The sequence below is a fragment of the Pogona vitticeps genome, chromosome 14 (genome assembly GCF_051106095.1).
Source record: "Pogona vitticeps strain Pit_001003342236 chromosome 14, PviZW2.1, whole genome shotgun sequence".
Taxonomy (NCBI): domain Eukaryota; kingdom Metazoa; phylum Chordata; class Lepidosauria; order Squamata; family Agamidae; genus Pogona; species Pogona vitticeps.
The window spans coordinates 2,012,501-2,135,000 of record NC_135796.1 but is presented as its reverse complement, the minus strand read 5'-3'; the positions used below and the strand labels follow the sequence as shown (position 1 = coordinate 2,135,000).

At 49.3% G+C, this 122,500-nt stretch overlaps 4 protein-coding genes across 5 annotated transcripts; 3 read left to right on the top strand and 1 right to left on the bottom strand.

The window, feature by feature from the left end:
- The first annotated feature begins 8,198 nt into the window (after nt 1-8,198).
- On the top strand, nt 8,199-21,236 carry LOC110082886 (2'-5'-oligoadenylate synthase 1). Its single transcript, XM_072983720.2, has 7 exons — nt 8,199-8,438; nt 9,216-9,498; nt 10,140-10,315; nt 11,632-11,882; nt 12,630-12,753; nt 14,080-14,127; nt 20,125-21,236. The coding sequence occupies exons 1-7, from the start codon at nt 8,259-8,261 to the stop codon at nt 20,629-20,631; spliced, it is 1,569 nt and encodes a 522-aa protein (XP_072839821.2). The 5' UTR covers nt 8,199-8,258; the 3' UTR covers nt 20,632-21,236.
- A 2,176-nt stretch (nt 21,237-23,412) lies between these two features.
- On the top strand, nt 23,413-41,495 carry P2RX2 (purinergic receptor P2X 2). The gene is made up of 12 exons (XM_072983147.2): nt 23,413-23,664; nt 25,576-25,711; nt 26,218-26,289; nt 27,114-27,180; nt 28,072-28,165; nt 28,280-28,360; nt 34,351-34,489; nt 37,580-37,710; nt 38,406-38,496; nt 39,215-39,280; nt 39,518-39,595; nt 40,628-41,495. Exons 1-12 carry the CDS (start codon nt 23,537-23,539, stop codon nt 40,736-40,738), a joined length of 1,194 nt encoding a protein of 397 aa, XP_072839248.2. The 5' UTR covers nt 23,413-23,536; the 3' UTR covers nt 40,739-41,495.
- Nucleotides 41,496-43,726: 2,231 nt separating this feature from the next.
- Nucleotides 43,727-88,541, bottom strand: POLE (DNA polymerase epsilon, catalytic subunit). Of its 2 annotated transcripts, XM_072983728.2 has the most exons (49): nt 88,233-88,541; nt 87,505-87,640; nt 85,524-85,604; nt 84,655-84,699; nt 83,922-84,014; nt 82,835-82,989; nt 80,010-80,151; nt 79,031-79,111; nt 77,989-78,096; nt 76,983-77,093; nt 75,755-75,840; nt 74,945-75,064; nt 73,719-73,851; nt 72,705-72,818; nt 71,613-71,825; nt 71,244-71,351; nt 70,328-70,456; nt 69,845-69,947; nt 69,363-69,509; nt 67,429-67,574; nt 66,851-66,999; nt 65,397-65,489; nt 64,935-65,079; nt 64,150-64,307; nt 63,743-63,938; nt 62,605-62,819; nt 62,282-62,384; nt 62,046-62,126; nt 60,806-60,928; nt 58,594-58,815; nt 57,562-57,771; nt 57,196-57,339; nt 56,768-56,908; nt 55,425-55,578; nt 55,222-55,328; nt 54,571-54,747; nt 53,739-53,962; nt 52,701-52,921; nt 51,453-51,657; nt 51,149-51,322; nt 49,885-50,010; nt 48,520-48,652; nt 48,187-48,376; nt 47,718-47,849; nt 47,037-47,230; nt 46,669-46,869; nt 44,911-45,036; nt 44,131-44,220; nt 43,727-43,990 (listed from the first exon to the last, which is right to left on the bottom strand). In XM_072983728.2, the coding sequence occupies exons 1-49, from the start codon at nt 88,358-88,360 to the stop codon at nt 43,877-43,879; spliced, it is 6,927 nt and encodes a 2,308-aa protein (XP_072839829.2). In that variant the 5' UTR covers nt 88,361-88,541; the 3' UTR covers nt 43,727-43,876. The 2 variants fall into 2 exon arrangements, 1 of the variants encoding a protein (XP_072839829.2); XR_012081992.2 differs by lacking the exons at nt 43,727-43,990; nt 44,131-44,220; nt 44,911-45,036; nt 46,669-46,869 and having other exon boundaries at nt 47,202-47,230; nt 47,718-47,824; nt 88,233-88,402.
- A 336-nt stretch (nt 88,542-88,877) lies between these two features.
- On the top strand, nt 88,878-95,186 carry PXMP2 (peroxisomal membrane protein 2). The gene is made up of 5 exons (XM_020778651.3): nt 88,878-89,058; nt 91,916-92,020; nt 93,559-93,721; nt 93,843-93,962; nt 94,478-95,186. The coding sequence occupies exons 1-5, from the start codon at nt 88,949-88,951 to the stop codon at nt 94,544-94,546; spliced, it is 567 nt and encodes a 188-aa protein (XP_020634310.3). The 5' UTR covers nt 88,878-88,948; the 3' UTR covers nt 94,547-95,186.
- Nucleotides 95,187-122,500: the final 27,314 nt, after the last annotated feature.

Here is a 122,500-nt window from a genome sequence, read left to right as displayed (position 1 = left end):
GAATGGTCAGTGCACAGAACAAAATGTCTTCCCCAGATGTAAGGCTTGGCCTTCTGGATCGCGTAGACTATGGCCAAACACTCCTTCTCCACGGTTGCCAAATGTCTCTCACCTTTTTGAAGTTTCCTACTCAGGTAGGACACTGGATGCTGGTCACCATTCTCATCCTCCTGGCACAGAACTGCTCCTACCCCGCTGTTAGACGCATCGGTGTAGATGATGAACTCCCGGTCGAAGTCTGGAGCACGCAGCACTGGATACTGGACGAGCGCCTCCTTCAACCTCTGGAACGCCGCCTCACAGTCGCTGGTCCACGGGATGCGGTCATCAGCCTTCTTCCTCGTCAGATCGGTCAGCGGAGCCGCAATCTCGCTAAACCTCGGGATGAACTTTCTGTAGTAGCCCACCAACCCAAGAAATGATTTGACTTTTTTCTTGGTGTTGGGTCTGGGCCAATCACGAACAGCTTCTATTTTGGCCTCCAGGGGTTTTATCACTCCTCCCCCTACCATGTGACCCAAGTATTTTATTTCTGGGCTACCCAGCTGCAGTTTGTTCTCTTTGCAGAGCCTAGGCCAAAGCACTTCCTCCCCTGGGTTAAAGTGCCTCTCCCTGCCTTCCTGGTCATCCCAAGCTTTCTTTCTGACCTTTTGAGCTTGCAGGGTCTCTGCTGCTAGCTCTAGGTTTCTCTTTAGGTCCTTCCTTAAAGAGTCTATGTATGTCACAACGTCTTGTGGGTCATCCTGGGTGATCTGCTCCCAATTTTGTTTGATCAAATCAAGGGGCCCTTTCACCCTTCTCCCAAATAAAAGTTCAAATGGACTGAACCCGGTACTGGCTTGTGGCACTGATCGATAAGCAAACAAAAGGGATTGCAGCTTCTGGTCCCAATTGTTTGGATTCTCTGCCAAGTAAGCCCTAATCATGCGCATTAGAGTCCCATTGAACTTCTCAGTTAACCCATTACTTTCAGGATGATAGGCAGTGGTTTCCTTGTGCTTAATTCCACAGATTTGCCATAAGCGTTTCATGAGCTTCGATGTGAACGATGCGCCCAAATCTGTGATTATTTCTGAGGCAAATCCCATCCTGGACATATACCCCACCAAGGCATCTGCCACTGTGTTAGTTTCAATGTTAGTCAAGGGTATGGCTTCAGGGTACCTCGTGGCATGGTCCACAATGGTGAGAATGAACCTGTTCCCCCTCTTTGTGGCCTTGGGCAAAGGTCCCACAATATCCACCCCTATGCATTTGAACGGAGTGTCAATCACAGGCAAAGGGCACAACTTTGCTTTGGTCCTGTCGCGGCTATTCCCCTGCCTTTGACACACATCACATTGTTTACAGAACTCCCTGATCTGCTTCCCTATGTCAGGCCAGTAAAAATTCTGTGTGATTCTCTGCTGTGTTTTGTTCACCCCTAAGTGTGCAGCAAACATGTCAGAGTGCCCCCTTTGTAAGATCATGGGGCGATACTTTTCAGGTACCACCAGCTGACTTCTGATCCCATCTCCCCCTTTTGAGATATTCCTCAGGGTCTCTCTATATAAAATCCCCTTTTTCTCCAGAAATCTCACTGGGGTTTCAGGTGTTAGCTGGGCGTCAGTCACCTGTTCAAAACACTTTTGGAGAGTGGCGTCTGCCTTTTGCTCTTGTCCAAATCTGCTGTCTGTGGTTAAGGTTTCCACCACAGCTTCTGAACTCCCCTCTGCTTCCGTCTCTGGCTCATCATTACCCCCCTGAACTGTCCCCGTGGTGGCTTGTGAACGTGTAATCACTAGCACCCGTTTCACATGTTCAGCCAGGTCATTTCCCACGAGCACGGCTGCTGGCAGAGTCGATGAAATTGCTAGCCGCCAAACTCCCCTCCAGCCTTGAAAGTTCACAGGTACCTCCGCTACTGGCAGGGAGATCACCTGCCCCTCAATCCCTGCCACCTTCATGCTCTCATTTGGGATTACATATTCCCTAGGAATAATATCTGGATGGCACAGGGTCACCTGAGAACAAGTGTCCCGCAGCCCCCGATACTGACGGTCAAGTATTCCTACGTCCACCCCTGCTGTCTCAAACAACTGAGAATCTGTTCTCACCAGCAGGCAGCGCCTGACCTCTACAAGAGGACCATTTTCCTCAGCCTGATCAGCAGATGTAGCTGTTCCAGATTGAGTAGCCATGGCAACAGGCTCCCTCAGTGACAATGAGCCTTGCTCTTTCTGGACACAGAACACAGCTTTTGGCTTGGTCCCACTCGAATCCTGAGGCACAATTCCTTTTAGCTGCTTTAATTTCTCACACTCTGAGATTAGATGGCCCTTTCCCTGACAGAAATAACATTTTCTGGTGTATTTTGAGTCTTTCTCATCTTGTTTTGGTTTTCCCTCCAAAATCTGAGGTCTTGGTTTCATGTCTGAGGGCTTCTCACCAAAATGGCCGCCCATTTCTGGCGGGCTCTGAACTAACCCTTTGGAGTACTTAGGGTCCCATGTTTCCCTCATGTTTTCCTCAGAATAATTCAGGTTTTGAAGTTGTGCCTTAACCTGTGTGCCTTCTTTTGGTTTCAGAATAGTTTGTGGCTTTATCTTTCTTTCACACTCATAAACCATATCCACTGCCACTTTGGATTGTAAATCTTTTCCCTCAGAAAACTCATCTATGCCGTATGCATCCTTAAAAACTTGCCTTAATAGAGTAAACCCAGACCTCTGTTTCTCTTTCAGTTGTTCAATATATCTATTTTCCATTTGCTTAAATATATTTTCAATATTTTTCATCTCTTCCATATACCTATCCCAGTCATCATCCCTCTTGGATTTTTCCTCACTATTTATTTTCATTTGGCAAGTGGTGCAGCTTTGACAAAATTCTTTTATTTCTTTTCCCATTTTTGGCCAGTAGTACTTCTGGGATATTTTCTGCTTAGTCTTTGCCATCCCTAAATGTCCCGATAGGGTGTCTGTGTGACATTTTTCCATTACTTTCTTTCTATATTTAGAAGGAACTACAAGCAATTTTTCCTTCTTGGAGTTTATTAAGATCTCCCTACATAAAAGGCCTTCTTCTTCACAATAATATCTCTCACGGTTCTCAGGGGTTACTGGACAATTGCTAACCATCTTAAAGCACTGCTGCAAGGTTGGATCTAGTTGTTGATCCCATTTGCTAAACTCAATAGAGTCCTCCCCCTTTGAGTTCTCCATTTCTATTTCTAACTGCCTCATTTGAACTTCATGCTGTTGGGCTATGAGCATTTTCCTGAGTTCTGGGTTCTGCTCTCCTGTGCTGTCACCTTGCACTGAGCCAAATTCATCCTCAGAACCTTGGTCAATCTGGGGGTCTTTCACTTCACCCATTTCTGCCATCTGGCTTCGAGTCAAGGGCATAATCCCCCCTCAGAACAGGCTGCTTTAAAAAGTCAAGCCTCAAAATAAAGCGACCACTTTTTTTTTTTCTTTTGCCTCAGAACCAGCTTTCCCTATAGATTGCTGCTGTCCTTCAGCACTACTTGCAACTGTAGCGAGTTAGAGTCTACCCCCCTCTGCTGGGCCTCTCAGCAGACAAGCTAGCTCACTGCTATTTCACAGTTTTGCCTCAGCTTTTTTCCCGCCAAAAACAGGCTGCCTCAGAGCACCCTAATCTAGTCTCCCCAGTTGGCACGTTCTTCTACTAGCGCACCTCCCCGTGAGGTACACCTAGAAGATTACCTACGCGCCTCAGATTGTCCCTGACTAGACCCCCCTTGCTCTGGGCACACTTGCCAAGGCTTTGCTGGACCGCTGGACAACTGGACCAGTCGTATCCCACACGCTGGACACCAATCAATGTGACAAACCCAGACCTACTGGGATCTGCCACACGTTAACTAAGCTGCCACCAACCATTCCCTATAAGAAGTCACACAGACCAGGGATGGATTTTTAAACAAATAAAAGAACAAGGTTTATTTAAATACAACACACAGGGAAAATAAAATGATCAGGTGAATAAGATAAAGTAACGTGGCTTATTCTCACTCATACATACACACAGTTTGGTTCACACAGAACCCTTAACTTGAAGCACAGACCCTGAACCTATCAGTTCTGGCTAACCAACAGACACCTGAACCTATCAGGTTGGTACTCTGACACACAGTAGTACCCTGTCTGACACACAGACTCCCACACCAGCTTGTTCTTCCCAGCTGCTGCTTCGTCACATCCCAGCGTCTCCCTTTCACACACAGGCATCACATATATATACAGTACAGCCCCTCCTCCTGATGTCCCGCCTTCCACTCCCCATAGGATGGAACTTTCCCTCCAAACCCATGACAGACAGGTAACATCAGTGCTGTATGTAACAGGAAGGAAGGAAGGAAGGAAGGAAGGAAGGAAGGAAGGAAGGAAGGAAGGAAGGAAGGAAGGAAGGAAGGAAGGAAGGAAGGAAGGAAGGAAGGAAGGAAGGAAGGAAAAGAGAGTGGAAGGAAGGAAGGAAGGAAGGAAGGAAGGAAGGAAGGAAGGAAGGAAGGAAGGAAGGAAGGAAGGAAGGAAGGAAGGAAGGAAGGAAGGAAGGTTGATGATGGGTAGAAGGAAGGAAGGAAGGAAGGAAGGAAGGAAGGAAGGAAGGAAGGAAGGAAGCAAGCAAGCAAGCAAGCAAGCAAGCAAGCAAGCAAGCAAGCAAGCAAGCAAGCAAGCAAGGAAGGAGGTGATGGATAGAAGGAAGGAAGGAAGGAAGGAAGGAAGGAAGGAAGGAAGGAAGGAAGGAAGGAAGGAAGGAAGGAAGGAAGGAAGGAAGGAAGGAAGGAAGGAAGGTTAATGATGGGTAGAAGAAGGAAGGAAGGAAGGAAGGAAGGAAGGAAGGAAGGAAGGAAGGAAGGAAGCAAGCAAGCAAGCAAGCAAGCAAGCAAGCAAGCAAGCAAGCAAGCAAGCAAGCAAGCAAGCAAGGAGGTGATGGATAGAAGGAAGGAAGGAAGGAAGGAAGGAAGGAAGGAAGGAAGGAAGCAAGCAAGCAAGCAAGCAAGCAAGCAAGCAAGCAAGGAGGTGATGGATAGAACGAAGGGAGGAAGGAAGGAAGGAAGGAAGGAAGGAAGCAAGCAAGCACGCAAGCAAGCAAGCAAGCAAGCAAGCAAGGAGGTGATGGATAGATGGAAGGAAGGAAGGAAGGAAGGAAGGAAGGAAGGAAGGAAGGAAGGAAGGAAGGAAGGAAGGAAGGAAGGAAGGAAGGAAGGAAGGAAGGAAGGACTTCACCTCCAGAGACAGGAGTCAATTGTCATGAATACACCAGGATCCATTGAAAAATAAAGAAAATGACAGGGATATGACCTGGTTGGGGGTCCCCAGGTCTTAGAGGACCTTCTGAAGACTTTGGGAATCACTAAGGCCTCTCCAGGGGCCCAAGAAGGGACACGCCTCCAGGAGAGAAAAAAAATATTGATTTTTTTTTTGGTTGCGTGTGGCTTTGATGCCTGGCCACTCCCCTCCTTCGCACTCGCAGCTGGCACCCAGGCTCACTGGCTGAGCCGGAAGGTGTTTGTCTTCTGTGCCGTGCCCATAATATTTGCTTAGGAGGCAGGGCAGGAAATCCACTCGGTCTCCCTATGCATACAGGCGTTCACACGTCGTTTTGCAGTCCTTACAGAAGGGCCCCCTTGACGTAGTAGCATGAGGTCCTGTTTTCCCCCCTGGCCTTGAAATCTCAGGGAGTGGGAAGTGACGGACCTGGTCAACCCAGCATCTGGCTAGGAGGAAGACTGAAAATATTCTCCTTGGTCATGCAAGGATTCCTAGCTGGTGGTAGGAGGGTCACCAGCAGAGGGACGTCAAACCCTCCGGGTGAAATGCCTCAACAAGGACTCATTATTCACTTCCTGTCAATCACCCTGCAAGTAAGAGCAACATTGGCTTGTTTCATTCATTCATTCATTCATTCATTCATTCATTCATTCATATATAGGCTGCCCAAATTAGTGAAAAGCACTACTTGGGGGGGGGGCAGCGGTGGGTGTTTCCAGTAAAGAAAATAATTGATCAACCCAACATCAAACCAGGATGAAACACCCCCCCCAATAAAACAAACAAATAATTAAAAACACAAATGATGGCAGTGTCAAGGGAGACATAAATATATGCATTCACTTAAGAGAGGTTGTTAATTGCAGCTATCGTCTCTCTTGGATTTAGAGACAGTGGTCAAGCTTTTTAACTGCAAGCCATGTGAATATTTTAACCGTTCCAAAGTATAGGAAAGCACCTCCACTGGCCTTGTTCTTAGCCATGGTTTCCAGCAAATAACGGGACACAAATTGTTAAGGTACGACAAATGTCCTATTACCACTTCAGTTATTTATGTTGCAGAAAAGAACAGCAAAATTCATGTGCAACTGTATTGCTACAGGTTTTTCCCATTAATAGAATGATTCTATTTGTTAGTTTGTGCTTATTAAAAAGGTCTCCCTCGTCTTTCTTTACAGAAAGCTTCTGTTTATTCTTTATATTTTCCTTTGCTGCCCTCTTGCGTTTTCGACATGAATAGTTGGCAACTCAAAGCCTTCTGTACTGTGTACTTGGTCCATCTCCGATTTGGTCTTCTTCTATTTGATTTTATTTTTTATACCACCCCATTAGTGCAATACACTCTTCTGGGTGGTTTAAAGCATGATAAAATAAAACACATACAAACACAATAAGATCATTAATAAACGGTAAAAAAATATTAAAAAACAAAACAAGAGGTGTATTATCCTGGAAGAGGTGGTACATGAGGCATGGGTGGGGTTGCTTTGAAGGCATCTCTAAAAAACAAGATTTTGAGATGCCTCCTAAACTTGGGGAGGGAAGAGGCCACGTGCAGCTCCGCCCGGGAGCTGGCTCCAGAGAGAGGGTGCCACAGCGAAGAAGGCCCAACCTCTCGGAGATGATGTCTGGGCCTCACTCAGGTTGGCCACCCAGAGGAGCCTAGACTGGGAGGATCTGGTGGATCGGGCAGATGACCTCAGGGAAAGATGCTCCAACAGGGAACAGGGTTCCAAACCAGGGAGGGCTTTATAAACTAGGGACCAAAACCTTGAACCTGACGTGGGGCACAACCAGTAACCAGAGGAAGTGAGCTAGGAGTGGAGTGATGTGATCAAATTGGCTCACTCCAGCAACCCTTTTGGCTGCCATGTTCTGGTCCTGCTGTAGTTTCCGGGTCAGCCTCAAGGGAGGCCCCACATAGTGTGCATTGCAGTAGTCAATCTGGGAGAAGATTTGCTCCAAGACCAACTTGTTCGTCTTTCTGGCCGTCCAGGGTATCTGGAAAGCTCTCCTCCAGCACCACATTTCAAACAAATCCAATTTCCCCCCCAGTCAGCTTTCTTTGCTGTCCAGCTTTCACCTCCCTCCACAGTGACTCGAAATGGAGGAGAGGGGAGGATCCTGGTCTTGCTCTCCAGTAACACATCTTTACACTGGGTGATCTTTTCGACGTCTTTCCGACTCTCAGGCTTCTTCTGATTTCTTGTCTGCAGGCTCCACTGGGAATGATGATGGAAACAAGGTATACAAAATCTTGTTAGCTATTTTGATTTCTTCAATTATCCGTGCTAAAGTCGTACAATACCTGACTTGGGGGTGGGGGGGAACAGACCTTCCAGCTGAATAGTTTAGATACATTGACAATGCAATTCACTTTAACAGCATCTTTAGGAAATGTTAGGGTGGGTGGGGGAGCATTACCTTCTCATCCCATTTTTACACACACACACATACACACACACACACATACACACACACACACACGACTCTAACTCAGCCTCGAAAGTTTCCCTGCCAGTTGCCAAATTCACATGTAGGGCTTTAGAGGGTCGTGTGATCTTCCCAAGACATTTTTTTTTTAAAAAAAGCACAAAACAAAACAAACGTATTTTGCATTTACCACGGAATTTGAGTCCAAAGCCCATCGGCGTGGCTGGAAGGAAAAACCAAGGTGGGTGGTAATGAGGGCAGTTCGGCAGAAAAACAGCAAGACAAGAAGGATTAAGAGACACTCATTTTTAAGCCTTTTCCCCTTTTGTGGTGGATCTACGTATGTCACAGATCCCTTAAGCATGTTTGCGAGCATTAGTCAGGGAACAATCCGCCAACGCTCAGGGGAGGGTCACGGGCAGGAAACGAAAGAGTTGAGCCGGGCAGGAAAACGAAACTTATCAGAGTCTGGGATAAAACTGCCAAGTGATCTCACTTCCTTGAAAAGCAGTCAGAGTGTGGCGTTCTCTCCTCTTTTCTCTCTGCGTTATGAGTCTCTACAGCACCCCAGCGAAGGATCTGGATAAGTTCATTTATGACTCTCTTCAGCCCAACATGGACTTTTTGCGTCAGGTTTCCAGGGACGTGGACACCATCTGTTCTTTTCTGAAGGAGAACTGCTTCCGAGATTCTCCCCCTCCCCAGACCAAGGTGTCGAAGGTCGTAAAGGTGAGCGCTGGGGCGACGCAGGTGTGACCAGAAATGGCCAGAGGTCAAGCAGGGGGTGATGGATGGAAAGGGAAGCATCTGTCCCCCTAGAGAACCAAACAGTGGGACAAAGGCCCATGTAGCCAACCCCTCTGTTTTCCTTGTTCTCCATTGATCATTGTCCATTGATCCATTGTTGGGCACAACACAACGGAAGCCACCCAGGATTCCCCCGAGCCAGCTCAGAGAGAGGTGGTGTGAAGGAGCGGTCCAGGAGAGGCCACCTTCAAAGCCTGTCCTTCCCCTTCTCAGTTTGGGGTGGGGATTTGTCTTGTTGGGTCCGCTTTGGGAATAGGACGCTTTGCTTCTTTTCCCAGTCATCAAATGATGTACAGGCCGTTGTGAATCATCCTGTCCCAGATCCCAACAAGAACCCATCCTAGCAGCCTTTATTGTACCTATCCACCTTTTCTTGCTTTTTAAAATCCTTATGGGGCCATGGGATTGTCCGGTTCAAGGAAACTGGATAAACGGGCTATAAGTGATGTATTTGTGGGGAAGGAGATTTGAGTTGCGGGACAAGCTGTCAAGTCAGACTTAAGTCACAATGATGACTCAATCCATTGTCTTGGACTTGATTCTTGAGACTTGGAACCCACCCACTCCTCTTGTTTTCTGGGGGGGAAACATCTTGTTTTAATAGGGACTTGGGACTTGGTGCCAAAGACTCAGACTTGGGACTTGAGACTCAAACCCAAAGGCTTGCCAACATCCCCAAGTATTTGTCCTTCCTCGTAGGGCGGTTCGTCCGGAAAAGGCACAGCTCTGAAAAGGGCTTCTGATGCTGACCTGGTGGTGTTTCTCAGTGTCTTCAAAAGTTACTCAGACCAAAAAGAAGATCGGAAGGAGATCATTGAGGAGATTAGGAAGAAGCTTGAGGAATGTGTCAAACAGAAGGGCATGACGGTGAAGATTAAAACAACATCACGGGATAACGCGCGTGGGCTGAGTTTCACCTTTAACTCTTTGGATGGCAAGGAATCCACTGAATTTGATGTGTTACCAGCGTATGATGCTCTCGGTAAGGCCCTGGGTTACAAGGATGGTGCATTTTCATCCCGCCAAGGGGCTTGTGGGTCTAGTGACATTGTTCTCCTTTTGACTTGCCTCTCTTAAGAAAAGAAGGGGAAAAAAAACAGAAACAAAAAAGAAACCCCTCCCTCCTCTCTTCCACCTTCTGAGGGCAAGCTTTGAATTTTAAAAAAAAGTTATAAAAAGAACAGGACATCCCTAAGCTTTAAACAAAACCCTTTGATTCCCCCCTCTATCCTTCCACAGAGAAGCAGAGAATGTGTTTAATTTCTCAATACTGTTAAGTGGCTAAGCTTAATAGAAACTGAAACCAGATGGGAACTTTGAAGTGGTCGTGCTGTGCTTTGGTTTGTTCCCAATGACTGCATGTGCTGGAAACAAACCAAAAGAGCGACTCAAGCTGAACTAACCAAACAGTATCGCCTGAGAAGGAGCAGAAAAGTATGGGTAGGAAAGCCCTGGGGAGGGGTTGGTTCATATTGGCTCTTGCCTCTTCTGGCCACCTACAAGGGGAGTGAATCAGCCTTGTTCCCCCTAGAGAACCAAACAGTGGGACAAATGCCCATGTAGTCAAGCCCCTCTGTTTTGCCTGTTCTCCATTGATCTGTGGTCCACTGTTGTGCACAACAGGCCAGCACAGAAAAGGCGAGCGACCCGCCCCCCAGGTGTACATCGACTTGATCAACAGCATATCCCGTGGGGGTGAGTTCTCCCCTTGCTTCACCGAGCTGCAGAGAGATTTTGTCGTTGACCGCCCCACCAAGCTGAAGAGTCTCATCCGCCTGGTGAAATACTGGTACAAAGAGGTATGGCATCTTGAAATCTGTTTGGGGTTCAAGTTCCACCGTCAACAAATTCCCCTTCCCTGAGATTTCAGGGCCGTAGGCTCTTCTGAATCTATAGAAACTAAAGAGGAGTGGATTCACTAAATCCCCACTGATTCAATGGGCCTACTCTAGTGTCACTTATTATGCAAAGCAACAGGATTCCAGCCAGTGCGTAACAATGGCAAAGCAAGGCATGTGTGGGAGAGAGGAAACCTGGCCTATGAAGCAGAATTCCTGTTTTATCATCTAACCAAATATTGCGTGGGCCACATATATTTAAACACCTTTGCCTTTAGCCACAAAAGCCAGGGAGGGAGGCAGAGATCGGTAACGTTCCCCTCCCTACAACAACACTTCTGCGATTTGCCCTGTTGGTCAACATAGGATGGCCACCCAATACAGAGATATTTGTATATGCTTTTTGGATATTGTGTATTTTACAAATATGTATTTTGGATATTGGTCACTGACCGTAATAAAGCAATCCAATCTAATACAGAGAGATCCATGATCATCAGTGGACTGTACCCAATAAGCCCCAATCCTTTCATCTTTCTGTTTATTCTAATACGTATTTATTTATTTATTGGATTTCTATCCCGCCCATCTAGACCAAAAGTCTACTCTCTCTGTTTCCTTAAACATCAAAGCAAGTCGTCCTTGCCACTGAAGAAGGAGCCCATTTCCCTTCGTTCCATAGAATCCTAGAATCATGGAGTCTGGAATGGGACTCTTAAGGCCATGGAGCTGAAACCCTTGCTCAGGCCAGAAATCCATGATAGTCCCCCGATCGTCCTGGTTGCCCTCCTCTGAACTGGTTCCAGTATGTCAGTATCCTTCAAGGATTGGTGTCCGGAATCGGACACAAGATAAAACCTAACCAGGAGCCAAATAGAGGACCACGGGAACCTCATGGGATTCGGAGACTAGACTTCTGTTAATGGAGCCTAAAATCGCATTGGCCTTTTTTGCAGCTGCATCATAAGGTTGGCTCATATTCAGCTTGTGATCGACGACAGTTCCAAGATCTTTCTTGCTCGTAGTATTACTGAGCCAAGTATCCCCAACTATCCTCTTTCTTGTAACTGTGCATTTGGTTCTCCCTGCCCCCAAGTATAGAACTTTGCACTTATCCATATTAAATTGTATTCTCTTGTTTTTAGTCTAGTGTTCGCATCTATCCAGATTTTTTTAATGTTGTTTCCAGGGTACTAGCTATTCCATCCAATTTTGTATCATTTCTTAATCCCTTAAATTTTACAGAGATAACCTGTTTCATATGGTGTTGCTCCTAGCATATCTATCCGTATAAGTCGCAGCTCCAACGTGGGAAGTCCTTGCCTCCCAAATATGCTCTGGAGCTACTGGCTGTCTATGCTTGGGAACGAGGGAGCCAAAAGACGGATTTCGACATGGCAGAAGGGTTCCGGACAGTGCTTTGGCTCATTCAACAGTACCGGCAGCTCTGCATATTTTGGACTATCAACTACGACTTTCAGGATGAGACCCTCGGACGATACCTGCGCAACCAGCTCCAGAAACCCCGGTGAGTCTCCTATGCCTTTCCTGGACCCTGTCCCAAAACCACCATGGCTAAAATTGGGATACTTTTTAAACCACCCTAGTTCTCCTGTCACTGATCTAATTTTTCTCCTACCAAAAAGTGGGGAAAGAAACTAGAAGACTAGCTATCCTTGCCTTGATTCTGACCCACAGAGATGAACTTGGTGGAGGAAGGGGCAGGAAGGGGAACTCTGGGCGAGCGGGACCATGTTCTCCTAGGATTCTTCATTTCAAAGGAAACCCCAAGCAGAGTGTAGCCATGCACTTTTCAAAAGCCAGTTTTAATAATTTCATGACCAAGAATGAGTAAGGTCCCGTAGCAGGAGATCCTAACAAGAAAAGGAGTCCAAAAAGAGTGGGAATTAAAAAAATCTAAAAGCACAGCTACAAACAATTCCAAGAAGAAGAAAAAATGTGAGAGGCAGTAAAAAAAAAGGCTGGTATGGCTTCACAGAAAGCTCAGGGAGGACCTCAAAACAAACAAACAAACAGATATGTATAGGAGGTGGATAGAAGGCCAGGTCACCAAGGAAGAGTACGGTGCGCTAAATGTTGGGCTATGACTTATCCGGGACCCCAGTGTACAAAGTTCTTCAAAGTCTTATGAAGTCAGATAAATAGCTTTCCATTCAATCCTTGGGAGAAGGGAGGCTCATTTGGAATACCTTTGCGAGTCTCGAATGAAATCTCACCCACCTTATCACCGCCCGTTTCCATTTTGGGATTTCAGACCTGTCATCCTGGACCCGGCTGATCCAACTGGGAATCTCGGAGAAGGTTGCTGGGATCTGGTCGCTCAAGAAGCCACAATCTGTTCTCAACAGAGATGCTGCAAAACTTATTGGGATGTTCCGGTGAGGATGGACGGCTTCTGCCACCAGATTAGTGGAGAACACTTCCCGGTGTGGGATGGGGTGGGTGGTGAAATTTCCATTTGCAAAAGTGGAGTGTTTGGCTTAGCCTGAACATTCCCGCCATGGGACCCAGCCTGTGCTGTCTTGCCTTTCTGTATCTACTAGACCCTCCCTCCCTTTCACGGACTGAGTTAAAATATGAGTAGATCTGCTGGGAACTCACACTCGGGAATTTGTGACTGTCTGGGTGAATTTGTTTTAGCTGATGAGACAGGAGTTGGCAGAGAGATAAGAGGAAATTGGCAACCAGCCCTTGTTAAAGCAGCTTCCGCTGTAGCTGTCCAGATTTGCAAGAGGCACAGCTACAGCAGAGCTACCTTAACAAGCTGCAAACAAGGGTTGACTGCCAATTTCCTCGTCTCTCTTCCACTGTTTCTTTTTGCTCTCTGAAGTGCTCTATCACAACTTTTTTTTTTGCAGTGGTGGTACCAAGCTTTAAAAACAATAGCATTATTAGCACTATAAGCAAAGATCCAACGTCTCATTGGCTGGATCATCCCAATGCCTTGTAGTTTGATTCCTTTAAAGGGGTGCTCAGTTGACCTCCACAAGTGTCCCTTTGCTGTCTCTCTACTCACCCTGCCGACTAGTAGCAGCCCGGCAGATACTTTCCTGCATCAGCTCAAGCAATCACACCAACTGAACTGATGTGAATGCATTCGCTTTAAAAAAAAGTAGAAGCCCCAGTGGCCAAGGTAAAAGATTTGGATTGTGGGCATAAGCTCTGATTCACATTGACTTGTACATTGTTTAGTCAACAGAAAATAATGCAAATCTGACCATCCTGATCTCAGAGCAAATCCTATATTACTTGCCAACGTAGTCTTCCCTTCAGCCACCCAAACCCTTCCTAAAAATGATATGAACCAAAAAGAAAAGAGCAAAGTGTGTTGCTTATATATCACCGCACAGTGCTGGATGGTTTACAGTTTAATTATGGAGGCTACACCTTGCCCCTGCCCCCACAGCAAGCGGGTTACCCAATTTACTGATCTCAGAAAGATGGAAGGCTTGAGCTGTCTACCTGAGCCAGATCAAACTTAGGATATGAGCAGAATCTTCAGTGCAGTATTGCAGTTTAAGCACAAGGCTCACTGAAGACCCAAAGGGTTTTGTGATGAAATGAAGCTACACACTCTGCTATATAAGCAAAGTCATTTTTTTAAAAATGATTTTTAAATCATAATATTTAAAAATAATAAATAAAAAAATAAAAAAATAAAAAAATATATATTTTAAAAATAATATTTTAAAAAAATATTACAGACTTCAAGTGATGAACAGGAACCTCCGAAGGAAGAAACTTCGTACTGCGCCATTCTCTGAAGAGACCCCGTCCAAGATCATCACATGGAATCAAGGAGAGCCTCTTGTCTTTCAAGTTGTGTTTGTGAAAAGTCAGATTTCTGAATATGGGCTGATTCTCGAGGCTTTCCTAGAACTGTGACCTAGAAAACGGTAGTCCTCTAGATTGAGATGTAGGATACTGCGATATTAGGAAGTTGATTCTCACTTCCCCTCCTCTCCTAATGTTGTTTGATCTGATTGTATTCCTGCTCTAATCACTGGCAAAACCAAGGATTTTCTGAAGTGAAGGCCTTGGCCACTTCTCCTGTTTTTCAAAATGGGGAGGAGGGTGTCAAGATTGCAGACTTTAATGAGGGGGAAAATGAATACAGTATATTGTGCTTTGTAGATCAAGATAAGAGGGCTCATAGAAGACCTTGTCCATACAATGAGAATTTTCTTCTCTGTCTCTTAGCAAGGCCTACCATTCCTTTAAGCTTACCGTAGGACCCCCATATCCATGGGATTGGTATCCATGGTTCTCTGTGGTCTGAAAATAATAAAAATATTCAAAGAAAAAACCCTAAAAATACAGATTTCCGCAATGTATTTACCAGAACTGGTCACTAGAGGGAGCCAGAGGTCATGCTATGCATTTTTGTTGTTGAAGAATGAATAGGGTGGTCTCTGCCTCCCTCTAGCGGCGGGTTCTGGTAACACATGTGAAAATACTTTTTTCTGGATTTTGGAAGAGACAGGTTACAGAAGAACAGCAAAGATGGGGCCTGCCTGGCCTCCAGTGGGAGGGAGTTCCAGAGTCTGGGAGCAGCCACAGAGAAGCCCCCCCCATGCCACCATCAAACACACTGGTGAAGATACAGCTTGAAAGATGGGGTGATTATCCTTCAGAGGAGTGGGGCCCTCCAATGCCCATTCCTGGACCTGCAAATGACCCCCGCCCCGGTCACCACTTAAAACATCCTTCTAATGTTTTAAGATGATGGGATGCACGCAGGACCCAATTTGGCCAGGGGTTTGCTTCTCACTCCAGAGGACCCGGAGGCCTCTCTTCCCAATCCCAGAATGACTTGCTAGGGAGATGATGGGGGGGAGTGGAACCAGGGGTGTGTGTTTTAACCCCTCAAGGCCCACCTGTGGGTTGCATTTTCCACCCCAACTTTCATTACAGGGTGCAGTTAAAGCATGCCTGGGTATCTGGCGAAGTGTATTGTTCCAGGAGCTGTGTGATGCACACACAATTTCAATGTTGCAGAGTTTTGAATGTCTGGTAAAATTGCTTTTGTTATGCAGTACAAGTACAGAGATCCACAGAGGAAAATAGCTTCAAGTTCCCAGATAGTCCACCCCTTTCTCATTTATGTATTTATTTTATTTCTGAAATTTATATACTGCCCCATTAGTGCCATGCAGTATTCTGGGTTGTTTGCAACAAGATAAAAACACAGCAGTCGTATATTAAATAAACAATAACACACAAACTCCATAATGCATAATTTGGAAATAGAACACAGAACATGAGGCATTGATAAACAAACAAAACAAACCATAAACATGTCAGGCAGGGTTATAGTAACTCCCTCTGAGACATTTGATGAAGAAAGAGTAAAAACATTTATTTACTTACAGTTGCTTCACTTTACAGACTTGTGCATGTTGCTTTCTTTACTGCCGTCACGCTTAACAACCAACTGAACAGATCAACAGCAAAGAAACATCAACTGAAGAAAGAGGGTAGGGCAGAAATAACAGTAGAAAGACGGGCCCCTCTTTGAACTCAAAGGCAAGAAGGAATGATTGGTTAGTGGTGGATAGACAGACAGTCACCCCAGCCCAGAAAAAGTCCCTGCCAGTCACACAAACTGCAGACTGCATGCGAGATTGCAAATAAAACTCCCACGAGCACATGGTTTCTACAAACCTCCAATAGTAACAGGCTGTCCGAGGCCATCCGGGTTGCCAAGGGATATGAACAGGAACACATATGGGACAGGGGTGCAATGTGGATAGCGAGTAGCTATTGAATAAGAACAAGTAGTGAAACATAGAACAACATATACAGTAACACAGCACACTTATAGCCATAAGATTCCTCGTGCCAAACTTTAGCTGACCTTGACTCCAGAAACAGAAGGGTTCTTAAGATCTGGTCCCGACCTTTTGCTTTTCAATGACCTACTACTACCTCACAGGGTTGTTTTGAGGATAAAGGCAGCAGGAGGAGAGTCATCAATATTGCCTTGATTGAGCTCCCTGGAAGATAATAGTGCCGTGATTTCCACATGAATGGCTTCATTTCAGCCGAAAGGAAACTACTTTGCACTTCTTGTTTGGGTTTAAGGAGCAGCTTCTAGCAAACAGAAAGGAAACTGAAATCGAACGTGGGGTTGGTTTGTCCCCGAGAAGCTAAATGTTGCAACAAAACCATGTTGATTTCCCCAAACAGCCAAATGTTTTGAAGATTGTCACACAGGATGACTCAGAAGACAAAGACACAAACAGCGGTCAACAAACAGGAAGGGCTTGCTGGTAACGAGTTACTTTTGAGTAACAAATAGCATAAATGGCAAGCACGGCACACAAGACCCGGTTTCAGAACATTCCCGTCCACCTGCGTCACCTGAACTTTAAGAATTATTTTCAAAGTTCTGAGTTTGAATCCCAGCAGAAAACCAGACAGGAGGAGACGGCTGAGATACGACCCCATTTTATTGAGAACGAGAAAATCAGCCGGGGAATTCTCTCAAGGCGAGGAAACGCCCCCCCCAAGACAGTTAACGAGACTCATTTATAAGTTTCTAACAAAGAGCCACCAAAAGAAATATGACTGGTTAAAATTAGTACTAAAGTTGGATCTTTCCCTCTGCTGCTTCCCTGTAATTCACCCCTTTCTCAACGGGTCTCCCCAATACCTCCGGACCTCAGAATTCTCTGCCTTCCTCTTTGCCTCCCCATCTCCACAGCTGTCTTCCCCCCCCCCCTTTGTGTTATCTATGTGTGAAGGTCATCTTATGGTCTTTCTCTGCCGGATGCTGACAGCCTGTCTCTCTTTTATCATGTATGGGTTACAACAGAGTCCAGGCCCTCTGGAAAGCTAGTGGAAATGAGTGACATGTTCCTTCCTTCCAGTGGCTTCTTCCTCTACCTTCCATTTTCCTCCATCCCAATATTTTTAGGAAAGCTCAAAATATCTTACCCTCTGACCTTATCACTCCCCTCCTTTTTAAAATTTCTTCCATTTCAACCTGGGCAATTTCACAGTGGTCTAATAAAAGACCATATTTGTTGTTTAGTCGTTAAGTCGTGTGTCTGACTCGCCGGGCCTTCCTGTCTTCCACCAGACAGATTCATTTCGGTCGCTTCGATGACCCCATCCAGCCATCTCATCCTCTGTCGTCCCCTTCTCCTCTTGCCGTCACACTTTCCCAGCATCAGGGTCTTTTCCAGGGAGTCTTCTCTTCTCATGAGATGGCCAAAGGATTGGAGCCTCAGCTTCAGGATCTGTCATTCCAGGGAGCACTCAGGGTTGATTTCCTTTAGAATGGATACGTTTGATCTCCTTGCAGTCCAGGGGACTCTCAAGAGTCTCCTCCAGCACCACAATTCAAAGGCATCAATTCTTCGGCAGTCAGCTTTCTTTATGGTCCAGCTCTCACTTCCATGCATCACTACAGGATAAACCATACTGTAGCTTTGACTATGCAGACCTTTGTTGGCAAGGTGATGTCTCTGCTTTTTAGGATGCTGTCAAGGTTTGTCATCACTTTCCTCCCAAGAAGCAGGTGTCTTTTAATTTCGGGGCTGCTGTCTCCATCTGCAGTGATCATGGAGCCCAAGAAAGTAAAATCTGTCACTGCCTCCATATCTTCCCCTTCTCTTTGCCAGGAGGTGGTGGGACCAGTGGCCATGATCTTAGTTTTTTTGATGTTGAGCTTGAGACCGTTTTTTGCACTCTCCTCTTTCACCCTCATTAAGAGGGTGAAACATATAGCCCATTCAATTAATACACCCCCCCCCACACACACACATTTGGCTAATCAAGATCATAGCGAGAGCGAGTCAATTCTGTAAAACCACATCTTTTAACGAAATGCTTGTGCCTTGGAGTCTGACTGCCAAGGTCAAAGTGACTTTTTCAAGACCCTCCAAAGACACAGGAGGTGTTCAATGAAAAGGACGCCAGTGTGTGTAGATCTTGACAATTCTTGCCAACTCCCACCGTGGGGAAAACACTGCGGCCCATCTGGGTTCCTGTGAACCCTTCCAAAATAGAAGGGGGTCTGACAAAATATTGTCATGTGGAATATTGAATCGTATCCACCGGGAATGTGTGCATTTCCCCGGCTCGCTCTTTATCTCGTAAGAAAAAGTTATGCAATAAAGAGTGGGGCATCCCCAGGCCTTCATCTTGGCTGAAAAGCCATCCAGAATCATGCCACCGGGCACCTTGGTCAGGGGGCCTGGGCTTGGGACTGCAAAAGAGAAGGGGGGTCCAACAGTTTGGCCCTGTAACGGTTTGGAACGACAGCTCCTAGAAGTCTCCTCGCCCTCCCGAAGTAACGTTCCGAGTCCCGTTCCTTTTTCGGGAAGGTAACGCGCCGAAGCCTGGGTGCCACCGGGCCACGTTCCTTTGGCAGGGAGGACGTTACCCGAACTCCTCCTGGCAGGGCTCCGCAGGCACTCTCTTCCCCGGCCCCGCCGCGTCCCACTCGCTCCGGGGCAGTTTCGTTTTTCGTTCTGGTTTCGTTTTCTCGGCCGCGGAAACGCGCAGCGAAGATGATGATCTGGAAAGGGACGCCTCTGGGCGGGTATATAAAGGAAAGCATCTCCAGCCCCGACGCGCCAGATCGCGTTGGGCGAGCCGGGAAGATTTCGGAGGCTTTTTATTCGGGTCCTTTGCGCCTGGAAAGCAGCGGGAGCGATGGTAAGCGGGGCCCGGAGCGCCCGGCAAGGGGTTGCCAACGGAAAGAGAGACGAGGGCGCCTCTGCTTTGAAGAGGTGTGGGGTTTTACGCACACAGCCGGGCCCTCCACCCCCGGGTCGGAAGGTGGCCCTTTCCACTCCCGGCAGAACAAAAGGGAAAAAAACTTTTGGCACGACTTTTAAGACTCAACACACTAAATTTTTTTTTTTGGGGGGGGCGGCTTTTCTGGATGACAGTCGACAAGTCTGGGTGGGGGCGCTCACCCTGAAATTAAAACTCATTGGCCTTAGAAGTGCCCCGACATTTGCTTCTGAGACTGTGAAAACTTTGGGGGGGGGGCAAGAGGTCTGTCAAAGGCAGAGGAGCCCTGAAGGCTTTTTCATAGGGCACCCCCAGTGAGTCGGTCGTATTTTAATTCGTGTACAGTTTAATGTACAGTTTAACTCGTGTACAGTTTAATGGTTGCTGTTTTTTTTAAAAAAAATCTGATTGTCTTTTTAATTCTGTTCTTTTAATTTTGTGATCTGCCTTGGGTCCCCCACATCTGGAGGGAGCAAACGAATGAAGGGAGCAGAAGTGCACAAGTTGTGTGTGTGTGTGCACACATACACACCCATTGTGGCGTGGTGGATAAAGTGATGGACTGTGGAGGCCTGGGTTAAACTCACCGGGGGGGGGTAGGCGAAAGGGAAAGGTTTCCCCCGTGACCACCAGGCATGTCCGAGACTCTTGGGCGCGGTGCTCATCCCCGTCTCCAAGCCGGTAGAGCCAGCGTTTCTCCGAAGACAGTTTCCGTGGTCACATCTTCTGATTGGGTAGTGGGGGGGCGTTGTGGCCAAATGCTGTGGGGCCCCACCAGAACGAGGTTCGTTTTTCTCCTGGCCAGTCTTTTTCGGGGTCCCAGAGCTTGGGAAAGTCGCTTTGCTGGAATGAGAAATCCCAAAATTCACTAATCAGCGAAAATCATTCTCAAGCACTTGTTGTGCACCTAAGCACGAGAAAATCCTGTAATAGCTCTCCATTGACTATTATTCCCCTCCCCTTTTTCCTTCCTTCCTTCCTCCCTCCCTCCCTCCCTCCAGGCCCTTCGTCTGAACGTCAAGCTCCTGACCGGAGAGCTTCACTCCTTGATCACGTCGCCCACCAGGACCGTCTGGGACTTCAAGGTCCAGGTGGAGGAGAAGACGGGGGTGTCCCCTTACCAGCAGAGGCTGGCCTGCCAGAAGGGCACGTGCGTCGACCTGGCGGACAACACGCCGCTCTCCGCTTACGGGCTGGAATCCGGGAACACCCTCCTGCTCATCGTGAAGAACGAGGAATCCATCCGGGTCTTCCTGAAGAACGACAGAGGGAGAACCAGCACCTACCTCGTCCTCCCTTCTGATCTGGTGTCCCAGTTCCGAGAGCAGGTTCAGCGGCAGGAGAACATCCACACCGACCAGTTCTGGCTCGTCTATGAAGGGAAGCCCTTGGAGAATGGTCACAAGTTGTCCTACTATAAGATTGCACCCAACGGCACCATCTTCTTGAACCTGCGTCTTCGCGGGGGCTGGATGGATCAGCCGAGATGCCCTCCGTGTCTTGGATGAGAGAGACGCACGCCTTCTGAGCTTGTCCTCTTGTACGCTGTGAACTTTCGTAGCATATAAATTATAGGAGCTGACATTTAGTCTGGCTCAAATATGGTTTCCATGTAGCATGTTCTCTTCCTGAACTGTTCCCCTTCAACCTGATCCTCACCAGTGTTTTGTGACTTTTAACAACGGCTGCGCCAAGATGTGTATCTTTTTCCTCCTCCCTCCTCCTCGCCTTTTCCTTTTGGGCTGCCTCTTTTCCTGCGCAGCCATTGTCATGGATTTGCATTTTTGTTTTGTTACATTTTAGTTTAATCTTTGGTTTGTGTGGTGGATTTAGGAGTCAAAATGTCTTCTTCGGTGGTAAGGCCGCCCAGAGTCATACTGAGCGCTCAGTGGAGTGGTCCCTAAATATTTGAAATAAATATATAAATTCATGCAGATGATTGCCGTTCCTGTAAACATGTCCTGAAGCTTGAAGGGTAGAATAGAAAGGTTCCAAACAAATAATGTTATCTGTATTTACAGTTTTGTCTACCGTTGGCTCTGCTTGTACTTTCTGTTTGCAATACCTTTGCTGATATTTAGGTTAAATAAATAAAACAAGGGGGAAAAAGTCATCTTATTGAAGAGTACTGTGAATTTTTACATTTCCCATCTTTGGTTTCACTGAATAATTTGTGTTTTGAGTATCCCACAATGCAGGAGATGTGCCACTTCATCCAGTTCCCTTGGCCAGCTGCAACCTTTCAATCGGACCTTACCTCGCAGGATTGCTGTGAGGACAAAATCATAGGTGGAGAACCTTGCACATCACCTCACATGCATGGGGGTGGGGAAACAAGAGAATAAATGCTACTAATGTCTATGTACATGAACAAAATTGGTTGGGGGCAATTAGTTCCATATGCGAGGGGTAGATCTGTTCTAGCTCCTTTTTGACGGACGTTTAAAATATTGGACTCAGGATGGTTTCCAATCCTCCCTGCCCTAAAGCTAGTCTGTCTTGCAGGGTTGTTGGGAGTATAAAAAGAGAGGAACCTGCCGTTTCTGTCTGGAGCTTTCTGGAGGATGTACCTTAAAAATGCAATAAAAATGTAAGAGCTACAATAACCAAGAAGAATTGCAGGATTTTGTGAGCTGGGGAAACTGGACCACACTTTATGGGCGTTGTGCTCTTTTGATGAGCAGAACGGATCTGGGTTTGTTATCCGTCGATGCCGAGGTGGGTGGGGGATAATGGGAGTTGTGGTCCATAACAGGAACATTTCCCAGGTCTGCAACCATTGATGAAAAGAGTCCAAGGGAGATGTAATATTTCACGGCTTTTAGAGATACGGGTTAAAGAGGATGGGTGCCAAATATGACCTGTGAATAGAGATAAAATTATAGATCCTTTAATTTGGATCACTATTAGGTTTCTGGCTTCAGAGCTAGAGGCTGGGAGTTCAATTCCTGCCTATATCTCCTGGGAGAAAAACCAGCCTGGGTGGCCTTGGGAAAGCTGCACAGATCCAGGGCACACACACACACACACACCCAAAAGGCGAAGGGGGGGAAACACTTCTGAGAGTCTCTACCTGGAAAAACCTGGAAACAGGGTCACCATAATTCAGAATTGACTTAATGGCATATGAACATTATTTAAGAAGCGATGAGCTTTCAATATGGTGCATTTTTGAGTCCTCCTTCAGGTGTAGATGTTTTAAAACATGGGGGCCCTGCTAGGTGCTAACCCCCCCCTCTATTCAGCACAGGTTAGGCCCCATCTGGAGTCCTGTGTCCACTTTGGGACACTTGAAGAAGGATGCTGACCAGCTGGGAAAAATTCAGAGGAAGGCAACAAGGAGGATCGGGGGGCTGGAAACCAAGCCCTCGGAGGAAAGATTGAAAGAACTGGGCAGGTTTAGCTTTGAGAAGACGGAGGGGAGAGAGGATCGCATTTTTCAAAGACTTAAAAGGCCATCCTACAAAGGAGGGGAAAGATGGTTCTCCATCACTCCAGAGTGCAGGACATGCAACAATGGGTTCAAACTAAAGGAAAACAGATTTTCCTATCAGGAAAAACATCTTATCTGTCAGAGCAGTACAGCCATGGAGCCCATGACCCCGGGAGGGGGTGAGCGTCCCAGCGCTGGAGGCGTTTGAGAGAAAACTGGACCACCATCCACCCGATCTGCTTTGACTCAGATTCCTGCCTGGAGCAGGGGGTTGGGCTGGATGGCCTCCGAGGCCCCCTCCCGACTCCATGATTCTATGCAGGAGCAGCAATTCCCCAAAGCCCCCCAAATCTGACGTCATGGCTGGTATTCTGGAAGGCAGACGGCCGGCAGAAGAAGGTGGAGGCACGAACCTGCGCTCTCTCCCGTCTCCAGAGGCCAAGGGGGTGGCTGGCCCCCCCTGTGGATCCATCTGCCGCTTTGCCGAGTGGCACAGGGTCCCTCTTTTCGGCTTGGAGCACCACAGTGGAGGCTGGCGTAGCAGGAGGAGGGGGAACCACCCGGGGGGGTCCCTGGAGCCGAGCCAGCCAGGAAAAGAGAGGGTGGGCCATGGGCCGGAGATGCACTGCCGTTTCGTGGCAAGAGAGGGCATGCCTGCCCTAAGGAAGGGCAGGAGCATCCGTGAGCACACCATGCGCGGCTCCCGAGAGGTGTTCCTTCCATGCAGGGGGAAGGTTGGATCCAGGATGTGGGAGCAGGGATTGCTCTCCTGCTTCCTCGGTTCGAGAAGTGGGGAGCACCAAGGGGATCGGTGACGGCATCCGCATCTGTTCCTGCTCCCCCCACCCCAACACTGGGAGAGACAGGGCAACAGCAAGGCAGGGGCCATGCGCCTCTCGCGCATCTGAGGAGGGGGGGAAAGGAAGAGGGTGTGAGCCATCGCCTCGACAGCCTTACGGTGGGGCAGGAAGGCGCAAACCATGGCCTGCTGGGATTACTTCTTGGAGTTCTGGAGCTACGAGACCCCCAAAGTGATCGTGGTGAGGAACCGACACCTCGGGGTGATCTACCGGCTGGTCCAGCTTCTGATCCTGGTCTATTTCATTTGGTGAGTCGCTCGGTCACGGAGGAGATGGATTCAACCAAGGGTAGACGGGGCTGGTAGGTTTTCTCCCTCCCCCCCCAGCTTTACCCACATGCGTAAGCATGCCCCCCCCCGAGTGTAGTGTGGTGGACAGAGTGGTGGGCTAGAACTCAGGGGGGACCTGGGTTCAAATCCCTGCTTGGTTGTGATACCCAGGGTGGTTTAGCAGATAAAGTGACAGACTAAGACTCGGGAGGACTGGGTTCGAATTGCCACTCAAGCATATATACTCACTGGGGGTGTTGAACTGGTAAAACCATTTTTTAAATACCTCACTTACCACAAACACCCTGTAAATTGGTTCCAAATCCACGGTGCAGAACCCATCAGCCTCGGGCTGTGGAAGCGCATGTCTCACGAGGGTCAGCATTTATCCCTCTTAAATCTATGTATGGCTACTAAACTGGACTCGATGCTCCATACGGTGTCCCTTCCAGCTCTGCCGTTCTAATGATGATGGTGACGGTGATGAGACCAACCCAATGCCTTATCTTTTGTACCTTGCATTCTACCATTCACTTAGACAAAGAACTTGGGCGCCAGCAGGTTAGAAACAAAAGCTCACGTTTACAGGCCTTCTGTTATTATGTTGAGAGCTTCTGGCTTAAGAACAATTTAAAAAAGAGGGTGGGGGATGAATAATATTTTGCAGGAAGTGTCAGGCGGGCGATGCTCACGCTGGGTGAATACCGAGCATCCAAAGTTGTTATCAGCGGGCTGAAAGGATCAGTGGAGGCACCACAGATCGGTGGCACTTGGTGGCTATCCCTCAAAGAGGTCCAGCACCTTGGGCGGGCCTTTAAAGTTTGGGTGAAAACCCGGAGCGTATTTGCTGCCCAGCTGACACCACCGGATTCTGCGGCCACAGATCAGTTGGGATCATAAGAGAGAGAGAGAGTGTGTGTGGGAATCTCGGTTACAGGAGAACATCAGGTTTGAGGGAGAGTATCATCTTAGCCATTATTATGAAAATCTGTCTACCTGAACAACTTCATATCTACTGGTGGGAAGCGTATCGCTGCCTGAGACTCTGCCCCATAGACCCTACAGTCTGATTCATGGGTTATGCCTGAAACAAAGAATGAATGGGACGGTACGTCCATGGCTAAGGCCATAAAAGATGTCTGGTTGCAAAGTCAGAAACCAGTTTTGGCCATCTACTGTGTGCCTGCCTTCTGCTGATCTTAATTTCAGGGGAAACTGGGTTTTTGACTCTGTTCCTGGTCTTTACTGCCAGGTACGAGGTGGGATTCCCCTCCTCCTTCATGCATTCCTGTGAATCTTAAGCTTTAAACTGCCAAAAGCAGAGCTTGGAAAGTTACTTTAATAAGTAATCAGTTGCTGTTACAATTCTGTGCTGCCCCCGATGATTAGACTTGCCTTAGAACTGCAGAGCTAGAAGGGATCCTATAGATCATCAAGTCCATAGGGAGGCCCAGTTGGGGAATCGAACTCCCAACCTCTAACTCTGCAGCCAGATGCCTCTACCACCGTGCTCTCCCACAGTTAGCTACTATTATTTAAATTCCTTTAAGATACAACTCTTTCTCTTTTAGTTTTGCAAAGGTAACTACAGTAGTTACCTTTCAGTTACACAAAAGGCTTCCTCTGAGTAGGATGCTGGGAGCTACTGAGCTGTGTTACAAAAACATTTTGGTGTCGCAAGCTCACTAACTATAAAAATAACAGTTGTGTTCCAAAAGGACTAATCTGGTCTTGTCAAGTGAATCTTCACCAGGAAGTTGATGGAGTTACTGCAAAACTTACAGTAACCTTAGTTACTGCAAAAATGAGCTAATTGCAAGAGGAACTGATTATGTGTAAGGAATTATCTTCATGCTCTAGCCACCGAAATTTGTCTCGTGCTTGTCACAGGTACGTGTTCATCGTCCAGAAAGGTTATCAGGAGAGCGAGTCGGGGCCAGAGAGTTCTGTCATCACCAAGGTGAAGGGCGTCACTCGATCTCAGAACAAGGTGTGGGATGTGGAAGAATACGTGAAGCCACCAGAGGTGAGGGCATGGGGACACCCTCTCCAGGCAGGCAGGCAGGCAGGCAGGCAAGGAACAGGCTCCTGAAAGACCACACCCCAGTGGGAGGAAGACACATTGGGCATGCCTGTCTTCTTTAAGGCATCAGGTGTTACCTGGAAGAATGCCCATTGGCCAGAGTTGGGGGAAAGGTCTGCTCCAAACTCTGCAGAACCAGATCTGGAAGGGGGTGGTGGGTTCCTCTGCCTGAGGGAGATGGCAGATGAATTTATCATCCCTGCTACTTAGCGAGGCCCAAGGTTTGGGCCCTCCAAGCCCTGGTTCCACTACATCACCAGGAGCACAATTATGGGGTGGGCCATCGTGATGGTCTTGATGGTCTTCAACATTTGCCACACCTCCGCTTGGATAGGGTCGTACTAGGTGGAGAGGCTTGATGTTCTGTGCCACCCCCCCAAAAAAAGCTGGGGGCTCACAGAGATGGTGGGTCAGGTGCTCTCTCTGCTCACCTGGTGTCTTCTCCACAGGGAGGGAGCGTCTTCAGCATCATCACCCGCGTCCAGGTGACCCCTTCACAGACTCAGAAGACTTGCCCTGAGGTACAGAAGGTCAAGAGAGACAGATTTGGGGGTGGCCCCTAGATGACGGTCTAGACCAGCCCTCTCAGGAGGTTCCCCCAAGTGTTGGCCAAGCACATTGCAGGAACCGGGCGTGTGGAAACGCCTCAGAAGCGGCACGACAGGGCTGTTTAGAGCCGCTAGGTGGAATAGCCGTGTTGACACCTTGCCTCCAGTGGCATAGGAACAAGAAGCCAAAGGAATCCTAATAGGAAGGTGGATCAGGGCCTTGCCCTTGATCTCATGCCATTTACTTGCCCACACGTACAGAACCAATCAGGGGAGGGAGATGGATCTAACTCCATGCAGGACCTGAAGGGCACTCAAAAACTCAAATTCTCAGTGATTTTCCACATCTTGCTGTTGAGCTACGGCATCTAGACACCCAAGGAGAGGCAGGGAGGGAAGGAGGGAAGAGGGCTAAGCTAAGCTAACAAGCTGCGAACAAGACTGTTTAACCGATTTCCTCCTCTCTCCCTGTGTGGCCAATTAGTGCACATTTATCTGGGGAAAACTGAATTCCCAAGTATGACTTCACCATGAGTCAGTTCTCATTTTTTCTTGCTGTGTAGTTGCACCCTTACTTACTCTGGGAAGAGCCAGTTGAGTTGTGCTTGAAGGATAAAAATCATTTCTAATTTTTCTAATATACAGGTCAATCTGCACATGCAATTTAATGCAAGCCGGGTTGCATTACGTCCTTTTAGATTCCCCTCTCCCTCCCTCTCTTTTGGTGAGGTCTAAGCGGCCACCCGCACATCTTGGCCAACTTCTAACCATGTGGTTACATCTCCCTTCTTCCGCAGAATCTGAGGGCTCCCTGCAGATCAGACCTCGACTGCGCCGAGGGCGAGATGGACATGCTGGGAAATGGTGAGCCGGCCGAGGCAAGAGCAAGCCCCAAGCAATGCCTGCATCAGGGAGCATTGACACCCAGGGCAAGGCCACGCTGCGGCCTGAGGCAAAGCGGGGCAAGAGGGCTGCCTCCTCCCCTTCTGTGCCCCAAAGCCAGTTGGGGCCAAGGGTTCAATTCCTCCCCCCCCCAACAGTGCTACTAGGCATGGCCCTGATCTGTGGCAGGATAATTCAGAGCGAGTGCGGGGCCTGCCAAGTGACCCAAGGCCCTCTTCCCTAATGCCACCCGGTATTCGCTGTCTCAGGGCGCAATTACACCGGCAAGCTGGAGTGATTTGGCTTTGCCGTGTCTTGATCCAGTCTCTTTTACAGTGGTATCAGATTTAGATCAATGGTTCCTTGTGCTGGCCAGGATTTCGGGGAGCTACAGTCCAAGAACACCTGGGAATGCAAGGTTGAGAACCGCCGGTTTTGATGGTCATGTGAAGCCCCCAGATTGTTTCATTACCACACTGACCTTCAATCCAATGTGATTTGATACACGCCCATTGCCTTCTTCCTTTGATGATGCCCACCTGGGTGATTGCTGACACTCCTTTCTTATGTTTTTCTTTGTCTGTGCAGAGGTGGTCTAGTGCTAAACTACTGCACCCAAGGAGTGATAAGGTGATCTAGCGCTAAACTACTGCACCAAAGCAGTGATAAGGTGATCTAGCGCTACAGTACTGCATCCAAGCAGTGATAAGGTGATCTAGCGCTAAACTTGGTAGTTTGTCTTTACAAACAACAACAACTTGAGGGTAGCTAAGGAGAAAGAGCATGGGGTAGGTTGTTCCTGTTATCCCAAAACATAATGCTCCAGTTCCTGTCCCTTTGTGAACAGCCACCTATCCTTTTTTGTGCCTCTAGGAGAGAAGACAGGAAACTGTGTCCCCTTTAACCGCACCAAGAAGACGTGTGAGATTATAGCCTGGTGTCCTGTGGAAGATGGAGCAGCTCTCAGGTACCATTGAGAAGGCAGAGCCTCAACAGGAGTAGAAGCACCTTTAACATGCTTTGTGAACTGTGGTTCTCTCTAGCTTGCGTTATTTCTTAATCTTTTTTCTCTGCTTGCTAGTGAGAATTTGGCAAAGATGGCACCGGAGTTTACCATTCTGATCAAGAACAACATCCATTTCCCACGCTTCCGCTTTTCCAAGTAAGAACTTCAGAAAGTCCGCGCTTGAGGACGGATGGGTTTGCAAGACCCAAAGTCACTATCCCTCATTATACTGTGAGAGAAATTCTAAAATCAGGAAGTCCTAGGGCACCTCCAGTTTAGCATGAGGCTCACCCCCCCAATCTTTATCTCCTGGTCCAAGGACCACAGAGTTTACCAGGGGTGTAGGTAAATCTTTACGTTCAAGTGCCAAGATCGAGAGAGGGGGCAGGCCTGTAGAGACTCAACAACACAACTCAGACAAATGGTTTGCAAGTCAAGTTCCAAGTCCCACCTCAAGGAACCTCTGAGTCAAGTCCAAGTCAAGTCACCAGTGCGACTTGAGTTGGACTTGAGAATGAGTCGCGACTCACATGTCGCCCACCCCTGGAGTTTACCAGAATTTATACCCAAACCTTTAAAACCCACTTTCCTTCTCTTTAAGAATGCCGTTTCAGTTTAAGACTTGTTTGCACCTCTTTTAAATGTTTAAGCATTACATTAAAAAGATGTGGAAGGGGATTACCTCCTGCGGCTTGCACTTTTTGTTTATTTGTTTCTCAAATGCTAACTGAAAACTTCCGACAGCGAGGCTCTTGCTAGGGAAATCAGCTTCCAATGGGAAGGGCTGTTTTCCAAACTCCAAACCCCATAAAGACCAGTAATGAAAAAAAAGCTTTCAGGATGAAAAGGACCCACAATTCACAGGGGGAAAAAGCACTGTACTGAAACACGAGGAGCGTCGTATGGATGGCTGGAAAACTGCTCCAGAATGTGATATTTTTAGGAGAATAAAAAAGACCCTTAGATAAGGATTGATGTCAGCTGACCACCTCTTTCTTCTGTGTCTTGGGACATTTGTGAGAACAGAGAGTTTGCGCTGTGACAAACCCAGACCTACTGGGATCTGCCACACGTTAACTAAGCTGCCACCAACCATTCCCTATAAGAAGTCACACAGACCAGGGATGGATTTTCAACAAATAAAAGAATAAGGTTTATTTAAATCACACACAGGGAAAAATAAAATGATCAGGTGAATAAGATAAAGTAACGTGGCTTATTCTCATTCATACATGCATACAGTTTGGTTCACACAGAACCCTTAACTTGAAGCACAGACCCTGAACCTATCAGTTCTGGCTAACCAACAGACACCTGAACCTATCAGGTTGGTACTCTGACACACAGTAGTACCCTGTCTGACACACAGACTCCCACACCAGCTTCTTCTTCCCAGCTGATGCTTCTTCACATCCCAGTGTCTCCTAAACTTCACCACACAGGCTTCACCTATATATACAGTACAGCCCCTCCTCCTGATGTCCCGCCTTCCACTCCCCATAGGATGGAACTTTCCCTCCAAACCCATGACAGACAGGTAACATCAGTGCTGTATGTAACACCTCCCCTCTTTATAAGTTGTTTTGTAGGGGGAAAGCTAAGGTGCTTTTTCCCAAAAAACAACCTGGATAAAACACACAACAACAGTTATACATACCATATCATACTTACTTATACTTACATTCTAAGTTAACCATAGCAATTAGGCATTTAAACATTTACCATATACATTACATCAATTTACCTTTATTCATACAAACCAAGTTCAAAAAACAGGTACATTTAACTTTTTGTCATCAATATATATACATAGTCCATGTTTCTTTCGCCGTCTTCATTCTTCAGGTCTTCTTGACAAGGCGTCAGCAACACAGTTCACTGACCCTCTGACCACTTTCACTTCAAAGTCATAGTCCTGTAGGTTTAAAGCCCACCTCATAAGTTTGCTATTGTGGGTTTTCATTGTCTTTAACCATTGCAGTGGTGAATGGTCAGTGCACAGAACAAAATGTCTTCCCCAGATGTAAGGCTTGGCCTTCTGGATCGCGTAGACTATGGCCAAACACTCCTTCTCCACGGTTGCCAAATGTCTCTCACCTTTTTGAAGTTTCCTACTCAGGTAGGACACTGGATGCTGGTCACCATTCTCATCCTCCTGGCAAAGAACTGCTCCCACCCCGCTGTTAGACGCATCGGTGTAGATGATGAACTCCCGGTCGAAGTCTGGAGCCCGCAGCACTGGATAGTTGATTAGCGCCTGCTTCAACCTCTGGAACGCCTCCTCACAGTCGCTGGTCCACGGGATGCGGTCATCAGCCTTCTTCCTCGTCAGATCGGTCAGCGGAGCCGCAATCTCGCTAAACCTCGGGATGAACTTTCTGTAGTAGCCCACCAACCCAAGAAATGATTTGATTTTTTTCTTGGTGTTGGGTCTGGGCCAATCACGAACAGCTTCTATTTTGGCCTCCAGGGGTTTTATCACTCCTCCCCCTACCATGTGACCCAAATATTTTGCTTCTGGGATACCCAGCTGCAGTCTGTTCTCTCTGCAGGGCCCAGGCCACAGCACTTCCTCCCCTGGATTTAAGTGCCTCTCCCCGGCTTCCTGGTCATCCCAAACTTTCTTTCTGACCTTTTGAGCTTGCAGGGTCTCTGCTGCTAGCTCTAGGTTTCTCTTTAGGTCATTCATCAAGGTGTCTATGTATGTCACAACGTCTTGTGGGTCATCCTGGGTGATCTGCTCCCAATTTTGTTTGATCAAATCAAGGGGCCCTTTCACCCTTCTCCCAAATAAAAGTTCAAATGGACTGAACCCGGTACTGGCTTGTGGCACTGATCGATAAGCAAACAAAAGGGATTGCAGCTTCTGGTCCCAATTGTTTGGATTCTCTGCCAAGTAAGCCCTAATCATGCACATTAGAGTCCCATTGAACTTCTCAGTTAACCCATTACTTTCAGGATGATAGGCAGTAGTTTCCTTGTGCTTAATTCCACAGATTTGCCATAAGCGTTTCATGAGCTTTGATGTGAACGATGCGCCCAAATCTGTGATTATTTCTGAGGCAAATCCCATCCTGGACATATACCCCACCAAGGCATCTGCCACTGTGTTAGTTTCAATGTTAGTCAAGGGTATGGCTTCAGGGTACCTCGTGGCATGGTCCACAATGGTGAGAATTAACCTGTTCCCCCTCTTTGTGGCCTTGGGCAAAGGTCCCACAATATCCACCCCTATGCATTTGAACGGAGTGTCAATCACAGGCAAAGGGCACAACTTTGCTTTGGTCCTGTCGCGGCTATTCCCCTGCCTTTGACACACATCACATTGTTTACAGAACTCCCTGATCTGCTTCCCTATGTCAGGCCAGTAAAAATTCTGTGTGATTCTTTGCTGTGTTTTGTTCACCCCTAAGTGCGCAGCAAACATGTCAGAGTGCCCCCTTTGTAAGATCATGGGGCAATACTTTTCAGGTACCACTAGCTGACTTCTGATTCCCTCTCCCCCTTTTGAGATATTCCTCAGGGTCTCTCTATATAAAATCCCCTTTTTCTCCAGAAATCTCACTGGGGTTTCAGGTGTTAGCTGGGCGTCAGTCACCTGTTCAAAACACTTTTGGAGAGTGGCGTCTGCCTTTTGCTCCTGTCCAAATCTGCTGTCTGTGGTTAAGGTTTCCACCACAGCTTCTGAACTCCCCTCTGCTTCCGTCTCTGGCTCATCATTACCCCCCTGAACTGTCCCCGTGGTGGCTTGTGAACGTGTAATCACTAGCACCCGTTTCACATGTTCAGCCAGGTCATTTCCCACGAGCACGGCTGCTGGCAGAGTCGATGAAATTGCTAGCCGCCACACTCCCCTCCAGCCGTGAAAGTTGACAGGTACCTCCGCGACTGGCAGTGAGATTACCTGCCCCTCAATCCCTGCCACCTTCATGCTCTCATTTGGGATTACACATTCCCTAGGAATAATATCTGGATGGCACAGGGTCACCTGGGAACAAGTATCCCTTAACCCCCGATACTGATGGTCAAGTATTCCTACGTCCACCCCTGCTGTCTCAAACAACTGAGAATCCGTTCTCACCAGTAGGCAGCGCCTGACCTCTACAAGAGGACCATTTTCCTCAGCCTGATCAGCAGCTGTAGCTGTTCCAGATTGAGTAGCCATGGCAACAGGCTCCCTCAGTGACAATGAGCCTTGCTCCTTCTGGACACAGAACACAGCTTTTGGCTTGGTTCCACTCGAATCCTGAGGCACCATTCCTTTTAGCTGCTTTAATTTCTCACACTCTGAGATTAGATGGCCCTTTCCCTGACAGAAATAACATTTTCTGCTATATTTTGAGTCTTTCTCATCTTGTTTTGGTTTTCCCTCCAAAATCTGAGGTCTTGGTTTCCTGTCTGAGGGCTTCCCTTCACCATGGGCCCCTCCCCCTTGCTGGCTTTTCCCTGGTCCCTGAGAGTACTTAGGGTCCCATGTTTCCCTCATGTTTTCTTCAGAAGACTTCAGATTTTGATGTTGTGCCTTAACCTGTGTGCCTTCTTTTGGTTTCTTGTCTAACTGCAATTTCTTCTCTTTTATTCTCAAATCCAGCTCCTTTTGCTTAGCCTCAAACTCAGCCCTGATCTGTAAAATTTCTTCCTCAGCCCTAGCTTTTATCTCTTTTACTTTTTCTTCAGTCTTATCTCTGATTTCTTTTAATTTAATGTATTTTTGCTGATTATATTTTTCAAGATCTTGCTCACTTTGTCTGGCCTGAGCCTCATACTTTTCTCTTTCCGCAATTTCTTCAACTGATAAATTGTTATTTCTCTTATTGAGGAATGTTAATTCTAATTGTGCCATTCTAATTCTATGTTTCAGTTCCATCTCTTCTATCCTCATGGCCATTTCCCTTTTCCTGGCATCTGCCTCTGCCTGACTGATTTCAGCTCTTTCTCTGGCCTCCCTTTCCATTCTCTCTATTTCAAATTGCCTCATCCTCAGTTCATGCTGTTGGGCTATGAGCATTTTCCTGAGTTCTGGGTTCTGCTCTCCTGTGCTGTCACCCTGCACTGAGCCAAATTCATCCTCAGAACCTTGGTCAACCTGGGGGTCTTTCACTTCACCCATTTCTGCCATCTGGCTTCGAGTCAAGGGCATAATCCCCCCTCAGAACAGGCTGCTTTAAAAAGTCAAGCCTCAAAATAAAACGACCACTTTTTTTTTTTCCTTTTGCCTCAGAACCAGCTTTCCCTAGAGATTGCTGCTGTCCTTCAGCACTTAACTTGCAACAGTTGCGAGCCAGAGCCTACCCCCCTCTGCTAGGCCTCTCAGCAGGCAGGCTAAATCACTGTTACTACACAGTTTTGCCTCAGCTTTTTTCCCGCCAAAACCAGGCCGCCTCAGAGCACCCTAATCTAGTCTCCCCAGTTGGCACGTTCTTCCACTAGTGCACCCCCCCGTGAGGTACACCTAGAAGATTACCTACGCGCCTCAGATTGTCCCTGACTAGACCCCCCTTGCTCTGGGCACACTTGCCAAGGCTTTGCTGGACCGCTGGACAACTGGACCAGTCGTATCCCACACGCTGGACACCAATCAATGTGACAAACCCAGACCTACTGGGATCTGCCACACGTTAACTAAGCTGCCACCAACCATTCCCTATAAGAAGTCACACAGACCAGGGATGGATTTTCAACAAATAAAAGAATAAGGTTTATTTAAATCACACACAGGGAAAAATAAAATGATCAGGTGAATAAGATAAAGTAACGTGGCTTATTCTCATTCATACATGCATACAGTTTGGTTCACACAGAACCCTTAACTTGAAGCACAGACCCTGAACCTATCAGTTCTGGCTAACCAACAGACACCTGAACCTATCAGGTTGGTACTCTGACACACAGTAGTACCCTGTCTGACACACAGACTCCCACACCAGCTTCTTCTTCCCAGCTGATGCTTCTTCACATCCCAGTGTCTCCTAAACTTCACCACACAGGCTTCACCTATATATACAGTACAGCCCCTCCTCCTGATGTCCCGCCTTCCACTCCCCATAGGATGGAACTTTCCCTCCAAACCCATGACAGACAGGTAACATCAGTGCTGTATGTAACAGCGCTTCTTCTGATCCACCTTTGTTCGGCTTCTTCTGCAGAGGAAACATCAAGGACTACGAAGATGGCTACCTGAGGTCCTGCACCTTCAACGAGACCACTGATCTTTACTGTCCCATCTTCAAGCTGGGCTTCATCGTGGAGCAGGCGGGAGAGAACTTCTCTGCGCTGGCAGAAAAGGTGAAGAATGGCGTTTCTCGCCCTTTTTGCAAAGCCGACCTCGTCCTTGTGGATATGGTGGTCATGGAGACCACAGCCCACCCCACAGAAGTCAACTCACTGTGGGATGTCACAGCAGGGCTATCGTGAGACGCCTTGCTTCCTCAGGGGGGACGACAAGATGGCTCCCCTCTCCCATTCCATGTAGACAAACCAGACACCAAATCTTTCTGCTGCCTCAGAGCTGGGAAATATTTGGGTCTTCTGAATCACAGCTCTCAGAATGTCATTTTCAGCCATGGATCAGGCTGGCCTCTCCGACGGGCTAAGCTAAGGAAGGCAGCCTTGTAGTCATTTGTTCTGGAAGTTTCCAAGACCTCAGAACAATCTGAGGTGGGAATTAGTAGGCGGTGGGCTCTCTGACAGCTCCCCAGAAATAACGTTGAATTGCTGCGGAGACAGAGGTTGGGAGTTTGAATCTTCATCCCTTGGCAGGGGCTGTGATGATCTCTAGCATCCCTTCCCGCTCTGCTGTTCCAAGATGAGGATAATGATGCTGGAGAAGAAGGAAAAGTTGCTTTTTAAGCACAGCCTCCACAGCAGGTGTGGTTCGGAGAAGCAACTTTCCCCATTCCTGGTTGGGAAATAATCACAAGAAGTATCTTTACGCCAAGCGGATCCTACGCTTCTAAGAGAAGACTCTGAAGGTCTCGGTAAATGTTCATCAAGGTGTCCATCATTAGGCGACACAGAGAAAGGCAATCCTTGTGGTTCCCCACTCATAGATGGAGATTACCGAGGACCCTCCTGCCGGTGTTTCCAAAGTGGTGCTTCATATTTCGATCGCTCACATGGAAACGTGGTGGGTTGGCCAGCCTGCCCACCCCACTCCCTGCCATCTTGGCTGGATGGCTCCTTCCGTATCCCCCTCCCCAGCCCAGAAAAGTGGGCTTTTCTCCCCCCCCCGGCCTCCCTCCACCCAAGGGGGCAGCTCTTCCCAGTTCCCGGTAGCCGGCTGGCCTTTAATTGCCTTTCTTTGCACATCCATCGGCCCGCATGGCTCCCTCGGGGGGGAGAGAGAGAAGGTTATGGATTGCAGCAGTAATCAAGCTGGATCTATCAGCCCTGCCGGCAGCTGCTAACCCCGTAATTGACAGAAAGAAGCAATCAAGGGGGCCCTGGGAAATGCTCTCCGGGCCGACGAGTACTTACTAGTGGGAGGCTCTCCCCCTGCACGCAATGTTTATCCCTGTACCACCACCACAAGACACAGATTGGGTCTGATTTTCAGAAACTAAGCAGAATCAGGCGCGGCTAATACGGAGATGGGAGATGGGACTCCGATTTGGAACTTCGACCCAACGACTTGCCATGGACCCTGGAGACAACCTGATAAGGGTCAGGAGAGAATCCTGCCTAAGGAAAAAAAAAACCCCATGGAGAACCACGGCTGCCTGTCAGAGTTGATCGGGTGGGAAATTGTCGGTAGAAAGTTTTTGCTGTGAAAATGGCTTGGCTGTGATATTTTCCTCCCTGCTGAAAATCTTCTCGGATGAAAACCCATGTTGTGCAGATCTGTTCTTCTGTTCCTGCCACATTCACAGAGGAGGGTTTGCAAACTCATTAAAAAAACATTTTCCAAGGTGGTGGAGCCCTTTTTGGCTTGCGCCCTTGGAAACGACAAAACTAAAGAGGATTCCAGCCCCTGTTTCATCAAATTAGTTTGTGACGTAAGTCACTAGCCGGTTCGCTATGTGCACACGCGTGTGAAGGTGGTGCAATGAATTCACAAAGCTCTGATCGCACGTGGCCAGCACCGGGGCAGACTGGCGTAGCTCTTTCTTCACGGGGTTCTTCTGGGGTGCTGTGTGGGTAAAGATCAGACTGGGATGCCAGCCATTCTGCGTGAATGCCATCACAGTCCATCCATGTGGGCCGTTTCAAGGCTGTAATTCATGTCCCTTCCTCCAGAATAGCACAGAGCTACGAGGGGCCTTTTTTTCTCGGTCCCACCACCTTCACAAATATGTCTGGTGGGGACATGGGAGGGCCTTCTCTGTGGCTGCTCCCAGAGACTCTGGAACTCCCTGCCACTGGAGGCCAGCCTGGCCCCTTCTTGGCCATCCTTCCATAAGCAGGCCAAGACCTTTCTCTTCAGGCAGGCTTTCCCCCAATGACTGGCTGCCTGAGAGGGCTTGTTTAAATAGATGGTTTTGTTCTTGTTTAGTCATTCAGTCATGTCTGACTCTTCGTGACCCCATGGACTGGCGCACACCAGGCCCTCCTATCTTCCACTGCCTCCCGGAGTTTGATCAAAGAAATAGATGGTTATACATATATATTTAGTGTGGCAATTGTTTGATCTTTTTCATCATTGTATACTCACTGTCTTTAGCACTTGAATATCGTCTTTTAATGATGTAAGCCACATTGCATTGCTTAAGGAGAAAAGCAGGGTAAAAGTATTTTAAATAATGATAATGGTAACATAGCATCTTCCCATGGATGTGTCCTGGGGGAAAATAGAATGCAGCAGATTCCCAAATAGAGGGGCTTGGATCTCTACATATATATGCAGGTACACCCCCCCTGATGTTCAGTCACCAGAATGACCCCCAAATATTGCTCACCCACTTCTGGGAGGGCTTCCATCAGAGCCACAAATTGTGGGCAGGGGAGATACGGAGACCGGTGATCACAGTCAAACCCTGCATCAGAGGAAACAGACGAGTACTGTGGGACCCCCTTATCTGCAGAATGAGTATCCACTGATTCACTTATCCACAGCCTGAAAATATTAAAAATATTAAAAGAAAAATCCCATAAATATCTATTTCCATAGTGTCATTACCAGAACTGAACACTAGTGGGAGCCAGAGACCACGCTATATACTGTAATGCATTCACAATTGTCTTATCCGTTTTTTTCTGCTGGGGGGGGGAGGTTGGCGCTTGGACCGGATCTCCTGCAGATTGAGGGGGTTCCTACTATATCTGGAAAGCCCCGGGGAGATGGATGCTGCTCCGTGCTCTGCCATGGTAACGATGCCCTAGTGTTTGGGAGGAAAAATTCCCCCTTGGTTGACCTCATCCTCTCTCTTTTCCTGTAAGGGTGGAGTGCTCGGCGTGATCATCAACTGGAACTGCAACCTGGACTTGCCAGACTCTGAGTGTAACCCCCGCTATTCCTTCCGCAGGCTTGACCCCAAGTGGGCGCAAGTCTCCTCTGGCTACAATTACAGGTAATAAGAGCACCATCTTGTTCTTGACATGGGGGGGGTCACTTAAACCACCTTGCTTCCTTTGATGGTAGAGAAATAGGTAACCTCTCCTAGTGCCCTCTGCTAGCATAGGCAAGAGGGAATAGCCTCTCTCTTTCCTCCATTATAGAAATTGATGGAGCGCTGAGGCCAAACCAGACACGACACTGATTCTGTATCTAGAAGCAGTGCTTCTTCAAGTAGTGAAAGATGTCTGATTGTAAAAGCACATGAAAAGTAGGTGGTTCATCATTAGATTGTAAACGCTGGCTTTCTTTTGCAACTCTTGTTGCAGTGAAGGAGAGATATTCATTTTAGAGAAATGTTGTAAGATTAGGACATATACAGAAAAATATGTTTTTGATGGAGGTACACTTTAGTGCATGAAAACGAAGAGGATGGAGGTCCAAATGAGAAAATACAGAGAGCGTACATTGTTGGAAGAGTTTTATGTCTTTGTTGTGCATCCACAGAGTTTATGGAGGCTGCAAAGTGCATATCAAAACTCAAACCCTTGGTTGCATGTTTGGATGGGGTACAGACTAATATTTCTTATATCACCCCTTTATCATCTGGTGATGACATCCCTCTCGCCCGGGGGTTCTCAGCCGAGGCTTTGCTGCCAGCTCCTGCCCATGTCCGCCGAGCTCTCTCACGCCTCTTCTTTTGCAACTCAGGTTCGCCAAATACTACCACCGCCGCGGGAAAAGCACCCGGACGTTGATCAAGGCGTACGGCATCCGGATTGACGTCATTGTGCATGGGCAGGTGAGCCTCCTGGGGCTCCTTGTGTTTCATTGCTCCTGAAAGGTGGGTGGCTCTGACAGGGCAGAGATGCTGAATTTGCTCTGGGTTTTAAGCGGAACTTTCCAGGAGCCAAACCTTGACCTCCAAAAAGGTTCAGGACCTTGGACAGCTCCTGAAAAGGTGTTGCTAAAACCAGGAGTGGATTGACCAACCCAGCACCATTAGACCTGCCCGCCTCCAGTACTAAGCATTTGCTCTTATTGGGAAGACTGGGCAATGTTAAGGCCACTGATAGACCAGACCAAAGTTTATCTAGTCCAGCTTCCTACGGTGAGCCAGTGGTCTATGGGGAGCCTGCCACCAGCCCTTCCACCTCATTCTCCAGCCATTGCTTCACAGAGGCATAAAGGAAGTGATACATAACCACCCTGACTCACAGCCATCAGTGGCTCTATCCTCTAGTCATGCATTAAGTCACCTTTTCAAAGTTGCTCACATTGGCAGCTACTGCTTCATCCAGGAGCAGTGAGTTCCGCAGTTCTGTTTCGGAGGCGGAGAAACAAAGCCAAGTTCTGAAAGCCGAAGCCCTCCAGAGGTCGAGGGCCCCGGTGGCCACCCTCCTTCCACTTTAACCTCACCGGCTGGAGTTAATGCAAGCTGGAGGTCTCAAAATCCAGACGGCGCCAGAAATGGTTGCATCTGGTGCTGAAATTGGTTCTTCTATCCCTCTCTCCTTCAGGCAGGGAAGTTCAGCCTCATCCCGACCATCATTAATTTGGCCACGGCGCTGACCTCTGTGGGCGTGGTGAGTACCTTTCCTCTTATAGCAATCACCTTAGAACGGCAGAGCTGGAAGGGGACCCTCAAGATCATCCAGCCCAGCCCGTCAAGGAGGTCCAGTGGGGGGAATCGAACTCCCAGCCTCTGGTTCTGTAGCCAGAGACCTGAACCACTGAGCTATCTAGCCGTTCCTTATGCCTTCACTCTACAAAAGGAACATTTCCTTGCCTAATCAGCCTCTTTTTTTTTGTTCCCTGGCTAGGGCTCCTTCCTCTGCGACTGGATCTTATTGACCTTCATGAACAAGAACGACGTGTACAGCTCTCGGAAGTTTGACCAGGTACAGGCACGTGGCCCCGCGTGGCCCCAGACAGGGCTCACAAGTCTTTGGTGGCCAAGGCAGGAGATTCCAGATGCCAGACTGCCTCGAGCCACTGGGCACCGTCCAATGGGAAGCTGTCACACTTTGGGTTGCGTTGACTTGGATCCGAGCTGTCCAGCAATGTAGCCGGGACCTGTGCTGAGGTTTCCATGTCCCCTTGTTAGGAATCCGGGAATCCTTCAAGGATGTGCCAGAAAAACTTAGGCAGATGATGGTGGAGGGGGGCCAGTCATGCATTCAATGGAGAAATCTTTTGGTGGACCATGAAGGGTCTAAGAAGGGGGGCTTTATGGACACCGTGGACCACCAGGAAGACGAATAAACAGGTTTTGGTTTAAATCAAGTTTGACTAAATACGAAGGGGCAGGACCTGTTCTCCATCATCTCAGAGTGCAGAGTATGTCATAATGGGCTCAAGCGACAGGAAGTCAGATTTAGGAACCCTCTGTCAGATCTGCTTCGATTTGGGTTCCTGCCTTGAGCACAGGGTTGACCCCAATGCCTTGGAGGCCCCTTCCAACCCCAGGATTCTACGATTCTAAGACAAGGCCCATTGGAAAAAGATCAAAATGCTAGGATAATGTGCCAGCAGCAAAAAGAGAGAGGAAGACTGAATAATATTAGAGATGTCACAGCTTTGAGTTTGCTAGACCTGAGCAGGACTGTTAGAGAGAAGTCCTTTCGGAGGTCCTTAGTTCACAGGGTCGCTTGCCAGAAGAGAATCCACCAGCGCAAGGAATACCATCCATTCCTTGCCTGGAATCGTGACAGACCACCGCTGTCGGTTACGAGTGGAGCCCGAAGCACCCCAAAATTTGGGGAGAGCAAGGGTGGGGGGGACAGGAAGGGGTGCTTAAAACCTCCCTGGGCACCCAGTTTGTGCTACAGAAGGGGGCTGTGCCTCTTTGTGGGGCGGACTGGGGTCTATTCCTCTGCCCCCGTCCATGACTCTTCATCGGTTGTCCTTCTTTTCTCCCCTCATTTGTCCAGATATCGAAAGCCTCGGAGGCGTCTCCGACCACCGAATGCACCATCATCTCCGCCTCGTCCTGCACCCGGGCGGCCTCGCCCAAAGACTCCAGCCCCGCCGTCCGCCTCTGAGCTTCACGCCATCCCCCCTGCCGCCTGCCCGTTTGCCAAGGCGGGTTCATTTTCCCTTTCTCTCTCTCTCCCCCCCCCCCCCAATATCCGATGAAGCAGCCACTTCCCAGTAAAAGCTCACACCACAAAATGAAATTAGCCCGGCGTTAATGCGCCAGGGGACTGGCCTCGTTTTTCACCATGACAAGGTCCTGGAATCTTGTTTCCCTCGACAGACGAAATGTCCTCTCATTTCACACAGGAGAGAAGGAGAGACGAGGGGGCATTTCCCCCCCCCACCTACTGAAAGAGAGAAAGAAAAAGCAAGCCAACTTCCCCATCTGTCAATATCTTTCCATCTACTTGTAAGGGGTGCGTGCTGGGGGACCACTTCCACCCCTATGACCCATTTCCTGGCTTATCCCCCAGCACCTTTTATTCCAAAGCAGGAAGGTTGCTTCTGGCCCCCCAGGAAAGGGGCATGCTCCCTGAGACAGGGTTAAAATGGAGAGGGGTTAAAATCCCTGCAGATTTTTAGGCTGCAATTTAAAAAAAGAAAAACGGCGCCAGGGATAAGAGGAGTTACCAGGATTGTGACAGGGTGCACGTGGCCTCCCAAGGGCACAAAGCACACCCCTCCTATGCAATGGAGCGAGCGGGAGCCCCCTTGAATCCACAGCCCCCACCCTGACCCCAGGGCAGCCGGGCTGAGGGGCTGAGATAAAAGCCCCTTAAAGACAGACAAAAGACCTCAAAATAAATGCGTGTTTCCCTCAAAGGTCTCCTTTCATAAACAAGTCACATGGGAGTTGTAGTCCACCAAACTTGAATAAGGCCAGGTTTTATGGAAGCCTGGTTGAAGTCATGGGAGTTGGCAAACCCTCCATCATCTGCCTGAAGAGGGAGAACGGATAGATAGTTTCTGTCGCCTGAAAGACAACCAGTATGATGGGGGTGTGGGATGGCTGTCAGGTTTAACCTGGTGGTGGAGTACGCGTTGTCTTTCTGTAATGCTGAGAAATGTGCCTTTGGAACAACCCACCACATGAACTGGAGAAGTCCTCCCTTGCTTGTGAGCGTCCTCAGAAAGCACGAAGATGTGCGGAACTGAACCTACTGCCCAAGTGGGACAAGAGGCCGCGGCGACCTGCAGGAGAGAGCGGTGCCAGGAGGAATGCCCAACCCAAATATCTCCAGATGGAATGCAAGCTGCTAGTCCACATGGAGTACACATTCCAGCCCAGGGCAAATCAAAGGAGTGTGCCCACAGCTTCTGTCTTGTCTGCTTCCGAAGTGGTGGTGGTGGTGGGGAAAGACAGAGCCGGACTGACCAGGAGATGGGAGCGTAATTGAATCAGGCAGACTCCGCAATCCAATTAGGTTCACGTTGCAAGGTCCACTCTGGGGAGCTTGGGTTCCTCGGCCGGACGATTTAAAAGGGTCAGAAGGCAGGGCGGCCTCCAGACGAAATGTTGAGGGTTTTTGGGCACTTGTCTACCTCCTACTACAAACCACACGACGTGGTGAAAGCGGTTCTCTTTGGAGTATAGCAGGCGTCGCAGGGGGCTGCCTGGAGCTGCTCAGGGGCTAGGAGGAGGTTCTTTTGGCTTTACCCACTTGGGACCCCACTTAAAAAATGGGATCCAGTTGTTATAGCTCCCACACTGCAGCTGAGACCCCAACCGACCCAGGCAAGCTGGGGAAGCATTTATCCCCATGAATCCACGGCTGGCAAGGATGACCAGCTGACGGATGCAAGAGGGTCACCCCTCGTGGGACTCCTTTGCTTTTTCTTTCAATCCCAGCCATGCGAGCAGGGAATGCTGGCGCAATGCTTCAGTGTCGAGGGAGAAGCCCTCACAGGCCCTGAGCAGGGGGGTCAGAGAGCCCAGGGGGGAGAGAAGGAAAGGTTCACAGGGAGGCTCCCTCCATTCTTTACACAGAGGTTTTGCTGCAATTTTTTTTAACGAGAAGCAACCGCAAATTGTTTCCTCGCTCGTCCTCTGAACTACCTGCCTTGCTGCTGACAGTCTCCAGGGGCGTGTGCGTGCACATTTCATCATCCTCAGGAGAAAGCAGGGAGACCCAACCTACACACAACGTGGGTGCCTTGCGGGAGGATCAGAGACAGAGAACAGAAGCCGAGAGGGCAACTAGGGGAAGTGAGTCTCTCCAGCTGGACAAAGAGAAAGCCCTTCTCCCTGGCCTTGCCGCTCCCCCTCTGGCTGAATTTCTTTACTGGATCAATCATCAATCAATCCAGCGGCTGCTTAGAGCTAGGTTATCGTTGGGGTTTTCATCGGTCCCTGCAGTTAAGCTGCAGAAATGCAGCTATCCTCTTCCGAAGCGGATGGAGGCTACGAGAGGCGTCAAAGCCTCCTGATTTTGTAAAACCCCAATAAACTGCCAGGTGCCTCCTGAAGACCCACCTCCTTGCTTCGTTGGACCCCCTGCTAGAGTTTACGGAGCAGCGAAGCTGCCCCTCAGCCAAAGAGCAACTGAAATGCCTGCCATGAAAAGGGGCAGAGGAAGACCATCTCCTCCCTGACACGTCACGTGGTGTTTAAGGACCATCAGGCAGCTCGGGAGCCTCTGGCTGGAGACTCAATGCAGCCGCATTTAAACCCAGTGAGTATCAAACCCAGGGGCCGAGTCGGGCTGAGACACAGAGAGACCGTTCTGCCAGCTGCTAATCGGGAGGGAAAAGGAGTTTATTTACAACACGTAAAAAACAAGCTGGGATTTTTTAAAAAAGAGAGAGATTAAAACAGAAAAACAGCCCCACGATTCAAGGCCTTGCTCCCAGGGCCCATCAGGAAAGGGCACGGAAGCAGCACCGGTGTTGTGTTCCCACGGCTCCATCTGCTCCCAGGAAGGCTTCCGGAGACCGGCCCTCTCTTAGAGGCGCTACACCTCCCAGAAGTCACTCAGTAGAAGGCCCCGGGCCTGCGCTTTCCGCTGACAGACACATGGGGTCTGGAACCACGTTCGTCTCTGGGCGAAGCCCGACCTGAAGCAGGCTGTGAGAGCAGCTCAGGACCCCAGGGCCCTAGACGGAGGGGGGGGGGGCGGGGAGAGGAGGCCGTGCGGCCAAGGGTGCCGTGCGGTCTGGCCTCTCGGCTGCAGAAGGAGCCCCGCCGGATCGTGCAGGGGATCCTCTCACAGGACCAGGCGAGGGTTCATCTGAAGCAGCCAGGTGATGTTCTCCAGCAGGTAGGCCATGTTGTAGTGCCGGGCGATGCTCTGGAAGACCTTCAAGTGCTCCAGGAAGGTCTGGGTTGGAAGGGAAAGAGAGACACATATACAAAACCAGTTCAAGAGGAGTCTTTCTCAAACAGAGAAATGGAGGAAGAGGAGGATCGGCCTGGAGTAAAAGGCGTCAAGAGGAAAGAGCGGGCGGGGTCATCACTCACCTTGGTGGGGAGCAGGAGGTCAAAGTCCCCGGCGCAGCTGCAGTAGAGGGGCATGTGGGTGTCCTTGACGCCTTTGCACTTCTTGCACACCTGGAATACAAGCAGGGGGGCTTGGCATCTGACTGGGCCCTGCCGGGTCCGAGGCCTCCGGCAAGCCCAGATTCTCTCCTCCACCTTTCCCAGCACTGAACCAAGGCATCGAAAGGGGCTAGCAGGCGGCTGTTCACACACAGGGTCAGAGGTCAATGACGTGCCCTTACGAGGACCTCTCGGGTCACCCTGTACCACAGGAATCACAGGAGGCAGGAGGAACAAGGGCAAATAGGGAGGGGGTGCCGTGGGGAGCACCAACGCCCAAAAGGGAACTGAGCAACCAAAGCAGAAGAAATGGATGATGATGGGAGATGGGGGGGGGGAAGGAATCACTGAACCTGCATTTTTCACCTCCTTCCTCTAACTCCACCAGGACTCACGACCTTGCTCAGCGGTTTAAGGTCTCTGGCTGTGGAGCCCAAGGTTTGGGAATTCGATTCTCCCCTATGGGTCCTCCTGGACAGGGTCAACGATCCAGAGGGTCCCTGGTGATGGGGATGGGGATGCGCAGGCAGACACGCCTGTCTTTCTTTGATTGCTCACGAGGCCCCTTTCCTGCTGCGGGTGTGGACGGCAGGACTGAAAACTCCTCTCTCCCAGACAGGCATCCTCCACATGAGTTCCCTCCTCCCCGGGTGACGCCTGGAGGAGACGCCAGGAATGGCAACGGGCGCCATCCCTCCTTACCAGATCCTGAAGGGTGAAGGCCATCAGCTTCTTCTGCAGGGCCTCCACCAGAGCCATCTCGATGGCCTCCGAGTCGTACTGGGCATGGCAGCTGGAGCAGACCCAGTTGGGAAGCACCGAGCCGTCCTGGAGGAGGAAGAAGAGTAGGCGATGTGGCCGAGGTCGCTCTGAGAGAAGCAAAGGCAGAGAGCAGGAGGTTTTGCACACCGCAGGCGCCTCCAGGCAGGTGAGCTCAGGAAGCAAAGTGAGAGGCAGAAGACCCTGGGGAGCAGCTGCCAGTCAGAGCAGGCGGTCCTCGAGGGCAGGGGGGGGGCAGACCATAGTCTGAAGAAGGGGCCTATGAGGGCAGTTCCACTTAAGAGACCAAAAAGGAAAGAAGAGTCCAATTTGAAGGGGAGAAACATTTTAAGCAGGGACAGCCTGGTGAGGAAGGCTCTGGGCAGTCAACAGAAGAAGAGGAGACAGAGGAAGGGCTCACCAGACGGCAGGGGGGGATCTGTTGTCTTATCTGGGTGGGAAAAGTGCTTCTTCCTCAAAGACCATAAATGTCTTCTTGAGGGTCAGTGAGTGGGTCCCAGTCTTGGGTCAACCCAGAGTGTCCTTGGACGGCAACTCCCAGAAATCCTGGCCATCATCAATCAGGGTGAAGGCTTCTCCCGGCGGCCGTCCAAGCCCATCTTTAAGGATTTAAAGGATCTGGCCCTGCCTATAGGGAAAGAGGGTAGGGGCCATGTCCTCCCGTGGAGGACCGAGCAGCAATGGAGTTGGCCTTGAGTCTCTAAAACCTGAAATATGTCTTAAGCAGAACTGACCAAGCCCCAAATGTTTTGAGAACAGGCTAAGAATCGGAGAGCTGTCTCGAGATAAGGAAAAAGATACTGTGACCTTGGCGGAAGTTGCAGGAGGAAGGAATCTGGCTGAAAATTCCTTGCACCTCAACGGAAGCACCCAGAACAGCTCATTAAAAGAACCCGGATGGTACAGCCTGTTAAAAGACGCAGAGCGACTGGTCAAGTTCTCAAGATCAGGGATGATGGGGTAGAAGGTGGAAGGTAACCAGTTAGACTAAACCATCATCTTTGAAAGGATGGCAGAGGCTATTTGCACTATGCTTCATATTATCTCTCATGGAGAACTCTGTACGTGCTTGGAAGCACGGACAGCCTCAGATTAGCCTTTTATTTTCATTTTTTCTGTAGGAAACGCCCTACGACGCCTTTGAGCTCTGTCACAACGGTGCTGCTGGTATATTCTCGCTGAAACATTTGATCTTTTGCCAAGCGGTCATACTTTGCTCCTTTTTTGCCTTTTAATAAACTTACAAAGTTTTAAACAAGCCGTGTTTCATTCGGACACCCGAAAGGGGTCGAGGGAGGGGTACCGAGAGGCTCAGAAAGCATTACTGGGTTCTCTGGAGTGTTACGGAGGGTTGATTGGCAACCAGAAGCAACCACTTGCTTCTCTGTGTTTTTTCCCTGAAGCACTCAGGAGTCAAACTCACAGCACGCAGGGGAAGTGCGGGCGACAGTGGGCATTTCCTGATCGCTCGCGTGCTGACCCTCTTGGGCACCCCCCAACCCAGGTAAAAGAAGCGACCGAATGGTTACAGGACCCCTCGGGGTAACCTGAGGAACCTTCTGCACCTCCTTCCTGGGGACGGGTGACCGAAAGGCAGCTCTGCCAGGAGGGGGCCCCTGGACCCAGGCAGGAGGGTGCTCACGCTAGCCCTGAGGTGGTGGTGTTTGGGGTGCCGCGTACCTGGGAGAAGACCGGGTCCTTGCAGAGATCCAGGTCTCGGCAAAAGTTGCAGTTCTTGCAGATCATCTCCGGGAGGACGTAGGAGCGACAGGGATCCCGAAACTGGGCCTCGTCCGAGAACTCCCCCACGTCGATCAGCCGGAGGAGGTCCCGTTTCAGCTTGCTCACCTGGTTGGTGATGTTGGGGTCCAGAGACAACACCTGGGAGCAGGTGGGTGGGTGAGGAAGAAGAGGGTGAGGCTTCTCACCTGTGCGTAACCCCCCCCCCGCAGAGAAGGGTGCCCATTTCTCTGCCCCTGCGCAGCCAGAACTCTCTTCCCCACCCCACCCCTCTGCCGGATGACACACCCGGGGGGGGGGGGGCTCACCTTGCAGACATACTTCACAAACTCCAGGGCGGGGTTGTTCAGCACCAGGTGTGAGCCAGGCAAGACCGGGAACATCTCCGACGGCTCCGTGGTCCGTCGCGAGCCGCTCACTTTCTTCTGGATCTTCTGGGTGATGGTGAAGAAGCTCTGGGTCAGCTCGTTGGAGACGTAGTCTTGGGAGAAGGTGATCACACCTGGGCAGAGGAAGGAAGCAGGCAGACGTGGATGTCAAGAGACACACACACGGAGGCACTTGACCCCGTCGAGGAAACAACCCAACCCTCTACGGGTGGAATAGAACAATTCCTTAGTTTTGTGGCCCTTACGGGGCAGAAAAAGACATGACGAGTTCCCCCACCCTCCTTCTACTCTTGTGACGCAGGTTACGATGATTCCAGCTTTCCAGAAGGGGAACTGAAACTCGGCTGGTGGGATTTATCAGTGGCCTCTTTCCTTTTTTTCAACATTCAAGTTCCCACCGTGTTTTTTCATCACTGAATGCCAAGCAAGACGAAAGCCTTCGCGGGGCTCCTCTTGAGGCCGAGGGGCTGGAATGGAGACGGAAAAGCAGGCTGCGGGAAACTCCTCCCGCTTCAGCCATGGGGACCTGAAGGGGCAGCTCTTGTCTGGATCAAGGGGGCAGGGGAGCAAGGGGCGTGATTGGGGGGGGTCGGCTCTCACCGGCCGTGGCCCCCGTTTTCTCGACGGCCTCCTGGGACGCCTGGCTGTTGGTCCGCCGCTTGATGGGGGTGCTTCCGACACCGTTGCGCCGCAGCTCCTCCTTCATCCTGTGGTAGACGGCAACGACGTAGGCTGGGAAAGAGACCCATGAACGGTGAGGGTGCCCATGCGCGCAACCCGGCTTGCAGGGGGCTCTCCCTGCCTCGCCTCCCCCCCCCAACAGCTACCGGCCTCCACTGGGAATGGGAGCAGGGAATGTCCCTGATGACTGTGGACGTGCTGGCCAGGACCTCTTGGGCAGGACTAGCCAAATGGCAAAGAGGGGAACGGAGAGAACCACGAGAGCTCTGCGAGCAGAAGAGATGAGGAAGGGGGGCTGGCCACGGTGGGAGAAGCCCCCCCCCTGTCCTTCAGAGACAGGACAGCATCCTCAGTGGGACCTCGACCCAAAAGGGCCTCCCTCGCCTACCTGACACAATCATGAGGAAGTAGTTCTGGCAGGAGGCCGCCTGGGGCAGGTATTGCATGATGTTCCAGCAGTTCTCCAGTTGCTCCTCCACCCCACCTTCTCCTTCCCCTTCTTCCTTGTCTTCGTCTTCTTCCTCCTTCTCCTCTTCCTCACTGTCTTCTGCCTCTGCTCCCTGTTTGCCATTTACCTCCTGGAAGAAATGGGCCGCTGCTTGTATGAGCTGTGCCACAGCCTCGCCCCCTTTTCCTTCTGAAGCTCAGGGACTCTGCTCCCGGCTCACGCGGCCAAGCACGTGGGGGGATCCGAGGGATCCTTTCTCCGCTGGCCTCTTACCTCGCCGCAGTGGATCCGGGAGGGCACTTTGCCCCTGATCCCCCCGTAGTTGGCTGGGTCCATCCAGAGCAAGAACTCCCAGCAACGGGAGAATGAAATGGTCAAGGAGTGGAATATTTCTTTGGAATGGATGCTGGAAGAGAAAAGGAGGGCAGGGGATGGCAGGAGGTCTGCTGAGGAAGGACCAGCCCTTTCCAGGCCCTCGGCTAAAACCACAAGCCACCCGTTAGAAGCTCGCCTGGTTGCTTCCCCAGCAAGAAACACAAGCGGACGCGTGGCATCCTATGGTCTCTGCGGACGTCATGGAAAGGGGAGGGGGAAGCTTCAGTGGTTCCTCCGCGACCTGGGAAGCCCCTCAGGGCAGGGCTTCCCAACCTTTGGGTCACCTTGGACCGTGACTCCCAGAAACCCCGGCCAGTACAACTGGTGCTGAATCCAGCTTCTGGGAGTTGCAGTCCAAGAACACCAGGGGTGACCCAAGGTGGGGAACCCCTGCCTGAGCACATCTGGGAATTCCTTGAGATCCCCCGAGTGGCTGGTTCATCAACGGCCAAGAGAGCTGAACAAATCAGGGCAAACAGAAACAGCAGCAGCAGAAGAAGCAAAGCCAAAGACCGCAAGGTCCAAGGGTTGGATTGTCTGCAACGAGACCCCAGTTGCTCGGAAGACAAACGAGCCCGAGCAAAGGACTCTGCGAGAGGTGCCTAAAGACAGACCCTCCCCCAACGAACCTCTTGGGGAAACCGATTTCCAAAGCCAGCCCTCGGCCGTTCGCAGCGTCCTCTTCCCCACTCCCACTGCCCCAGGTCAGTGAAGAAAGCTTTGCTCTGCGCCAGCAAGCAAGACCGAAGCAGGAGAGGCCCAGAAGGCCAGTGTGTGTGTGTGTGGGGGGTGATACTGGGGGGGGGCATGAATACGAGGAGGAGGGTAGGACGGGCTCCCTTGAAAGACCTAAGGGGGGGGGTCTTCCACCACAGGCCCCTTGGCCAGGAGAACCACACACACCTGCCCTCCGAGGGATGATGGTTGGGAATGTGTCAGCCAGTGGTTGCCCTGCCATGGGTCTCCAGATGCTCTTGGACTACAACTCCCAGAAGCCTCTGCCAGGCAGGATTTCTGGAAGTTGCTGTACAAGAACCTCTGGGTCGGCCAGGCTCTGATCGCACCAAAAATCTGCTGGGACGCCAAGATTTTTTTCTTGTTTTCTCCCATTACTGCTTTGCCCTGGAGATCACAGGAGTGGCAGAACCTAAGCCAGGGGGTAACGGGAAGGCGTCCTCAACCTGCATTTCACAAGGCCAGTTCGCGCCTCCTCCTGAACCAGGGATCCCCTCTCCACAGCCCCATCGCCAGCTGCATCCGCACCTGTTGGTGATGTACTCCACGTAAGCGAGGGCGTCCTCGATGCGCCGTTTCTTGGTGCACAGGATGATGCGGTTGAAGTTGGCGTAAACCACCGAAGAGCCTAGCCGCTTGAACTCTGCCACCAGCCTGGAAGGCGGAAGGAGGGCAAGTGAAGGGGAGCAGCACCCCGAGGTGGGCCATGCCACAGCCACCAACGGGGCTCTCCGCCGTCCTCTTATAAGCGAAGCGCTCATCCTCGGGGACCCAGACAGCGGGGAAGAGAAGCCTTGCAAGGTTCCTGGGGCTTGTGGGAAGGGGATTCAGAGGGAAGCCAAGGGGGGAAAAAGGGGACTACCCTCAAGCGGGAACTTAAGCTGCCTCTCCTGAAGAACCCATTGTCTTCAAGAAGAGGCTAATTTGCTCAAAGACCGTCAGGTACCCCCAGAATGCTCTCGGGCTCCTGAAGATTACTTGGCACTGGTCGTATTTTGCTTTCCTTTTTAAAAACCAGGCTTTGGACTCATAAAGACCTCGGTGCCAACCTGAGCACCCTCAGCAGCCTGCTGCAACTCCAGTGACCCCCTGCCCTCAAGGCTGCTTTGGGAAGGATTCAGAGAACCTTTCGTGTGGCTTCTTCCCTGGCGGAGGCTCACAGGGAGCAGTATGCCGGTGGTATGGGGTCAGTCCAGTCATTCTCAAGGAGGGGGAGCCTATGGCCCTGTAAGGGGGGCCCCCATTTGAAGGGGGTCACAGACTGGAAACCATTCTTCACACAACACCTTACAAAGGTTCGTTATGCGATTTATACAATCCTGGTTTCGCCTCTTATTTCTTTCCTGTTGTGTTTATGGCCGGCAAACCGATAGGATTTGCTCCTTTCACGGCATTCTCTGCAAGCCCGCCATCTAGTGGGCTAAGCCGAAGCCGCGGGGCAGCTGAAGTTCCTATGGAACGTTTCGCCTTGCGAGAGCCGGGCAAGAACCAGAAAACCCCCACAAACGACGCTGGTTCGCCGTTCGGTTCGTGACCCTGTTCAAGGATCCTGTCCTACCGAAGCAAAACAAAGCGCCGAACCATTTCCTACCTCAGAGATTTGTCTTGTTTCGGTAAAACGGGATGCTTCCTCCTGCCTCTGCCGCCTCCCTGTTACTGTATATATTTCATTTCATTTCTGTCCTACCCACGTACCGGCAAGCCACTACTCAAGGCAGTGGACAAAAAATTAAACACCTAAACTGCATCGAATGGGCCACGGTGTCTCTTTGGGGCTCTGAAAGGGACTCACTGGAGGAAGAGCTTCTTCATCATGTTGTGGAGCATCCGGTGCAGGGCCGGATCGTAGAGGAGGGAGGTTGGGGAGCGCAGCCATCGGTAGAAGTGGATCACCTGGTTGTCAGCGTATACGTTGCGGTACTGCGTGATCTCCTTCACCCAGCCGACCACCATGCTCTTCAAGATCCTGCCAGGGAACACGGAGAGGGACGTCCCTTGGCCACAGTCCCAGAGAAAGGGGGCGTCTTCCCTGCTGGTCCTGCCGCTGAGAACATTCTGTCGGGGGGGGGGGAAGAAATCCCAGCCGCAGGACCCACCTGAACGTGTTGGAGCAGAGGGCAGTCTCGTCGTAGCTGGCCGGGAGGCTGGCCGCCTGGTTCCCGGTCACCATGTCCTCCAGCGACGCTTGCTGGATCACGTCGAAGCTGACGCACACGCTAGAGGCGCCCTCCATGTCGTTGACGTGGTGGGACTGCAGGATGGTGTTCACAGCCAGGCTCTGGAGGTCCAGCTCCACGCAGACTGGAAGAAGAGCCAAGATGGTCTGGGCCCGGAGGCAGGAAAGCTGAGCGCCGCTCCAGCCTTTCCGACGGTCAAACCGAGCTGCCCTCAAAGGAGGCAGATCTGGGATCTCAGAGTAACTGAGGAATTCAACTATTCAACTGGGGGTGGGGGAGCTGTCTTCCCCAAGGGTTTACACGACAGATGGGCATGAACTTCAGTTCAGAGGTTTGTATCATTTTGGGAGTGGTAAAATCCTGGCTGGAATTTCACCACTCACCTCTCTTCCTCTCCTTTGGCGGTTCAGCCGATCCTCGGCAGGAGCACCGGCTTCCCTGCCCCGCCTCCCTGGCTGATCGCCCACTCAGACAAGGAGGCGGGGCAGGCAAGCCCATGCTCCTGCCGGGGAACGGCTGAACAGCTGAAGGGGAAGGAGGGGGAGAGGAAGACGCTCCAGCGGGTGAGCGGGGCTTTGGCTGGGGAGGCGGGAGAAGGGGACACGCGGCACCTGCAGTGCCCTCCTCATGAACCCGAACAAACCTCCAAACCGAGGTTTGTGCCCATCTCTAGCTTACACACCTCGAGGCACCCCGGCCACATCCTCTTGCTCAGACTTCCCAGAGAAGAAACAGGACCGAAAGGCAAGGCGCCTCGGAATGGCACACCACCTCTCCCCTCTTGTCTGCAGCATTCCCTTTTCTTCCACAAAGGGAAGCTGACGGGAAACAGCTTCGGATCAGGTTACACCCTTGGTGCACCGAGCTCAGGACACTGAACTGTGGCTCTCTAGATTGCCAGACAGGAAGATCTCCTCTGTCCTGCCTGGAGAGTCCCTTCTGTGGGCCAAGGAGGGGCTTCTCCCTGGGGCCACACGCCCTTCCTCCCAAAAATTAGAGAATGGCAACCAAAGACAATTTAAAGTCAGAATACCTACCCATGAAAAAGCAGACGGAAGACCAAGGTCGCACCCTGCCTCAAACCCTTTTCTATAGGTCCCACCCCAAGCAAAGGAGGGGGCAGGGCTCTAAAGGAAGGGAGGCAGCCCCACCTGCCTCCTGGCTTACCCGTGGAATAGCAGCCCGGGTGGTTGATCTCGACCGAGACCCTCTCGTCGAACTCCATGACCAGGCGGCTGTCGTCGGCCTCCTTGCCCCCCAGGTCCGGCCGGGAGGTGGGAGAAAGCCAGAGGAGGTGGTTGTGCCGGTGGAGGTGGCGGGAGAAAAAGAGGTCTGTGCCGAAGATGGAGATGTCGTCCGGAAGGTTCCCGACGGGGATGTGGTAGTACCTAGCAGGAAGAAGCGAGGACAGGCAGGTAAGGTCGGAGCGACCGAATCTCCCAAGCCGACTCAGCGGTGGTTCTCCTGTGACCCTTCAGCCGGGGTCCCCCAAGCCAGGAACATCATGGCCTGGAGTTCTGGAATCCACCCTCCACGGAGCATCCAGGAACTCTGGGATGTGTGTTAGGGGGCAGAACGGCTACTTCCAGTCGGGACCGCCTGTCTGATTCGCTCCCTCCTTCCCGGCTGGACGCTGGAGGCTGATAACCCCAAGAGAGGCCTGGAAGGAGAGAATGAGGAGCCAGGCCTTCCTGGTGGCTGCTCCCCACCTCTGGAATGAACTGCCACCTGAGATTCAGCACGGGCCCCCTCCTTGGTACCTTTCAAGAGACTCTTTTTAAAAAAACACAGATGTTTTGTCAGGATTTGCAACAGATGCTGATGGAAGAACTTGTTGACTATCAGTCTCTTAACCAACTGCCGCCCATGCTAACTCGTTTAATACTGTTTGATTTATTTAATTCATTTAGTGTTTTTGATGATGTTGCTTTCATGTTTTGTGATTGCTGGTCAGCGGTCCAGCGTGGCTGTTGGTTAGATGGGTGGAATAAAAATGAAAGGAAATGATTCCCACTTGGGGACCAGCCCAGCCTGGTACAAATTCTAAAAACCTGGCTTTCTTCAGCTGTCATGCTTCAGCCCTTGATGGGCTTCTTAGGGATGGGAGATCCACCCTCCAATTCTGACCCAGCCACAGCCGTTCTTGGCCTGTCCCAATTTCTGCCCTGCCTTCGGAGGGCCTTCCGCCCCATTGCCCAACCTTACCTGCTCATGTCAAAGGCCTGGGACAGGCACGTGTCCAAGTTGAGGTACCGGCGGATCATGTGGCGGGCGGCGTGGCGCTGCCAGTCCAGGACCCCGTAGTTGATGTCGTCGGTGACCTGGACGGGGACGAGGGGGAACTCCTCCAGGACGGGCATCCCGCCGGCCAGCCGCTTCACGTCCCAGTTGGACTGCACGGCAATGAGGGTGGGCCCCCGGCGCTCATCCTGAGACGGAGAAGGTCGGATGAACACAAGGGCGGAAAGTGGCCAGGGAAGGAAGAAAGGAAAGGGCCAGCGGCTTCCTTGATCACTGGCGCTTATCTTAGTCCTATGGAAGCCTGGAAGAGCCTCGCCTCGCCCCAACCCTGCCGCCAACCAGGAACCAATGTCAGCAATTACGCTTCAGAACAATAAATGCGACTGGTTCCTCCATCTGCCTTTTTAAAAAATGATAAGGCTCTATGCTCCGTTTGGTTGTGGGAGGAGAGGTTTCCCACAGGCACTTGTAGATTCTTTTCTTCTGCGGGGGTCAAAGAGCAACCAAAGGAGAGGGATTCTGAGCAGCATCGAAAGATGCAGGAAAAGTTGTCTGACTTTCACAGCTGCAATTGAGATCCCTTCCTTTTCATCCCCCAGATCTGAGAAACATGTGACGTGGTCCTCAAACCCAAAGATCTGCCAGGGAGGTTCAGGAGAAGCCACCCACCCACGGGGAGCCGGGGCAGTCGGAGAAGAGCCAGATCCACCAGGCTCAACACGAGAGAAGGGGTCTCTTGAAGACCCTCCCGGGTCCGATGAGGAACAGAGTATGGCCATTTATTCTCAGCCGTTACCTTGTAGGCCAGCAGGAGGCGCTGGATCGCCCGGTAGATGGTCTTGCGGTCTGTCTCCGCCCGCACCTCAAAGGTGTGCTTCTCTGGCGGAAGCAGCTCCGGACCCACCTTCTCCACCATGGCCGTGTGCTCCGCTGAATACATGTTGCTGAGGTTGGGCATCTGGTTGCTACGCACCTGAGTCAAGCACATGGGGTTTCTCGGGAGAGGGAATGACACAAGAAAAAACCTACCTCCCGCCCGAAGAGCGGCAGGGACCACCAGATGCTGCTGGGTGGCTTCTAGGACAGGACAGCCTAAGGCAGGGAATCTAGGAATCTCTCCTCCATCATCTCGGAGGGCAGGACACAATGGGCTCAAGTTACAGGGGGCCAGATTGAGGCTGAAGATCAGGAAAAACTTCCTAACTGTTAGAGCAGTACGACAATGGAACCAATTATTTTGGGAGGTGTTGAGCGCTCCAATGCTGGATTGAACCACCATCTTTCTCAGATCCTGCCTGTTTGCCACTGGCTCGAGAGACTGCCTTGGATGGGGGTTTAGCCTACTGAGCCCACGGGACCGGCGTGCTGCCCTCTGTGAGCCTCAGTCACAGAAGAAGCCACACCGGCAGCCCTTTGGCCAGTTGCCCCCACCCCCCACTCCCCTTACCGTGTCAAGGATGAAGACGGCTGCTTTGCGCTGGGATGGAAGGAAGAGGCCGAAGAGGGCCTTGTGGCCTTGCGAGTGGTGATAAAGGTAGAGGTGGCGGATGCTGCCTGGAGGTGCAAAAGCAGAGCCCCACGTTCAGAGGAGGGAGGCCCTTGCTCGGCCGAGCACCCCTGCCCTCCCTCCGCCTCGGGGTCGCTTCTCACCTGGCTCCAGGTAGCTGAACTGTGCCAGCGAGCGCATCTCGAGGTGCTCCAGGTCAAAGGTCTCGGCCTCTCGGCCTGCAAGGTGCCTCACCAGATGCCTGTTGACCATACAGACGCAGCCCAGACGGATCAAGGCCCGCAGCAGCAACGGCACCTGGAAGGGAGGAACCGACTGCTGGTAAAGGGGGGGGAGAGAAACTGGCCTTCACACCCACCAGCAAGCTACGGATCCTTCCAGACGGAAGAGGCGGGCAGAACCTTTGAGGTGAGCAAAGACGCCAGCTGGGGTCAGAAGCCTTTATAAAAGCAGTCCGGAAGTGTCGGAGGGCACCCGACAGACATCTCCTCCTTCCACTTGTCCTGCTAAGCCGGCTTCGTGCCAGCAAGCTTTGGATCCTCGTTCCAGAAGGACGGAACAGCAGCTGCCCTCTACCGCTTCTGGCACTGCTTGCGGCTTGGCAGGATCCGGGCTCCCGAAGCATCTGGCCTCCTTCCCCAGCTTGCCTTTTGATGCTCTCCCAGCAAAAAGCACCTTTTTTTTCTACCTGAAAACCGCAGGGAGAAGAGCAAGCTGGCTCCTGGGCGTCCTGCAGAGCAAGGGGTCCCCCTTCACAGGGAGCGGACTGCCTTTAGGTTGCGCTTTACTAACACAGCCAAGAAAGCACGCTCTGTGTGGCACTTGTGTGATGCAACCCACCACTGGCCTCAGAGCTTATTGGAGCATCTTTGCCTACGAACATCAGCCTGCGCCACCCGATTCCCACAAGCCGGGCTCGAATGAGTTGCCAGATCAAGAGAAGCCAGAAGGACATCGCCTAGAAGCAGGGCCTGCTCGGTTTTGGCTCCGTCCCTGTGGAACGCCCTCCCGGTGGAGCTGCCCCCCCCTCCCATGCCTTTAAGGGAATGGAGGCTCCAAGCAAGGCTGTTCACAGAAGCCTTCAAAGGCACTCTTTTTTTAAAGCCTTGTTCTCTTTTATGCCGCCTGTCCTACCATAATTTGGTTCTGCTTTGGTTGGATGTTCGATCCACTGATTATACTCTGATTAGTTCAGAGTTTTTCTGATTTATTAATTATTGTTACATTATAGTACATGGCTTGTATCGCTTCTAATTGTAAGCCGCCCAAAGTAGTGCTGAGCATGAACGAACAAATGAACGAATGAAAGAAAGAGTTGCAGAGGAACATAAGTTTTTTTAAAAAACCCTTACACTAGAGTAACTGCTTGCCTTTAAAGGACCATATGAAAAATCATCACAACGTAGTCATGGGATGTGTCTGAACATCCCTTTGCCCTCCATGTACATTAGCACATCATCATCACAATAACAGTAACAAAAGTTACCTGCGTCTCATACACGCCCTCAATGTCGGGGGCCGAGAGACTGGCGTTAATCTCGTTGATGTGCTCCTGATACATCTCTTCCGGCACAGAGTATTCGTAAAGGTTGTAAACCAAGTTGGCGCGAGGGAGGATCCTGTTCACCTGCCAAGAGCGTCACCAGGAATGAAGCATAGCAACTCCGGAGTGCACACGCACAACAGGACCCCGGTGGGCTTGCGCATGCGCTCTGGACCTGAAGCTTCTCCGCCTCTCCTCCAGAGGGAGGATGATTGTAAAATGCCCCCCAAAATGTAGACTCCGATCAGCTCTCACCTCCAAGCGGAACAGATATAATTCCCACTTATGAAATGGGGGAGTTGGGGTAAATTTGGGGTTTGGAAAAAAAAAGAGAGCCCTTCCCCCCCCTAGCCTCCACCTGGGCCACACACCTTCCTATACACCGTGCTGTCTTCGGGTTTCGGGACACGCTGGTTGACGCAAAAGACTCTCGAGATGTTCAGTTTGAGGCAGTGAAGGTCATTCCCGATCACAGCCCACAGCTTGAAGAGGCCCAGCTGGCTGGTCTCTGCAATCTAAGGTAGAAAAAGCAAGCCCTCTGGGGTTATGGGCGACGGAAAGGGGGGAAGCTGTCAAGAAAGACCCCAAAGGGGTGGAGGGAAAGCGTGGCCCTGCTCAGCTGCCCCAGTGGGAACCTGGAAGCGCCCAGAGGGTGACAAGACAGGCCCACGGTCGGCATTTCGAGAGGCCCTGAACTCCTCCCATCCCACCTCCCATCGCTCCCGGCTGGTCCTTACCTGGACAACCTGCCAAGGCAGGTCAAGGATGCTGCGGGCCGTCCTGCGCAGGTAGTTGCCCAGGCCCTTTGAGGGGCCGGCCCGGATCAGGCCCCCGCCTAGGGCCACCTCGCCGTCCGCCAGCCGCCGCCTCTTCCGGCGCTCTTGGCGCTGACGGGCTTGGAGTTCCCACTTCTTCTTGTGGAAGCACAGCCAAGCTAACCGCTCCTCCTGCAGGGATTGAGCGAGCGAGCGGGGTGAGCATCCGATGGAGAGGGCTCCTGGCACAGACTATATGCCGACGCTTTCAGCTCATGGTATCGTCTGCCTCAGGATTTGACCCCGGGTACATTAAATGCAGTGACACCATCAGTAGTGCAAGCTCACAGAGGATGATGATCCGATTTGGGTCAGGCCTGGAGTACAAACGCCTTGCTCCCGAAGCCGTCTCAAGGACGGTGTTGCCCTTTATGAGCCAGGCATCCCATCAGCAACCCCCCCGCCCCCTGCCCCCGGTTACAAGCCGCTCTGTTGGCAAGTTCTGACCGATGAAGCTCTAAACAGCTCAAGTCTCTGCTATATCTCAAAGACTGTGTCTCCCCCATTGGAACTCCCTCCCACTGGAGGCCAGCCTGGCCCCATCAGGGCTGTCCTTCCACAAGCAGGAGAAGACCTCTCTTTTCCAGCAGGCTTTCCCAGGACTGACTTGGCTGTCTGAGTGGGGTTTATTTAAATTTGATGGTTGTCCCTTTACTTCTTTAAACGTGCTTTTGGTGTCGCTTTCGTTTATCTTATTTTAGTACAGCAGAAACTTCTTTTTAATATTTGTATACGTTCTGCTCCTAGCTTTTAAATGTTGTCTTTACGCACATAAGTTGATTTGGATCCTATTTCACGAGAAAGCGGGAGGGACGGACGGGCCCAGAGACATTTTAACTAAATCTATCCTATCTTATTTACAAAAACCAACAGCGCTGACTAGAAAGGAAACCACAGAGATGGATTACAGCTGTGGGACGCCCAGATGTGTTCATTTCCCGGATGCAGCATTACCTTGGTGGTGCCAAGGGGTGGCGGCAGCCCCAGGATCTCCCTCCAGGACTGCGTGAGCTCCTGATTTTGTGACTCCTGCTGGCTGTCCTCGGCAGTGGGGATGCGTTTACGCTTGGTAGACACGGGTACCCCCGGCTGGGGAGGCTTTGTGATCCCCAAATCTTCCATGTCGGTGATCTGCGTGCAGGGGGTGCTGCCCTCTTGGGGTAGAGTAGCGGAGACCTAAGAGAAAGCCCGGCAGAGGGTGAAGCACAACGCGGGGGCCCTTCCAAGCTCTTCATTCCAAAAGGATGAAATCCTTATGCCTCTCTCGTTATCCGGGAGAAGATTACACTCAGCCCGCAAAGGGATTTGTCAAAAGTTCCGAGATAGACCCACGGCACAGATCAACCTTCTTGCTCTAAAACTGTATCCGCTCTTGGACTACAACTCCCAGAAGCCTTCACCACCACATCTCCTGGCCAGGATTTCTGGGAGGTGAAGTCCAAGAACATCTGGAGGCCCAAGGTTGGGGACCACAGCGCTAAGGGACAAGTTTTTTTTAATTTGACTGCTTTTGGGGCGTCCGAAAGGGACTAAAGCAAGCTCTCGCTAGCTGAAAGGGTAAGGCTACTTGCACAATTTCTTAGAAAGGAAGCGCCAATGAAGAAAGCAGGAATTACCTCCCAATCAATGCACATCTAGGATTGGGTCACAGGATTCTAGAACCTTGGAGAAGAAGGGACTAGAATTTAATGTAACAAAGTCTTCCGTGGCACTGGCAGTGTGGGTTTGCGCCTTGGGCAGAGAGGAGCTGTTTTCCTCTCCTCGCGAACAGGCCTGTTTCAGGCGGGAAAAGCTCCTCGAATCCTCACCTTTGACGTGTTTTGAACTCTGGCTTCCTACTTTCGAGGCTCTACACGGTGAGTCGCTAGAGGCTGCTGCTGGCCAGGTGTGTATGTCTGTGGCCCCCCTATGTGTTTTTTTTAAATCCATTCACCAAACCATTCACTGCATGACAAAGTGGCCCCTGAACTTGAAATCAACTGCCAGTTTGGCCACTAAATTCAAGACGTGTGAGCCTTTAGAAGCCTGCTCGGGTGTTAAGCTCATCAAGGGAGACCTTTCTCTCAGTCCCACCACTTTCTCGGGTGCGTCTGGTGGGGACACAAGAGAGGAGAGCCTTCTCTGTGGCTGCTCCTTTAGACTCTGGAACTCCCTCCCACTGGAGGCCAGCCTGGCCCCCTCTTGGCTGTCCTTCCACAAGGAGGCCAAGACCTCTCTCTTCAGGCAGGCTTTCCCTCTGTGACCGCCTGCCTGAGTGGTTTTTTTAAAATGGATGGTTGTGCCATCCTGCTTTGAATGCATTTTCGATGTTGCCTTTGTTAACTATCTTTTAGTGTGGTATTCGTTTGATCCTTTTCTGCATCGCCCGCTGTTTTTAGCTTTAAATACGGTCTTTAAATGCTGTGAGCTGCCCTGGGAACCTTCTTAAATAGAAAGATGGGGTAAAAATATTTTAAACAAATAAATAAAATAAAGGCCAAATCCAAAAAAACTGATCACGTTTTGCGACTAGCGCCATCAAATTTCATGACTGTTGGGCTGAGGGATGATACTGAGCTGGAGAGAAATGACCCAGAACCCTCAGTAAGTTATTACCATTTTAACCAAGTATTAGGTGTCATCAGTTACACGGATATATTAGAATGGTTAAACTTGTAGATTTTTAAAAAATTATTATTATTATCATAAATGGGGGCGGTTGGGAAAACCAATTCAAGGGACGCAAACATCTGTCATAGAAGAAATGGCTGAGATACAAGAAACCAGGTATAAATTGGTCGAGGTATAAGAAACCAGTCGAAGGAACCACGGACACTGCATAGCTCAGAGGTAGAATAAATTTGTAATGTGTATTTTAATACATAAATTTGCAGGGACTCAACATTTTAAGCTGGGGCGAGGGCATATTAAGTCTTGGGATAGGTTTAATGAATGTTACGAGTGAGGCCAGGGAGAATTTGAACACAGAACTTTTAAGAAATGGACGTTAGAGCAGATGGTTGGAGTGAACTGGGAGACGAGCAGGGAGACCAGGAATGGACTGGAAGACTATTTTTGTGATCCATGCGGGCGGTGAGGGAGGGGGAAATCTGGCCTTCCAGGCCTACCAGCCCCCACTCGACCCCTCCCTCCCGCAGGGGGGGCTGCTGGCTCTCTCGCCCCTTACCTTCCGCTTGCCCTCGCTCGTGAACATCTCGCTGATCTTCTTCTGCTTGTACACGTCGTTCTTCTCCAGGAGCTTCTTGTGCAGCCAGTCTGGGTGGGGGACGCGAGGAACCGGGTTCTTCACCTGCAGGAAGAGGAGAATTACTCCAGCCAGAGGTTCTCTAGTCACGCTCTTCTTTCTCCTAACCTTGTGAGATCTCGGCCACTTTTAATTACAAACAGATGAAGGGAAGAACTGGGCATGCTTAGCCTTGAGAAGGCTGAGGGGAGAGAAAGGACTGCCCTTTTCAAGGACTTGAAAGGTCGCCCTGCAGAAGGAGGGCAGGACCTGTTCTCCATCACGCCCAGAGGGCAGGACACATCATCATGGGCTCATGTTACAGGAAGCCAGATTTCAGCCAGAAAATCTTCATGTTAGAGAGTACGACAATGAAACCAATTATTTTGGGAGGTGGTGAGCGCTCCAACACTAGAGAAAATAGGACAGAATTCTGTCAGAGCTGCTTTGATTTTGATTCCTGCCTTGAATACGGGTTTGGACTCCATGACCTTAGAGGCCCCTTTTTCAACTCCATGATTCTAGGGATTCTATGAAAACTCCGGCCTCCTCAATATCTCACTGTTGCAAGGGACACGGGATGTGAAGACCCAGGAGACACTTTTCTTGACTAATTATGGGATGTGCTCCCTTGAAGGCCCACCAGACACCAGCAGTGCTTCTATTTTGCTGCTCAGTTAAAACCTTAAAGCTAAGCATTTAGCAATCAGACAAATTGTTCCTTCATCCTTAATCCTCCTCACTTGTTTTCCTAGAATGGCATTAATTGTTTAGTGCTTTCAAATGCTTCTCTTTATAGTATTGTGCAAGTTCTTAATATGATTTTACTGATCATTTCTTGCTCCCAGATGTGACAAATGGAAGGGGCCACTGAATTAAAGAAAAACTTAATTTTATTGGGGTTTTTTAAAGGGATGGTTGTGCCTTATGCTTTGAATGCACTTTTGGTGTTGCCTCTGTTTACTATCTTTTACTGTAGTATTGGCTTGCTCCTTTTTAAGTATTTGTATACTTACTGTTTTCAGCTTTAAATATTGTCTTTAACGACATAAGCCACCTCAGGTCCTTTTTAAGGTCGAAGGCAGAGTACAAATATTTTAAATAAAGGAGTGCCTCGTCACCCCGGGAATAATTCACAATTCAGGTCTTCACTAATCATCTTTCCACCTGATCCCGTAATTACCTGCTGCAACGCTGCTGGAATGGTGATAATTTTCTGGATGGTGCTTCCCAGTCTCTCGATGTAATAGTCCCAGTCCAGGATCTGGGAGCAGACATGGAGAATTCCCAGTTAAATTCAAGGAGGAGCAGAAACAGAGGCATTTAGGAAAACACTCTGGAGGCGCAAGTCAACAGCCACCCTAGAAAAGATCAGCCCTTGGAGCCATGACTGTTGACGGGCCACCCTAGGCTACTTACTGTGCGGATGTCAAAGTCCTGCAAAGCCGGGCTTTTGAGCCACTTCCGGAGATAGTGCCTGCGGACCGAGAGCTCGGCCTGGAAAATGGCCAGTGGGATCGCTCTGAGCGGGAGAAATCAACGACAACATGATTGCAGGACTAGTCGCTCAAAGCAAGGGGAGGGTGATGTAACAAGACCCCCCCCCCAGCCTCTTCAGTCACTGGGATTCAGGATTCTGCCCAGCAGCAAGCCACCGTGTCAGAAAAGAACAGTGGACCTCATCCGTTCTGGATCCAGCCCCAGGTAACAAAACAGGCTGGCCTGAAACTCTCCTGATTTACCTCTCCGTCACTGGGGAGCCTTCTGGCTTCTTAGAGATGATGAATCGGCAGCTCAGGCCTGCATCCTTCACCATCTGGTCCCCGAGAAACTCAGCCAGGCGCTTGGCAGTGCTGATGGACGTGGATTTCTGCTCTCCGTAATCCTCCAGTTTGCGAGACATGGATCGGTTCTCGGAGATCAGCTCAAAGAGTTCCGAGTCAGGCATGTTGGCGGCCTGGAGGGAGAAAGCCGAGTTGCTGGGAGCAGCCCGCTGGAGGTTCCCTGCGTCTCTCTCTCTCTCTCTCTCTCTCTCAAGAATTCTGCTCAGGAGGCCTCCGAGGCAGCCTCGAAGTCTGATGGAGAAGCTGCCCCATTATCTGGGATGACCGTGACTGTGGCTCCCAGTCCCTACACTCCGCTCCTGGCCCCAAGAACATCTGCAAAGGGTGTGATCAGGCTCCCACCAGAAAATCAGCTTCACAATATGCGGGGCAGCATATAATAATAAATTATTATGGTCAATGACCAGGAAGATAAGAACACATTTAGATAAAATCACGTATCAAAGATATTGGTCAGGACATGTAACTACCAATGCACCGCCTGGCTCTTTTGTGACATTAAAGTTGTAAAAGGGAGCAGCGTACAGATCAGAAGATGAATCCAACAGGACCCCCCATCCACGGGATCAGTATCCACTGATTCACTTATCCGCAGTCTAAAAACATTTTTTTTAATTCTACATATTAAACAATGAAGTTACCAGAACTGGCCACGAAAGGAAGCCGGAGACCATGTTATGTATAGTGTTCACTATTAGAGATGGGCACGTATTAAAAAACAAATCACCAAATTTGTTCCCAAAAAATCACAAATTCACAGGTTCGTATTTGTACGAATCAATGCCACCCCAATGAATATGAATTAACAAGTTTCTAGCCAGAGATCACACTATCTACAACGTTTGCTATTAAAGTAGCCTCCCGTGTTTTTCGGCACGTGTAGAGCGGCCTTGGAACCGATTCCCCACGGATCCAGGGCTCCTCCTTTATGCCCTTCCGGTCTCTTTCTCTGCCAAAAATCCACACCCTTGTGTTCCAAAGAAGGGAAACGGACCACATCCAGAGACCTCCCCAGGGTGGGTTGGGGCGGACTCACCTTGCTGAAAAGTACATCCAGCCAGTAGTCGGCCACCTTGGCCACCGAAGCGTAGACTTCCTCCAAAGTGGTGCCTTTCAGGAAGGCCTCGAAGACCGAGGACTGGAAGATCTTCACCAGCTGCAGCTCCCCGCGCCGCTTGACCTCAAACCCCTTCAGCTCCGCGAGAGAGCCGTCTTCGTTAAACACGGCATACCTGGCACAGAACACGTACCGAGCTGGCATCTCTTGCAAAAGAACGCAAGGGTCTTCCCTGCGGTCCATGCCAGGCTCCAACCTACGGAGACCTAGGGGAGGCCTCGCTCTCCGGACCCCTTGCGTGCTCATAAGGATCAAGCAGCATCATTCAGCTCCTGCTGTTTCCCGGTCTCTGTTTCACCCCTTGCTGCCCTGTTCCAGTCACTCACCTTTTCTTCAGCTTCTTGCCTTCCTCCTTGGAGGCAGGAAGAATCATGGCCAAGTACGGGCCGTCCACTTCGAAAAAGATGCTGTTCTCCGAGCGGCAGACGTATTTGAGCGTGGCTGGGTCCACCAGCTCCTGGTACTGATCGTTTGTAAACCCTTCCTGTAAAAGCAGAGACACAACCACATCCAGGCCTCAAGCTGTACCCTTTTCCTGGGGAACGGAGAGCCAAACCGGCCAGCATGAGCCTCGGAAGGGCAGAGGAAAGCTCAGCGCGGAAGAGACCCTTGGTGGTCCAAAGCAACTGCCTTATCTCTAGTCTTCCAACCGTTACAGACCCTTATAAGTAGGAAAAACTGCGGCATGAAATGAATGAGATGCCAAGGCCTCTTGCAGCACCCCCCACACTGCTCTGGCCCACCACCATGGCTTGTGGCTCCTCGGCCCCCCAAGGGCTGTATCACGGCCAGGGCAGGACCGGGAGGTTCTGCATTTAGCTCAGTGGCTCTGGAGCGGCGCAAGCCTCACGTGAGAAGACCTGTCGATCTGTGGCCTGCAAACACTGAGGTCCCGAACGCAGGACCTTCGGCTTGCAAACACAGCCCTCGGCCACGGAGCCACGGCCCTTCCTGAGGAACCTTTTTACTGCAGCAGCACGTTCCGCTGTTCTCTGACAGGCCACAAAACGAAAGCGCTGTCGGCTCGGAGGCCACGGACAGAACCTAGAAAAGATTGGGAAGGACTTTGCAGGCCACCGGCTGAGAAGAAGAAAAGAGTCGGGCTCCTCACCTTCACCATGATGTTCAACATGGCCCCTGGGTAGGAGATGGTCGCCTTGGGCTTCTTGGCGTTGGTCGACTTGACCACAAAGTTCTCCGGGAAGCTGTTCGGAAGCACACACCAGATGCCATCCGTGTCCAGCTCCAGAGGTCTCCTGAGGAGGGGAAAACAGGGCAGCAGTTCTTGGCAGGAAACCACACAGGACATGCTGGGGACATGGCGAGTGAGCGAGCGAGTGAGCGGATACCATTCTTCCTGCCTGGATCGCAGATCTCCCGAGACTGGCTTCTTTTTCTGGTGTGTGGCAGAAAAGAGCAAGCCAAGGGAAGAACAGAGAACCACAGGAGCTGAGGTTGCTTTGGTGTAAGATGCCCGCACCCAAGCTCAGAACGTCCTTCCTGTTTGCCACCCCCACAGTAACAGAGGCCTGGCCGGATCCTCAGCCTCAACCGGGACCTTTCAAACACTCACCCAATCTGCTCTATCAGCTCCCTGGCCTGGGTGATGATGTTTGCGCCCGTGAAGCAGACGATCCCAGCCATCTCCATGGAGTACCACCGAGCTCTTGAGGGGGGGGGGGGGGAGAAGGACAGAAGGAGGTCAGCAAGACAAGAAAACCCAACAGGCATCTTGGAAAGAGGGTTTTTTTATTTAAAAAAATCATCAATATCGTTAAACTGCCTTGAGGACGGATCGAGTCCAAATCTTCCCAGTGGGCTGGTGCAACCTAGCGGCTATGGGGATAAGCCCGGAAGCCTCTTGATCAAAACTGTAACAGAGCCGTGAAGTTACACGGTGGCCCTGAGCACGTCGGTTTTCTGTTGAGCATTGTGTTCCCACCTGCAGCTTCTGATAACACCCTGTGGCACTTTGGTATTGGCAAAAAACACAACCCAGAAGAGGATAAATGGAAGAAGGCAGGTTTGATACTTCATATCGAGTTCATTAGGAGGTGGTGAGAACTCAGGACCCTAAATGCAATTGCAAGTTTCTGCAAAGGCAGGCCCCAGAATGATGTGGCTCATTCTGGTAGGGACTAGAATCGTGGAGCTGGAAGGGGCCTCGAAGACCATCAAGTCCAACCCCCCCTGCTCAAGGCAGGAATGCAGCACATTCTGTGCAGAGCAGATCGGACAGAGGATTGTCCAGTTTTCTCTTGATGGCCTCCAGCGTTGGAGCGCTCACCACCTCCCGAGGTCACGGGTTCTATTATTGTACTGCTCTAACAGTTAAGAAGACTAGCGATGTTGGTTTGAGTCACGATTTCGAGAGAAGCCCTGAAGAACAACGTAAGCATATGCCTTGTGTAAGCGGCTACCTGCCACTCCTTCTTAATGGGGTGAAGAAAAGAGATACAGAAAACCCATGTGGTCATTAACGAGAACCACCGAATACACACACACACGTAGACTGCAATCATGTGTAATTCAACGTTGTTCATAGCATATCATATCTTCCTGCACAGGTAGGAACTGCTAGAAGCCTTCCTTCTGGTTTCTATTATAACACAAAGCTTCTTCCCAGTAGAAATAATACTGATTTATAGCATATGGTTGCCGATATTAATATACTGCTACATATGATTAGATTTTCAATTAAAAAACCCCAAGGAAGTGGAGCTATAGATCAGAGGTTCCCAACGTTGGGTCATTCGGGTGTTATTGGGCGGCAACTCCCAGAAGCCTTCACCACCTGCTGTGCTGGCCAAAGTTTTCTGGGAGTTGCAGTCCGAGAACATCTGGGTTCCCCAAGGTTGGGAATGGCTGCTATAAAAGAACAGGAAATGTCAGTGATGAGGAAGAAAGAATGGGTTTTCTTTCTTAAAAGTGGCGAACAGGAAACATGTAACACCTCCAAGCCCTCTGCTCAGGAGGGCTTCTGAAGACGCATGGGTGGCCCTCCGTCCATGGTGTTCTCCCACTCACCCTTTGCGCATGACGTAGCCATAGAAGGAATTAAGGATGCACTTGTGTGCCAGCTGCAAGGAGTCGTATAGGATCTCCATGTTCTTGCAGCGCTTCACTTCCGAGGCATCGCCCACTTCCACGGCGGCCGCCAGCTTCTTCTTCCACACCTTTAACAGAGATGGCAAGGATGAGGCCTAACAAGCCACGGGTGGCCTCTGGTCTCAAGGGCTTCGCTGGTTACTGTGGAAGGAAGCCCTTCTGGATGCATACGATAAAAATCCGTCCTCTCTGAGATAGAAAGCCTAAGATTTTAAACCCTTTCGTCCAAATTTTGAAAAATGTAAACAAAGGCCTTTGATTTCCGTGGCTAAACTTAGAGATAACAAAAGAACATAAGAGCTTATATTTCTTCCCATAGCAGGTCTGATTTCTTTATCTCTCCGTAGGGCCCACCCCATGGATCTAAGCATGAGAAGGCTCTCCCCACAATTCAGATCCTCAAACCCTGAATGACTTTACCGGATAGCGCAAAGACTACCAAAATTCATGGTCAACGGCACCATCGGCAGGCCGGACAAAAGGAATAACGAGGGTACCTTATGGAGCCCTTTAAACTCATAGCGTCGGTCCCGAAAGGCACGCACGGTGTCCACGTAGAAGGAGTTTTCCCGCTGGCAGATGGTGGTGATGCGCTCCTCCACTTTCGTCACGTGAACCTTCTTGTAAGCTTTGCGGCAGTAATCTGACACATGGCCAAGAAAGGTTATTCCGGGACACCTGATTCTTCCCAAAACAGCGTCGGAAGGAAATCACTTTCCGTTCACCATCCCCACCACCCCTCAACCCCATGTCCATCGTTTTATGTGAAGGGATGATGGCGGTCTGTGACATGACAGCCCTTTCAAGGCAGAAGATCCTCTCAGAGAGCCTCGGTCAAGGTGGCACGCCTCCCCGAGAAGGACAGGGAGAGGGTGGAGATAAATCAACGATTTAAAAAACAAACAAACAAAACCAAATTGATTTACATGAACTAAAAAAAAAGAGAGAGAGCTGGCATCCATACCACGGACTTCAGCAAAGCAAGGAAGCACTCCTCTTGAGTAGAGGGGAATAACGGCCAGATTTAAGGTGCTGGTTTTAACATATAAAATCCTTAAAAGGTTTGAGATCTCAATACCTGCCGGAGCGGTCCTCCCAGGCCTTGCTGCTCAGGGTGGCCACACCAAGGACAATTAAAAAAAACCCGGCTACGAGGAAGTGGACATTCTCGGTGGTGGCCATGTCCTCGTGGCATGGACTTCTACCAGACGTATGTCAGGTTCCCTCCCTTTAAATCTTTGGGAAATTAGTGAAGGCAGAGCTGTTCACAGAGGCCTAAGGGTGGCACTCTTTCTGGGAATAACTCAGGTCCCTTACCCACTCTGAAGAACGACACCTACCAGTTCTTACATTTTTAAACTTCCAGTTTTTCTCAAGATTATTTTTCTTTTCTTTCTGCATCTTTTAAATTGCCCTTGTTTGTTGTTCTTTCAGTTGACGTTTTAAATGGATTTAAATGTGATTTTTATTGTTACGATTTCATCATATTTTTATGTGTAAACCGCTCACAGTAGCAATTCATTAAGTATACAAATTCCATAAATGAATGAATGAACGTCATTTTTCAAGAGCAGCACTTCAAGTTGAATGCTCAGCCCTCTGAAAGCAGGGGAAGTGAGGTGGGCTGAGTGAAAAACAGCAAGATCCAGCCGTCAGCTCCATGTCTGGCCTCTGTGGAAATGACCTGGACCTCTCTCAGTGATGACCAGAGCTATCTAGAATCCAAAATATGTATCACTTTGCTGTCTCGCATGAGATGGCATCCCCTTTCTCTGCCAACCAAGGATTATTCTCAACAGGCCACATCCAAGAATAGTTTTCACTTGATACTCCTGTGACCTAAACCCAGAGGTGGAAGACGGCAAATTCCAAGAAAACAAAACCACTATAAACCCTCCCCAAAACACAGAGCTGGACAGCTCCGAGAGGCGGCACCGTCACTACAGCACAGTGGGGGCCCAGGAGATAAGGCCGCCTTCTCTGTGGCTGCTCCTTTACACTCTGGAACTCCCTGCCACTGGAGGCCAGCCTGGCCCCCTCTTGGCGGTCCTTCCGCAGGCAGGGAAAGGCCTTTCTCTTGTGGCAGAATTTCCCTGAGTGAATGACTCCCTGAAAGAGGTTTTTAAAAGGATGGTTATAACTTACTGCTTTGAATGTGTTTTGGTGTTGCTTCTGTTTTTTTTTTTTTAGTGTAGGGCTTGTTTCACCCATTTTAATATTTGTTTACTCCCTGCTGTCAGCTTTAACGACTGAAAGACAGTCACCTTGAGTCCTTTTTAAGGAGAGAGACAGGGCAGAAATATTTTTAAACAGATAAGCAAACAAATTGACCAACAAACAATTAGTAGCCTCCTTGGATGACCGAGAGAGAGAAACCAGGCTGTACCAATGTTTGGTCCCTCAAGCACAAGAAGGGGAGGAAGGTGCTTACCGGCCAGCCGCTTCTTTTCGTATTTCGCCTGCTCTTCCCTGGAGAGCTCATGGAAGGCCCGGGGTGGCCCCTCCGGGAAGAGAGGGGGAAACTTCTCCGACTCCAGCTGCTGCTGGATGCGGTGGTATTCACTCCGACTTGCTGGCACTGCCGTTGGAGAAAGGGAAAAGACAGCTGAGGATGTGACTGAGAAATCCGGAATAAAGCAGGGCCCCCGTATCCGTGGGATCAGTATCCGCTGATGCACTTATCCACTGGCTGAAAATACTAAATAAAAAAACCTCATAAAGACATACTGATGCATATTTCCAGGGTTTATCTACCAGTACCGGTCACCGGAGGGGACCAGAGACCACGCAAGGCATAGCATTCAATACTTCCATGCTTTTCGGCACCCCCCTGTGGATACCGCAGTCCCACTGTAGAAGTGAAGGCTTGAGCAGTGGGCAAAGGCAGCTGAGTGGCAGAGAGCAAGTACTCACTGAATTCTCCTCTCCACTGCCACGTCATCCTCCGCTGACAGTTGGCGCCGGGCCTGTTAAAGTCACAGGCCGCACACGTGGCCTCATCCACCACCGCTGAAGGCTGAAGTGGGCAAAGGGAAGATGGAGAGAAGAAATAAGGTAGTTGGGGGAAGAAAAGAGCTTGGAAGACTCCCTGTGGGGGCTAACACACCTGGACCCCACCCTCCAGGGCAGGAGGAGGAACAGGAGCAGAAAATGGACACAAGAGGGTTCTTATTAAGAACAGTGTTTGTACATTTCTCTCTTAATGAGCACAGGGGAGACAGGTAAGGAGGGCCTTCTCTGTGGCTGCAGCTCCCAGACTCTGGAACTCCCTCCCACTGGAGGCCAGCCTGGCCCCGTCTTGGCTCTCAGGGGTAGCAGAAGATGCTTCCTGGATGCCCACACCTCCACAATACAGACGGAGGAGGAACTCTTAGCCTTTGAGAAGCCCCTGCTCACCTGTAGCCGGTTGGTCAGGATGATGTTAGGGTACATGGCGCCCACATCCAAATGGTAGATCAGGGGGCACTCGATCCTGTTGGGGACGTCCTTCAGGGAGCTCAGCTTCACCTTGATCTCTTCACAAACCTGCAGCAAGGCCAAGAGGAAATTGGCTCCAGACAGTGATCCCTGACCAGGCTCCTTAGGCGGCGATAGGGATCACACGAGATCATGGCACACCAGGGCTTAGACGGGAGGTGGTTCCATTGTTAAAATATGGGCCATGTGTGTCATTCCTGGTCACTTCAACAAAAGGGTCACTGGGAAGAGGAGAAGCAGAAAATAATAATATACAAGCAACAGCCATGCTCAGCATTGGTTAGGCCCCCTCTACAATACGATGTCCAGTTCTGGACACCATATCTTATGAAGGATGCGAACAAACTGGAGCAAGTTAAGAAGAAGGCAACGAGGTTATGATCAGGACCCCAAGCCCTGGGAAGAAAGAATGAAAGAGCTGGGCATGCTTAGAGAAAAGAAGACTGAGGGGTGACAGGATAGCACTTTTCAGATATTTGAAAGGCTGTCCTACAGAGGAGGGGCAGGGTCTGTTCTCGATCATCCCAGAGTGCAGGGCACATAATAATGGGCTCAAGTTGCAGGAAGCCAGATTTAGGCTGAATATCAGGAAAAACGTCTTAACTGTAAGAGCAGAACGACAATGGAACCCATGATAACGGGAGGCGGTGATCGCTCCAACACTGGAGGCATTGACAACAATCAGTCAAATCTGCTTTGATTTGTATTCCTGCTTTGAGCAGAGCCCCTTTCAAATCCATTATTCTGATTCTTTGAAAAGACAAACATGTGAAAAACCGAACTGCAACGACCACCAGCTAGCTGGTCAAAACAAGAAGGCGAAAGGCAAGGTTACCTCTTGGAAGTTAGTCACTTGTTCCAAGGGAATTCCCTCCTCTTCCTCGATGGCGTGGCGCATCGTCTTTTCCACCCGTTGCAGGAGGAAGTCGAACGCAGCCGGGTTCTAAATGACACAAAGGCAGGATGGGTGAGGAAGGAAGGAGAAGCACTTGTTCTTTCTGTCCCATGCCCAAGGCCCTGTCACGTATTTTCCACTTCGCTGGCCAGGATCCATGGGACAATTGAGATTTTGTGGCAGCTTCCTTCTCTGGGTTTAGGGATGAGAGGGGTGTTTTATCCGACATTTCCCCCCCCCCCACCCCTTGCCTGGACCGAGCTATCCACGAGCAAAGCTGGGAAGGTTCACCCGGAGGCGCCGTCATACCATCTTAAAGCGACAAGGGATGTCGCTACGGAAGACCCCAGACTCCAGCGCTTCCACGTGGCCCCCGACGTAGGTCTCCGAGTCCAGGACGTGTCCATCCCTGGTCAGCTTGTTGAACTCCTGCTCCTGCTTGTTGGGGAAGACGATGTTGGCATGATAGGCCTGGACCATGAGCAGGGCCTCGCACAGGGTGCCGGATCCCTTGCGCAGCACCTGTCGGACATATGAGAGAGAAAGAGAGAGATGGGTTTGTGGGAGAATTAAAATCCTAACAAATCTTCAGTGCAGGGATTCCCAAACTTAGGGTCAGCCAAGGTGTTCTTGGACGGCAACTCCCAGAAAATCAGATTCACTGAATTCGCCGTACCACTTTGGAGGGCAGGAATACAGAAGCGGTGTGGAGAATTCCGCCTATCAATGCTAGAGCTACAATGGCATCAGGTAAGGGAGGTTTTTCAGACGCCGGGAACAGAGAAACGACAGCTTGGATTATTAGCCATGGAGAAACAGAAAAACAAGGAAAAGGATTGGGCTTCACCCAGGATCTATACCTCTCATGATTATTTGCCATTTTTACTTAGTTGTAGTATGCAAGAATCACTTTAATACTGCCGTATCTAACAGGGAGAAAGGCCTCAGCTCTGAGGTAAGCTCTGAGGTTCAGCTTGCCTAGTTCTGTCCCAGCTTAAAAAACAGGTAGGAAATTGGTAGGTCTCGCAGCCCCATCTTTCTGAATCCCAAATCTTTACTATTTTGTAAAGCAGAGCAAGACTCAAAGCACCTTGTCAGGATTTTCCGTCCATTTGAGTTAACCTGGAAGTCCCTTTTTTAATAATCATACACCCACCCTGTGCAGAATATTATAACTTTCGCTGCTTTTGTTTAGGAAAGGTTCCCGTACTTGGGGCTTCGAGGCACTGGTGGCAGGACCAGGCCTTGCCGCGAGGAAAGGGGCGACTTCACAGACGGCAGGAGGTTTGGATCGGATTGCTGCAGCCAAGGGCCCAGACTTGGTTTGCTGGAGTCCTCCTCCTATTGGGATGCTTGATCTAATCCTGGCAAACACGGGCTGAAGCCCCAAGACACACTCACCTCATCCGGCTCCATGGGAATGATGGTGCACAAGGCAAAGATGAAGGGGTGGACGTACTTCATGTACATGTAATAGGTGGCAACGGCGTCGGACACTGAATAGGTGGCCAGAGTCTGGGAGAAGCGGCAGAATGGAAACAGGTCAAGGCTCTGGGTTAAAAAACCCCTGCTCTCCCACCCACCCCATGTATCTGGATAAGGAGGGATTCTGAACTACTAACCCTCCTCATCACTCTGAAAGGCCCAAGAACTGACGGGTAATCTTGCTTATCAGAAGCACAGACCAGGAAAGGTCTGAGTGGCTCTTCCACACCTGAATGGGGTGGTGGTAGGGTTTGCTGGTCTGAGATTTAACAACCTTCCCCCCACGAATGTGTGCACAAGTCACAAAGATGACACAGTACACAAATCCAGATGCCCTGGGTTCTGGACAGGGTCTCACATCTCGTTCACCAAGCATCGCTATTATTAACTGGCTGAAATCCTGTTGCGTTATATCAGTACAGTTGAAGTTTTTGTATTTTCTGTGCTGGTTAATAAAACCAGTAAACAAAGAAGCCCTGCCGTTATTCTGGGGGGCACCCATGCACACTGGAGCGGGGGGTGTTTGTGTGCTCCTGGAAATCACAGTAGGGGCTCTTTACGACAAGTGAGGAATGGACTGAAACGTGCTCCTTTCCTCATGGTACGCAACAGGATTTGGGCCTGTGAAGCCAAGGGACAGGACCTATGAGTCACAAGAATTCCCCTCCCCTCCGTGAGAAGACGACTTGCGATTTAAGGGGCCCAGCAACCCATCAAATGTCGCCTTCCTCCTTTGGGGCACCCCCAAGGCATGGCGATTCCAGTCTGCAAGCCCAGGACACCTGGGCAAAGATGACAGCCTGGCCAGAAAGCCCACGGGGCTTGTTGGGGGTAAAGGGAGCCTCCCCTTCTGCATGGGAACAGGGCCGTTTGCCGAGGCCTCCCCCCTGCTCCTCAACACTGGCAGACGCCATGGGGCAGAATCATCACCTGAGGCTCCTCTGTAGCCATCCGGCACATCTCTTCAGGGTCCAGCTCCACGGGGTCGTAGCCCAGCTTCGCTTTGGCCGCTGCCTTCAGGTTGTGGCTTCCCACCGGGAGGTAACTGTCTCTCTTGACCCACCTGCCGACGAAAACCACACCATCCAAAGCACTCAGGTAGGGCTTGTTTTTAATGTGCAAATCGCTTAGAGTAGTGTTGGATGCTAAGTCAGCAGCAGAGAAATGGAGTGGGAACCCATTATCTACGAAACTAGTATCCACTCTATACACAGTCTGAAAATATTAATAATATGAACAGAAAAATCCCACAAATATATATTTCTAAAGCTGAAGTTGCCAGATATTGATACTATAGGAAGCCAGAGAACATGTTAATATATATTGTTCACTATGAAAACAAGTGTGTGTGTGTTTAGTCGTTTAGTCGTGTCCGACTCCTCGTGACCCCATGGACCAGAGCACGCCAGGCCCTCCTATCTTCCACTGCCTCAAGAGTTTGCCATTATCCATGTTTTTCAGCATCTGCAGAGGGCTTGGAACAGATCCTCCCCAGATATGGGGATTCTACTGTACATAAAATAATAAATACACGCGAAAGCATAATTATCTATAGAGAAACAGGAAGCAGGCAAGCTAGCTTAATTTGGAATGGAAGTTGGAGGTGTCAGGCGAGGCCAACACAGTTCAGACTTCCTAACTACAGAGAATCTTTGCTGCCTTCCCTCCTCCCACGTAGTCTCACAAAGGGCCCCTGTAGGGCTGAAGAACATGCTTCTATGATACTAAAGCAAAAGCAAAGTGTGCTGCGTATATGCTGCCCTGTAACGCATAAAGCACTCTTTGGGCACATTACCATTCAGTTATACAGGCTACATGTTTGCCCTCCTGCAATGAGCTGGGTACTCAATTCATCAGCCTTGAAAGGATGGAAGGCTAAGTGAACCTCAAGTGGTCCACCTGGGATTGAACCTGAGTTATGAGCAGAGGTTTGGGTGCAGTACTGCAGTTTAACCATTGTGCCACACAAGACTCCTACTAAGTGAGAGGATATCTGAGTCGGCATGATATAAAATGCACCCTGCGACTCCTTCCCATCGTGGGTTACCTGTTGTAGGGAGACGATGGCCAGGGGGTGGACTACTACCTGACTCTTCCCACCCTGCCCTCTCTATCAGGTGGAATTCAGAAAGGATGCAAGGGCAGGCTTCTCCTACCTGAGACAATCCATGTGGATGCACTGGGAGGACTTGTATTCCCCTTGGCTGTCCTTCTGGAATCCAATCTCTTGCTGCATATTCAGTCCATGAACCGCCGCCCGGGCTTCCACGAAGGGCCTGGAGACCGAGGAAGAGCGAGGAAGCCACAAGAAACAGAAGGATGTTTCATTTCTTATGCTTTAGGAATGGCAACCAACATTCCAGAACAAAAAACAAGCTCACAGGACACGCAAGAAAATATCCGTTTCAGGTTCCCAGCTGTCACGCCTACATCTGGGACAGACCATGTGAGATGACGGAGCGTTGCTCACTCCCTCATGAGCGGTCAGCAGGATTTCTATTGTCCTCCTCCTTCCCAAAGATATTTTTTGTGCCTCGGCAAAAGAGAGGGGTGCACCTCAAGGAATCCACTGCATTAGTTAGTGGTTTTCTTGAGCCGCACCCCTCTCTTTTGCAGAGATCTTATATTTGCCCAGATGGGACTCCACATAGGCATGAATGTGCTACAATTCCAGCCATGATGAACTAGCTTTTAGCTTGTATTTCTGAATTTTTCTGCACGATGGCTTAGGGTAGGGACTCCTCTGGATTTAAAAGGTTTATTCTCTCTCTCTGTGAAATATAGGGTGAATTAGGATTGTATAAGATGCGTAACAAACCTTGTAACATGGCATGTGAAGAATTGTTTCTAGTCTGTGGCTCCCTTCAAATGTGCTTTGTGGGGCGGGGGAGGTGGCCATATGGCCCCCATGGGGAATGGCTGGTCTAAGCTGTAATCTCAAGACTGGAGGCCACTCAAATTCTCACCAGTCAAAGAAGTCTCCGTTATAGGTCACCATGATAGTCGGCTTGGTTTCTTGAACATGTTCAAACCATCGCTGGAGAAGATGGGCCTGGTTTTACAAGGAGAGAAGCAATGCATTGAAAACTAGAACACGGTAGGACCACAGGATCCATGGGGGGGGGGAATCAGTTCCAAGCTCCCACCCACCCGCAACAGATGCTGGACAGCACAGACATAAAAAACATGTATATGGTATAATATCTGGTTTCCTCTAGTAGCCAGTTCTGGCTATAGACCTTGGAACCGCAGATTTCTGAGCCTTAATATTTTTAGGCAGCAGATAAGTGGAACCCATAGATATGGTGGTCAAACTGTATTCAGTGAACGACAGACTAATACAATTCCCTCTATGTGACCAGCTACTCTCCTAGCTCAGAGACCATGTGTACACTCTAGAATAGAAACCAATCTCCCCAATTCTGCATTCAGTAAAGGGTTGATGCATTTATCTGTGTGAGCTTTCTCTTTTATTTCTTCTCTGACACAGATAACTGTTATTTTTGAAGAATGCTTTTGCTAGGTCGTCTGAAAATGCCATGTCACTTGAAAATTATGCGGTTGCAACGGTTATCGGGGATACAAGCGGCCTAAATAGAAAGAATTCCCTCCTTGCTCAGGTGGCTGAAAGCCCAGTGCAGACAACTCCAGGTTCCTGATGATTCATTACACACTAACATTAATTTGAGAGCCAGTGTGGTGGAGTGGACAGTGTTGGACTAGGACTCAGGAGACCTGGGTTCAAATCTCCATCCCACCATGAAAACTCACTGGCCAGTGGCAAAGACAAACCACACCTTGAACATCTCATAGAGCTCGAAAGCCATGTTATGGCCTCTGAAGCTACATAACAGACGGCGGGGCTGAAACCACGAATGGACAGGACTCGAGCCCCAAAAAAGCAAAAACACGGGCTACCCTTCCTCTCCCTTTCTCTGTGCCATTCCTCCTCTTTCTTTCCTCTCCATCTGGTCGGCTGCTGGGGAAGAGGCAGACAGCTTCCCCAGAGGCCTGGACTGAACGCTGAGAAAGACATTAGAACAAGGGATATTCTGTGTTACCCCATAGGTAACAAACTACATTCTTTGTTTCCAGAACCACGACTGGTTTTGATGGCTTGCGGCTTAAGGGAAAAGAAGAAAAGGGAACGGCGGTTATCTAGACCCGTTACTTTCCCAAACAAAGTGGGCTTACCTCATCTGGTTCATTAAAGACACAAAAGGGACCTTCGTATTCTGGTTTGGGAGTAAACTCGAAATCTTCAATGTCTTCTGAGACGATCTCCCTGTTTGTAATCAAGTAACCCTGTCCGGTCAGAAGAAAAAAGGGACATTTGACCGAAGAAACGAGCTGCAGACAAGACGTTGCCTTACCCTCTGACGATTCTCTTAAGAGGCTACTAAATGCAGCGCGAGGCATCCCACGTCTCTGCCTTCCCTAGTCTCGTCTCATGGTGGAACTGCCCTGCTCAACCGACTCCAGCTGCCTTGGAATGCTCCTGCCCTCATTCTAGAATGAGGAGGAGGGCAACAACAAAGGAGAAGGCAAGCTAGGCGGAGCTGGGCACGAAATGAACTGGCACAGCATACAAGCAGGCCGTGCACCTGGGCCAGGAGAGAGGAACTCAGAGCAGTCAAGAAACATCCGATTTCAGCCCCCTCTACCTAGGCAAACCACGGCCCTCAAATGCATGATTTCCTTGAGGGGGGGGGGGTGTCATTCTGTATCCTCCCTTCCTATCTCTTCTCTACGACACAGGCAGGAGCATCCTCATTGCCTGACTCATCTCTCTGTAGCAGTGAAAACTGTTGGGAATTGTTAGCCATTCAATGGGTGGATTCAGGCACGATCACTGGAGAGGAGGAACTGCTTGTTTATTAGCATGCCAGGTGACTTGCATGAGCCCCTTCCTCTTCTTGACCAATTCACCAGCTCTCTTTCTTTGGTGGGTGAGCAAGGATGAGCCTTCCTCTATCTTCAGTCGCTTTACTGCCTTTGTTTTAGGCCCCACACATTTGGGGACATGAAGGATGCACTGATGAGTTTGTCCTCGTGTCCCCCCCCCTTCTCTCAGCCATATGTAGCCTGCACAATTAAATTGTAAACTGCTCAGAGAGTGCTTTAAGCGCTATGGGGCATTATATAAGCAGCATGCTTTGCTTTGCTTGGCTTGAGCCATGGAGGCCACCACCCCAACTACCTGGCCGTCGATCATGTAGGAGATCATCATGATCTGGTCCGTTTCCGCATCAGGAAATTTCAAAGGAAGCTTGGTGGTCTCAATGTCAAAGGCCAGAACGACAGGATCCTAGGAAAGGAAAGGATCATCAACATCTGTCTCATCACTATCAGAGGTTAGGCTAAAATCAGAACAATCCTAAATGCCAAAAAAAAAAAAAAAAAGGTGCAATTTAGCACCCACACTTGTTTGGCTATAACACCTGTTATCTTCCAAGCTCACCAGCGCATAAGAGATGCCAATGCTGGGAATTTTGTCTTAAGAGTTTTTACAACCTCGCAGGCTCCCTTTAGTAAGCGTGGCTGGGAGGGACCTTTCTGGGCTGGGGCGATGGTCAATCTATCCAGCACTAAACCGTCCTTCTCTGCCTCTGAATTCAAAGAGAGCCCTGCCTCTCTGATTTCGAGCTTTTTCCCATGCTAGGCTATTGAAGTCTGTTGCTGAAAGCAACCATGTTTGTCAGTTTGCAGTTCGATCTGTTCCAGCTGTAAGTAATAAAATCTTTTATTCTTTCTTTTCACAAATGTCTCCAAGCGAGACCGCAAGTGCCAGTTAATGAGAAAAGGGGTGAGTTACTGTGGGAAACTTGAAGCTATTCCTGCTCAGTGAATCCTTGCACTTCTGCTGTGCAGCTAGAGGAATTTAACCAAAAATTCAAAACTCTGTAACATTTTATATCCCAGCTTCTTAAGATTTTGCAGGGTGACAAAAATGAGCAAATAATTTACAAAAATGGTTGTTGTGGGTTTTTCGGGCTCTTTGGCCGTGTTCTGAAGGTTGTTCTTCCTAACGTTTCGCTGGTCTCTGTGGCCGGCATCTTCAGAGGACAGCTGGCCACAGAGACTGGCGAAACTTTAGGAAGAACAACCTTCAGAACATGGCCAAAGAGCCCGAAAAACCCACAACAACCATTAGATCCCGGCTGTGAAAGCCTTCGCGAATACATTAAATTTACAAAACACCAGAGGTACTGAAACAAGAGCTGTCACACAGATATACTCACTGGCCGTTCTACCAGGTCATCTCGGCGGGTGATTTCAGGGGGAAAACTGCTGCCCCGATAGCGAACGTTGTACCAGTGAGCCTGTCATAGGAAGAAAGGAACCAGCAGAGATATACTTAAGGAGGCCTAAATGCACTGTTATGCTTTCACCCTGATCCCAATTACAGTGCTGCAGATGTGTGCAGAATGGGCCATTATGCAATACGCTTCAGTTAAAAACACACAGGAAAAGAAATATGTTCCCAAAGTAGTTCCTTAAGAAGAAAAGAGAGGGAGGGAAATTGATTTTACAGTGGCATTATTATAAATGAGAGACAGAAAAAGATACAGGTACAAAATGCAGGAGAAGAAGAAGGTTTCTGGTGATAGAAAATACAGGTCAATTCTACCGCTAGCTGTATGACCAGTTTTCAAGAAGCGATGTTAAATTTCTACCTTGAATTCAGAAACTCTAACATGAGAGTTTTCTGTGCCTTTTACGACCAGTTCACAACATACCTGGGTTAAAGAAAGACTACTGTTTTACCCAGGGTTCTGGCTTTAAATGTGGGCTGGCAGAAGCGTGCGCTGTTAATTCTCCGATTCTATTTTTGACTCTAATCTGGTAAATAGGAAAGCCAAATAGCATTGTATACACCTGGGGGGGGGGCAGGAAAATTTTAGGGGTAGGAACAGACTTCCTCCCTTTTTTAATTCACTGACCAATCAGTCAAGATGGAGAGTGCAGGATGTGTTGCATTTGTAACACCTGTGCCATGTCTGTTTTCTTCCCAATGAGGTGTCTGGGTAGAAATGCTCTAAGTGTTAGTTGGTGGTCCTCTTTGAAGACATAAAAGGATTTCATCTGACATTATTTCCTTTTGAAAAGGACATTTGGAAACGCAGCCTTCCAACACAAGCCTGAAGCCTTGGCATCAAGCTGCGAGCTGCCATCCCCGAGGAATCACGGAGGCACATCTGGCAGACCTTCCTCACTCACCACATGGATCTTCAGATCGATAGACAGGCGGATATGGTAGGGCACATCGTATTCCCGCATGTCCACTATGTTGTCCATCTGGTCTGCGGTCTTCTTGGAGGGCTCCTCCTCCTGAGTGGTCAGGCTGCTCCCCGTGAGGGCGCTAGAAGGGAGAAAGGGAGGACTTGGTGAGCAAAGTTTACAGACCGCCAATTAATGCACTACGGCAGCTGTGCGGGAGCTCCCTTCTCTGTGGCACTCATGACGTGATTAGGTTAGGCATCCTTCAGTCTCGAAAGACTATGGTAGCGTGCTCTGTGTGGAGGACTTGGAACAGCGTCTAGTGTGGCTGAGGAGGCCAATTCGAGAGTGACAATCCCTTCCACACTGAAGACAAATCCAATCTGTCCCCTGTCCAGCTCCCTGGTTTTGCTGCTTTTGTGATTTCCTCTTTGCCTCGGCCTGCTGGGCAAGGGTCGCTTCAAATTGGGAGAGGCCACGATGCAGTGCCTGCCTCCAGGCTGAACGCTCAGATGTCAGGGTTTCCCATCTGTTGAGGTCTATTCCTAAGGCCTTCAGATCTCGCTTGCAGACGTCCTTGTATCGCAGCTGTGGTCTCCCTCTGGGGCGATTTCCCTGCACTAATTCTCCATACAGGAGGTCCTTTGGAATCCGACCATCAGCCATTCTCACGACGTGCCCAAGCCAACGTAGACGTCGCTGTTTCAGCAATGTATTCATGCTGAAAATTCCAGCTCGTTCTAGGACTACTCTGTTTGGGACTTTGTCCTGCCAGGTGATGCCAAAAATCCGTCGGAGGCAACGCATATGGAACGTGTTCAGCTTCCTCTCCTGCCGTGCACAAAGGGTCCAGGACTCGCTGCAGTACAGGAGTGTGCTTAGGACACAGGCTCTATAGACTTGGATCTTTGTATGTGTCGTCAGCTTCTTATTGAGCCATACTCTCTTTGTGAGTCTAGAGAACATGGTGGCTGCTTTGCCAATGCGTTTATCCAGCTCGACATCCAGAGAGAGGGTGTCAGAGATGGTTGAGCCAAGGTACACAAAGTCATGAACAACCTCCAATTCTTGTGTAGAGATGGTAATGGAAGGAGGTGAGTCCACGCCCTGGCCCATGACTTGCGTTTTCTTCAGGCTGATTGTTAGTCCAAAGTCTTGGCAGGCCTTGCTGAAACGATTCATGAGTTGTTGGAGGTCTTCAGCAGAGTGGGCAACGATGGCTGCATCATCTGCGAAGAGGAAGTCCCGCATGCATTTCAGTTGGACTTTGGTCTTCGCTCTCAATCTGGAGAGATTAAAGAGCTTTCCGTCTGATCTAGTCCGGAGATAGACACCCTCGGTTGCAGTTCCAAAGGCATGCTTCAGCATGACAGCAAAAAAGATCCCAAAAAGTGTTGGTGCGAGGACACAGCCCTGTTTCACTCCGCTTCGGATGTCAAAGGGGTCTGATGTTGAGCCGTCAAAAACTACAGTGCCTTTCATTCCCTCATGGAAAGATCTGATGATGTTAAGGAGACGAGGTGGACATCCAATCTTGGGAAGTATTTTAAAAAGGCCATCCCTGCTAACCAGATCAAATGCTTTTGTAAGGTCTATGAAGGCCACTAAGAGTGGCTGTTGTTGTTCCCTGCATTTCTCCTGCAGCTGTCGGAGGGAGAATACCATGTCAGTGGTGGATCTATTAGCTCGAAATCCGCACTGTGATTCTGGATAGACTCTGTCTGCAAGCACCTGGAGCCTCTTCAGAACAACACGGGCAAGCAGCTTCCCTACAACGCTAAGAAGAGAGATGCCACGGTAGTTATTGCAGTCACCCCTGTCTCCTTTGTTCTTGTACAATGTGACAATGTTTGCATCCTTCATGTCCTGTGGTACTCCACCTTCCCTCCAGCAGAGACAAAAGATTTCGTACAGTTCAGTGGTGATGATCTCCTTACAGCATTTCAGCACTTCAGCAGGGATGTTATCCTTTCCAGGTGCCTTGCCGGAGGCGAGGGAGTCCAAGGCCGCTTTTATTTCTGCTAGGGTTGGTTCGCTGTCCAGCTCTTCCAAGACAGGTAGGCACTCAATGTTATTTAATGCTTCTTCGGTTACTACATTCTCTCTGGAATATAGCTCAGAGTAGTGCTGTACCCAGCGTTCCATCTGCTGTGCTCGGTCCTGGATGAGCACACCTGTAGCAGACTTCAAGGGAGCAGATTTCTTCTGTATTGGACCTAAGGCCTGCTTGATACCGTCATAACGTGATAGAAGGATGATAAATGGGGCTACGTCACCACTCCCTCCTAGCAGAAATCACTTGCCAGCAATGCTTGGATACAGAAATATGAAAACGGAACCAGAACTCAGTTGCCTCCTGCATAGACAGCTCAGCGGTTTAGGTCTCTGGACTCTATAATCCATAGGGGCCCTTCTAGCTCTGCGGGTCTAAGATTATTTAACTGCTGGAGAGATCGGTGATTTAGGTCTTTGGCTATTGAGCCAGAGGTTGGGAGTTCGATTCCCGACGCTGCCTCCTTGAGAGGGGCTGGGCTCCATGATCCACAGGGTCCCTTCCAGTTCTGCAGTTCTAGGATTATTATTATTATTATTGCATTTATAAAGGTACTAACCAATGGCACTGAGGAAAGGACAAGCTGCAAAGTGAACTGTAGGGGAAGAGCAGGATACTCCTTCCCTCTTTCAACCATGCATACCTTTCCAGGAATTCAACAACAATGGTACTTCAGGGGGTTTCATAACTGGAAGCAGCAAAACACGGTCTGGCCTTTTGAGGCTAAGAGGGAGCCCAAGGGGATCCCAGACCGGGCCTTCGGCTACTCTACCTGGCGAGCATAGAGGTGTAGGCGTCCACCGACTGGTTCCGTTCTCTGTTCTTCTTGACAGCAGGCGTGATCTCCCTGCGCACTTTCACCAGGTCATCCACAGTGTGGAAGGAGAGCTTGATGTAGTTTCGCTTCAGCCCCACCAGGTGATTTGGCTATTATTGAAAAAAGGGAGGCTTCACTAAGAAGGCGAGGCAAGCTTTGAAGAAGTCAACAAGATGCAGTCCATGGAGAGGGAAGAGACAGAACAGCGACAACACATTGCCAACATGATGGGAGAAAGATAACAAGACAAAGAAGCTAGGGAAGGGACCATCTGCTATGCGGGATTTCAGGCACGAGAAAGCACGAAAAGGGAGAGAAAAGGCAGGTTCTATAACAGATGCATCTACAAGGGCCACAAAACAGACACACAAAGCATGTTGCACCAAAACATCACTGAAACAATACAATATTAGCAAGAAGAACCTCCTTCCGTATTCAAAGGTTTTTGATTATTGTACTATCAATACCTGTAGTATACTTATTTTGTAGTCATTTCCAGGAGAGACTCTTGTCTTTTCTCTTTCCTTTTCTCTGAGCTTATATTGATGATTTATTTTTAGTAGGGATGGGGATTCTGGTATTTTTTGAACAACAACACCCAGATGTCTGCTGGAACTGCGCCAACTAGAATTCTGGGTGTGTTTAGTTTGTCTCTCAAAAGCCCTTCAGAGGAACTGGCCAGGGGAAGCTAAGCTCCATGGCCCTGCAAAACATGAGGGGTATTGTACTTTATCGATCCATTATGCGCCACACAGGGTAGCCTTTCAGGAAACCACAATACCCCTCATGCTTTGCAGGGCCACATCATTTAGCCCCACCACCTACCCAGTTCCTCTGCCTCAAAACTCTGATGTAGAGGAATTCCTCCTCCCCCACCACCACCCACCAGGCTGTTTATGCACCAGCTGTAGCCTGATCTACCTCAAAGGTTTCTTCTAAAGATAAAGGAGGGAGGAAGGAGAGCTGCATATGCTGCCTTGAGCTCCCTGGGGGAAAGGTGATCTAGAAATGCGATTCATAAAATTAGGAATGTGGTTCTCACCAGGTCCAGATCCTCTTTCGGGACAGTCTCCAGCTTTGCAATTTTGCCCTGGAATTTCTTAGACAGGAAGGACGAGACTTCTCGGTCGCAACCCTAGAGAGACAACAACAAATCAGAGGAGCCAAGAACAGATATCCCTTCCTCTACAACCCTTCCTTAAACTTCCTTCTACTGAGGAAACGGTTTCTGTGCTGGTGTCTCTTAAAAGCAAACCCTCCTGGGGTATTCAGAGAACGCGGGAACATGGCAGGGTTTCCATTCCGCCCCTGTAAGGGTGTGATCAGACCTCTTAGGTCTCACTGATGTTGTGCTAAAATTCAGACTACATGTGAAACAAACACAAAACTCATTTCAGGTTGGACACTGACCAAGACAGGTAATAACAGGAGAGCTATGTAATAAAACAAAACAGACCTGTCTTTTACATGAAATAGGCTGTCACTGATTATTTCCTTATTTAAGAGTCTGTATTATATAGGGCTGTCTGTGCAGGACAGCCCTATAAACTCTCACATACCAGTCTGAGCACCCATTAAACTGGAGCTTTTAAATTGTTTCTTAGTGTTTTGGCTTACAAATTAAGACTGTAATCCTACACATTTCTATTCAGAAACAGGCTTTGCCGAACTCAAGGGGATGTGTATCAGTATAAGACTGAAGCCTAAAGGGACTTAGGATTGGCCTTAGTCAAGGGACTGCAGTTTTATGCCCGGCTTGGGAAGTTCCCTCTCACCTTTTGGGTTGCAATGTAGAAGTACGGCTTATAGGGCAAGGCCACCTAGAAAAGAGCAAAGACAAGTCAGTTCCACACAACTGTACTGTAGGACCTGCCTATCTGCGGGATCAGCATCTGTTGTTTCACTTACCTGCTGCTTAAAACTAATAAATAGATATGTGTATCTGTTTCCAGGTATATCTATATAGATACTCAGATAGATACAGACAGACATAGGATTTGCTATTATCCACTATTTGTGGCATCTGCGGGGGGGGGGGGGCGGGGGTTGGAACTGATTCACCTCGGAGTCCTCCCTGCAAAGACAGTGCAGCTACAGCAATGTACCCATCTCCCCCTGCCCCAAACGTCCCAACACCAGGTGTTCCATGGGATTTCTCTGATGTTTACTTCTCACATGGAAAAGGGAAACAGGGGCTCTGTGGACAAGGGTTGTTTTAATCCAAAGACCTGTGTAGAAAGAACACCCAACTCCCCACACATCCCACCCTGTTGACCAAGGTTTGTCCAAGAAAGCAGGGGAGGTGACACTGGTTGTTGCAGACATTGGTGTAAGAAAAGGATGTTTATTGCTTTGGCATACTTTCAGAAAAATGTTTTCAAGGAGGGGGGCACAGAGATCACCTGTAGGAAGCCTGACTTTTGTTATCCCCGTGAGTTCTAGAAAACAGTTTGAACATCAACATGCATGTCCTGGGGGGGGGGGGAGAACACACGACTGTTTTTGCCTGCAATAAAATGCCCGCTGAAATGCCGTCGTGCATTATTTTACTGTGCTCACTCCTCAGGTTTCCAACAGGGTTTTTAAGGGGCCCGCAAGGATCAATCTCAAGGAACCTTAGTCTCCTCTTCAGACGCAAACTCACCTTAAACCTGCCTCCATCCTCCTGAATGAAATAGTAATCCACAGCACTAATCAAACGTTTATCGTCATCCAAAATCTCTGTCTAAAACAGAAAAGGCCACAAATGAGAGCGATTGTGATGTGAGCCCCACACACTCCTCTCCATCTAGGACTGTGGTTCCCAACCTTGGCTTCCCAAAAGGGTCTTGGACTGTGACCGCCCAAATCCCCAGCTGGCACAGTCAGTGGCGAAGTCTTCTGGGAATTGCAGTCCAAGGACACCTGGGGTCCCAAGGTTGGGAACCTCTGCTCTAGGAGCATTGGCTCCAGACCGGCCAAATTCTCAGCCTCCAGAACTAAAGAGTTTCCACACCCACCAAAGAGGAGTCAATCAGTCAGTTCAAGTTTATTGTATTAGCACAATTGTTTAAAATACAGTAGTGGTCAGATAAAATCATTATAAAATCAAAGACATATAAAATAATAAGAGACCCTTCATATCTGGGAATCTCCCACACAATTGATTGCAATGGCTTTCAGAAAATTAGCTCGAATATTTCTGGCTGCTTTTGCAATCAAGTTCTCTGCGTGTGATGAAGTCGAGGCTCCTGTTCATGGAGAGCAAACATGCCACCTCTCGACCAAATGAAAACACTGGGGCTCTTCTGCCTCCTGATGTGGATAACTGTGATGTCATTCAAGGCAGGTCATGTGGGTGTTTCCATTTGTGACATCAGTCTGAACAGGTCACCCGACTACATATTATTGTGATGTCATCCTGCGTGTGAGGATGCATGGCCAAGCACCAAAATTCACCTGGCTATTTTACAGCCAGGACAAAACAGGGTGGAAAGGTGCTCCGATGACTATTGGTTTGGCACTGCTATTCAGTTCTGGAGAGGTCCGTCATGACCTGCATCTCCAAACATAGGGTTATGGTGTCAGAATATAGTATGGCATAGTCTGACAAGACCTCAGTGACTTCTCTCTCAGCATCGTAGGATAATTTATTTATTTAACATATTTTAACTAGTCTTTCCCCTAAAAAAAGGACGCAAGACAGCTGACATCATTGAAAGACAGCAGTGAAAGCTAGCAACTGTGAGTATACAAATATTAAAAAGGATCAAACAAATAAAAAAATCCCCTTGGTCAAAAGGAAAGCTTCCCTGAAGAGAAAAGCCTTCACCAGTTTGTGGAAGAGGAGCCAAGACGAGGCCAAGCTGGCCTACAGTGGAAGAGAGTTCCAGAGTCCCTGAGAGCAGCCACAGAGAAGGCCCTCTCCCGTGACCCCACCTACTCACCTGTGAAGGTGGAGGGATCGAGAGAAACATCTCTCCTGAGGATCTCAATGCCCAAGCAGGCTCATAAAGGGAAAAATGGTCTTTGAGATCGCTTGGACTCAAGCTGTTTAGGGCTTCATAGGTTAAAGCAGTGGTTCTTAATCTTTGTTACTCAGGTGTTTTTGAACTGCAACTCCCAGAAACCTCAGCCAGCAGAGCTGATGGTGAAGGCTTCTGGGAGTTGCAGTTCAAAAACACCTGAGTAACAAAGGTTAAGAACCAGTGGGTTAAAGCAAGCACTTTGAATTGTGATCAGAAATGGTTCGGCAGCCTGTGGAGCACTTGAACAGGGTGGACATAGTAACAAGAACAATCATTCTTTTCAAAGAAACCATCCCTACTGCCTAAATCATGGATCCACTGGATTATGGAGCTGAAACAGGCCTACAAGGTCATCACGTCCAACTTCCTGCTCAGTGGAAATTAATAGAAGAAGGGACAGAAAACCGTTTTTGTTTTGATTCTGTCATTCCATCCACATTCCTACTACTACTGTATTTCTAGATATTGGGTCACCAGTTGTCTTTCAGAGCATGAACAAAATACCCCCCACAACGAACGCAGGAAAGACAGTCCTATATGCAGTAGGTACATTCAGTAAAACGGCCCTGGCTGAGCTGCAGTCCGAAGGCACTAACAGAGAGGAGGGGCGGTACCTACAGGGTGCATGTTGATCAGCCAGCCGGTCCTTTCTCCAGGTTCCTTCACCCTCTTGAACCCAAACTGCGCATCGATCTTATCCGTGCGCTGGCTGCGCTCCAAGCGCTTGAGTGCTGAGAGGGAGGCGCTGTCATCCCTGCGACAAGAGAAGGCCAGAAGCGTCAGCGCACCATCCAAGCCATGAATATCTATCTATCTGTCTGTCTGTCCGTCCATCCCTCCTTCCCTCTATCTATTGTTTGCCATGTCTCAGAATATTACTGTACTTTTTAAAGATTTTTGGATACTGATGGATCTTTGCCTTGATATTGCCTTTCAGCGACAAAAGCTGCCTCTTTATACCCGCTGCTTCTCATTTCTAAATGCTGCCTTTCAATGGCCTGAAAACCTCCCCCCCCCCCCGCTTGTTGACTCCTTGCTTTCCACTTGAGATTCGGGCCTGCCAGGGCTGTCGACCGCCTGGGCTGTCAGAGGCGCCTCAAGGAGAAAGGCGGGGGGGCAAAAAAAACACCCCATTATAAATAAATACATAAATCAATATGGATGTGGGCATGCGTGCACAAAAAACCGTAAAAAAGAGAGTGTGTGTGAGTGTGAAAGTGTGTGTGTGTGTGTGGGGGGCTCCCCAAGGCCTCTGAAGTGTCTGCTCCCACTGCCCCCAGGCACTCTGCACATGCCCAGAGGCCCCCGCGAGTCACAGGGCCGGAGGGAGTCCCGTCTCTGCTCACCTCGCCGCTTCTCCCTCGCCGCCACCTCCTCCTCCCGAGGGGGTCTCGGCCTCGGCCTTCCACCGCCGCCAACCGCCGCCCCCGCCGCCCCCTCCTCGGCCTCCGCCTCCGCCTCGCCTCAGCGCCATCCCGCTCCTCCGAGCCCTCTCCGACTTTCGCGCCCTGAGGGGGGAAACATCGCGAGATCCCCCTCCCTCTTCCCGCGAGAACCGCCGCCTGGAGCCGCCAGCCAATCCGCTTCCCTCTCCGGGCCTCGCCTCTTCTCCGCCAGCCAATAGGAGGGCAGCGCTGCCCCGCCCACTTTCTCCTGTCTTGCCGTCCTTTTCTTCCAAGAGGCCAACTCCTCCCTTCCCGTCGCGGCCGGTCTTCCCTCCCTTCACTGATTGGCTAAGAAAGAGCCAAGGCGCGGCTTAGCGCCACCCACCTAGCGCCTCGACGAATGGGGGCAAGGGACTCTCAGCCCCTCCCACCTTGCCCCCTTGGACTCCGCCTCTCCGCCCTGCCGGCTCGAAGTCCTCCGCCTCCGCCTCAAATGCCCCGCCCCCTGATGCCTCGTAATCTCCTCCCTCTTCCTCGGATTGGCTCGCCGGCTGGGAGAACCCCGCGACGGGGGGCGGAGCCGAGGACAGCCGCCGGGGAGGCGCATGCGCCTTGACGCTCTCCTTGCCCGTGGTCGGGAGATCGGCTGCTGCTGCTGCTGCTGCTGCTGCGCTGCCATGGCTCCGGCGCTCTCCAAGCCCGGATCGGGGCCGCTGCCCCGCAGGCTCCTCGCGCGGTACCTCTTGCTGCTCCGCCTCTACCCGGTGCTCACCAAAGCCGCCTCCAGGTGCGTGCCCCCCCTTAGGGGCTGCGATCCCCAGCGCGCTTGGCCCGAGAGTGGGGTTTACTCGCGAGTAAGACGCGCTCAGGAGCATGAGATGCCCTGACCGGGTGGGAATCAGGGAACCCTTGACATCCGTTGAGTGTTTTACACCCGATGAAACCTTCGGAGGGTAGAATTTTTCCCCCTGCCTGGGAGGAAAAAAAAAGCCGTTGGGATTTACTCCCGAGTAAACACCTTGCAGATCACGTGGCAATCCTGAACTCCTTAATACTTGCTAGGTAGGGTTAAGCGAATCGCCGGGTACGGAATGATTGCTGCTAGGTAAGCATGCCGCTCAGGGCCGCTTTACTCCTGAGTAAACTTTGCAAGGGGCGAGTCGGGCTTGTCCCGTGGCAGCGCGGGAGCAAAAGCCGGAGGGATTTACTCCCGAGTAAATCCCGGTTGGGCTGAGATTGTATCTAACACGAGCCACTCCTGCGGAGCAGGGCCGGCATTTACTTCCGAGTAAATGGATCGAGGCAGAATGGGAGAGACCACTTGCCCTTGTCCTGTTGAACTGCAAGGGGGGGGGCTTCCTAGGGGGGCATGCTTCAAGCCCTGTTGAGCTTGGGTGGGAATGACTCACGAGTAATCCTACTGAGGCTGCTGCGGTGCCTGCCTCTAAAGTGATCTTGCATTGGTTTTGTCCCTGCTTGCAGAGGCATAGTTAGGACGAGCCTGCGTGATTCCCTGATCGTTTTTTTTCCCTTTACTCCACTGGATGACGGCCAGTAATTATTTGTGCAAACTAATACGATGTGTGCAAAATAAAGTTTGTGCAAACGCAAGCAGCTTTACCTCTGGAGCAAGCCCCAGTGAATCCCAACGCATCTGGAAGTGCCTGCTTAAGTTTCTTCAAAGGCTGCAACCTTATCTGTCAAGAGGGTATCTTGATCAACCGGTTGAGCAGCGGTTGAGCAGCCGGAGCTGCTTTCAGTGAAGGAGCAGATGATGTATCTTTGAGTTGCAACATAATTTCTGACAGTTTCTTTTCCCCCATCTTCTTTTTCTCGTTCTGCGTGACTCTGTGAAGGAGCAATCTCCAAAATGTTGTATAGATATTTCAAACTCAAAATTGTGGCTTACTATAAGGAGTCAGTCCATCTCATACAGTGGTGCCTCGCTAGACAATGATAATCCGTTCCACTGAAATCGCTGTGTAGCGAAATCATTGTCTAGCGAAAAGCATTTCCCCATTGGAATGCACTGAAACCTGTTTAATGCGTTCCAATGGGGAAGAATCGTCGTCGTCTAGCGAAGATCGGCCATAGGAAAGCCGCTTTGCGAACCACCAATCAGCTGTTTAAATCGCTGTCTTGCAAAGCTTAGGTCCCGAAAACACTCATTTTGCGAGCATGGAGGGAGCTGTCAAAATAGTTGTCTAGTGAAAACTGGTTTGCAAAGCAGGGACCAAACATTGTCCAGCGAAATTCCCCCATAGGAATCGCTGTTTTGTGAATCGCTATAGCGATCACAAAAAGCCAATGTCTAGCGAAAAAAATCATGCGGGGTAACTGTCTAGCGAGGCACCACTGTATTTGGCCTTCCTCTTTTCCTGCTGCTTTCAACTTTTTCCAGCCTGATGGTCTTCTCCAGGGAATCCTGCTTTCTCATGATGTGCCCGGCTTGACCTTTGGAGCCAAACGGACCTGGGTTCGAAGTCTCCTCTTTCCTCAGATTCCCAAACCCAGTGATTAAAACTGCTGTGCCAATCAAAAGGGGAGAAGGTTGCTTCGCTTTGGTGTCTTTGGAGCGAGAGCCGGTGCGGGGGTTTGGCGGGGCTGGTGGATGTCTCCGCGCCTGGCATGGATTGCCAAACCCGACACCCACACCTGACAGGTGGAGCATTTTTGCATGCCTTGGCACAGGATCTGAAGCCTGGGAATCTCAGATCCTGTGGGTTGCTTCGCTCTCTGCTTTCTTGATCGCCAAAGGCGAGCGGGGTCGGTGTCTGTGCGTTGGGCTTGAGTTCGAGGGTGGGGGTTCAGTGGGGGCGCATGGGAATGGGTGGGGAGCCGGGGTTCTCAAACCAGGCACCCATTTCCAAGAATCATCATGCAACCAAGCGTGCCTTGCCTTAGAAATCTTTCACATTGATATGGATTGTGGTGTGTTTCAGAGAAATAAGATTCATCTCCAAGCAGGCTTTGCCTTATCAACTGGTGGTCTAAGAGTTTTTTTTTTTAAATGGGCTTTTGTGTTGTGTTCAAACTGTCATTTCATTTTCCATGTGTTTTAGCATTGATTTTACTTCCCGTTTTTAATACATAATACTTATTTCATTCGTTCTTAGACTTTTAAACATTTGTATAGTCAACGGTTTTGGCTTTTGCACGTTGTCTTTTTAATGAAGTACATTTTTAAGGAGAAAAGGTGGGATGGAAATATTTCAAATAAATAAATAAAAGAATAAAATAAAACAGCCTGTTCATTTGTTCTTATCATGGGTGGGGCAGTTCTTATGGTAGGAAATACACAGTTTTCCACATCTGAAATGAGGATTCCCAGTGAACTGAGTGGTGGATTAGGACTCTGGAGAACAGGGTTCAAATCCCCACTTGGACCCGGAAATTCACTGGGGGGGGGGAGTAGAACTGGCAAAACTTCTCCTTAAGGATCTCACCTGCCCTCTTGAAAGCCTGATGAGGGTCACTAGAGGTGGCTTCCGTCTTGATAGCACAAAAAACACACAAGGGAGGAAAAGTCTCCTTCCTCGGGCAGGATCCTGTCCTCGGAGTATGTGTGTGTGATGTTTCCTAGGACAATCCTGATTCAAGGTTCTAGGAACACGTACCATCTTTTCTCCCTTTTCCTCCTCTAGTGCCGTCCTGTCAGCCCTCGGCAGTTTCCTGTCTCAAATCGTGGACAAGAGCCATCAAAAGAAAGCGCTTGACTTGTGGGGCCCCACGAGGTTCGCCATTTACGGGTAAGTGGGAGCAAGACCGGGAGAAATCAGGGAGGCCTTTCTCTTGACCCCACCGCCTTCATAGGTACGCTTGGTGGGGACTGTGGCTGCTCCTTTAGACTCTGGAACTCCCTGCCACTGGAGGCCAGCCTGGCCCCATCTTGGCTGTCCTTCCCCAAGCAGGCCAAGAAGACCTTTCTCTTCACACCGGCTTTCCCTGGTTACCCAAGTACGGTTTTTTAAATGGATCGGCGGGCCTTCCTGCTTTGAACGTGTTTTGGTTTTGCCTCCTGTTGTTTTGTATGGCCTTTGATCCTTTTTCATATTTGTCTGTTTACTGTTGTGAGCTGTAACGTGGTCTTGGAAGGATGTAAGCCGCCTTGGGTCTTTTTTTTAAGGAGAAAGGTGGGCTAAAAATATTTTACCTAAATAAATAACCCTGTGAAGCAGGAGATATTGGGTGTCAGAAAGAGTTTACGGACTGGGTTGCCACTTCTGGTCTGCGTGTTGCGGTGTCTTTGGGCATCGGGTTGCGACTTCCAGAGTCTTGGGGGGGGGTGTCAATCTGGCCGAAGTTTCGGGGCAGAGTTTACACGAGCCATCCCAGGGGCCGAACCCATTGGCCCAAAGGTTTCAGTACCTTGGAGAGCGCTAGTAATCTTGCTCCCAGTTTCCGTGAGGTGGATTCCCGACTCCCGCAACAGTGGAATGCCTTTTCTCTCCTGTAATCGCTACCACCGACCACTTGGGGGTTGGGTCGTGGATCCTTTCTTAACACCCCCTTCTCTCCAACTCCAAGTATTTCCCTTACCCGTGGCTTTCTGCTAACGCTCCTGAAGGCGTGGGGCAACCGCTGGTCCTCCAGGTATTCTTGGACTACAGTTCCCATGCTCCTTCACCATGAGCTCTCCTGGCACGACCATCAGGGCTTGAGGTTTGCTTGTCAGGACACACCCAAGACAATAGGCTGCGTGCAACAATGGCTAAAATTCCGTTCCTTAGCATGATGTCACAATTTTCCTGCTCCTCTTCTAAGCTTCTCCTAGTCTTTCTTTTCCAGACCTCCCTCTTTTCATCCACTCCAAGCCTCTCCCTCCAGACCGTGATCTCACCTGCCCCAACCTTCTTCTAAACGCCCACCCTGTTGGTCTACTACCCGTCTTGCCTTCTGATTCCTCTGCCCTGAAAAAGCCTGTGTCCACCATGCCTAGGACTCTGCACTCTTTCACACCCATTTAGAATATCATCTGCCCTTTTCTCCCTGGTCCTCCGCCGAACCAACCTTTCACTCCCCTCTCTCAGCTTGGACTGTTTGTCAGCAATCCGTGAATGGCAGATTCCCCTAGAACAGCTCAAAGGTTTCCGAAGAGTTCATGGCATCTCTGCCAGCGGCCGATATTGGGAGGCGGGGAGGGACGGTTTTAGGATTTGGTGGCTTGGTTGTCCGGCTAAGCTCTTTGGGATTGACCTGCGCCACTGGGCAGTTGGGTGGATGAGGCCACCAACACCAGCGTTGCTCAACCTACGTTTCCCCACTCTTGACCGTCTTGCTTTGCCAGATTCTTCTTCACTGGACCTCTCAGCCACTATTTCTACCTGTACCTGGAGCAACTTGTCCCGTCGGATGCGCCTTTTGCCATCATCAAGAAGCTCCTGGTGGACCGGCTGTTGGTGGCCCCAGCCTTCCTCCTGCTCTTCTTTTTCATCATGAACCTCTTGGAGGTAAGGGACCGGGGATGGCGGGGGCTTGTCGAGCAAGGCAAGCCCATACTTCCTTGTTAATTGGGCCAAGGCGGAGGTTTTTAAGCCCTCTGGTTCCTATTTGTTGTCTTGTGCCTTTCAGGGTCATGACTCTGCTGCCTTCGCCAAGAAGCTAAAATCCAGTTACTGGAAGTCCCTCAAGATGAACTGGAAACTGTGGACTCCAGTCCAGTTCATCAACTTGAATTACGTTCCTATGCAGGTGGGTACCTCCCCCCCACTCCCTTTTCCTTTCTTCAGGTGACACAACCCCGGAAGGGTGATGAGGGGAAAGGAGACACACCCAGTCCCTTCCACAACTCCAGCAGGATTCCTTCCTCCCTCCCTCCCTCCCTCCCTCCCTCCCTCCCTCCCTCCCTTCATTCATTCATTCATTCATTCATTCATTCATTCATTCATTCATTCATTCATAAGAGAGCTGGTTCCCAATGGCTGGTACCACCACCAAGAAGGCCCACCATCTAGTAGATGTTTTCTTGGCCTCCTTCAAGGTGGTCCCCTAAGATCATGGCCTGGGAGGATCTGGTGGCATGAGTAGATGATCTCGAGAAAAGATGCTGCGGCAGGTAACGGGGTCTCCAAACCATGAAGGGCTCCATAAGTGAGCACCAAAACCATAAACTAGACCTAGGACGTCCCAGGTCACCAGTGCGGGAATCTTCTCGATAGTCCATCACCAGGCTGTGTTTGTGTATTCCCCCTTTCCTCCTTTACCAGTTCCAGGTGCTGTTTGGAAACCTGGTCGCCCTTTTCTGGTTCGCCTACCTGGCTTCGGTGAAGAAGTGACAGGGCAGACAAGTCAGAAGGTCTTGGCAGACGCCATCTGGGGCGGACGCGCTGCTTTGCACTTGACTTTTCGACAAGGGATTAGAGAAGGAGGACCTGAAATGAGAAAATAAAAATTCTCTTCTCTGCTGTTGTGGTAGAGTTCCCGGGATCGTTTCTACACCCTGTGGTCTGGCCAGCTGCCTTGCACTTTGACCTCACACTTCCTCGTACACGATGGAAGGGCGTCACGCCAACATCCAAGGTCCATCCTGCTAACAACCGTGTCTAACGTGGCATTTGATTAACTCCCTTTATTCTTGTTGCATTCCGATTCTTGCTGAGTCAACAGCAAGCAATAATTCCTTTTTTAAAAAAATCTGAACGGTGCTTAATGCTAAAGGTGTGCTAGGATCGGGGAAACCAGCATAGAGTGTGTGTGTGTGTGTGTCGGGGTTTTTAAAAAAGAAATTAACAGAAGTAGTTTTAAATGGCAAATGCAACTCTTGATTTCCTTTTGTGGCCTTATTTTCTAGTGCGGGGGAGGGCTGCGCGGAGCCTACTCTTGAAATAATAATAGTGTTCTGTAACTAAGAGCCAGAATGCCTCATAAATGTGTCAACTATGCACATAAATTTGCATTAAAAATCCTCTTCTATAATTTCTCCTGTTTTCCATAACTTTGTGTGGTTGTGCTAGGCATGGGAAGGAGCTGACAGGGAATAGACTTAACCCTCTTATTCAGAGGTCGAAGGAGGTCTGTATTACTTCTGGTGGAACTGTAATTACAATTATTTTATCTTGACTCTTCCTCTAAGGCGGTGGTTCCCAACCTTTGGTCTTCCAGATGTTCTTGGACTACGACTCCCAGAAGCCTTCACTGCTTGCTGTGCTGGCCAGGCTTTCTGGGAGTTGTAGTCCAAGAACATTTGGGATCCTCATGTTGGGAAGCCCTGCTCTTAAGGAGCAAAAAAGGTTGAAGTGTTGTGCACGTTTCCTCCTCTGTCCACCCGTTTACTCAAACAATGACCCCATGAGGTAGGCCAGGCTGAGACCATGGGAGTGGCCAACCCAATGAGCTTCATGTCATGAAGAGTTTTGGGCTGGGATCTCCCCAGTTCTGATCCAGTCCTCTCCTCTCTACACCACACGGTCTCCCGAACGTCCCACCTGGAAGAGGATCACGGTAAGGAAGGGGCCGTGGGTCTTATTTTGATCAGTTTTGTTTGCCAGCAGCTGCTCTTGGAGTCACTGAGATAATACAATGGTGCCTCGCTTGACGAGGATAATCCGTTCCAGCAAAATCGCTGTTAAGCGATATCCTTGTCAAGCGAAATAAAAAATCCATTGAAATGCATTGAAAACCTCTTCAATGCGTTCCAGTGGGCTGAATAATTCACTGTCCAGCAAAGATCCTCCATAGGGCGGCCATTTTCAGCTCCCTGTCTTGCGAAAAAGCCTTCCTAAACACAGCGGGGAGCTATTTTGTACACCCGGTGGCCATTTTGAAACCTGACGATCAGCTGTTTTTGATTATCGCAAAGCGAAAAAAGACCCCATTCAAACATCATTTTGCATTCGCAAAAAGTTCATCGTTAAGCGATTTCCTCGTCTAACGAGGTAATCATCAAGCAGGGCACCACTGTAATTTAGATTTGGTCAGCTGGGTCAGTGTTTAAAACCATGAATGCTGTAATGTAGCAGCCTTGTTAAAGGAAATTCATAGGCTGGTGCTCATGGTTTCCAGTAAAATTATGACATTCCCATGTTTATTTAAAATGTTTTTACCCCACCTTTCTCCTTAAAACGATCCAAGGTGGCTCACATCATTAAAAGTCAAAGCTAAAAACGGTAAGTATACCAAATATTTTAAAAGAATTAAACAGGCATTATATTGGAAAGGTAAATGAAATCAATTCTAAAAACACATTTCAAAGCAACAACACACAACAAACCTCTCTCGGGCAGCCACTCGCTCAGGGAAAGCCTGCCTGAAGAGAAAGGTCTTGGCCTGCTTGTGGAAGGAGAGCCGAGAGGGGGCCAGGCTGGCCTCCAGTGGCAGGGAGTTCCAGAGTCTAAAGGAGCAGCCACAGAGAAGAAGGCCCTCTCTCCTGTCTTCCCCCACCAAACGCTTCTGGGAGGGTGATGGGACTGAGAGGCTTATAGAAGTGGTCTGTGAGCTAAGCTTAGACTCAAGCCATTCCAGCTGGGATGTAACAAAGGCATGTACTAACATGGCCCGATCGGACCGCTCTAGAGCAGGCACAGCAATTCTTATTGATGCATTGATTTTATATGTATTTTTTTTAAAAAAAATATCTACCACGGCTGAGCATAATTCAGCTTTGAACTACAAATAAATAACGACCAACTTTGAAAACTATGGGATTGCGGCCATATAGCCCTCGAAGAGGGTTCAGAGGCTGAAATGTGTTGTTGTTGTTGTTTTTAACACAGGAATAAAGAGATCAAATCCAACCTGAACTCTCTTTGGCAGCAAATATTTTGAAACTGTGTCTGTCCTACTATGAGCACCTCCTGAGAAGGGAGGATTCTCTGGAAAAAGACCATCATGGCGGGAGAGTTCAAAAGCAGCAGGAGATGAGGAAGACCCAATACGAGATGGGCTGACTCCCTAAAGGAAGCCACGACTTTTGAGTTTGCAAGAGCTGAGCGGGGCTGTTGAAAGACAGGGGATTTTGGAGGCGGCTCGTTCAGAGAGTCATCAGGCAGCAGAGGTGACTTGGACGGTCACGAGAAGTTAAAAAAAAAGTAACTTCTTTGCATCTCTGAGCTGGAGAGCTGCATCTTGCCCATCATGCCGTCTGTTTTGTCATTCTCTGTCTTACTCCTCCGGCTGCTTGGTTGTGCTAGACCAGGCCTTAGTCCTCCTGGAAGCGACGGTAATATTTTAGGTGACATTTTCTGCTCCCAGGGCCCTCGTCCGTCTGCATGCGTTGTGCGGCCGTGGGAGAGAGGGGTTGTCGTGGCCAGGAGCAAGCAGGGAGCCTGGGAGCGCTGAACACTTAACAGCTCCCGGGCTTCATTCCAGATGAGGATCCCAGGCGGTGCGGGGATCCTCTGCCTCCTCAGCTGATGTAGATTCATTCTCCAGCAGTTCTGAGCCAAAGCCGGTTGCTGGATCTTGATAAAATACCCACTTGCTATTCCGTTGCTGTCGTGCCCTGGATTTTTCCACCACTAGCCTTTTCTTTGTGGAATAGATGTTTCCAGATGCTACGACGGAGATTACTCCCCAGCCTGTTGAGAAGACGCGCACCCCTTTGAGCGTGGAGGCAGGGGTCTCGTCTCCAGAGGGTCGGGTGGTGCTTTGGCTCCCCGGGGCCAAATGATTCCCCCATTGGGAGGTTTCCAAGGCACTGCCTCGTTCGGCTTGCTTGCTTCTTATAGCAGGACGCAAGCCAGCATCGGAAAGGTTAGCTTGCCACTCACGACTCCCATGGAGAGGTGGGTCAAGGAGGGCCCCGTCTGGTAAAAGCCGGCACTGCTCTCCTTACTCACGAGGAGCTTTGGCTCGGGCAGAGCACTGCTAGCAAAAGGGCTCCCCCTTTTTTCTTACTGATAAGGAGCAGGAGGTGTGGATCTCCAAAATCAAGCACCCCCTTATTACTCCCGAGGAGGTATCGCTCGGCAATTTCTGTCCCAACTCCCTATTGGGATTTATTTATTTATTTTTTGCATCTGTATTGAGCTGTGTGCAAACAATGTTTTGTTGGGCAGAAATTTTACAGATGGTGGAAAAAATATACCCAAAAAGACATCTCTCAATTCAGTAGATGAAACGAACAGAGAAGCTGTACTTTTTCAAGAACATGCATTTTTCACTCCTGCCCAAACCTTTTAAAAGTACATACAGAGTTGATATTTTCTTGGCTGAAATGTGCTGCTGGTTTTCAGCCTCTGTTCCGAGCAAATTTGCAGCATTGGGAGGAAAGCGATGACAAACCTAGACAGCATCTTCAAAAGCAGAGACATCACCTTGCCGACAAAGGTCTGCATAGTCAAAGCTGTGGTTTTTCCTGTCGTGATGTATGGAAGTGAGAGCTGGACCATAAAGGAGGCTGACCACCGAAGAATCGATGCTTTTGAATTGTGGTGCTGGAGGAGGCTCTTGAGAGTCCCCTGGACTGCAAGGAGAACAAACCTATCTATTCTGAAGGAAATCAACCCTGAGTGCTCACTGGAAGGACAGATCCTGAAGCTGAGGCTCCAATACTTTGTCCATCTCATGAGAAGAGAAGACTCCCCGGAAAAGACCCCGATGTTGGGAAAGTGTGAAGGCAAGAGGAGAAGGGGACGACAGAGGACGAGATGGCTGGACAGGGTCATTGAAGCTCCCAACATGAATTTGACCCAACTCCGGGAGGCCGTGGAGTAACTAAAGTAGCTAAAAGTTGCTCCACTCAAAGGAGTAACTAAACTAAGTAACTACAAGAATTGCCTTGTCCAAAGAAGTCTTGTTAACCTCTCTTGTTATGTTAGAATCATATTATAACTTAGTTTTGCCTTAGTTGTAGCAAAAAGGAATTAATTGCATCCAGGCCTTTTTAGAACAAGTTACCTCCAAACTCTGCCCACTTCCATGTTCTTGGTGCCCTCTGTTGCTGGATCAGGAGAAGCCCTAAGGGAAAAAAAAATTGCAAACCTTCGAGAAATGTGTTCAGAGGAGCTGCCGTGGGCCAAAGCCGCCACGAGAGGCCACCCTTGCTTCAGCCAGATGTTCCCCGGCTTCTGGAACACAGCCATCTGCCACGAGAAAAAAAAGAAGAGACCGGCCAGATCCTCTTTGTGTGGGTGGATTTAGAGGATTTCCTGGCGATGGAACGCAACCGGGCAGGGAACAGCGAGACGTGTACGAAAAGTGGGGCTCTGCCCAGGTGCAAACGGCAGGAAAGGTTTGCCATGCTTAGCACCGGCTGTCATGCACTGTCCAGTTGTCCCGGACTTATGGCAACCCTATGAACGAAGAATCTCTCAAAAGTCCTGCTCTCAACAGCTCCTGCAAATGCATGCCTGTGGCTTCCTTGAGGGAGTCCGTCCATCTCATATTGGGTCTTCCTCTTTCCCTCCTGCCTTCCACCTTTCCCAGCATGAGGATCTTTTTTAAAAAAACCTGCCTTCTCAGGATGTGCCTTCCGCTTCAACATTTAGCATGGCGAGCACTTTTCTGCCTTCTTTTCGATGCAGAATGGAGAAGCAAACCACCCGTTCTTAAGCTAACTGCCTTGCCTGACGGTTGCCAAACCCGAGGATTACTCGGTGTGGAAAATTGGTTGGAAGTCACCCTTGCTCGAACCGATTATTGAATTAACCCAGGAAAATTAAATTCCACCATGCCCCTGCCTGTTCCCTGCCTGTCGTCCTTGTCAGGGTGTTTCCAAAGGAGTAAAATTTAGACACGGGCGGCAGGCATGGAGGGGGTCACCCGAAGACTGGCGTCGGGTGAACTGTGAGTAGGGAGTGCCCAGAGATGGGTTTATTTTATTTTATTTTTATTTATTTTATTTATATCCCGCCTATCTGGTCAAGTGAGGACCACTCTAGGTGGCTAACAACCTTATAAATAATACAGTAAACAATGTAAATAAACAGTTCTAAATCATAAAAACAGTACATTACAATGCCAAAACACAAAACATAGAACAGTAAAGAAGGAAAGAAAGAGGTCATGAGTTATGTGATGGAAAGGCCTGCCGAAACATCCAAGTTTTTAATTGCTTCTTAAAAGTACCCAGCGAGGGAGCCCCGCGAATCTCAGGAGGTAAGTTGTTCCAGAGGCGAGGAGCCACCGCCGAAAAGGCCCAGTTTCTTAGGCTTTTTTATTTGGATGACAGCAGAAAAGGGCTGAAGTTAAACCCCCCGCCCTTAATGTTACAAACGGTAATGTAATTTAGTTACACTTTAGTGAAAAAGGATTACAAGGAATTAGTTCTTTGTAACTAGAAACATAGAATCATGGAGTTGGAAGGGGCCTCTGTTGAGTGCAACACCCTTTTCAGTGGAGGAATCCAAGGCAAAGCAGATCGGACAGACGGTGGTCCATTTTTCCCTCGAATGCCTCCAGCGTCGGGAGCGCTCACCGCCTCCCAAGATTGTGGATTTCGTTGTCGTACTGCTCTAACAGTTAGGAAGTTTTTCCTGATATTCAACGAAAATCTGGCTTCCTGTCACTTGAGCCCATTCTTATGTGCTCTGCACTGTGGGATGATGGAGAACAGATCCTGCCCCTCCTCAGTAGGACCATCTTTCAAGTCTTTGAAGAGTGCTCTCCTATCCCCCCTCAGTCTTCTTAAAGCTAAACCTGCCCAGTTCCCCATCCGCAGATCCTCCTGGTTGCCTTTCTCTGAACCCGCTCCAGTTTGTGGGCATCCTTCTTCAAGGGTGGTGCCCACAACTGGGCACAGTACTCTAGAGGAGACCTAACCAGTGCTGAACGGAGGGGGACCCGTACCAGCGACTCAGTACAGTATTTCTAAGCTGTAGCCGAGGACAAGAGGTGGAGGCGTAAGAGAGGACCGGGGCTACAATGCCTTGACTTAATTCCGCATTCTTTGTTTCCGGAAACGTGTGCGTAGGCCCCTCGTTTTCCCCAGCCGAAACAGCGCTCCAATCGTTTTATACAATTTAAAAACAAAAGAAATGTCTCATAAAACAAGTTAAATAGCAATAAACGAGACAGTTGCAGCAGGCTAAAACCAACTGCAACGACGAGATTAGGCATTAAAATGCTAACCAGACAGATTAAACACTAGCCTGGATTTCTTTTTTTCTGTTTTTAAACAAATCTCCGGGAGATAATGGAAGGGATGAGAATGGAAGTCTAGGGGAAGAGGGCCTCCCTGGCTTGGGTGTCGTCACACAGAAAGGTCTTGCAGGTTTTCTGAGCCCATTTAGTCTTATTAGCCAAAGTCACAAAGACGCTGGGGGAGACCCTTCCCTTGGGAGAGGTTGAGAGTTCGAATCCCTGTTCTGTCTCCTTGGCAGGGGCTGGAGGCAATGATCCAGAGAGTCCCCTCCAGCTCTGCAATTCTAAGATGATGATGGTGATGATGGTGATGATGATGAGCTTTGGGGAAACTACCTGGGCAGCTCAGCTGGCGGTTTCACTTTTGTAGCTGCTGGCGTGAAAAGAGGATGCTTAGCTGGTCCCCCTGGCAAAATGTCGCTTCCCTCCTTTGCCCCCTTTCTGTTCCCAGTCCATGATAAGCAACACCCTATGTCAAATTCCCTTGCATGGACCCCTCATTTAATTTCTCCCGAGCCAATGACTAAAGAGCATTTTCTTCGGTGTGTGTGTGTGTCTACTTTGCGGCGACTATAACTCAGATGCCCCATATCCAATCTTTGCAAAACTTGTTTGTGGTGGGGAGGAGCGCCAGCAGAAGACACACAGTGATCTTGTAACCTCTTCAGTTACAGGGTGTGTGTGTGTGTGTGTTCTATTGCCCCTGGATGTCCCAAATGACATGAACCGCAAAACAATTCATCTTGCCTAAAATTCGTGAAAGCTTGTGGTTTGTGAATAGCGATGAATCGCAAACCATCACAAATCGCTGATTTCCTGGTTCATGCCCACCTCTAGTCGTAAACTCTCTAAAAGCTGTTGCCACTTTTTCAACATCCAGAAGCAGAATGGCTGCAAACAGAATCCTAAAAAGTTTAGGCTAAACTGATACGGCAGAGGGCATGTTGTCAGGGTGTAGGCAGTGTCACTCCTCCTATAATGCATCCCCGGGGTGGGATGGGTGAGAACCGAGGGAGTTCTCAATTTCCCAATATTGTTCAGTGGCTTAAACTGTCCGCTTCAGCCACTGAACAATGCTGGGAAATTGGAAGGAGCAAGTCATCCACTTGGGTTTGATCCCAGTGACTGTTGGTGCTGAAACCAAACTGAAATGGAGGGACCCTAGTCGAAAAAGAGTAGCCCCTGACAGGGAGCCCCAAAGGGGCAGGTAGAGATGGATCAGGGATGGGCTGGTTCGTGATGGCCTGTATGTCATGGGGTCATTGGGAAAAGGAGCAAAACAGCCCATGTAGCTGCACCCTCGGTTTTTAAAAAGGAATTCTGTCTTTAAAGCTGAATTTGATGGTGAAGTGAGCATTCGGTGCGCCATCTCTGAGTCCATGACAAGCCCTCCCCATCCAGATGTTACTGTCAAGCTCTCCTCGCCAAGGTGCCGTGAAAGGGTTAATCTGCAGAAGACCAGCCCCAAACTTTCCCGCAAGACAGGCGTCAGAGCCCATATGCATGGGATTTAGTCGGTAATCATCTTTGGGTTTAGCAGGAAATCTGGGAAGAGAGACCTTTTTGCGTTTATCGTGCATAAGAAGATCTTGGGGGCGGTTCAGTGTCTACAGGGCTCCCAAACGGGGGGTGGGGGAGCGGGAGGGGGCCAGGCTGGGCCAGAGTAGTCTCTTGATAAGCTTTAAAGATTTGAGTGATAGGAGCAGCATCTGTGCAGCCCAAAATATCTCGCTGAAACGGCCGTGGCCTAAGATGGCAAAACACGTGACCGACGAGGAAAGGAGAATGTTTTCGATACTCACCGTGAGAATCCTGCTAGCTTGGTGCCCCCCCCCCCAAATGCTTCTTAGACTGCTGGTGACTATGTTGATCCACCTCTCTCTCTCTTTCTCTCTCCTTCTTTCTCGCTTCCTCGGTCTTATTCTGTATTGTAGATGCCTCTAGAACTTGTTGAGGGCATGGAATGGGCAAAACCAGTCCTTAAATATCTCACTTGTCTTAGGAAACCTGTTTTTTAATGCCCCCCCCCCCCCCGGTTTGCTGCTAAGTCGGTCCTGATTTGCAGTAGCCCATTTCTGGGTTTTCCATGGAGAGACTACTCTACCTGGTTTCCCCTTCCCTTCTTCTGAGGGCACATCCGGAGACTGTGCAGCTTGCCCAAGGCTACACAGGCTGGCTCTGGTCACAGGGGGTGCCGGGGAGACTCGGAACTCTGGAGACCTAACCCACTGAGCTATCCAGCCAGCTTAATTGTGTGCCGTCAAGTCAATTCTGACTTATGGTGACCCTATTCAGGGTTTTCCGGGTAGAGAAGACTCAGAGGTTGTTTCCCATTCTCTTCTTCTGGAGGGGATTCCTGGGACTGTGCAGCTTGCCCAAGGCCACATAGGCTGGCTCTTCTCCTAGGAAGCCCAGTGGGGAATCGAACCCTCAGCCTCCGGCTCTGCTGAAACCATTAAGCTCTCCAGCCAGCTGAAAGCCCTGTTAGAGTAGCTGTAAGTCTGTTCCGCATAGTCAAAGCTATGGTTTGCCCAGTAGCCATGTATGGAAGTGAGAGCTGGACCATAAAGAAGGCTGACTGCCAAAGAATTGATGCTTTTGAATTGTGGTGCTGGAGGAGGCTCTTGAGATTCCCCTGGACTGCAAGGAGATGAAACCTATCCATTTTAAAGGAAATCAACCCCGAGTGCTCACTGGAAGGACAGATCCTGAAGCTGTGGCTCCAGTACTTTGGCCATCTCATGAGAAGACTCCCCGGAAAAGCCCCTGATGTTGGGAAAGGGTGAAGGCAAGAGGAGAAGGGGATGACAGAGGATGAGAGGGTTGGACAGTGTCATCGAACCAACTCCAGGAGGCAGTGGAAGACAGGAGGGCCTGGCGTGCTCTGGTCCATGGGGTCACGAAGATTCGGACACGACTTAACGACTAAATAACAACAAAGTCTGTTCCAACTTGGAGGCACATAACTGCATTCAGAGCATACCGACTGCCTTTCCACAGAGAGACTTTATTTAGCTGTCATGGCTGATTGCTCGTGTTTCATGTTCATGTTAGAGACAAGAGGCAGAAAATCAATGACCTGCTTCGAAGGAAAGTGGTCTAATATGCCATTTACATACAGAGGAATTATCCTGGCTAAAACATGTGGTTTCATTATTTCTTACAAATAGCTTTTCCTGTATCGAGTGATTGATCTATAAGTTTTCCTTCTGTTCTTTTTGTTGGTGTGCAGGAGATGTCTGCCTGTTCCACATGTTTGAGATCTGTAGATGTGCCATGTGATGGTCACACATTGTCCTTATGAAAAATAAATAACAAAGCAACTCTACCATATGCATCTCCTGCAGAAAGCTTATGAACAACTAAAACTAAGTCACTCTCCACGTCCCACAGTCCTGTTGGTTATTTTTACTACCACCGATGAATGTGGTACAGATGTCTTTCTTTGCACGTAGGTGTAGTTCAAGCCAATATAAGAGCTGTCAAAACCCCAATGAGTCCGGGAAAAACTGCTAGGACTGCCTACGAAATGGCCCCTGTTCCCATATATCTTCATGAGGGTGAAGTCTACATTGGCTTGGGCATGTTGTGAGAATGGCTGATGGTCGGATTCCAAAGTATCTCCTGGATGGAGAATTAGTGCAGGGACATCGCCCCAGAGGGAGACCACAGCTGCGATACAAGGACATCTGCAAGCGGGATCTGAAGGCCTTAGGAATGGACTTCAACAGATGGGAAACCCTGACATCTGAGCATTCAGCATCGTGGCCTCTCCCAATTTGAAGAGACCCTTGTCCAGCAGGCCGAGGCAAAGAGGCAGTTCCGAAACCATCAAAATCAGGGAGCTGGACAGGGGACAGATTGGATTTGTTTTCAGTGTGGAAGGGATTGTCGCTCTCGAATTGGCCTTCTCAGCCACACGAGACGCTGTTCCAAGACCTTTATTCGGAGCACGTTATCATCGTCTTTCGAGACTGAAGGATGCTTGTATCATCAGGGCCTCTGTTCAGCATCTTGTATCTTGAGGTCCTCCCAGGCAGTGTTCCTCCCGGTGGCCACTCTGATGGAGGCAAAGAAATCATCTGCCAGAACCAGGGCCTTCTTTGTGGTGGCACTAACATTCAGGAATCAACAGCCGGTTGAGTTGCATCTGGTTCCTTTCCCTCCCAACATTTAAAAGGCTCCTGAAAACACTTATTTTCAGAGAGGTCTTTCTCGGCTTCCTGCCCTGGTTTTTCAATAGGCCCGACGTTCTGCTTTGAAGCCGTAATTTGTGCCTCTTTGGGTTTATGCCATTCTCTGTGTGTTTTGTTTGAACCAAATGACTTCTTTGTTTTTATCTTGCTGTGAACTGTCCAGAATAGTGCATTGCACTAATGAGGTGGTATAAAGATTTAAGAAAGAAAGACAATAAAGTCAGGTGTGGTGGTTCAAAACATAAGACGTGGTGGGTCCCAAGTATGATAATTCTTTTGTTTTCAGAGATTGTGGGTGTACCCACACCATGCATTTACAGCAGTCTGGTTCCTCTTTAATGGTCTCTCATGAGGAATTCCTCTCATGAGGAATTTTTGAGATCTGTTCTTAGAATTAGATCCCATAGATCCAGGCGGGGTGCTAAAACTCTCTGATAGCGAAGTCTCAGCACTTCCAAAAATTCAGATGCTGGAACTCCCTAGCATGGAGCCAAGCAAGTTAAACCATCACAACACGGCTATATCTGTGAACTGAAGCTATACACTCATGGTTGACTCTGTCACCCCTTCCTTTGGCTGCCTGATGATGATAGTGACATTCTTTAGAGGTGCATTGAGCAATAATTAAAATGTTCCCCCCTTCTCTGATGTGTTTTCTTGATTGTTGCTCTGCTATTTTTCTCTGGCCCTTTTAATTTGCCGCATTGATCTGTTATTTTAGTGTGATGGATACCCACACCGCCTGTCCCATAGGGGAACAAGACAGGCAGGGTAGAACTATTTCAGTCAGTCAGTCAGTCAGTCAGTCAATCAATCAATAAATCAATCAATCACAATCAATCAATCAATCAATCATTGTTTAGGTTGGGCTGTACAACCCTAGCCTTTCCCCCCCATCTCCTGCAAATACAATAATTTATTTTTGTTGCAGATTCTCATCCTTCTCCAAAGTTATTGATTCAGGGAAGAAGGGATCTTTTCTCTCGATTGCCTCTGGATGGCAGTCCGATCCTCTCTCACAAATGCAGGCACGGTAACTGCAGAGCATTGCCCAAGCTTCTCTCCCCCCCCCCGATGTCTGATTATTCTAGGAATCAGAAATGCATGTTTTATTCTTTATCTGGGACGTTTTGCGACCTGTGCCATTGGGTTGCCACTAGAGATGGGCACGAACTGGAAAAAAAAGGATGAATCAGGTTGGTTCGTAGTTTGGTTCGTGCCCATCTCTAGTTGCCACTTCTAGCTCAGCACCTATGCTTTCAAATTCTCAGGGTAATAATAATAATAAAAAAAATAAAGGTCTGAAGCCCCCCTCTGCTACATATGGCCACCATCACCTCCATCTTGTCCCGTCCTCCTCGGGAGTCGCTCTCTTCGGTTTTAAGTCGAAAAAGGGAGCCTTTTTCAGTCCATTTTGCAAATGGCTGCCAATTTATGTTCTCCCACCAAAGAACTTCAAGCCACTGAGAACCAACCTGGGCCACATCTACCTGAAACAACCTAATACATTTTAGGCGGTGTTAACAGAAGCCTAGTCCTTACAATAACTGGGCACAAGGTGGGTTTCCCCTGGAGGAGGGCATTGTTGCAAACTACCCTGTTGTGATGCAAACATTTGAGGATGACTAGGTCTTCAGTAGGCAATTCGGAGCCATTAACCTTACAAAACATCTGTTCTTCCAATGCTGATACGTCCCAATACAAGCAATTCAGATCCGTTCACCTTACAAAGCCTCTGCTCTTCCAAGGTTGATCTCTCCCAAAGCAGCTGCCTGTATTTTGGACTCTCCTTGTGCATCCAGGGGGCAACAGGGACTGTCCACTTCCAAATGGACTTCTGTGCCACTGGATGTCAATCCTAAAGCATCCAAAAGAGGGATCAAGGCTCTTTTCCCTTGTGGTCACTGCTGACATACCATACAGTTGGCCAGAGGCACTCCCAGCGCCCTCGTTCACAACTTCTTCCCCGATGCCTTGGACTACACACAACTCTCCCCCCAGGATCGATGAGGATTCATGGTCAAGTTGGACTTAAGTCTCGCATCCATGACTCAACTCAAACTTGTTATTTGGAACCCACCCATTTGGGAGGAAAAGCTTTTTTTAAATAGGGACTCAGAGCAGGGTCTTGGGGCTTGGGACTCTGTACCAAAAGCTCGGGACTCAGTACCCAAGACTTTCCAGCCTTCCCTGGCCACTCCTAGCTGCAGGAGCCACAAATCCTTCCATGGTCAGTGATGGATGCAGAAGAACATCTTCCCCCTGCCACCCAGATCCTGCCGGATCTTGGCCTATTGATCCATGGAAAACCTATTGAAAAAGCCCTGAATTGAACCAGCAAGAAGGGTGAGCTTCAAAAAAAATAAAAATGTTGCATTATATAGGGAAGGGAGAGGAGTGGTTTCGGAGAAGGGGAGGGCGCCTAAACCCAGATGAGAATTCACGACTCTATTACTCACCGACATTGCCAGCTGATTAGAGCCCTCGGTGACTCACAAAAGGGGGAAAAAGCTCAGGAAGGCATTGTGAGGTCAGCGCACCGATTCCGTTCTGCTTAGATCTTGCAGACTTTTTCATGTCATGGGGCACAGTTCCCACAATGCTTCAGGGCAGCATCATTAAAGTATCGGTGTGTGTGAGGTGGTCCTGAATCAATAGGGTTTACTTAATAAGAAAACGCCCTTGTCTGTCTTTCCCACTTTCTGCACCGGGGAGAAGAAAAAAAGAACAAAAATGGTTTATTTGTTTAAAATATTTTTAAAAATGCCTTTAAAAAGGACCCAGGGCAGATTACATCCGTCTTTGTGCTGCTCAGGGATTCTGGGAGTAGATGAAATCCAAGAACATTTGGGGAATCTAAAATTTGGAACCACTGACTTAGGAGAATACAGATGAAAAACCGCATTCACCTGCCCCTAAAAATCTACAGGAGGGGGCTTGAGCCCTACAATTCGTTGCTTTGGGCAAAAATGACAACTTATTGAGCGAGCCAGGCGTTATTTGTGCGTGAAGCCTTGGTTGCTATCAGCCGATTATTGAAAGTGGAAAAGACAAGAATGAGAGATATCCCAGATGGTGGACGTAAAGAAGGATGGAAGTTTGCACGGGTCCAGAGCAATTAAGGCTTATTGGCCAAATGCGCTTTGAGATATTCCTTTCCCAAGGCCCTAAAATTAAATAAAATGCTTTCTGCATTGGTCAGAAAGCATCCAGCTTTTAGCAGGTAAGGAATATCAGCCCCGCAGTTCTGTAATTTGTTAGATATTTTTGTTTCCCTCAGTGCTGTTTTTGCATTTCTTGATTCTGTCTAAAAAATCGTTCTCATAAGAAAAGAAAAAGTGTGTGTGCGTGTGTGTGGAGGCCCTCTTCAGGACTGGCAAGCCTAGAATCTATCAGGTAGCCTGACTACAGGACCTGCTGGTTGAGGGGTTCTGGAAACAGAGAAAAGGAACTCTCCTGGGTGAAAGGGGTGCACTGCATTAAAAGGGATTGGTTTCACTAGGTAAGATGCTGATTCTGTATCTAGAAGCGGTGCTCTATCAAGTGATAAAAAATGTATGACTGTAAAAGCTTATTCCATATAAATACATGATTGCTATTGTAACAAGCATGAACTTCCTTTTCATGTCTAATTTTCAAGACACACAGTACAAAGTAGGGAATGTTTCCAGGAAGAAAATGCCGCATGAGCAGGAAAGACAGTTTTACTTGAACTTGTACTTTAGTCCTCTGTACGTCTCACTCACCTGTCAGTTCAAAGAGGCGTCGGGATCTATGCTGAGTCATTCCGGATACATTTCACAAGCTCTGACAGATTGATTTCCTGACCTTTCATGGTTCCCCTCCTCTAACCTTTTTGATGGAACTCAAGCAGCAAAGTTGCGGCAGCAAAGTTAACTCTGCGAATCTTGAATGCAAAATGGTTCGTAAGTGCTGCTTCTGCAACGGCCATAATATTTGGCTGGCACTCTTCGCTCGGCAATAAAAGCCATCAATCCCCATCTTCCTGAGAACTCTGCGTGTTTTTTCTCTCTCTCTCCTGAACTCCAGTCTCTCTGTAGACCAGGTAGAGTTTGCCATTGTCCTCTACTCTGGGAGTAGAGTCATCCCCCATTCCTGGTGTGATGAGTAGAGAGGGTTGTTTCCCTCTGTTTTGGAGCAGAATTTACGTGGGGGAATGTTGAATTGAGGGAGTTGCTCCATCAAAACTAGGGAATGGTGAGAACATCCCTTCAGGTTTTTTGGGGATCAGAATTTGCCATTCAACATCCCACCAGCGCTGGGTGCAGGGGTGAGATCCAGACTAGCAAGAATCAGAACCACCCTTGCTCGGACAATAGCAAAGGAGCAAGTACTCTCAGGAGGAAAGAGGGGAGGTCCACTTTTGCCACATTTCAAGGCCAGGAGCGTGAAGGGTTTGCCTGAGGGCAGGGCCCAGCTTTGTTGCTTCTGTGTAAGGCTCCGTTTCCTCTGTGCTCCCAAAGACTCCTGCATCCTACATTTTGGACCATAAAATCATAGAATAATTGGATTGGAAGGGGCCTGTAAGGCCATCGAGTCCAACCCCCTGCTCCAAATCGAAGCAGATGTGACAGAGGGTGGTCCATTTTCCTCTCGAAGGCCTCCAGCGTTGGAGCCCTCAACACGTCCTGAGGTCATGGGTTCCGTTGTCGTACTGCTCTAACAGTTAAGATGTTTTTTCCCCTGATACTCAGCCTAAATCTGGCTTCCTGCAACTTAATTTATTGATTTATGACTGAAAGAACTATTGTGTGTCCTGCCCTCTGAGATGATGGAGAACAGATCTTGTCCCTCCTCTGTTTGGCAGCCTTTCAATGATCTGAAGAGTACTACTGTATCATATTATCTCCCCTCAGTCTTCCTTTCTGAAGGCTAAACATGCCCAGTTTTTTTCAGTCTTTCCTTATAGGGCTTGGTTTCCAGGCCCCTGATCATCTTTTTTTTGCCCTCCTCTGAACTGGGTTCAGTTTGTTGACCTCCTTCTTAAACTGCGAACTCCAGAACTGGACACAGGACTCTAAAGGAGGCCTAGCCAGTGCTTAACAGAGGGGGATTGTTATCTTGTGGGGTTTGGAGAAGATACTGCTGTTCATGCATCCTAAAATTGCATTTGCCTTTTTTGCAGCCACATCACCCTGTTCCCTCTTATTCAGCTCGAGATCTACAACAATCCCAAGGATCCTTCTCACTCATAGTATGACTGAGCCAAGTATCCCCCATCTTGTAACTGGGGATCTTGTGGAGAATTTTCTGTGGGATGTTCTTTCACTGATCCCTGTTGCTCCTTCCGATGACAGCCCTAAAACTCAGGGAAAGCTGGCAGCTTCCATGTCAATGGATCAGTGAATCCCTTCTGGATTTTAGCCCAGATTTTGCAAGTATCTGACTTTGCTGACTTGCGATACGCTTCAGGACCTTGGAGAGGTCCGCTAACGTCCAAATTAAAACCAACATCACTATATAGAAACCAGGGCTAGAAAAGGGAATTCTGTGTGCTCTCCTTTATTTTGAGAGAACATGAGGGGGACAGAAAAGGGGGTGATGGAGAGAGCGGGCCTGGTAAACACAGCCCCAGTGGGCTCCTTAGATTTGAACCATGCAAATCTTCAAATTGAAATTTAGCCAGATCAGGGAAAGTTTAGCGTAGGGCCTTGAGGGATCCCTCAAGACATTGGGGTAGGCACGGGTCACCCCTCGAATTGACTGCTGCACTGTTCTTAATGTGGGGCTTCCCCTGAGGCTGTCCTGGAGACTACAGCGGGTCCAGGAAGCGGCAGCTGGTCTGAGCAAGTTGGATCACATCACTCCAGTTTTGGCTCATCTCCCTTGGTTACCTATTGGGTCCTGGATCAGGTTCAAGGCTCGAATGCTCATGTAGAAAGCTCCCCCCCCCGTGGTTTGTGACCCCGGTACTTGTCGGAGCATCTCTCCCCAAAGTCGTCTGCCTGAGCCACCAGGTCCTCCCAGGCTGAGGCTCCTCTGGGTGGCCCGAAAGTCACCCACAAGAGGCAGGGCCTTCTTCGCAGTGGCACCGACCTTGTGGAACAAAGTCCCAGAGGAGCTACGCCGGGCTCTTTCTCTGCTCATGTGGAGGAGGCAACTGAAAACGTGGCTTTTCAGGACAGCCTTCCACACCAGCCTTGGCTGACTCTCGTCCTTTTGTCCTGCTGTTAGAGTGACAATCGCCTTTGGTGCCCTTGGGTTTTATGCTGCCCTTTGTTTTCCTCTTTTCATTGTTTGTATGCTATTTATTAGCATAGATCCTGTTGAGTTGTGAACTGTCCAGAATAGTGCAGCGAATGAATGAATGAATGAATGAATGAATGAATGAATGAATGAATGAATGAATGAATGAATATATTTCTAAGCATGGGGACAAGTAGAGGCTTCCTTCTTGCTGTCCAGTCCCTGCCTGATATTCTCTGGGCTCAGAAAAAACTAATATATCAGAGGCTGGGAATTTGGTCTGTTGTTCCTGAGGGTGGTTCTCCATCCAGAACTGCCGAGAGGCCCCTTCCGTTGGTCAAGCTTTGCTCCGCTACAAGGAAAAGCAGGGTCTAAACCAGGAGGCCAGGATGACAGGTTGGGGTTCCTGCAAGGAGTCATAAAGCCTGCCCGGGATGGAAACTGGCCAGCCACGTTGCCGCAGACCCCTGTTTTTAATTGCGTGATCTTCCATTCTTCGCTTCTTAACCTCAAGACAGTCACTGAAGCTGCTGTCAGGCATTCCCTTGACGCCCGGCACAGACAGAACTCCATGAAATGCAGCTTTAATAATCAGCTCAGCTTCCCTGCGAGGAAAAGTTGAGAACTGGGAGGCAATAAGCGATGGATGGGGAGAAGGGCAATGAAAAATATGTATGGGAGTACGTCCCCCCCCCGCCCTCTGCCAGACTGTGGGGGAAAAAAGCATCGATTTCCTTAATGGTACCCTATTTCCCCTAAAATAAGACCTAACCTGAAAATAAGCCCTAGTATGATTTTTGGGGAGGGTTGAAATATAAGCCCTACCCCAAAAATAAGCCCCAATTGAGTGAAACCCCACCCTAAGATGACATGACTGTATTTGAACAAACGTAGATTGTTGTACATAAAAAATAAAACACCGCCTGAAAATAAACCCTAATGCATTTTTGGAGCAAAATTTAATATAAGACCCCGTCTTATCTTTGGGGAAACAGGGAATTTAAACAAAGCTCTATCTCGGATCACATTGACATGTTTTTCTGACGGAAGCTATGATCACCAAGGATTCTCCTTCAATACTCTAAAGGGGCCCTAAAGAAACTGCTTTCCTAATTTCTCATTCGTATTCCGATGCTCGTGGTGGTATGACTTAAAGAAGAACACCCACAAAACTGGACCCAAGTTCAGAGGAGGGCAACAAGGATGATCAGGAGGCTGGAAACCAAGCCCTGTGTGGAAAGACTGGAAGAACTGGGCAGGTTTAGCCTTGAAAAGAGAAGACGGAGAAGAGATAGGATTGCACTCTTCAAAGACTTGAAAGGCAGGCCTATGGAGGAAGGGGTAGGATCTGTTCTCCATCATTCCAGAGGGCAGGACATGCAGCAATGGTATCAATCTACAGGCAGACAGATGTCTGTTGAATATCAGGAAAAACTTCTTAACTGTTAGAGCAGTACGACAATGGAATTTGGGGAGCGCTCCAACGCTGGAGGGCTTCAAAAGAAAACTTGACAACTCTCTGGCAGATCTGCTTTGATTTGGATTCCTGCACTGAGCAGGGGGTTGGACTGGATGGCCTTCGAGACCCCTTCCAGCTCCATCATTCTATGATTCCGTGGTTTGATGCGGTTTTTTTTATGACAGGACCAGTTTCCCAGCCCTTGGGAGGTGGGAGATTTTGGGTGGTGGTTTATGGTACACCTTGAAAGGTCTCTTTTTCTCTGAACAAAAGAGAGTGAGGAAGACAGACACAGAGGGAAGAAGGGAGGGAGTTTTCATTACACAAAACCCCACTCCTTCGAGCCCCAGAGCACACAGGGGCACTTCCAAGTCAAGAATATTTTTAATTGGTTCTCATTTGATGCTCATCCACTGTGTCTTTTGAAAGGTCCTTAATTCTTATTAATTTCCCCAATAGCGCATATGGCTCCCTTTTGATGTGCAAATCGGAAACCATTCCCCCCTTGCTCTCCCTTTCTTTCCACTCCACGGAGATAAAAATCACCAAGAAATGAAGAGGCAGCTGAAAGATGGGGGGTGGAAGCGAAGGCTGGTTGAGGGGATCAAATGGGCAAGAACAAAAGGCTAGGAAAGGGGAAGTGAGAGGGTTTGAAGCTTGGATGTTGGCCTGCTTTTGGGGTATTTCTTGCAGAATGGCTGTTCCCATAAGGGAGGATGGTTCTTGAGATCCAGAGGGCATTAGAGAGAATGACCAAGAGAGATAGGACGCATACAGCTCAAACAGCTTCCAGACCCAGGTTTCTGGCAGAGATCAAGCGTGTCTGGAGATGTGCCCACTTCACCAGAGGGTGGCCATTTTTCCTCTTCTATGGAACGTGGTCTTCCGATTCAACCATGGGTCCCCTGATGTTCTTGGACCAAAAGACACAAACAAACCATCCGATGCTTCTACTTTTTTCTCCAAATAGCACCAGCAGCAAGTTTTAGATTTTGTGCCTGTACAAAAATTCACCTTGCAAAGATGCCAATTTCCTCCAGGAACGGGGGCAAAACATCTTCCTGTCTTGCAGCAAGGAGAATTCCCCTCCCCACCTCTCAACCACATTTTCATTTAATGTGCAGAGATAAATGAGGTCATAATTGAGGACCTTATTTCTTGATCATTGTGACTCAGTGTTGCAGGAAGGGGGAAAAAACAGTTGCTCAATGGGAGAATTGCTATTTTGCCTCCAGAAAATACGTCCCCAGTATCTGACACTGAAGGCATCCCATAGAGGATGATGGCAATGATCACTCATGCTGTCCGAGATCTTGGACAGTTAATGCCAGTTTCATCCAAGTAGCTTCTTCTGAAGTCTGAGGACAGTTGGTAGGAGAACCCCGGATAGATCCTCCACAATTGGGGTGGGGAGTGAAAGTCCCACCTCTGCAGTCCTTCTCCACCCTTTGTCATGGGTCGTTAACGGTAATTAACAGTGGTCTTTCAGCTGGATGTGGTTAGGACAATGGGCGGAAGAAGCTACTTGGATGAGTAGCGAAATGTTTCAACCCAATAAGAAAGAAGTCCAGTTGCCAATGACTCAACTTCTAGACAGACCAATTTAGATTCAACACCCCAGATTGCTACTTCAAAGTCTGGAGTGGAGTCAACACTCCCCTGACACCGGAGTAGACTGACTGACAGTCTAAATCAGCCAGTCCCAAACTCTTTTTTTTTGGGGGGGGGATCTCACGGCATCTAATGCAACATGAAGGAAATACAGTGGTGCCTCTCTAGACAGTTACCCCACATGACAGTTTTTTCGCTAGACATTGACTTTTTGTGATCGCTATAGTGATTCCTATGGGAGAATTTCGCTGGACAATGTTTGGTCCCTGCTTCACAAACTGATTTTCGCTAGACGACAATTTTGACAGCTCCCTCCACCCTTGCAAAACAGGTGTTTTTGGGACCTAAGCTTCGCAAGACAGCGATTTGACCAACTGATCGGCGGTTCGCAAAGCGGCTTTCCTATGGCCGATCCTTGCTAGACAACGATGATTCTTCCCCATTGGAACACATTAAACAGGTTTCAATGCATTCCAATGGGGAAATGCTTTTCGCTAGATGATGATTTCGCTAAACAGCGATTTCAGTGGAACGGATTATCATCGTCTAGCGAGGTACCACTGTATAGGCTGAATCAGGATTGTATAAGCCGCCTAACAAACCTTATAAAGGTGGTGTGCGAATAATTCTTTCGTGTGCCAGAGGCCTTTCTGGAAACAACTGGTTTAAATAGTTCATATATGACATTTCGTGGAGTGTTGTGTTTGGAAATACTTGGATAAAACAGCTAATCCTGTAGCTGTAATATGAAGGTGGAGAACCTCTCTAGGCCTTGTCAGAGTCCCTGGTGGCATTCTGTAGACAATGCTTCCTCTTGTGTAGCACTTGCTTTCTTCATTCATTAATATTTGTCGTAAGTGCTCGGCGATCCACCCACCGAGGCATCAAAGCGGCTCACTTATTATTTTATCATCTGTGTAGCATGTTGGGAGGCTCTGAGATGAAAGGAACCCTATAAATGTAAGTTATTTTCCGTAATGGAGACGAAGACGCAGGGAAATGAATGAGCGACGGTTTTAACAAGCAATCGGCCGCCAAGCCTTTTAAATGGAATATTCCCACGGGGGTCGCCATTGAAAATGGGAACAGTTTTGCTTGGCATTAAGATGTGATACCATCCCTTAAACTTTACAGGAAATACCTGGTGGGCGAAAATAAATCAGTTTAAAAGCTGAAGAAAGCATCCTTCTCCGTATATGGTAAAAGGAGTCTAAAATAATCATCCACCAAAGCCATTTGCTGGAGCGACACGGGAAGGCTTCCCAGGAAAATATCCGATACCATCGGTATTCGAAGAATTATAGAATCATATGAGTGGGACGGGGCCTCTAAGACCATCGAGTCCCACCCGCTAGACCAAAATCCAAATCAAAGCACATCTAAGAGATGGTTGTCCAATTTTCTCTTGAAGGGCTCCAGTGCGCTCACCACGTCCTGAGGTTATAGGTTCCATTATTGTACTGCTCTAACAGTTAGGAAGTTTTTTTTTTGTTGTACTGCTTTAACAGTAATTTTTTTTTCTAGACATTCAGGCTAAATCTGACTTCCTGTAGCTTGAGCCCATTGTTGCATGTCTTGAATTCTGGGATGATCGAGAACGGATCCTGCCCCTCCTCTGGAGGACTGCCTTTCAAGTCTTTGAAGAGTGTTATCCTGTCACCCCTCCATCTTCTTTTCTCAAGGCTAAACACGCCCAGGGTTTTTTTTTCAATCTTTCCTCATCAGCTTTGGTTTCTAGGCCCCTAATCCTCTTTGTTGCCTTCCTCCGAACCTATTCCAGTTTGTTAGCATCCTTCTTGAAAGTGTGCTGTCCAGAACTGGACACAGAACTCAAGATGAAGCCTAACCAATGCTGAGTAGAGGGGAACTACGTAGTACCTCGCAGGATTTGGAAACACGTGTTACTACATGACCTGGTTAGATATGTCGAAAGGAGCTGTCGACCACGGATTCTCCTTGTTATTACAATGAAACTGTGTCCACACATTGTTCTAGGCAGCATTTGGTCTTGTGACCCTTTCCAAGACCCATCGAGATGCCCATTCAGGTGGGCACCTCCCCATGGCAATCTGAAGAAGATGCTACTTAAAATCAAGGACCTCCAGAGCACACAAGGAAGAAGACCCCAACGGCCGCGTCGGCCGTGAAGAGGTCTGGTGGCCACATCATCAAGGCAGCCCCACCTTTTTGAAGCTGGGGCTGTCACTCAAAAGGTTTGTAGCTGAAAGCATGATCCAGTAAACCCGTTGCCTTGTCGAACACAGCATGGGCAGCCGTTTGATTGTCAACTAATCCGTTTTCTGGAAACATGGAGAGCTGCTTCCAGTTGACATCAACTGGAACCAGGGCCTGACCCAGTATAACTTTACTTTTATTGGACTTTTACCCCGCCCCCCCCCTAGACAAAGTCTACTTGGGTTGGTTTACATGAGTGATAAAACACAGGTAATAAACAGAACAATAAACATACATAATAAAACCCTACCAAACTATTTATACATACATTGCCAAGATGGAGTAATAAAGAAACAGAAAATAAGTTCATTGACTGGAGGGAAGGCCTGCCTAAAGAGCCAGGTTTTTAAATGACTTTGCTTTCAATCTTGACTAACTCCTAAGGAAGGCCACGTGTTTGCTGGTCCACAATGGCACACGGATAAGATGGCGTGGTGCAGAATCCCATTTGGCCCCTGTGAGCCTTGAAGCTCCATGGCTCGTGAGCACTTTCTGATTTCCCCCTGAATCTGGATACCTCTGGGGCTAATCAGAGGTGGATGTTGGCAGAGAAGGTCAGGTATTCCAGCCTTCGGTAATGGCCACCTCAAAGGGAATATCTTTCTCTCCTGTCGCTAGCATTTGGAGATGTTTTCAGAGAGAATGGGTTGGTTGTCCAATTAGGTTTGATTGGATCCTTATCAAGTAATGCGATCTCTTTCCGCCTGCCATTGAGTGAGCGACAGCTGCATTCGTCCGTGTTGGGCACAATTCCTTTCAGCTTTGCCACGCTCTCCCCCCGGGCTGCTCCACGCTTTGCGATAAAGATCAGGGCGCACGCCTAGGAGGAAGGACACCCTTCTCCATTCATGAATACAATGAAAGCTAATTTGATGTTTTTCAGACAAGGACGCGCCGGTAATTCAATCCGTGGCCCTCTCCAGTCCCCAAATGAAGTGGGAAACCTGCCAAAAGGAAACCGCACGAATTGATTTACACTTGTTTTCTTTGCCGACACCTTGCAATCTTCTTAAGGGAGGGTGCAGCTTGAGCTCCTTCCATTGCTGTAGGTCTTCCTTTCTTCCTGCAAGTTTGGCTTCTTCTTGGTATTTCTACGGAGTAAATGCTGGCTGAAAGGAAGAGTAGAAGCACCAATCCTGGGTTTTTTTTTATTGTATCTGGAGATGGGGAGAGAGAACACATCTTACTATGGAAGGAAAGGCCTTGATCTTGAAGGATAGCTCACAAAATGTGTCAAGACAGAGAGAGAAAGAGAGAGAGAGACACACACACACACACACAGAGACTGTGTTAGTTTTGGGGGCTTGTTTGAGCTGATGTATTCCTTTATCAATATATTGGATGCTAAAACCTCCCAAACAGCTGCAGGCACAGTGGGGCTCATGACTGAAATGTTAATAGCTACCATTCAGAAAAGTTGCAAACATTTTAAGCAAAGCAGGCTCTCTCTTCGGCAGAGTGGAAAGGGCCCCAAATACTGAAAATTAATATGAGCCATAGCCTCTTCCATCCCTTATTTCTCGGTTTTTGGAAGTGGGATGAAGGAAAGGCCTTTGGTTCCTGATGGAAAGAAAGTGCAAACAAGGGGTTGCTGTTCACACACCTGTTTTTTGGGGTGGGAGGGAGGGATAGCGGTTCATGGGCTGTGACGCCTGGACCTGTTCCCCACCCCCAGGACCTGGACTTACGCTTGTGAGCTCTGAGACCTTTCCACCCGTCATGTCCACATGACAAAGGTCACAGCAAAAATTGGAAGTGACCGGCTGAAACTTTCTGTTTGCAGAAAGCAGAGCAGGGACATCTCTAGCAGAAGTGTTGTGATGGCGATCCCAAGGGCCACTGTCTTTCACTACATTTGCCCAGTGACATCATAAAGGTCTCTGGGGGAAAGCTGTTTCCCCCGCCTAGCAACATTTCCTCCATGCTGTTGGTGGGTTCTAGAAGGTTAGCAGACTGATAGATTCCATCTAGAAGAAACAAGCACAAGAATGACCCACATGCATCTTGCTGGTGTCTCCATGCGCCTGCCAACGCCCTTGTCCTTGGTCCTAGCAGAGGCGTCCGTGAAAAGCAGGAGTTGGCAGATGCACTTCCCCGAATCCTGAGAGAGCATTCTCCCGGAACATGAACCAACACACTTCTAGGGGTGGGCATGTTATGCATGGTGAGAGCTCCAGATGTCCAGGGTGGAAAGAGTGATATGTCACATGGTCCAGCCAGCTGGGCCTTTCTTCTGTCTATGACCAGGGATGACATTGACCTGACGTCAGGTCAAGTAGAGGGTCTGCCTTGGGCAGCAAGGCATTGGGGGTAGCAAACTGCATTGATCCTCCCTCAGAGGAGGCTCAACAGCTGTGTCGTCTTCTCTCCTCCCAGCCCCTTCACCTGTCGCTGGGGCCCTCTCCCCTCTTTTCTGAGCTCAGCGCTCTTTCCCTTTCCCTTTCAAAGCTATTGGTGTGTCTTCTGGACAATTGCCCCTGTGGGAAATGGCATGGGAGAAGGATGCTGTTGATGGTGGTCACAGGTAGACTTGCCTGGACGCTGGAGGAGCCGAGACGGGGGTGAACAGGAGCTGTTTCGGCATCTTGCACAGCGGCTGCATCTTGGCAGATTCCGGCCACACCCAGTACAAGGATGGCACCACCACCTTTTCTACCTCGTGTGCGACTGAATCCATCTCAACGCCCTGAAGCCTGCCTCGTCTTCCCTTCCCACTAAGAACGGAGAGCTGCTCAAGACCAACATCTCATAAAGACTCCGGAAAGCTCCCCACGCATTCTGTATCATGGCACGCTCTGGAAATCTGACGTCTCTATTTGTGATCATGAAAAGCAGGAAGAGTGGAAGAAATGCCCTCTCATCGTTGTATTGATGACCCTGTCACAGTGATTGCCCAACTTGGGGTCTTCTACTTAAACTCCCAGAAGCCTTCACCACCAGCTGTGCTGACTGGGGTTCCTGGGAGTTGTAGTCCAAGAACATCTGGGGATCCATGATTGGGAATGACCACTGTACTGTATGGGAAGGTTTTCCTTCTCCTCGGAAGCACATAAATTTCCCCCGCGTGCTTAACGCTCCCCCGTTGAAGACTGGGAGGTCGGATCATCCTTCTCTCGACTGCTTTTTCTCTTTGCCTCAGACCGGTCATTTCAACGAAACTTTCTCTCCGGAACGAACCACTGGGTATGTGGTCAGTGGGGTAGAGTGGTTACGGTATGGGGCCGAAGCTCTGGGAACTGTCGTTTCTGCTCCCCATCGAGACGTGGAAGTCATGGGTCCGGGTTGTGGCTCAGGGCAGTCAGCCTGACCTTCCTCGCAGGACATGGGGGAAGAATCAGAGATGTTTCAGGCGTGGGCCTTGGATGGCCAGCGTGGCCGATGTGGCACCTAGAAAGCTGCCCTTTCCTCCTCACGCCTTGGGAGCAAACGCAAAAGCATGTAGCTTATATACTGCCTCATAGTGCTTACAGCATTCTCTGGGTGGTCTACAATTTAATTATGCAAGCTACATAGTTCCACCCCCCCCCCCAAAAAAAAGCAAGCTGGGGACTTATTTTACCAACCTTGGAAGGATGGAAGGCTGAGTGAACCTTGAGCCGGCTACCTGGGATTGAACCTCCGGGTCAGGAGCAGAGTTTTGGCTGCAGTACTGCAGTTTAACCACCGCACCACGAGGCTCCTACCCTCTTTCCCCAAAAATAAGCCCTAACCTGAAAATAAGCCCTAGTAGGATTTTTCAGGATGCTCATCATATAAGCCCTACCCCAAAAAATAAGCCCCAGTTAAGTGAAACCCTTCCCTCCACCCTTGTGCAGCAACCAGAAGATGACAGGACTGCATTTGAATAAATGTAGATGGTTGTACATGAAATAAAAATCTTAAAACATCCCCTGAAAATAAGCTCTAATGTATTTTTTTGGAGCAAAAATTAATATAACACCCTGTCTTATTTTCAAGGAAACACGGTAGTTACAGATCTATAACTAGTTACTTTTTGGAGTCAGATAACTAATTGCTACCAAATTACTTTTTAGATAAAGCAAGTGAGATATAAGTTTCTAGGGTGCAACAAGGAATGGCAACTTAAAAATAATTATGTGTTGTGAAATAAATTCTGACTTTCGGCAACCTTTTCCAGGGTAGAGGGTACTCGGAAGCTGTTTACGATTCCCGTTTTATGGGGGTGATCCCGGGATTGTGAAGATTGCCCCAGGCTCCACAGGCTGGTTCTTCTCCTATGAGGCACATAATAGAGAATTGAGCTCCCAACCTCTGGCTTCACAGCCAGATTCTTGACGTGCTGAGCTATTCGCATGATGCCTATCTAATTTCAAGAAGTTCTTTTAACACAATTTTTAAAGAAGCATGTTTTCAGGTTGTATACACGTCTCTTATTATTCCTAAGTGGGAGGCAAAATAATCTTTGTTTTAGCCTTTCATTTTTTTTTAAATAAACATTTCCAAGGTGAAATATCAAAACCGGCCACTAGGGAGAGCATGAGAGCTTCCCCCTGAATTTTTCTGGCTGGCTAGGAACACCAACGCAGTGCATTGTGTGCGACCGCAGATTTTTAACACCCCGCTTTCTTCAAATACAATTTTTTAAACTATTATATTTACATCAAATCCTAGCTGGTCGTGAATTAAATCATTTGCTTTCCTTCAAATGCTCAAGCCCAAATTACTTACATTATTTAAAAACAAAACAGGATTTTGATTCTTATTAGATGAGATTAAATTTAATCACCCATTTACCAATTTCTTCTTTTAAAATAATTTGCGGATGATTCATGGCTCTTATTATTGGGAAAGCAACCAGATGTTGGAATGTGGGCCTTTTAATCTACTGGTTTCATTATAATTTGCATACCAGATATTAGCAGCTTTTTAGACGGATACTAGGATCCTAGAATAATGGAGTTGGAAGGGGCTTATAAGGCCATCCAGTCCAACCCCTGGCTCAAGGCAGGAATACAAAACAAAGCAGATCTGACGGACGACAATCCAATTTTTTCTTGAATGCCTCCAGCGTTGGAGCGCTCACCACCTTCCAAAGTCATTGGTCCCACAGGATCTTACTTATCATTGTCCTGAGTTTATCAAAATTGGTTTTCCTAAAATCCAGCGTACATGTGTGGCTTCACTCTGCTTTGGCTTCCTTTGAAATCAAGAACTCCAGCAAAACCCAATCAGTTTCCCTAAGAATTCCCCTTAGTGCCACTTCACCCACCAAATTGTCTCTGTTGGTTGGAATCAAATCCACGACAGCTGCTCCCCGAGTTACTTCCTCCACTTTTTCTAGAAGAAAATGATCAATGACACAAGCCAGGAATTTATTGGAAGGGCCGTGCTTGGCTGAATTGGCCTCCCAACAGATATTAGGATAGTTGAAATCTCCCCATGCGATGACATCATGTCTCTTTGAAATTTGTTTTTAAAGGTTTCATCTTCATCTTCTCCTTGATTGGGTTATTCTATTCTATTCTATTCTATTCTATTCT

Coding starts and splice junctions, on each gene's coding strand:
- LOC110082886 (XM_072983720.2), top strand. CDS start 8,259: ATGAGTCTCTACAGCACCCCAGCGAAGGATCTGGATAAGTTCATTTAT. Junction 8,439..9,215: donor AGGTGTCGAAGGTCGTAAAG/GTGAGCGCTGGG, acceptor CCTTCCTCGTAG/GGCGGTTCGTCCGGAAAAGG. Junction 9,499..10,139: donor ACCAGCGTATGATGCTCTCG/GTAAGGCCCTGG, acceptor TGTGCACAACAG/GCCAGCACAGAAAAGGCGAG.
- PXMP2 (XM_020778651.3), top strand. CDS start 88,949: ATGGCTCCGGCGCTCTCCAAGCCCGGATCGGGGCCGCTGCCCCGCAGG. Junction 89,059..91,915: donor CTCACCAAAGCCGCCTCCAG/GTGCGTGCCCCC, acceptor TTCCTCCTCTAG/TGCCGTCCTGTCAGCCCTCG. Junction 92,021..93,558: donor ACGAGGTTCGCCATTTACGG/GTAAGTGGGAGC, acceptor TTGCTTTGCCAG/ATTCTTCTTCACTGGACCTC.
- POLE (XM_072983728.2), bottom strand. CDS start 88,360: ATGGCGCTGAGGCGAGGCGGAGGCGGAGGCCGAGGAGGGGGCGGCGGG. Junction 78,097..79,030: donor ATGACCTGGTAGAACGGCCA/GTGAGTATATCT, acceptor TTCCTTTCCTAG/GATCCTGTCGTTCTGGCCTT. Junction 57,772..58,593: donor CACCCCTTGGCACCACCAAG/GTAATGCTGCAT, acceptor CAATCCCTGCAG/GAGGAGCGGTTAGCTTGGCT.
- P2RX2 (XM_072983147.2), top strand. CDS start 23,537: ATGGCCTGCTGGGATTACTTCTTGGAGTTCTGGAGCTACGAGACCCCC. Junction 25,712..26,217: donor AATACGTGAAGCCACCAGAG/GTGAGGGCATGG, acceptor TCTTCTCCACAG/GGAGGGAGCGTCTTCAGCAT. Junction 34,490..37,579: donor TCTCTGCGCTGGCAGAAAAG/GTGAAGAATGGC, acceptor TTTTCCTGTAAG/GGTGGAGTGCTCGGCGTGAT.